General features: G+C 41.3%; 8 protein-coding genes and 3 pseudogenes across 10 annotated transcripts; 6 read left to right on the forward strand and 5 right to left on the reverse strand.

Moving 5' to 3' along the window:
• Window positions 1-15,849: 15,849 nt before the first annotated feature.
• On the reverse strand, window positions 15,850-16,722 carry LOC115680141 (zinc finger protein 8-like). The gene has a single exon (XM_030603876.1). The coding sequence runs from the start codon at window positions 16,720-16,722 to the stop codon at window positions 15,850-15,852; it is 873 nt and encodes a 290-aa protein (XP_030459736.1).
• A 5,396-nt stretch (window positions 16,723-22,118) lies between these two features.
• LOC115680142 (zinc finger protein 8-like) lies at window positions 22,119-22,991 on the reverse strand. Its single transcript, XM_030603877.1, has one exon. The coding sequence runs from the start codon at window positions 22,989-22,991 to the stop codon at window positions 22,119-22,121; it is 873 nt and encodes a 290-aa protein (XP_030459737.1).
• A 2,872-nt stretch (window positions 22,992-25,863) lies between these two features.
• LOC115680143 (putative pectinesterase/pectinesterase inhibitor 28) lies at window positions 25,864-28,126 on the forward strand. Its single transcript, XM_030603878.1, has 3 exons — window positions 25,864-26,592; window positions 26,908-27,214; window positions 27,429-28,126. Exons 1-3 carry the CDS (start codon window positions 25,864-25,866, stop codon window positions 28,124-28,126), a joined length of 1,734 nt encoding a protein of 577 aa, XP_030459738.1.
• Window positions 28,127-31,638: 3,512 nt separating this feature from the next.
• On the forward strand, window positions 31,639-34,214 carry LOC115680248 (uncharacterized). Of its 2 annotated transcripts, none has more exons than XM_056312653.1 (6): window positions 31,639-31,995; window positions 32,541-32,607; window positions 32,707-32,769; window positions 33,562-33,606; window positions 33,697-33,753; window positions 33,855-34,214. In XM_056312653.1, the coding sequence occupies exons 1-6, from the start codon at window positions 31,736-31,738 to the stop codon at window positions 33,945-33,947; spliced, it is 585 nt and encodes a 194-aa protein (XP_056168628.1). In that variant the 5' UTR covers window positions 31,639-31,735; the 3' UTR covers window positions 33,948-34,214. The 2 variants fall into 2 exon arrangements, with proteins under 2 accessions (XP_056168628.1, XP_030459881.1); XM_030604021.2 differs by having other exon boundaries at window positions 31,643-31,995; window positions 32,535-32,607.
• Window positions 34,215-39,287: 5,073 nt separating this feature from the next.
• On the forward strand, window positions 39,288-40,055 carry LOC115680157 (DNA-directed RNA polymerase V subunit 7-like). Its single transcript, XM_030603901.2, has one exon. The coding sequence runs from the start codon at window positions 39,417-39,419 to the stop codon at window positions 39,999-40,001; it is 585 nt and encodes a 194-aa protein (XP_030459761.1). The 5' UTR covers window positions 39,288-39,416; the 3' UTR covers window positions 40,002-40,055.
• A 630-nt stretch (window positions 40,056-40,685) lies between these two features.
• Window positions 40,686-43,521, forward strand: LOC115680144 (pentatricopeptide repeat-containing protein At3g22690-like). The gene is made up of 3 exons (XM_030603879.1): window positions 40,686-40,961; window positions 41,005-41,118; window positions 43,237-43,521. The coding sequence occupies exons 1-3, from the start codon at window positions 40,686-40,688 to the stop codon at window positions 43,519-43,521; spliced, it is 675 nt and encodes a 224-aa protein (XP_030459739.1).
• Window positions 43,522-43,969: 448 nt separating this feature from the next.
• LOC115680194 (uncharacterized) lies at window positions 43,970-47,854 on the forward strand. Of its 2 annotated transcripts, none has more exons than XM_030603948.2 (8): window positions 43,970-44,150; window positions 45,368-45,449; window positions 45,533-45,600; window positions 45,747-45,844; window positions 46,618-46,754; window positions 46,950-47,017; window positions 47,190-47,253; window positions 47,443-47,854. In XM_030603948.2, exons 1-8 carry the CDS (start codon window positions 44,140-44,142, stop codon window positions 47,458-47,460), a joined length of 546 nt encoding a protein of 181 aa, XP_030459808.1. In that variant the 5' UTR covers window positions 43,970-44,139; the 3' UTR covers window positions 47,461-47,854. The 2 variants fall into 2 exon arrangements, with proteins under 2 accessions (XP_030459808.1, XP_056168333.1); XM_056312358.1 differs by lacking the exon at window positions 43,970-44,150 and adding an exon at window positions 45,186-45,211.
• A 625-nt stretch (window positions 47,855-48,479) lies between these two features.
• Window positions 48,480-50,502, forward strand: LOC130138484 (uncharacterized). The gene is made up of 2 exons (XM_056312706.1): window positions 48,480-48,491; window positions 49,084-50,502. The coding sequence occupies exons 1-2, from the start codon at window positions 48,480-48,482 to the stop codon at window positions 49,579-49,581; spliced, it is 510 nt and encodes a 169-aa protein (XP_056168681.1). The 3' UTR covers window positions 49,582-50,502.
• A 6,101-nt stretch (window positions 50,503-56,603) lies between these two features.
• Window positions 56,604-58,820, reverse strand: LOC130138486 (bidirectional sugar transporter NEC1-like; annotated as a pseudogene).
• Window positions 58,821-66,381: 7,561 nt separating this feature from the next.
• Window positions 66,382-69,807, reverse strand: LOC130138487 (bidirectional sugar transporter SWEET9-like; annotated as a pseudogene).
• A 24,281-nt stretch (window positions 69,808-94,088) lies between these two features.
• On the reverse strand, window positions 94,089-96,950 carry LOC130138488 (bidirectional sugar transporter SWEET9-like; annotated as a pseudogene).
• Between the last annotated feature and the right edge of the window lie 47,229 nt (window positions 96,951-144,179).

The following is a 144,179-nucleotide window of genomic DNA, read 5'->3' on the forward strand; positions in this document are numbered from 1 at the left end:
AAAAATCAATTAACAGCTGAGATATTTTATTTTGGAGATAAGTGCATTAGAAATTCTAAAATTTATCACAGAAATGCAATTGATTCTTAAAACTCTAAAAAAGTACAATCAAATCCTAAAACTTGTCAAATTGGTGTAATCAATTTCTTCCGTTAATTTTGTCCAACTAGGCTAACAAAAAATGCTGACATGGCTTTTATATTATTTTAACCCTCCTATGTGATGCTGACATGGCTAAAACTTGAATGACAACGTCAAAATGATGTTGTTTTAATTTTTTAAAAATAGTATTTAGATTAGACTAAAAAATAAACAAAATTAAAAAAAAAAGAGAGGAAGGAGCGCAAAACCGGCTGAGGGCCTACAAGGCCCTTATCGCTGCCGCCCTATCATCGCCAGAAAGGGCCAGCGATGATGAGGCAAGGGTCGGCCAGGGTTGTCGAGCCCTAATCAATGGTTGTTGACCCTGGCACAATAGGCGAGAGTTGGCACTTGGCCCTTGCCCATATTTGGCTTAGGGCTGCCATTTTGCAGGGGTGGGGCGGCTTCTCTGCCACTCGTGGCCCTTGGCCGAATCTGGGCGAAGGCCAATTACCTTCCCCCGATTTAGGGGAGGGCCGACAGGCCCTTGTTTGCGATTGGCTAGGGTCGCTGGCCACTGGCTGAGGCTCGACCGACCTGCGCTAGCTCTTTTTGGCGATAGTGGGGTGGCGGCGACCAGGGCCTTGCCCTCTTTTGCCTTCTCTCTCTCTCTTTAATTTAAATAATATATATTTCAATAAGATTTGAACCAAAACGGTGTCGTTTTAGTAATGTTCTTCATGTTTTAGCTATGTCGGCACCATGTATGATAGAGAAAATAATAAAAAAAGCCACATCATCGTTTTTGTTAGCCAAGTTGGCGAAATTAATGGAAGAACTTGATTGCATTAATTTGACAAGTTTCAGGATTTAATCGCACTTTTTGAAAGCTTTAAGACTCAATTGCACTTTCATGACAAGTTTTAAGACTTCTAATACACTTATCCCTTTATTTTATAATTAATCGCTAACTAAGCAATCCATGAATGGTTTATGGAGAGATTGTAAGAGCACCCGTGCTTATATTGAGAATTTTTAGTAATTCAACTTTGAGGTTATTCCACCATAAGCTTACTGGAAAAAAGAGCCTATTGAGAAAATAACGATCGCTGTTGTCGCGACCGAACTCCCGTGCCTTTTTTTTAAACAACAACATGCAAAAAAAAAAAAAAAAAAAGGGGGGGGGGGCTCGCCTGGTACGTGCTAAGTCTAGGTTCGGGACTTAACTCGGGCTCTCCCAAGCCCATACCATATCGCGACTTAGGGTTTAAGTTTTTTTAACATGCAAGTGGTTTATATCAAGGAGTCGCCACTAATCGATTTGGGGTGGGCCGATTAGAAACCCAAATAGGGTGATGGGAGAATCACCCTATTCCTGCGAACCAGAGATTAACTGAATTCGGGGACTTGGTTACACTAGTTGGATAACTAATGCCCTTTCGGTACCTTTTTACCCTGTTCATTTCTGAAAACATTTGTCAGGCAATTTGAATTGATTTTATGACCTTTCTCCTAACATGTGAGGTGATCAAGCGAGTGCATAATCAGAAACGATTAGCAGTCAGGAACACAACAATGCATGCAGCCTAAGGTTCTAACCTTAACTAAGTCAGATGACATTCAAAACACAACAGCTCATGCAATTGTATTAAAAACATGCATAACAATACAACGGTAATAAAAACTAACATGCAAAATACTACCGCGCAACCTCAGGCTTGTCTAACTTAAACAAGACAAAAAACATGCATAATAATATCACATTAGATTAAGACACTTAGAATATATCAAACAAATTTTTAAATTTTTTTTTTTTAAAATTTTTTTTTTCGAAAAAATAAAAAAAAATAAATAAAAAAAATTAATAATAATAATAATAATACAAAAGAAAAGAAAAAGAAAAAAAATAATAATTTTTTTTTAAAATTTTTTTTAAAATTTTTTTTAAAAATTTTTTTAAAAATAAAATAAAATAAAAATATAATATTAACCGGGTCGCGGATCCGGGTCGAACCGACCGGGTCAACGGATCCGACCGGCGTTGACCGGGTCGATCGGTCAATCCGGATCGGGTCGAATCGACCGGTCAACGGATCCGACCCGGTCGTTGACCGGTCGGACGGCCAATCCGGATCGGGCTCGGAACCGACCCGGTCAACGGATCCGACCCGGCCGTTGACTCGGGTCGGAACTGTTAATCCGGGTCGGTCGGAACCGACCCGAGTCAACGGATCCGACCCGGGCGTTGACCCGGGTCGGATCTGTTGATTCGGGTCGAATCCGACCCGAACAAACAGATCCGCGGGGAGGGGGGCGCCGGCGAGGCCAAAATTGGCCGTCCGCCGGCCGACCCAGGCCAGTGCCGCCCCCTAGTCGCTCGACCAGGACCGCCTCTGGCCGTGCCACTCACCTCGAACCGCCGTCGGACCACCGTTCGCCGGCCGGCGATGGAACAAAAACCGGCGTGGTTGAGGCATTTCGTCGAACGCTTGGCGGGCGCGTGGAAAAACGGGGGATTCCGACCTCCTCCGGCGATCCGGTCGGCTCCAGCGGCTTGGGTTCGCTTCAGACGGTGAGCAGTGGACCGGACCGACGCTCGGTATGGGCCGGATTCGAGCGAAACGGCCGGGCGCGAGTCCCGCCAAACCGAGGCAAAAACAGGGAAAACAGGGAGCTTCTCGGCCGAGGGGGGCTCACCGGTCGACGGCGCGTCTGGATGGCCTCCGGCAGGTCTGGCGGCGTCGACGACCGCTGCTGGTTCTTCTTTAGCTCCGGCGTGGCCTCGGTTTCCTCTCTCTCTCTATTCTCTCTCGTGTTCTCTCTCTCTCGGTTTCTCTCTATATTTTTTTCCAAAATGGCCGACCGGCAGCTTCGGGGTCGCCGGTCGGCTTGCCGGTGACGACGAGGCCGGCTGGGACCTGCAAGACCCTCCGAGGCTCCTCTCTCTTCTCGTGTGTCTCTCTGATTCTCTCCGGCCTCTCTCGGACTCTCTCTCCGTTTTTCTCCAAAAATGGCCGACCCCGGGGGCCTCTCTCTCTCTGTGGCCTTAAGGCGACGTCCCCCGGCTCCGTTACGTTGGCAATGACGACGGCCTGCACCGGCCTACGCCACCCCACGACTTTCGTGGCCATGGCAGGCCGGTGCAGAGCAGAGCAGAGCAAAGGGGGGTCCGGTTGGCCGAGGCAAGCAGAGGCCAACAGGGGGAGAGAGAGGCCGGGAAACGAGGAGGACGGGACCGGCAATTAATGCCGGTCCCGTCTGCGTGCTCTCTCGGCCTTCCTCTGGCCGGATAGCGACGCCGAGGAGCGGCGCCGCCGTGCGTCGGCGTGACGTCTCGAGCAGGGGAGAACAGGGGCGGAGAGAGCGACCGGCGCAGGGGGAAGAAGAAGGAAGGAAGAAGGCTGGGCCGGGCCAGGCCCAGCAGCGGCGTGAGGGAAAGAAGAAGAAAAGGAAAGCGGGCCGGGCCCGCGCGAAGGGAAAAAAAAGAAAAGGAAAAAGGGCCTGAGCCCGGGGGAAAAAAGGAAAAAAGGAAAAAAGAAATGGGCCGGGTCGGCCCAGCTCCGACCCGGCCCGACTCGATTTTTTTTTTTTTTTTTTAATTTTTGTTTAAAATTTAAGAAAATATGCTCTAATAGTCCCTATTAATGCACATATGCCTAATGTCTATATGCAATGCATTTAAATAGAAATATTTTTTTGTTTTAGGAATTAAAGAAAATTAATTCCTAAATTTTGTGTAATTAATTTTGGGCAAATTAAAAATAGGTGTCAACAGCTGCCCCTCTTTGAAGGTGAGCTCGCAGAGATTGAGCTCGCAGAGGTTACGTTCAAAGATAAAATGGCACCTAAATTTGGCCCATGCATGCTCAATGAATGTTATTTTTTGCGAGACCGGAGTCCCATTTTTATGATGCGATATAAGATGATGCATGCTAAAGCAAATAAAAACATACCTGGGGCTACTTACCTTGCCGAAGGGTAGAGTAATTCCAGATGGTTGATAAATTGTGTCGAGGACCCGAACCTGTCTTCGGTCGCCTTGACGAAAAAATGGTTTGTCTAGGACCCGAACCTTTCTTCGGTCGCCTTGACGGGGATTGTTTTTGTCTAGGACCCGAACCTTTCTTCGGTCGCCTTGACTGGGGAAATCGTCTGTCTAGGACCCGGACCTTTCTTCGGTCACCTTGACTGACTGGATTTTGTTTGTCAAAGTACCTGGGGGTCGTCGCCCGAGGGTTTGACGGTTTGCCTGGTGGGTCCTCGCCAGCAGGTCTTGAAAAGGCTCAAACGATGAGCACCTGGGGGTCCTCGCCCGAGGATTTGTTGTGAACATGGGGGTCAGTCCCATGCTCAGAGGGTGAACAACGGGGTCAATCCGATGTTCAGAGGGTGAACAACGGGGTCAATCCGATGTTCAATTGGTGAACAACGGGGTCACTCCGATGTTCAGAGGGTGAACAACGGGGTCAATCCGATGTTCAGAGGGTGAACAACGGGGTCAATCCGATGTTCAATTGGTGAACAACGGGGTCACTCCGATGTTCAGAGGATGAACAACGGGGTCAATCCGATGTTCAGAGGGTGAACAACGGGGTCAATCCGATGTTCAATTGGTGAACAACGGGGTCACTCCGATGTTCAGAGGGTGAACAACGGGGTCAATCCGATGTTCAGAGGGTACCGTAACAATCGTAGGTACATGGATTTTTGGAATCGGGCATGGGTAAAATGTACTTACCTGGGCACGTTCCTGCCTCTTAAAGGCGTGTCTCCTGTCAGACAAGTTTTTCGTGCAAAGACATACGTATTCATCGGAGAAATAGACAACTGAGGCTATTCTTGAATATCGTATGAAATATCTTGACCGGCTAGTCAAGATGCTTTTCTCTTTCAAAGAAACACCCAGTTTACCTTCTGGGTAGTTTGAAAAAAAATCTGATGAAATACCTGGGATTTCTTACCCGGAGGTTTGATGTATCATTTGCTGAATACCCGACCTTTTTCAGGGCATCTCTCTTAGAATGATAATGAGGGCTTCTCCAGTGCCCGAATTTTCGTGTTCTACCTCTGGGGATTAGAACTCTGAGCTGCAAAAGCATGCTGTGTCAATTCCACTTGGGGAGCGGAAGAAATTTTCTGTGACATCTTTGGAGACGCTCCAAAGGTCATATTTTCTTTGAGTCTTTGAGGATATTTTACCTGTCAAAGAGGGTTAGCGCAAACATGCATGCATTCATCAAGGATAGACAAGCTAGTCTATCCCAGAATGTGTATTTGAAAGTTCATGCATGATGATTTCGCCATGTTTGCATCACCAAACATCCACTGAGGGTCAATCAAGACAATATTCACTCGGGAGGTGGACTTCTCAAGATGCTGAACGAGGGATTCTCAGTCAGAAAGGACTTTCCACTCGCTCTCGTTGAAAAGGGCTATTTGTCCCGTCCATTAATGCGGGAACATCGAAAACACTCAATCGACCGTTATCACATCCGCAAGGGTCTCGAGTTTTTAAGCAGCGACGCCGCTAACCGAGAGGTCTTCTTCAGGGTCGTAATGTAGGCTTGGTCAATGGCTTAATGAAGGTGACTGTTCAAGTCAAGGCCATGAAAGAAGATATTCTGCAATCATCTCCGGGTTTACAAGTCAAGAACCCCGCAAAACGAGATAGAAATAGTCTTGCTCGCATTTCCTCGAGCGTTGTTTATGAACATTTGAAATTCCACGTTAAATCAAGTGCCCTAATCAGAAGAGACTTCCTGAGGGACGTAACGTGGGCTCGGTTCACAGGTTAAGAAACGAAAGGATCGTTAGGCTCAAAAATGTGTGTAAGGGTGAGAGTTGGTGATCATCTTGGCATTGTCACCAGCCTTTTTCTCCACCGTCGGGACTCTTTTGGAAAACTCCCTGGGTAATCCCTTGTTTTAGCTTCTTTGACAACTTTTTCTTGAGAAGCTTCTGCGTCCAGCATTTTCCTGGATACCATTCTATCTCTGTGACAGATCTTTGTCAAGACAGAGTTCCTAAAGTAGGAATTTGTATCGAAGAAGAACTCAAGTTTAACCCTTTGGGGTCGTCTTTTCATCGTTTTTCTTCTTCTCCTTTTTCTTTTTCTTTGATTTTTTATTCATGGGCATTGGCCTTGCTTTTACCAGGCACACTGCTTTTTCATGCCTCTAGTTTTCAGCATTTTTTTTTTTACTGCTCTTTTGGTGTTGTCAGGACTAGCCTAAACAAGTTTGAGCAGACAATGTTATTAGGCTCTTGGAGTCTTCATCTTGATTCGGTACTTTGGACCCTGATGCTCAAGTTGTGGTGACTTTTGCCTTGTCCCGATGTAGGGGATGATCACCAACTGGGTTGGTACGAAATGAAATCGCCGGCTCAATTGGGCTAGCAAGGGATATAAGTGTATGGGATAGAAGAAGAACTGCTTTTCGTCATCCTAGGGCACTCAAATTATCGTGAGAGTTCACCTGCAATAATAACACTCAAAGATTAATGCAAATGAGAGCAAGAAAATTTCTATTCATCTTTTCACCTTGTGAGAGCTGTTGCAGCTGATGATCATAGAAAATTTTAGATATTACAAACTCCTCATCCTTCTTGTCTTGCTCATCACTGTTATCAATAAGATATTGGCATTTTGGACAAGCTTTAGTTTGCTGCTTCTCTCTTGACAAAGCCCTCTTAGCCTCGACTGTCCGGCCGTCGATGGTGTGCTTGTCTTGGAAGACTCTGTCGAGGACCACCGGATCCGTGAAAACGACGAGGCCGAAGACACAGGGGCGGTGATCGAAAAGGAGGGACGCTCTTCTTGCTCCTTCTGAATTTGAATTCTCCCTGTGATGCTGATTTACCTCAAGCTGCCCCAATGTGGGGTGGTTCTTGACAGGGGTAATTTGAAAGGAACCCCCAAGTGTATGGGCTCAAATGGTCAAGCAAAGGATTAATGGTAGTGTATGGGGCAGAGAAATGAACTGCCTCTTGTCATTTTGGCTACCGTACCTTATGCGAGAAACCCCTTTACCTTGTAGAAGTGGAACCTTTTCGCTCATCTTACATGGGTTTGGTACTTGAGAATGTGTATAGGCTAAGGATTGCCTCTCATCATCCTGACACACCTCGTTCAATACCTCGGAGCAGTTCGACACCATTCGTCGAATTGTCAAAATTTTCACAGGGAATTGGTGAATTAAACAGGTAAAATTACCATGCGAAATTCTTTCCAAAAGACATGCAATGCACTTGGGGGAAGGTTAAGCATTTATTTGCTTTAACATGTTTCCTCCTTCTTTTGATTCTTTCAACTCTTAAAGTTTTAAGGGAAAGAAATACTTACCTACGCTGTAGCAGCGACGAGGTAAACCTGTAAAGCAATAAGAAAGACCGTGTCAATGAACGGCTCTTTGAGGGAATAAGAATTGGGAACGATATAACATTACCCTTCGTGATTCCCCTCATTTAAGATTAAATTGACAACTCCTTGAGTTTTCTCGGATGTTGATAATTCCCTTCTGACAAAAACAGGAGTTTATGTTAGAAATGAGATGATTGAGGGTAAATTGAGAACGATACAAATTACCCTTCTTCCATTTTGCCTTCAAAGCTAGCAGAGTCTTTTCTCCTCTTTACTTTGTTCAGCCTTCTCTGTCTCAGCCTGCTCCTCCATACTCTTGGTCACGAAGCTCGAATAAAATCCTCTATAATTAGGGGTGCTCCCAAATAGAGGGTTCTATTGTCAGGGCATGCTGTGTCAATGCGGCTCCGGTATGTTGAGGAGTTTCTTGTGGATGCTCCGATTCTCGACTGCACAGGCATGTGCAATTGCTTGCGTGGAGAACTTCGCAGCAAAGCTAATCTCTACTTTAAAGGTCTTTGACGAACATGGGCATGACTACCATTGAGACTTCTGTGGTTGTCAGGATCGGCCTTGACGCCATTTTGTCATGCGCGAAGTCTTTTCCAGCTGCTTGCACAGGATCTTTACTCAAATTTGTCCTACATAAAAAGAAAGAATGTGTCATTTCTATGCTAAAGTGGATGAACTTTAGGAACGAAATACACCCTTTTTTATGGACTGGGGGATTGCATGCCCCATAGTCTACTCTTCCAATTAAGCACTTCTTCGTCATGCTTCATTCGAAAGGTCCCAACATTGGTGCTCTATCCGGCTCGCTAGCACGTCAGAGTCATGTTCCCCAGTTCATTATCGGTAGTAATGAAATTTGCCCCATGTTTCATTTGAAGGTTGGATGATCTTTGCTTGGACTGCTCCTATCAGATGAGTTGGTCCGCGATCATTACCAGGGGCTGATGTGCTCTTCAGTTTGTGTCATTTCCAAATGTCCCTTTCGTAATAATAAATCAAAAAGGAGTATGCTCTGAGAAACGAAGTGAACGAGTTAGAAAGACAGACAGGTCTATGAGCATGCATGCTTTTTCACCACCGTTCTTTTTCGCCCTTTTGAAAAATGATAAAACGTTTGTTTTATTTTCAAAAGTTTAGAAACGAGGGAGCATGAGGAAGCCCGGGCCTCAGAACACTTTCCTTTACATGGCTGGATATCATCAACGGGCCGGTTTGGGATACTTCCTCAGGCCCTCAAAACAAAACATTTGTAATTCTTTTGAATAGTTCAGGCGAATTACATTTGTTGGAATGGAAATTGCAATACTAAAATTCCAAGCATAATTACAAATTCAGAAAACTGGGAATTCTAGAAAACAGCTGAGACTTTAGAAAGCAAGAAAAGCTCCCAAGTATGGGAGGATTCAAACTATTAAATATGCCTCTATTATAAGGGAGGAAAATTGAGTCTACAGTTTACTCAATGACGACATCCGCGCCTCCTGCTTGATTGGGTGGTGCGTTGCGGAATGAAAACATCTTTGCATCCAGCAATTTCTGGACCTTATTTTTCAAGACAGCACAGTCATTGACGGAATGTCCCATTTCACCCAAATGATAGTCACATGCCTTGGAGGGATCGTAGTTGGGGAAACGCTCAGGATTTTCACACTTTGGCTCTTTAGCAAGCAACCTTTTTTCCAAGAGAATAGGCAGGATCTGAGACATAGGCAAAGGGAGTGGCGTGAACTGTTTTTTGTTATTTCGCCTTTGGGGCGGCTTGCGGCCTGAGGCCGGTTGCTGTCCACTGCTCATCTGAATCATTGGGGAAGGACGAACGGTTTGGGTGTATGCAACATCCGCATCTGTCAGAGGTTCTTTCTCCTTCTTCATGCCGAGTTTCTTGCTTGTGGAAGAGGGGTCTGTAAACCACCCCTCACGCAATCCCATTTCGATTCGTTCACCCACAGGAACAAGACGATTAAGGGATTCAGCAGTGGCACCAACCAGGCGGTGTCTGTATTCATATGGAAGAGACTTTATGAACAATTTCACTTGTTCATGGTCAGTGAGTTGTGGGGTAACCTGGGCGGCCAAGTTTCTCCATCTGGTGGCATACTCTTTGAAGGACTCAATCTTCTTCTTCTCAGCGCGTTCTAGATCGTCACGAGTAAAGGTGACGTCGAGGTTGAATTGATAATGCTTGAGGAATGCATCAGCGGCATCATCCCAAGACTTAAAAGTATCAACATCCTTCGACATATACCATGTCAGGGCTGGCCCCGTCAAACTCGCTTGAAAGGTCTGAATCATGAGGGGTTCGTTGTCAACGTACTGGGTCATCCGCACATGATACATGTGCAAATGATGTCTGGGGCATGAGGTACCGTCATACTTCTCGAATTCCGGCATTTTGAATTTTTCTGGTACTTTGCCCCGTTTGTATATAGACAGGTCAAGTGGGACAGCATTTTGCGGGCCTTGTAGCTGTTTCAGCATCTCTTCGACCTTTGCAAGGCGTTTGTCCTGTTCTGTCATTGGTACAGCTTCAAGTTCAGGCTTCTTGACAAGAAGGGAAGCGGATCGTCCTCCAGCAGGGGGCATTTTACATCCATCGGCGAGGCTTTGTCTTTTCCAAGTAGACGGTGGTGGTAACACCACTTCAACTGTTGCAGGCGTAGGTGTGAGCTTGCCATGAATGGATTCCACCTGCTTTGTGAGATTTTGGATCGCATTGATGACCATTTTCATCTCATCTTCCATGTTATTGAGGCGGACATTTTCTTCGGCCATTTTTTGTAACTACCTGCGAAAACGCGTATATGAATGAGTATAATGCCCAATAAAGAATCATTCTATGACTTAGTCATATTATTATTGCATATTTTCTTTATTTGCAAAGAAAAAATAAGCAAAAAGGGTTTTTATTAATATTAACATTACAGGCGGCGTCCCCGGGGTTCGAACCCCGGTCGCCTCGGACCGTGACGCTACATCCCCGGATACCACTGGGCCGAAGGCCGCGATGGTGTCATCAAGGGGCAAAAAATTTTATTTAAAGCATAAAAAACGGCCCGAGTTATATTAACATTTGTACAACCCATAAACATTTTTACAGGAGATAACCAAAATCCCTGAACATAATTACTAGGAAATATAAAAGACAGAGGCTTTTAACAAAAGGGTGCCCTTCCCGGATACTCATTTTATAAACGATGGGGAAATCACGGTCTCTCGGAGGCGCTTATTTTTACGGACCAGCTCCGCAATGAGCGTATCCCTAGTATATAGACTGCAATCAACGGGTGGCCTAACAGTAAAAAATCAATTGAATAAGTATGCCGTATATATAAAAAATGAGAAGGGATAGAATATATACCTTTCCTTGAACCATGGCAATCGCAACAACATGCACATGAGGAGTGAGGTTCGATTTCTATCTAGACTGGCTCAGCAACATGAAATTAAAAGGGTGCCTGACCGTCGCAGTCTCGCGTTGGTGTCAAGTCCTTTTAACCTCGGCCAAATCGAAAGGAATATCTTATAATCACGCGAATAGCGGCTAAAGATACTTCTTTACGATTCTTAGAAATAAATTTCGGGGAAAAGAAAGGCAACCTCTACATCGCGGGCTCGCGTTCGAGGTCGTATCTTTCTTAACACCATCCTAACATGCCCTATCGCGGCCCAGGTCCGGCAGCGTGGTTGTGTGTGCAATGGTGTAGTGCTAAATCATTAAAGCATGCACAACAAATTATAAACAATCAATTTGAACCTGCAAGAACAAATAACACCTTAATGTCAGGTTCATACCTGGAGTCCTTGCTGCCAAACAAAAATCAATTTGAACAGGAAAAATTTTTTTGGCCTAAGTCCACTTAAAAAAAAAACAAGTCCCCAGCGGAGTCGCCAGTCTGTTGCGACCGAACTCCCGTGCCTTTTTTTTAAACAACAACATGCAAAAAAAAAAAAAAAAAAAAAAAAAAAAAAAGGGGGGGGCTCGCCTGGTACGTGCTAAGTCTAGGTTCGGGACTTAACTCGGGCTCTCCCAAGCCCATACCATATCGCGACTTAGGGTTTAAGTTTTTTTAACATGCAAGTGGTTTATATCAAGGAGTCGCCACTAATCGATTTGGGGTGGGCCGATTAGAAACCCAAATAGGGTGATGGGAGAATCACCCTATTCTGCGAACCGAGATTAAGCGAATTCGGGGACTTGGTTACACTAGTTGGATAACTAATGCCCTTTCGGTACCTTTTTACCCCTGTTCATTTCGAAAACATTTGTCAGGCAATTTGAATTGATTTTAGGACCTTTCTCCTAACATGTGAGGTGATCAAGCGAATGCATAATCAGAAACGATTAGCAGTCAGGAACACAACAATGCATGCAGCCTAAGGTTCTAACCTTAACTAAGTCAGATGACATTCAAAACACAACAGCTCATGCAATTGTATTAAAAACATGCATAACAATACAACGGTAATAAAAACTAACATGCAAAATACTACCGCGCAACCTCAGGCTTGTCTAACTTAAACAAGACAAAAAACATGCATAATAATATCACATTAGATTAAGACACTTAGAATATATCAAACAAATTTTTTAAATTTTTTTTTTCGAAAAAATAAAAAAAAATAAATAAAAAAAATTAATAATAATAATAATAATACAAAAGAAAAGAAAAAGAAAAAAAAATAATTTTTTTTTAAATTTTTTTTTAAAAATAAAATAAAATAATAATATAATATTAACCGGTTCGGCGGATCCGGGTCGGAACCGACCGGGTCAACGGATCCGACCCGGCGTTGACCCGGGTCGGATCGGTCAATCCGGATCGGGTCGGAACCGGCCGAGGTCAACGGATCCGACCCGGTCGTTGACCCGGTCGGAACTGCAGTGTCCGGGTCGGTCGGAACCGACCCGAGTCAACGGATCCGACCCGGGCGTTGACCCGGGTCGGATCTGTTGATTCGGGTCGAATCCGACTCGAACAAACAGATCCGCGGGGAGGGGGGCGCCGGCGAGGCCAAAATTGGCCGTCCGCCGGCCGCCACCCAGCGCTGCCGCCCCTAGTCGCCCGACCAGACCGCCTCGGCCGTGCCACTCACCCGAACCGCCGTTGGACCACCGTTCGCCGGCCGGCGATGGAACAAAAACCGGCGTGGTTGAGGCATTTCGTCGAACGCTTGGCGGGCGCGTGGAAAACGGGGGATTCCGACCTCCTCCGGCGATCCGGTCGGCTCCGGCCCGGCTGGGTTCGCCCGAGACGGTGAGCGGGGACCGGGACCGACGCGTCGGTATGGGCCGGGATTCGAGCGAAACGGCCGGCGCGAGTCCCGGCCAAACCGAGGCAAAAAACAGGGGAAAACAGGGGAGCTTCTCGGCCGAGGGGGGCTCACCGGTCGACGGCGCGTCTGGATGGCCTCCGGCAGGTCTGGCGGCGTCGACGACCGCTGCTGGTTCTTCTTTAGCTCCGGCGTGGCCTCGGTTTCCTCTCTCTCTCTATTCTCTCTGTGTTCTCTCTCTCTCGGTTTCTCTCTATATTTTTTTCCAAAATGGCCGACCGGGGCTGCTTCTGGGGGTCGCCGGTCGGCTTGCCGGTGACGACGAGGCCGGCTGGGACCTGCAAGACCCTCCGAGGCTCCTCTCTCTTCTCGTGTGTCTCTCTGATTCTCTTCGGCCTCTCTCGGACTCTCTCTCCGTTTTTCTCCAAAAATGGCCGACCCCGGGGGCCTCTCTCTCTCTGTGGCCTTAAGGCGACGTCCCCCGGCTCCGTTACGTTGGCAATGACGACGGCCGCACCGGCCTACGCCACCCCACGACTTTCGTGGCCATGGCGAGCCAGTGCAGAGCAGCAGAGAAAGGGGGTCCGGTTCGCGAGGCACAGAGGCCAACGGGGGAGAGAGAGGCCGGAAAAAGGAGGACGGGAGCGGCAATTAATGCCGGTCCGTCGGCGTGCTCTCTCGGCCTTCCTCTGGCCGGATAGCGACGCCGAGGAGCGGCGCCGCCGTGCGTCGGCGTGACGTCTCGAGCAGGGGAGAACAGGGGCGGAGAGAGCGACCGGCGCAGGGGGAAGAAGAAGGAAGGAAGAAGGCTGGGCCGGGCCAGGCCCAGCAGCGGCGTGAGGGAAAGAAGAAGAAAAGGAAAGCGGGCCGGGCCCGCGCGAAGGGAAAAAAGAAAAGGAAAAAGGGCCTGGGCCCGGGGGAAAAAAGGAAAAAAGGAAAAAAGAAATGGGCCGGGTCGGCCCAGCTCCGACCCGGCCCGACTCGATTTTTTTTTTTTTTTTTTAATTTTTGTTTAAAATTTAAGAAAATATGCTCTAATAGTCCCTATTAATGCACATATGCCTAATGTCTATATGCAATGCATTTAAATAGAAATATTTTTTTGTTTTAGGAATTAAAGAAAATTAATTCCTAAATTTTGTGTAATTAATTTTGGGCAAATTAAAAATAGGTGTCAACAGCTGTTATAAACTATAAGTATCTTTCCACCCTCACCTCCTTTATCGGTGCTTGGATTAGCAACGCTAACAACAACTTCCTCAGAGTGACCTTACGTATATCAGTTGTTATTTTCTCAATCGGTCCTTTTCTCCAAAAGTTTATGGTGGAATCATCTCAATAGTAGAATTACTAAAATCTCTTGATATAAGCACGGGTGCTCCTACATTCTCTACGCAAACAATTCATGTATTGCTTAGTTAGTGATTGATCACAAAATAAAAGATCTCAACCATTAATTGATTTTTACACTGTATGAGACTTTGCATGAAGATTATGACAAAATGCATGTAATTTCAACGGGATATGACTAAAACTCGACAGGAGTATAGAAGCATCCATATAAACAATACCCTACACTTTTTTGATCCCTTAAATGTCAAGGATGCATTATTGATACATGTATGCTCACTGTATAACAACTCAGACTATAATGTTTGTGCATTCTTCAATTGAATGGACAATTTGAAGAATGCTTCCCTTCGTTGGGGCAAGATCAACCACACTTCGCCTCCCCGCCACCTTTGCGCTCCCATCCATAACCCAACCCCAAGCACGTCCACGCAAGTGTTCTTGTTCTTCAACACGGTGCTTGTCCACGTCTCCACTTTGCTCATGTGCCATGTGAAGTCCTAGGCCACAATTCCACCCGAGCTCCCTCATTGACTTGGCGTGTGGTCCATGGAGTTGCCCCTTCCGGCAACAATTTAAAGAGAAAATTGCCTAAGAATTGGAGTTCGAGTTGGGTTAAGTATGAGACGCTAAAATTATATTACATAAAAATGGATCGTTATGATTTAAAAAACATCACACCCCCTCAAAAAAGTGAAACCAAAACCCTAAAAGTCAAACCAGACATCGAAATAAGTAAAATCTAATATGTTTTTAGCCAAAAAAAGTAAAATATAATATGTGGGGGTTTTCATACATATTTGAACGAGACAATTTATTGCATAAACTCCGTCTATCATGGCCCAAGTGATACGAGCCGCTAGATGTAATAAGTCTTACGTTAAGGCTACACATCTAATGTGTCATATTACTCATACTAGATAATTTAGTCAAGGATTTCATAAAAATCACACTAATTTCGGAATTGCTGCCCGAACATTAGAAATCGGCAAATAAAGAAAGTTTGATATCCAGTCACAAACGTGTGACGTGTCAATCTCACTATTGGCGTGGTGCAATATAAATAGGGCAAGTCATTCAGCTCACCAAAGTCAAACTTATATAAAGAAGGAAAAAAAAAGTGTAACCACTGCTTTCCATTTTGATTGGTCAAAAACGGAATTTACGTGAAATCTTAGCAAATCTTAGGAGACCTAAACACGCTTATGACGTATTATTCTGTTTATCGATGTGATAGTCCTCTCCTTATCTAATTAAGTGATCTTCAATATTGGAAGTATCGATTCGAAGTTCGATTTCATAAGCCATTAGCACGCATCATTGCATTCAGACGATGAGGATTTACTTAGTTAATTAAGTATGATTTGGACAAGGTATGAAATTAACAAAAGGCGAAGTGTACGATACCTTCCGATCGATAAGATAATCCTCATTAATCTTGTGATCTTCCGGTCATTAATTAATTTTGGTTTAGTAGGCATCACCGGAAACAACTCCAATTTGAATTCAAATCTCACGAGGATGCAATTAGCAAATGATGATGAATGGCGAAGAACAATCATTTTGAAGAGATGACATTGGAGACACATGAATAAACCTTCATCGAGCGTACATGAATGCGCGACACACATGACATATAGTACTAGCTTATTGAATAACCTGTAATCCCTATTCTCTAACATCTAAACCAAGAAAACATATGATGAAAAAGAATTAGAAAACCAAAACGAATGGGCAAAAAACATTTACTAAGAATATAAGAAATAATTGGATCATCAAAGCTTGAGAGTCAAGTCAATTCCGGATGGATCAGAAACATCACTTTGGAGCACTTCTTCTTCAGGATGATCACCTTCTTTCTTCATTGATTTGTTATCATCATGACATACATCGACTTGAGCTTGGTGCGCTTGAGAACTAGCGCTTCCATCAAAAGCAGGAGGAGGAGGAGGAGGAGGCGGCTCGCCAAGCCCAGAGGCACCACCATATGCTTGGAGACTATCGACCCTCATCCGATCGAAAGGCGGTCTCGAATTCGGGTTTATGCCGCACGCTTGCCTTGGACCCCCGAACCGGTACCCTGGAAGCGCGGACGACGGGTAAGAAGGCTTGTGAATCATCGACTCGTGGCGGACCCCGAGCGCCCTACCTATACTCCCATAGAGAGGCATTTGAGGAACACCCGAGTAATAGTATGACAGGTGCGGGTGAACCCCGAGCAGGTCAGCTTCCATCCCCTTGCGCTGTTTGGCGAGCGCCCGCTCTTGCTTGTGCGCGTTCTGATGCCCCCCCAAAGCCTGCGAGGTAGAGAACTCTCGCTTGCAAAAGTTGCACGCGAAAACCCTAGCTTTCGGGACGTTGCATTTCTCCTCTGTTGCCGATTCATCGCTCTTCTTAGCATTCGATGGCACGCCTTGGTTGAAGAGCTTGAGGTCTAGGTCGGTTGACCTGACGCCTCCATTGTCGTCGTCATCGATGGATATCTTCTGATTCGCCAGATGACGGTAAGCAGCGGGTTCGGGTTCGGCATTCTTTTCGCTCATGTTCAATCTGTTCTTGGCCTCGTGACGATGATCATCACAATCTAGGGTTTCTCCAGAAGCAGCTGAGATGCTGGAGCCTTCTGAAGGGCATGACATAATCGCCATTGAATGAAAAGATTTTTTTTACCTTGCAAGCTTATGATATAACAAGGGTTTGATCTATTTATTAGAAAAAAAAGTTTGACAATCAATCTTTTCATTTACGGCAAAGAATCTCCTTTCATAGTTACCGACTCCAACGCAGTTCACGCACATATTGAACAAGATATCCAAGATGTGATGACTGAGCCTTACATGATATGCATACGCCATTATGTACACTGGTCATGTTAATTTTCCAAAAATATCTTGAACTTCTGTTCGACTTACTCAAAAAAATTTTGAAACAATTGATGATAAAAATGGTAAAGATATGGATCCATGGTTGTGAATTACACACCAACTCATGCGTTTAATATATGTTTTATTATGGCATATCTATATAATAAATATATGTGCCAACCACTTACATCTTCCAAATATAGCAATAAAAATATGTGGGAGCACTTAAAAGTATGTTCAATTTAGGCATGCATTGTATGGAAAAGGCATATGGAAAGGCATTTAAAGTACAAAGATATTGTTTTATTCAAAATTGTCCGGTTCTAATAATTTGGTAAGTACATTGTACAAATCGTTGCCTTAATTATGCTTTTCAAAATTAAGGAACCAAGATTCAGTTCACGTAGTCACTTTGATATATGGTATATACGAATTAATTTATTGATCGAGTCAAGTAAAACTATAATCAAGAGCTATTTGACTTTAATTGAAAAGGTTTTATCACTAACACTAAAGTTTAAAAATAAAAAAAGCTTTTGTACATACATAGAAAATCAACCATGAATGTATTTCATTAAATTGGATCGTGTAACCATGCCATGCATATTTGTTATGAACTTCATAGCAATCCACATCTCCTGATTAACTCTTTTAAAATTAGGAAAAAGTTAATAGAATCATATTACTCCATATTTATGATACGACCCCTTCCATTAATATATTTTTTAATCCTATCCTCACAAAATATTCCATATTCCTACCTTAGTTCCATCTTAATAGGGCCTTCACGATGCTTGTTCATTAAGAAATGTACCAAATTGGCAAAAAATATAAAATCAAGTCCTTGAATCATATGGGAGATATTTTCACTATAAGGACCTCTCCAGCCTAAGATTTTTCCCTTGTATAAATCATAATCTAACTTTTACAAATAAATTCGTTTGAGGGAAAATTCCAAATAAGGGCCCGAAGTGTTTTCGTTTTCTCAAATAAGGGCTTGAATTGGACATTATTTTAAATAAGGACTTGAAGTGCCCTTATTTTCTCAAATAAGGGTATGAAGTGGATTTTATTTCAAATAAGAGTCTAAAGTGGCTATATCTGTTTCAAAGAAAGACTTGACTTTCCAGATGGTAAAGGCATTTTCAGCCTTTAACTTTTTTTTAAATTTTTTTTCCGTTTTCTTTTTACCTATTTTCCTTTTTCTGGTTTTATCTTTTTTCTTCGCCGGTGGCCGGTTCCAGTCGCCGATCACCGACCACCGGTGAAGCCTGGGCGAGGGCGACCCTCGCCTAGCCCTTTCTGGGCTTCGCTTGGTGGCCAGTCGCCGGCGAAGAAGACAGAGAAAACCAAAAAAAGAAAAAAAAAAGAAAGGACAGGAAAAAAGGAAAGAAAAAGGTAAAAAGAAAAGAAAGGAAACAAGAAAAGAAAAAAAAATTTAAATTAAAATGATCTTTGGACGAAAATGCCCTTGACCAGCTGGGATTTCGCCGGCCGGTGACCGGCGTGGTTAGGCCCCTATTTGAAACTAATATGGTCACTTCAAACCCTTATTTGAGACTGACATGCTAATTCATGCTCTTATTTGACACAAAAGTCCACTTTATGCACTTATTTGAGAAAATGAAGGCACTTTAGGCTCTTATTTGGATTTTCCCTTCTTTTGATTATCTAATCAATCGCATATTTTAGTCATGTAAAATAGAAAAAAGAAAGTAAAAAAGACTCATTGTGTGCAAATATTAGTTCATGATGACTTCAAGGTTAACTGAATTGGCAAATATTGCCAGAAAAGAAACCACCTTTTCAACATAGGCCAAGCTCTCCTCTATATAGTAAGAGTTGAGTGTTTAGACAACAATATTATTGCAACAGTCATTAAGATTCATGTTGGAAAGGAACCTTGATTCAATTGTTAGGTAATTATTATATTCTCCTTTCATAATTAAACCCAGTTCACAAATATTGAACATGATAACTCGTGCAATGCATGTGCTTATTCTGGCGGCAAGACGATAACATCAAGGGAAATTTTGTCCGAAATTTTCTGCTTTGACCCAATTTGAATAAGCCCCAATTGAATTTACGGCGATATCCAAAATTTTTTACATTAATTGATAATATTTAGTATATCAAGATAATTATCAATTCACTTGGATTTTTTGATGAAATGTTGAAAATTTCAATTAGGTTATTAATTTGTGATGTACAAAAAGATCGAAAGATATCTTCCTTGTTCATGATTCTCTGAAACGTGATTCCTTACGAGGATCATAATTTAAGGAAATTATTTAAAATATGTATTTACAAACTTTTATATGCTTGAATTAATAGATATTGAAATATAAGTTGATTCCGTTGAGTGATAGTTAAAAACTTACCATACTTATTCTTTGCCGATGGGGACCAATATACTCCGAAAGATGTATCGGATATTTTAAAAGTTGAAATTAACTGAATTAAGATTTTCCTAATATCCAATAGCTTTTACTGATAATTTTAGTGGGTTTTTTTTGATTTATTGATGTTTAAAACATGTACCAATTTTCTTGTTTGTTTACTGTGTAAAATATCATCCAAAATTGCCTGATATCTTCATCTTTTCATCCAAATCATATCACTTGTCACCCAAATAATAACTTATATGCTCTTAATTTGTGCTAGTGGACTTAGCCACTATAATGACATCATGCACAACAATTTAGCTAAACCATGGTTTAAAGTCATCATTATAAGTGGAAATAAAAAAAAGAATAGAATAAAATCATTCCATTCCTCCTCATCTCTTGAACGAACCAAAACCTATACATCTTCACTGTTCTTACCTTCTACTCTTCAATAAAGAAAGCCAAATTTTAACTCAACTTTCAACCAATCCCAAAATAAGTCCAATTTGTATTGCTTGAAGTTTTTACATTCACCCATCAAGTTTCTTACAAGGTAAATTCATGGACTTTTTTTTTTACCAAACTAGTTTTGTTTTTGAAGAATGAGGATTGTTAAATTTTTCATATTGTTTGTTTTGCTTTCAAGGTAATTAGAGCTTTGATTTATTCAAGTCTTCCAATCAGGGCAAGTTAAAACCCTGTGGACTAAGTTAGATTAATTTATTTGGTATTCTTGATCTTGGTTAATTGATGTTTGCTCATTTAATTTAAGTTTTGATGTTCAGTTCAGCTGGACTTCAACATTGGCATTTTTAGTTATGGTGATTTCTTGCCTAAACTGAAATATTTTCTACATGCCTAGAAGGTGCTTGAAAGAATACCCAAAAGGTTTGTTGCATCTTGAATGGGAAAAAGAGAGAAAATGGTAAAACTAGAACTAAAATGGGCATTTTAGTAATTTTTGATATGTCTAGGTGCAATATTGTAGATTTCAAAAATTGATAGTGCTCTTTTAACAGTGGTATTCTATAATTTTAATTAGTGGGCTATTAAGTTAGATTAATTAAAGGAAATCGAATCTGTTTAAAATAATTAGTTTTGAAATTTTAGGAGAAAATTTGTAATTTCACCAAGTTAGGGGACTTATATGCAAAAGTTGAAAATTCTAGGGGCCATTCACAGCATTAGAAACTTCACGATAATGGGTAGTTAAGTTATTTTTAGAAATAATTTCTTAATCTAGACAATTTATCTAACTAGTCAAATTTGGACTAAATTGCACAATTAATTTAAAAGTAGGCTGTTTTGATAATTTTATAAAATCCGTTCCATAGTGTAAATGAAATATTTATATGTTTTAGATAACAAATGAATTACCTTTAGCACTTAGTTTAAAATTAAAATGGCTTGATTGAGTGAAGATTGGAAGTTGAAGGAAAAACTGTAAAATGAGAGATTTTATTGGGGGCAATTATTCTAGAATTATAGGAAATTAGTTTTAATATTGATGATTCATGTGAATTTAACCAAGTGGAGTCTTAAAAATGAAAGGGATAAGTACATGGAAATCTTAAAACTTGCCACAAAAGTGCAATTGAGTCCTAAAACTTGTCAAATTGGTGCAATCAAGTTTTTCTGCTAACTCCGTCCAATTTAGCTAATTGAAAATGCTAACACGGCTTTTTTTTTATTTTCTCTCTCCTACGTGGCACTGATATGGTTAAAACGACGTCGTTTTGATCAAAATCTGATTTTTTATATATAAGTTTTATTTAAATTATATTTAAAATGACGACGTTTTAAATTTTGATTATTTTTAATATAATTAAATAAATTTTTATTGAATAATGAGATTTTGACCAAAACGACCTCGATTTAGTCTTATGTTTCATGTTTTAAATATCAAAATTCTAGAGTTGGTTTTGAAGTGGTTCAAAATTGGTCCTATAAGGCTACTTCTTGGGTAGAACTTACAATTCCCGTTATAGAACTAGGAACCTAACCGATCAAGGCTAGTTCCAAAATTTTTAGCCTGAAATCAAACAGGACATGTGGGAACCGGCTTGGAACCGATCAGGTAAGGCCAATTTGGTTCCCAGGTTGAACAAGCCTGGTTGCTTACCCCTTTGATTGGTCAAATATGAAATTTGCATGAAATTTCAACAAATTTTAGGAGACTTATTTTATTTTTTATTTTATTTTGGTCGGTAAATTTTAGGAGACTTAAACATGGTGTATAATGTTGTTTAATAATATGATAGTCGTCATTTACATGTGATCTTCAGGTTCGAAAATATTTATTAAAAATTTGATTCGAGAGCCATCGGTTTGTGTCATTGCATTCCAAGGATCAGATTCTTAGTTAAAGTACGGTTTGGGTATGCATTAAACTAGCAAACAACGAAGTATATTACTCCTTCCCTTTGATAAGATGACCCTCCTCATTAATCATGGGATCATCCGGTCATTAAAGAATTTGGTTTACGCCATTGTAGGCGTCATTGGGAACGACTTCGAGTTAAAGTTCAACTTTCACGAGGATGCAAATACAAATGATGAACGACGAAGAAGAATAGATGACTTCGGAGACACATGAATAGCCATAGATCGAGTCAAATAAGCTATGAACATTCATTGAGCATATATGAACATACGACACACATGACATGTTGTACTAGCTTATTCGAAAACTAAAATCCTATAATCTAACATCTAAACCAACAAAACGTACGAGAAAGATTGAAAAAAAAAATACCAAATAGATGAGCAAAAACTAAGAATGTAATCTTATAATCAAAGCTTGAGAGTCAAATCAATTCCGGATGGATCAGAACCATCACTTTTAAGCACATCTTGTTCTGGATGATCACCTTCTTTTTTCATTGACTTGTTATTATCATGACCCACATCAACTTGCGCTTGGTGCACTGGAAAACTAGTGCTTCCATCAAAAGCAAGAGGAGGAGGGGGAGGCTCACCATGCCCAACGGCACCCCCATATGCTTGAAGACTCTCGACCCTCACACGATCGAAAGGCGGTCTCGAATTCGGGTTCATGCCGCACGCTTGCCTTGGACCCCCAAACCGGTACCCTGAATGCGTGGACGATGGGTAGAAAGGCTTGTGAATCATCGACTCGTGGCGCATCTCGAGCGCCCTACCTGTACTCCCATAAAGAGGCATCTGAGGAACAACCGAGCAATAGTATGATAAGTGCGGATGAACCCCGAGCAAGTCAGCTTCCATCCCCTTGCGCTGTTTGGCGAGGGCCCGCTCTTGCTTGTGCGCGTTCTGGTGCCCACCCAAAGCCTGCGAGGTAGAGAACTCTCGCTTGCAAAAGTTGCATGCAAAAACCCTTGCTTTCGGGGCCTTGCGATTCTCATCCGATGAGGATTCGTCGCCCTTCTTGGCATTGGATGGCACGCCTTGGTTAAAGAGCTTGAGGTCTAGGTCGGTTGACCTGATGCCGCCGTTCTCGTTATCCTCGATGGGTATCTTTTGATTCGCCAGATGACGGTAAGCGGCGGGTTCGGGTTCTGATTCGGTGATCTTTTTGTCCATGTTCAATCTGTTCTTGGCCCTGTGACGATGATCATCACAATCTAGGGTTTCTCCAGAAGCAGCTGAGATGCTGGAGCCTTCTGAAGGGCATGGCATAATCGCCATTGAATGAAAAGATTTTGTTGAGCATGCAAGCTTATGATATAACAAGGGTTTGATCTATTTATTAGAAAAAAATAGTTTGATAACTAATCTTTTTATTTATGGCAAAGAATCTTCTTTCATAGTTACTTACTCTAACCCAGTTCACAAATATCGAACAAGATATCGAAAATGTGATGACTAAGCCTTACAGGATATGTATACGTATGATTATCATCACTGACCTGGAGTGTCCGTGCTGATGATTCATGGCTTGACCGAAACAAAGATCCTCTCCATGATCCGACGCACCAAGATTTGAGAAGTCCGTGACCGAGTTCCGCATGGAGCCAAAGCTGAAGATGAATCATTCCCTTCAAAACGAAATGCCGATCCATGTGTTGTTCCCCAAAGTGATGATCATGCCAAACAACACGGAGGCGGCCAAACCAAAGGAGCCAAATGCTCGACAAGCCAAGAAGCCAAAGGTGAAGAAATCTCGGAAGAATTGGAAGCGCTCCAAGAAGCCATCAAACGACCCCGAATCGAGAGTGCCGAGGGTATCGCTCGAATGGGTGAGGGAGAATGTCACGGTCACGAGGTTTCCGTGCGCCAAGGACCGTACAACATTGACAAAGACTCGTCTAAACCCTAATGGAGCTTCAGGAACATTCTCAGGGATGACGATACAATAATTATGTCTTGTTCTAGAGAGTTCGGCATAAATGCCCGTAGCTGATGGACGGGAAGATACGATCTCGGCCACTCCTTCAAGAATTGATCAATGGATGTAATCTAAGGCCGTCTATTATATAAAGGATGTCCTCTTTCTTATTCGTATAATTCAAATCAATTGAAGCATTTTCATTCTCTCCTAGATCTTCTCTAGAGCGAGTGAGCGATACTCACTCTAGAGAAAAGGCTTCGCTTAGGCGCTTCAACAATCCAAGAAAGTCTAAGTCGTCGCATGGGTCATTCCCAGACTATCGACCCGTGACAAGTATATAGACAAGTCATGTTATTATTCCAAAGATATTTCAAACTTCTCTTGACTTACTCAAATCAAGTGATGATAAAAATGGTAAAGATATGGTTCATGGTTGTAAATTACACGCCAACTCATGCGCTCAATATATGTTTTATTGGGGCATAATAAATATATGTGCCGAGTACTGACATCTTCCAAATATAGCAACAAAAATATGCGGGAGCACTTAAAAATATGTTCAATTGAGGTAGGCATTGTTAGGAAAGGGCATATAGAATTTAAAAGTACAAAGATATTATTTGATTCAAAATTGTCAAGTTGTAAGAATTTGGTAAGTACATTCTACAAATCGTTGCCTTCACCATGCTTTTCAAAATTATGAAACCAAGATCCACTTCATGTAGTCACTTTGACAAGGAAAATTACTGAAAAAGTCATAAATCTATTATACGGATGTCAATTCAGTCTTAAACATATCAGTTTGGCCAATTTAAGCCTTAACAGTATGACAATTTGTCAATATAGTTCTTCCAATCAATTTTTACTAGAAATCGCTGACGTGAACACGAGCTATCCTACGTGATACGATCGGCGCTGATCGATGTTAATAATTTTTGCAAAATTTTAATAATATTTATGAATTTTTAAATATTCTTATTTTCCTTTTTCAGACTGTGGTTGGCAAGGGTCGCTGAGGTCTCGCCGGTAGCAAGCGAGGGAAAATAAAAGAAGATAAAAAATAAAAAATATAAAAAATTTATTAAATACGTTGGCATCGGCCATATCACGTACAACGGTTGGCATTCACATTAGTGGTTTTCGGTCAAAATTGATCGGAAATACTAAATTAACAATTTGTCAAATGTTAAGGAGTAAATTGGCTACATTAAAATGTTTAAGACCGAATTGACATTCTTACAATAAGGTTAGGACTTTTTTGGCAATCATCCCCACTTTGATATATGGTATATGTGAATTAGTTTGCTAATCAAGTCGAGTAGAACTATAACTAAGAACTAATCGGCTTTAGTTGAAAAGAGTTTGCCACTTTCACTTTAAAGTTTAAATCATGCAAAATCGAAAGCATGTGTATATACGTAGAAGATTAACCATGAATTTGTTTCCGTTGTATTAGATGTTGTAACCATACCATGCATATTTATTATGAACTTCATAGTAATCCACAGTGGAAAATAAAACATAGGATCGGATTACTCCGTGTTTACGGTACGATCCTTTCCATTAATACATTCGTTAATCCTAACCTCACAAAATCTTCCATGTCCCTCCCTTAGTTCTTCTCTAGCAGGGCCTTCCCGTTGCTTGTCCACTAAGAAACGTACCAAATTGGCAAATAATAAAAGTCCAAGTCCTTGAAATATGCGGGAGATATTTTCACGATAGGGACCTCTCCAGCCTAAAGATCTTTCCCAAGTATAAACCGTAGTCCAACTGTTAAGAATAAATCTCCATTGATTATCAAATCAACCGCATCTTTAAGCCATATTAAGATTTTTTTCAAAAGAAATGTTAAAAAAGGAGGCCTTGTGTGCAATATTAGCTCATGATGACTTTAGGGTTGACCGAGTTGGCAAATATTGCCAGAAAAGACACCAACTTTCTGAACATTGGCCAAGCTCTCCTATATATAGTAAGAATTCGGTATTTAGACATCCAATATTAGTGCAAGAGTCACTAAATTCTTGTTGGAATGGATTGTTACATTCTTGTTACCTGTCTTCAACCCTTATCCCCCAAAACCTCAACTTCTCCAGCTAATTTTCACAATAACCTTTCTGTCTACTTTTCTCTCTTATAAAAATGCATCATCATCTTCCTAAATAAAGCAAACTCACTCCTGTTCTTCATTTGGGTTCTTGCAAGAACGTCTCCAAGAAAACTTAAACAATGTCTGATGGTAGTGACCCCAAGAAAAGGAAGAGAATTGCACTCATTGTGGTCTCTTCGTTCGTCCTGGTCGTGATTGGTGCCGCTGCGACCATCGGCGTGTACACAACGAGCGACTCCAGGGCGTCGAAAGCCAGCGAGAAAACCAGCGAGATCTCGGCCTCGATCAAAGCCATCGAGGGGATATGCCAACCGACCGATTACAAAGAAGCGTGCGTGCGGAGCCTCAAAGAGGCTGGCGCGAACACCACCGACCCCAAGGAGCTCATAAAAGCCAGCTTTAAAGCCGCGATGAACCACATCGCCGAGGCTGTGAAGAAATCGACCGTGCTGAAAGAGCTGGAGAAGGCCCCGAGAGCGCAGCAAGCCCTAAAAAATTGCAAGGAGTTGATGGAGTACGCAATCGATGACCTTGAGCGCTCGTTTGATGAATTGGGCAAGCTCGAGTATAGCAAGCTGGACGACGCGTTGGCCGACTTGAAAGTCTGGCTCAGCGCCGCGGTCACCTACCAAGAGACATGCTTGGACGGATTCCAGAACACCACGGGCAACGCGGGCCACAAGATGAGGGAGATATTGAAGAGCTCCACCCAATTGACCAGCAATATACTTGCCATGGTCGATGAGATCTCCTTGGCCCTAGCTAAGATGAACCTCCCAAACTTTAAACGCAAGCTCCTATCGGACGGCAACAACGTGATTGGACACGGCGACGACTTCTCGATTTGGGCGACTGACCTGCAGAAGCGCAAGCTACTCGCGGAGGAGGAAGGGACCGGTCCCAACGATCCTCTCCTGTTCTTGGAACCTCCCATCTTGAAAAAGCGCAAGCTACTCGCTGAGGAGGAAGGGACCGGTCCCAACGATCCTCTCCTGTTCTTGGAACCTCCCCTTATCTTGAAAAAGCGCAAGCTACTCGCTGAGGAGGAAGGGACTGGTCCCAACGATCCTCTCCTGTTCTTGGAACCTCCCCTTATCTTGAAAAAGCGCAAGCTACTCACAGAAGAAGGTCTCGGCGCTGATGATCCCCTCGTGCTCTTGGAGCCTCCAATGCTGCTGGGGAAGCGCAAGCTTCTCAGCAAGAGAGTGGCTGATCTGAAGCCGAATCTTGTGGTTGCCAAGGATGGGAGTGGGAGATTCAGGACCATAAATGAAGCCCTAAAGCATATTCCATTGAAGAGCAACAAGACCTTTGTGCTCTACATCAAGGCTGGGGTTTATAAGGAGCAGGTAGTGTTCGACAAGAAGATGACCAATCTCATGGTGGTCGGTGACGGCCCGACCAAGACCCGGATCAGCTTCGACAAGAACTATGTCGATGGCACGACCACATTCAGAACTGCTACAGTTTGTAAGTTTCCTCACGTTTTATTTCTTTCAGTGTATAAAATGTTCTAGATCGATCTTTTTAATCGAGAGAAGTGCTTCAGTCGAGTTGATGCGTGATGATATTCGACCAGTAACGCCCCGAGCCACTTATATATTGAATTGATTTCTTGAATACTCGAAAATTGATTAGTGGTATACGCAAGTACATATGCTCATCAATTCCTTTGATGTTGCAGCTGTCTTTGGAGACCACTTCACGGCGAGGGACATCGGGTTCGAGAACACCGCGGGAGCCATAAAGCACCAGGCCGTGGCGCTGATGGTTCAATCCGACATGTCCATCTTCCACAACTGCCACATGGATGGCCACCAGGACACGCTCTACGTGCACACCAAGCGCCAGTTCTACCGCGACTGCACCATCACCGGTACGATTGACTTCGTCTTTGGGGACGCGGCCGCAGTCTTCCAGAACTGCAAGATGCTCGTTCGGAAGCCGCTGGACAACCAGCAGTGCATCGTGACTGCTCAGGGGAGGAAGGAGCGGCGCCAGGCATCAGCGCTCATCCTCCAGAACTGCGCCATTGCTGCCCACTCCTCGTATACACCCTTCAAGGGGCAGATACGCTCGTACCTCGGGAGGCCATGGAAGGTTTACTCGAGGACGATAATCATGGAGTCGTACATAGACGACATAATCCAGCCCGAGGGGTGGTTGCCTTGGCTCGGCGATTTCGGTCTCAACACTTGCTTCTACACCGAGTACAAGAACCGAGGACCCGGCGCGAGCACCACCAGACGTGTGAAGTGGAAGGGCATCAAGACGATCACGCCGCAGCATGCCACGGACTTCACGGCGGGGCGATTCATGAAGGGCGACAGGTGGATCCGCACGGCCGGAGTACCGTACGTTCCTGGAATGATGAATGCTTGAGGTTTAACATGAATTTGTTTTTGTTTTCTTGGACAGTGTAGTGTACTTGGCTTTAAATGTTGGCATTTGATGTTGGAATTTGGAGGGATTGACGAATCTTTTTCATCGTGTACATAATTCAAATGGCACACCAACTGAAATTTCTTATTTTATTTTCTTACCAAGAAGAAGAAATTAGATGATGTGTGAGCAAAGTGATTAACAAAAACATCATCGGCTCATTGATTCTTCACATTAATTTTCCTGCGATTCAAGCTATTAGAAAATCGAAAAAAGAAATTGAGTATTATTTGTCAAGATGATAAATTGTGCACGTTCAAGCTGCCGGTTCTAACTGTATAAATTGCGCCTTCCGTGAGTTAATTCCGATTTTTCAACTTATATTATCTTCTCCCTCAATTAAAATCGTAACATGGCTGGAATATCTTGAATGGAAAAATAAGGAGATATCCTTTTTGGCTCACATTCTATTCCACAATTTCGAAACAGTGCCCATTTACATGTAGAATTAATTTATAAGGATGTTAATAATTGTTAGCTCCACATATTTGGACTTGTTTGGTAAAATTGAAAATTAAGTGATGAAAATAGAATTAAGATGTTATTTAATGATAATGAAAAATGGATAACTGGGTATTATTAATTTCTTACTCCAATGAATAAACGATTATTATTGGTAAGTTTTATGAAAGTATCGGCAAGATTCTAACTATCAACTTTTATTTTCCTATTGAATGAATTAAATAACTCTTCTCTTACTTACCGAATTAAGTTGATTTTTGACTCAACTGAATCATTTCAGTCAATGCTATTTAAAGTTATCAAACAATGTTAATCTCATTGAGTTTTTTTAGTCATGCTCATGTGTGTAATACAAAGTAGTAGGAAAATTCATTTCACATTTCTATTGCGTATAAAACAATTACGATAGAAGATATGAACCTTAAGCTTTCATAGGGTTTATTGTTAGGGTAAAATATCATTTTTTACCAAGACATCAAGGGTAGTTTTAGAAGTAGTTGAGATAATTACAATGTCATTGCCACCATCTCTCTCCCTTTTATAAAATTAATTTTACACCTTTTTAGTTTTTGAACAATTCAAAATTATTTTTCCTAAACTAGATAAAATGTTCGAAATATTATTTGTTTCCTTACTTATTGATCTTCATTTATTTTTCTTCACTTACAATTTCCGCGTTTTTGCTAGTTAAAAGAAGAAAATTCAAGGCGAACAATTTGTAAGTTTCTAAATGTTCGAAAATAATGGGAATAATTACTTTTTTCCTTAAATTTTCCCCCAAAACTTAGAGGTAATTTATTTTGTTTGTTCTTTTTTAAGTCAGTATATCTCCCATGAAATTTTAAAAGTGAGTCCATCCATGACCCTAATTCTCGTCTTGCCAAGCTTAGGGGTGGCAAATAGGTAGAGCCAACCTAGGCATGGCACGACAGGCCACCAACACATGTTCTGGGGTTGTTCTGAGTGAGTTGTCGTCGCTTGGTCGCAAGTCGTCGTTTGTTGATACCTAGTCCTGGTCAAAACATTAGTCGAATTTAAGTCACTTCAAATCGATCCCAAATTAGTATTAGTTCATCCTGGATAGTGGTTATCGATCTTTAGTTTTTGTCGATCATCGGGTAGTCATCGTCAGTCACTATGAATTGGTGTTCAATCCTTGCCATGCTGTTGGTCACTCTTGCTTTGTCATACATCACTCTTGGGAAATAGCTAGCGCATTCCTTAAGGAATTTGAGCCTTTGAAGTCCTTTGGGAAATAGTTAGGGCATTTGATAAAAATTTGGACCACTTTGAAAAAATGCCAGCATTGGCAAAACTGAAAGCCCAAGACAAGTGGCACAAGGTGGGGAGCTGATAGTTAGTCTATAAGTGTGAGGTAGAGTCCACCCTTCAAGCTAGCTTTTGGTGGTGAAAGAGACCTAGGACCACTTAACACTAGTATCGGACCTCGAGTTACTAGCACGTCTGGACCCAACAGTCACGCAGGAGATATGGATTGTTGCTACTCTGATGCTCGCTGGGTCGGGTGACCTTGCCGGTCAGATTGGGCCTCGCTGGCCACCCTCGTGTAGATAAGATGAATAGTCACAACAAGGGACAAAATGGAAAATGAAAAAGATTAGTGAAAGTAGTTTTGGAAAAAAATCATTTAACCTTAGAAATGACATTTTGCAAATGTTGAAGGCCCACATTTGGTCAATTGCTAAACTAAAAGCTAAACCAAACACCTCATTTTTTTCTCCAAAGCCCATTAAGAAAGCTGAACCAAACACAACTACAATCACCTCAATCATTTCTTGCTCATTTATAATCACTTATCTACGGACCCAAAAAAAAAAAAAAGAACATCACCCATCACTCCTCGTTTTATTGTCATTCAAAGTACAATGGAACCAACCAATAGGGGCTGTCCAAGTGGCGGGAAGGGAAAGATGGGGAGTTCGATTCCCCACCAACCTGTGCACAACATATAGCACACAGAGTGGCTTGTAAATTAGTAATAGAATAGAACCATACAAAAAAAAAAGTACAATAGAGCCAATGATAAATCAACACAAAAATATTTTGAGGAAGAATTTTTGAACTAGGTGCTTGGGCTGCATTGCATTTTTTTTGGGTGAATAACCTTGCTGGTTATCTCGACCAAAAAAAAAAAAAAACCTTGCCGGTTCGACCACGATAGGTTTGCTCAGCAAAAAAAAAAATTAGGAAGTCGATCTTGGTCGTTTCGAAGTTCAATTTTATACCTCATGTAAAACTGGTTTTTAGCGTTTTATGTTTTAGAAAGAGATAGATATGTTGGATATAAATTTCAAATTTTTGAAAATTAAAGAATTCATCAATGTCTCACACAAAGTATATTTGGTTCTCTGGTCAACTTTAGAACTGGCCGGTTCGGTCGTAAGTTTAAGGGAATTGGTTCGACCCCGATTTCAAAAACCGTGATACCACTTTGACAGGATAGATTTCAATTTATTGTTCAGAATCTACATTTTCATCTTGGGAAAATAATATAAATAGTCTATAAACTTTGCCACAATATGCAATGTGAATTATGAACTTTTAATTCATTCAATGCGATTCCTATACTTTAACCAATGTGCAATGTTGTCCATGAACTTTTAATTTGTTCAATGTGATCTTTGAACTTTTGATACTTATTCAATCTAATTCTTGAATTGAAATTTTTAATTTGTTCAATATAATTCTTAAACTTTTGATACATATTTACAAGGACTAGATTGAATTCATAATATAATAATTCAGGAACTATATTGAACATTTATAAGAGAAAATTTCAGGGATCACATCGAACAAATTAACTAGGAATTACATTGCACATTGGGTTAAGATTCGAGGACCATATTGAATAAATAAAAAATTCATGGAATAAATTACATATTAATGCAAAGTTCCGTGATCATTTATGTAATTATTCCTTTCATTTTCACTCTTTATTTAGGTGGGCGAACTTTTTTCTTCTCTGCCTTTTATCTTTCCCTGCATTTCCATTGTTGTTCTGACTCGCACCATTTCTTCGCCCGGTCATCCGAATCTCTGCCTCCTCCAATCAACAGGAAAACCCTAATGGCGGCATCCTCCTCCGCCTCCTCTTCCTCCGCCTCCTCCTCCTCCTCCTCATCCTCCTCCTCCGATTCACCTTCCTCGCCGTCGCGCCGCCGTCGCCGGCACCGCGGCGGCGGCGGCAGCGGCAGCAGCAGCAGCCGCCGCGAGAGGGAGCGGGACGCCCTCAAAGTCCGCAAGAAGAGCCGGTCTCACGGCAAACGGCGGCGCAGGCATCGCCATCGCTCTTCCTCAGATTCCTACTCCTCCTCGGATTATGCCAGGTGCTTCAATTCACGAGAAAGCTCGATTTACCTTCTGAGCTCTTTCGGTGACCTCCCCGATAATCATTAACGAATTTGGATTTGCTCCTGTTTCTATCATTTTCGTGGAGTGGACTCTGCTAGGATTCGTGATTCTTGCGTTCTTTCTCTCGCTGTCTGAGTTATGGTCGTTTGTTGATTCGATGGTTGTTGTTTCTGGAGCTATGTTTTAATTGTTTCTGTGTCGGAGCGTTCCATGGTGATCTTTCCTTGACATAGGAAAAGGAACTTTGGTGTTTTGAGCTCTCGTAGATCAGCTATGCATTCGCGCTGTGTGATGAGGGACTGTATGATGTGTTCTTTGGCTCCCTGCAATTGGAGAACAGCTCAAATTTTGTGGAGTGGATTTTATATGCTGTTGATCCACCGTAGTTGCCTATGTATTTCTGCACTTTGTTATGATTCTAATGTGGCATGTCTTGGTTAAAAATGCGGGTCCGATATACACTGCTGCCAATTGCTTCTTGGCTGATGGTGAAATTTTCGATGGTGTTGTGAAGTGACAGTTCTGAAAGCGGGCATGACACGTCTCATCATTCGAAGAAGCCAAGAAAAAGTGACAAGCCCAAGAAGGTTTATATTTGGTTTTGTGTTTGTTATGTTTGTTTATCTCTATTTATTCACTTGCTTTGCCTTGTCACTCTCCATCTGTTTCTTTTTCTTGACAAGTAGCACAAGGAAAAGGATAGGAGCAAGAATCGTCATCATAAACGTGATAAGCAGAAAGTGAAAGAGGTAAGAGGAGAGTTTACATTTGTGCTATGGTAACCTCACTATAGGCAGTTCTTTGCCTACTCTCCGTGCAGCTGATTTATTAGTCACATCTTTGAAAAGAAAAATGAGTCACGTGTATATATAGTAGGAGATTATTTTAGCAATAAGGTCAGTGCTCTAGCATTTCTAAGTTTCTTTCTCTTCATTGGCATTGGCTTTTCTGAACCAGCTAAGTTGTTTGTTGAGAGAGATTGGATTCAAGTTTTGTAGCTGTGAGATTGATTGACAAAGAAAAAGGTTAAGTAGCTGGAAATGTGGAATCTCAGTAGAGTTTCTGCATGTCTCTTATAGAAAAGAAGTATTGACAGCTCATGCATTTGATTAGTCAATTTTCAATGCAGATCAGATCATTGTGGGGAGGAATTATATGGCATGGTCTCGATGTTAGGACTTGTTGGTGAACTTTTGAATGGTTAACTAGTTTTGACTGTTTTGATATCCTATATCTGTAAAGACTTTGTTGCTTGTGAATGTCTTATGGATATTCTAGCACTGATTTGGCATTTTATAGACAAGGTTACATTTAGGGCACTGATTTGACATTTTGTAGTCAAGGTTACATTTAGGAATGCATCAAGCAGTACAAGTAATTTTGCAATCTCTTAACCTTCAAGATTTTAAGGTCCTTAAGATGCTCATTGCTTTTTTTAATTGCTCTTCGAAATTGGAGCTGGGATCTCTGGCATGGTTATTGGCGGCTTGACTGGCTTGCCTGGATATTTCACTATGTCTGGCAATATGAGCCATATATAGAGTCAGCAGGATGAAAGAGGTAGTGGTCCGGTGCAGCTTTCTAAGGTGTGCATCGTGATTGAACATCTCTAGTTTCCCCTTATATTCTTGCTCTTGTTGTGCCTCATTTATCCTGATGTACCTATACATTTATAGTTTTTGGGGCGGGACCAAGATGATGGTGTTCGTCGCAGTGCTGTCTCTGGCAAAAAGGTAGGGATATTCTTTGTTATGAATTAGTTATGTTACTTATCAGATGGGTGAGGGTATTTCTTGCTTGACGAGTTTGATTCCTTTTATCTTTAATGCTATAGATTCTTTTGAAACTTGACAAAACAAAGGAGGACAAGATGGCTGAAAGCAAAAGAAGTGAACTGCTAAAGTTCTTGAATGCTAGTTTTGATTGATCATTGAGGATGTTGGCCAACTATGGAGGTGAATATACAACATGATGTTTCTTCTTCCGGCCCCATTTGATGGTCCTGGGTTCCTCCTTGGCGACCCTCCGATAAATGTTGTGTTTCTAAGTTTGAACGTTGGGTCTTTATCCATGAGAAGCTGTTGTGAGCTTCTTCGTGACTTTGATTTGGACGACATATGTAAGAAATTGGCGTTTGACTATTTGCTTGTTCTCTTGGCAATGATTGAAGAAGATCCATCATGGATACTTTCAACTTTCAGTCGTGAAAGGGCAGAATTTTGATATACGCCAACGTTTTGACACGGTGATTTCTGGTTGCTTCATGAGTTTCCTTTGATCCCGAAGTCTTTGAAAAAAACAACCTGCATGACGGGGAACCTTCTGAGGTTAGAGCTTGCTTTGTGCCATTGTTTTTTTAGGATGCTTCATGTACCTCGGTCTCTTTCCTTGACCCATGTTATTGCAGTAGTAGAGATTTTTCTGTGAGGGATCGCACATAGTTCTTCTTGGAAACCTCCTGAAGAGAAATGGTTTCCGAGATTTTATGTGTGCGGAAAGCGAAATCAATCCCATCTGCTTGAGCCTTCTCCTTCTTCTCCTCGTGAGAAGATTGAATGGGGATGTGCTCCAATGATGTGGGATGACAATCTCTGTTCATTTGCTAAACACAGTCTATCTGCTAATTTTGTGGAGGTCTCAGGTTGGAAAATGCAGCTTCTATAATTTATTCTTTTGTTTAGAATAATTTAGATGATTTTTTCTAACTCGTCAACACAAATAAGCACTGGTTTTTGCTTGCGGCATCTCTTCTTCTCTTCAATGCGTAATGTTGATGCATAAAGAAAGAAAAAGAAATTTTAAAAATACTAAAGAAGATTGAATTTGAAGGAAAGAATAGTAGATGTCGTCATCTAAACAATAGATATCGCAATTTGGTTGGGTTCATGTGTAATAATATCTTTTCTATGTTGTAACATACTAATAGGTTTAAGGTAGAAGGCGAAAGCGAAAATTTCAAATAGGGGCGAAGTGCCTTCATTTTTTAAAAAAATTGTCTAAAGTTGATCTTTTCTTTTTTAAATAAGGGCATGAAATGTATTACTTAATTTTCAATAAGGATTTGAAGTGACTTATTAAGTCTCAAATAAGGGCATCGCCCACCGGCCGGCCAAATCATCGTCGTCTGGCGAACACATGCATCTCATGTGCTGATTCCGACGCTGTGAAGAGGGGCAATTTCTTCCAAAAGCATTTCTTTCATTTTACTGTTCATCATCTTCTTTGCTCTTGAACATTATTAAAGCCTCCTCCTGTTCATCGTCCTCTTCGCATGGACTCACTCAACCACAGGTTCACTGACGCTCATCCAGCGCCACCCAGACTTCTGAAGCCGAGTCACGACCTTTGACAGCACGTCCACGACGGTTAACAGTCGTCAGAATCTATCTCCGGCCATTTCGGCCGAGACCCCTGTTTCCGATTCCCCTTTTTCAAGCTTCAAGAATCCTCGTTAAAAGACTGAAAAATTTTCTTTCCAAATATTATATCTCCTTTCCAAAGTGCATACATTAAAGGTCGACTAATTCAAGATAACATGGTCATTGCTCGTGAAGCTTTTATTGGATGAAACTCAAAAAGAAAGGAGAAGAAAGGATGGTGTGCCCATAAGCTGGATATGAGTAGGGCTTCTACAATAGGATAGAATGGGAGAGCTTTCTTGATGATGGACCTTTGCAGCATCAGTCACTTCGCGTCCAGGTTTTCTGCCGAAATGATCACGTACCACCACGGCAACTGCATGCACCTTCAGAAACATTTCCGGATGCTTGTCTGATGATGAACATCAACAGACGGATCGGTTTTATCTGCAACTTTTTTGGGAAGAGGCGTTCGATTGGCACTAAGTTCAAGATCATGACGTGACAGTGCAAAATCCAAACCCGCTATTAGTAGTGTAAGAAAAAGAGACGACAAGTTTGACGACTTCTCGTTCGCCGTTCGTCTCGTGCTTGATCCGATCCATAGTCCTCTCGTCCAGTAGCTCACCAGGTTTGCCAATCGAGACTTGATCTCGTTCTGCTTGCCACAACTCAATTTCTTCAAGATCGCTCCGAATTTGAGTAACTGTAGAATCTAGTTTGGTTTCCGTGAAACTGGTTGTGGGGTGTGATTTTTTACTTCTGATCATCCGTGATTACCGACTAAAAATGCGGGGAATTGGGTGAAATTTGAAAGCTCTCCGTTTTATTCGAAGAGGGAGATGAACTACGGTGACCTAAGCAATTCGGCAAAGAGAAAATAATAGGAATATGAGAGAATGAACCGGGTCGTTCTTGCTATCACGTGGGTAGAATTTGCGGAATGCTGGTTTAGTCAGTAGCTGTTCGATGAAAGGATGTGCCGCAGTAGCACAAGTAGATGGTTTGGTTGAGCTCGGATCGATTATCGTTTGGGTCAGTGCAAGTAGAAACACATACCGAAGGATTTGGATTGCGATATGATAAGATAAGATGTGGTTAGAAATTCTTCAAATATTCTCTGGATTGTAAAAATCATTTCCTATGTTTGGTTCAATCCAAGATAGGATTCAAAATCTCTGAAGATCTCGCTTACTCACAGAAATCGTACTTTTCAAATCTAGGGCAGCATCCTCTCGATGTAGTCTCACACGACTTAAACTAGCACCATTTTGAGCCATGACTAGTCACCAAAGTTGCTCCTCCTCCTCCTTTGAAATCCTCCGATTGTCAGCACAGAATCTCAAATCTGAGTAGAGGACAAGATCAGACGTCGAAGCATCGCGACAAAATCAGGTGACCACCGTTCAGGATCAACATACGAACAACCAAAACTTTGTGCGTTTTAGTTTTTTTCTTCTTCATCTTTTTCAAAGACGACTTTTTGGGTCGATCCATCGGTTTCAGGTTACTCATTAGTGACTATTAGTTTAGTTTGACAATCGACCGGATGGCAATGATGATCGGTGTTGGTCGAAGACGATGACGATTGTGCAATGGGTGGGAGCGATAAGCTGTCGTGGTGGCAGTCCTTGCGTGGTGGCTGGTGAAGCCGGACTCCATCATTCCATCGTTGGAAGGTAATTGTTATTTTTTTTTTTACTCTTTTATCCAATCCGGGTCTATCCCACCGCTATTGCATTGTCAAAATTATCGACGTGGACGCCATTCAGCCTATTTCTATTTATAGAGCACAGTATAGGGAGGGAAAATACACTATTGAAGTAATTTGTAAGATGAATTAGTCGCTAAGTTCTCCCTTTTGATTAGTATGATAGCTATGCTCTGACTCATATTTTTCGAGTTCTATCACTTCTGATTTGTTCTTTTCTTTTGAGAAATGTGAGTTCTGAACTCGATATTTTCCGTTGTCTTCACTCTGTAAGATATACATGCGGTTCAACGTGTCAGTTAAGTTCAATTGTAGATGAGTTTGGAGCACATCTCACTAGAGATATCTGCACTTAAAATTGAACTAGTTGGATGCCGCCAGTTGAGAGCTTGATTTGGTCTTGAATTCTATCTTTTTACATGTATTTTCTTGTGTCACTTCACAAAACTAGTAAAAGGATTGTCCTGCTTTTTCTTTAGCTTTGGTGATTTCTGTAGGGGCACTGGCTTTGCTTGGATCCTGCCTAACTATGATTATCTGCATTAAAAAGTTTTAACTGTTTGGCTGCAGCCAGTTGAGGACTTGATTTTGTCTTTGATTCTGCTTTTCATTTTCCGAAGGAATTCCCTGTATTGTTGTCTGTTCTATTCTGAAGCGTGGACTTTTACCACGATAATGATTCTGGTGTCATCATAATTTTCAATGTACCATGTTCTAAGTCATCGATTATGCTTCACAACCAAGCGTAAAATGGTAAGTATATCCCAAGATGAATGAATACGAAAAGTGAAAAGAGGTTTAGAGGGAGAATTGATAAGAAGAAAATCAGCGAAACAAAGTGGATAATTCCTTTTGATGATTATACTGATAACAATGACTTCATGGTACTGTTTAATTGTGATCCTCCGGTTTCTATTGTTGCTGTCTAATTTTCATCTTCCTGATCTATTGTATTACCAGAGCTGTCTTACCATCGACAACTTATGTTCTAGCATTGCCAATTTGGACCTTACCAGGGGCATCGTAACTTATATATGCTATTGTGTCGCATGTTATTCCCACCTATTTATACATTTTCATTGACTTCCATTTGTTTAGTGGGTCCTGTCTCTTTAAATTTTGTCGAGTCCTTTCCTCAAATTTGTGTAGTTCTGGACCAAGGAACACACACAGCTCTCTCTCTCTCTCTCTCTCTCTCTCTCTCTCTCTCTCTCTCTCTCTCTCTCTCTCTCTCTCTCTCTCTCTCTCTCTCTCTCTCTCTCTTATCCTTCTCGACATTGCTTGATTTTTTCTCCTGTCTCAAGTTTCATTTCTACATCCTAGCTCTCCCATGGTATGATTCATGAGGGCCTAGCACTCCAGTGATGTAAAACTTGCAACACTTTTTGAGATAATCTCATGGTTGGATTTTGTTGACCAATGTTGAGAGTCACCTTAATTAGTCGAGAGAATTAATGCATTGATGACCACGTAGTTCCAATGCAACCAACTCGCTTTGAAAACGAAGAGTTTTGCAAATCTCCATGCTTTGGAAAGATGCTTTACGACCACCTTATTTATTGGTGAAAAATCTAGAGCATGGAAGAGATGTCTTATGGCCCTCTATAAATAGGTGATGAAGAGATATGTTGGATAGTGACGTGAGATATGTTGTACATTCCACATCAAAGACAAATTCGACAAAGAGTCGGTGAGGTTGAAGGTTTCGACAACCTCTTTTAATAAGAAAGATCCTCTGTGAGAGAGAGAGTTATTCTCCAAAGGAGATAGAGAGAGCCACCATTGTGTGAAGAGTTTGAGAGATTGTTATCCTCCTGTACTAGGTTGTAATCCACCAATAGGTGAGGGTGATCCACCAATTTTCGGTAAGAAATATTGTTGTAAATCCTACTATTATAGTGGAAGATCTTCGTGGTTTTTCTCTTTCGAGGGATTTTCCACGTAAAATCCGTGTGTCTTCGTCTCTACATTTCTCTTATTTTCTTTTTTGCCAATCTTGATCACGCAAGGAGGGAGAAAGGGTTTCGCTTCCGCATCATCATTATTATACGTCTTCTTCCCAACAACCAAAGCTTGAATACCTCAACTGTGCATGAATTACATTTTGTTCAAATGTCCATAATTAGTCACATCAGAAGTTGAGGAGCGTCCAAGGGTATCTTATTGAATGTGGTAGCGACATATTATCAGTTCATTTAATGTTTAGGTTGTTGGTATTTGCACTGTCATGTCATGATCTTGAACTTATTGCACTCGAATGCCTCTTCCGGAAAAGTTGCGGATAAAACTGATCCCTCTGTTAATGTTCATCAGATAGCATTGGGAAATGTTTCTGAAGGTGCAGTTGCCATGGAATGTGATCATTTCGGTAGAAGACCTTGACGCGAAGGGACTAATGCTGCAGAGGTCCATCGTAATACGCCTCTTGGACGACTTCGCGTGCAAGAAGGCGACAAAGGACCTGGGTTATTTCCTTGCTGTGACGACACTGGACAGCGTCGGCGAAGGGAAAGTGAGACAACATTCTGGAGACGTCCTCTTCCCTGTGGTCTTCAGCGGCATCACCTTCAAGCTTTTCCGGGGAGAAATCCTGGACGGAGTCGTGCACGACGTCTTCAAGCACGGGGTCCTCTTGAGATGCGGGCCTGTCAAGAAAATCTTCCTCTCCAACCTGAAGATGGCGGACTACAAGTACGTGCCTGGGGAGAATCCTGTATTCCTGAACGACAAGCTTTCCAAGATCGGTAAAGATGTGACGGTCCGATGCATGGTAATCGAAACAAGGTGGCTCGAGGCGGAGAGGGAGTTTCAGGCGTTGGTCAGCTTGGAGGGTGATTTCTTAGGACCTGTTTCACAGCAAGTTCGTCACATAACTGGCATGTCTCCACGACGCTGCTCCCTCTGTAAATGAATCACTTCAGATGGGTTCTTCTATTCCGTAATAGTTCTGCTGGTTGTTAATTAACTCGGTTTATTAAGTGGCTTTAGCAAGTTAAAATAGTAATGTTAGGTGACATTTCCTTACTTCTTCTCCTCATCTCCGCGACTTTCTCGATCCGGTTTCTTTCGAAGTATAATTTACCATACATACTTCTGCCGGGTCTGAGCTTGTGGAGCGGAGATATGGAGGCGGCGGCAGTAATGGCAGTTGAGTTGAATGGTGGTGGTAGCGGCGGAGTGGCGATGATGATGACTGTTAACTAATGCATTGGAATTGTGAGTTATTTGAATGGGTCTAGGTTATATTAAGGTGGGGTCGAACATGGGTTGCTAAAACACGTAGAAAAATAGATCAATTCGGTTCGACGCACATGTGACTAGGCACATGATCTAATCCTTTCATTTGCCAACTTTAACAGAAAAAAAAAAAGGAAAAAAGAAAGAACAATCCGTATCCATTTTCTTCAAATTCTGGAAAATATTACACAAAATCAAATTTATTTGCTGTGAAAAAGTGTTTTCTGTATGATCATCATCAAATACTCCAAATTTGGACACCCAGATGGTGCGCGGTCGTTGTTCGACGGCATCACTGCCAAGTGCGAGAGACCCGATTCGTTCCTGTGGAATACGATGATGCGAGCGTATGCCAATAATGGGCATTGTGCGGATACGTTGGAGCTTTGTGTCCCTTATGCGCAGAGGTGGCGTCTTGCCCAGTAACTACACTTTCCCTTTTGTCCTCAAAGCGTGCGCTTCCGATTCGGAGCCGCTTGCGCGCGGTTGGGAAGTTGTTCATGGGGAGACCATTGAAAAAACTGGGTTTGAGTCCGACATGTATGTTGAGGCGGGTTTGGTTGATGCATATGCAAAACGGGGGCAAATCAGTTATGCGCGCAAGGTGTTTGATGGAATGACGCAGAGGAACCTCGTTTGTTGGACCACCATGTTTATTGTTTACTGCCTTTGAGCAGGCTCAGGAGTCACTGATGCTATTTTGCACGATGCAGCGAGAAGAGAGTCTTTCGCCTGATCCCGTTGCTGGGGTTAGTGTTGCCACTGCTGTTGGGCAGGTGGGGGATATTAAGGTAGCGAATGATAACCATTCTGTTCCGGAACGAGTTCCTGAACCAGAAATAGATTTTTCATTTCTGCTCCTCGACGAGTTCTGGAGAAAAAACCCGTTTGATAACGACAAAAATTTCTATTTCTAACAAAAATCCGTTTGATAACAAAGACAAAATTTCTATTTCCCGAAATAAAAACCCGTTTGATAAACAACAGAAAATTCTATTTCAGAACAAAATCCATTTTTTAGAAATGGAATAAAAATAATAAAAAATCCGAAAAATTCATAAAAATCTTTAAAAAAATTCAGAAAATCCCAAAAAATTGAAAAATTCCAGAAAAAATCATCAAAATGTCGAGAAAATAAAAAAATTTAGATTTCGGGAAAATAGGAAATTTGTTGAATTTTTTCAAAAAAAAATCAAGAAATCAAATTTTTCAAAACTTCACTTGAATCTTAGAATACAGAGCTCACCCACTTTTAGTGAAATTTAAATTTTTTAGGTGCCCAAAAAATCAAAAATCAAAAATTTCAAAACTTCACAGAATAGTTTAGAATACATGTGGCTACCCACTTTGAGTGAAATTTAAATTTTTTAAGGTGCCCAAAAAAATTCAAAACTCAAAATTTCAAAACTTTACGAATGGGCTTAGATATCACTGCGCCACCCACTTTGAGTGAAATTTTAATTTTGGAGGTGAAAAAAAGCAAAAAATCAAAAACTTCAAAACTTCACAAAATGACTTAGAATACATGTGGCCATCCACTTTGAGTGAAATTTAAATTTTTTTAGGTGAAAAAAACATAAAAAATCAAAAATTTCAAAACTTCACAAAATGACTTACAATACCTCTAGCCACCCACTTTGAGTAAAATTTAATTTTTTTTAGATGCCCAAATGGTATTTTTTATTTTTTTTTTATTTTTTTTGGTTCCTAAAGAAAATTAAATTTCACTCAAAGTGGATGGCCACATGTATTCTAAGCCACTCTGTGAAGTTTTGAAAATTTTTCTTTTTTGCTTATTTTTATTTTTTTTTCGACACCTAAAAAAAAATTAAATTTCACTCAAAGTGGGTGGCCACAGGTATTCTAAGCAATTATGTGAAGTTTTTATTTTTTTATTTTTTTCAGCACCTAAAAAAATTTAAATTTCGCTTAAAGTGGATGGCCACAGGTATTTTAAGCCATTTTGTGAAGTTTTGAAATTTTTTATTTTTTTATTTTTATTTTTTTCGGCACCTAAAAAAATAAAATTTCGCTCAAAGTGGGTGGCCACAGGTATTTTAAGCCATTCTGTAAAGTTTTGAAATTTTTACTTTTATGCTTATTTTTATTTTTTTTTGCATATAAAAAATTTAAATTTCATTTAAGTGGGTGGCACGGTATTTTAAGCTATTCGTGAAGTTTTGAAATTTTTTATTTTTTATATTTTTTTCAAGCACCTAAAAAATTTAAATTTCATTTCAAAGTGGATGGCCACAAGTATTCTAAGCCATTCGTGAAGTTTTGAAATTTTTGATTTTTGATTTTTTTATTTTTTTCGGCACCTAAAAAATAAAATTTCGCTCAAATGGGTGGCGCAGTATTCTAAGATATTCGTGAAGTTTTTAAATTTTAGAATTTTTTATTTTTTTTTGGCAACTAAAAAAATTAAATTTTGCTCAAAGTGGGTGGCCATAGGTTTTCTAAGCCATTTTGTGAAATTTTGAAATTTTTTATTTTTATTTATTTTTTTCGGTACCTAAAAAAATTTAAATTTCACTGAAAGTGGGTAGCCACAGATTCTAAACCATTCTGTTAAGTTTTGAAATTTTTGATTTTTTACTTTTTTTTCTCACCTCAAAGATCGTGACTTCCATATGAATATGTGTATTGAAGAAAATGAATTCCTCAGAAATGGTTCTCACTTTTGTTCCAGAAATGAAAAATCAACTTTTTTTTTGTTCTCATTTCTGGTTTCAGAATCAGTTTTGGAAGCAAACTTGTCCCGGAAATAGAAAAATGAAATTGCGTTACCAAACGGGTTTATGGTCCAAAACTGATTATGGGAACAAAAAATCAGTTCTGGACAGAACCAGAATGGTTTTCATGCAGCACCTAAGAGTGCTAAACATCATAAAAGATTATAATTACAGCATCTTCAGCTACGTTATTGTGGAATGTTTGAGAGCCATCGACGGCTCGAAAGAATTGAATTTTTTGAAGGAGGTGGTGGAGATCAAACAATGCATGTCCTCGAAAAGTTTGCTCGATATGCTGGCATTTACCAAGTTGGAGACAAATTGGACCCTACCATAAGTTGCAGAGCAGACGGTTCAGCCGGGAAAGCTATTGCAGCTTTTGGTATTGTAGGACAAATAAGTATTATCCCGAAAGTGCAAGAACTCCTGCTGGACAAGTATGAAAGGTGTGCAAATTAAGAGCGAGCAATTCTAGGTTGACACCGGTTCTTAATTTTTGGAATCTACAACTTGCCCTTTAGACCTTGGAATCGGACCTGAATCAATTGGATAGGGTTAGTTCCCCCGATGTGGATCGACTTGAAAACTCAACACAGATGGGCCTCTCATCTCGTTTTTGGAAGTTAGACCTAAAGAAAAACAAATTAAAAATTGGGAAATCTATTAATTTCGCCATAAAATTTCCCGTAACTCTCGAAAACATGCTAATATCCACAATTTCGCCATAAGGTCATGATAAAATTCCTATCGACCGTACCGGTTTGGAGTTTCTTCTTGATACAAAAATTAAATTGAAATAAATAGGGCACGAGTATATCCGATAACTCATAAAAAAAAAACTGACTAATAGTATTTTATTTCTTTTACGTGCATAAATGAAAAAAAGCGAGCTTGACAACGACGCGAGGTGGCCTGGGGCTATTGTGCGCCGCTGGGCTGCGTGCGCGCTCCCTACCTTTTCCCCTCCAAGAAGCAGCAAAGGGAGAAAAAGGGGTTTTAGTTCTCTCCCATCGATCTGAATAAAACCTCCTCTTCATCGTCTTCTTTCTTCGATTCGCTTTGGTCCTCTCTGCAATTATGTTCAAGAAGTAAGCTCTCCATTCCCCCGTATTCCCTCTACCCTCGCCCTCTTCGGTCGCTCCGTGTGTCCGCCGCTTCCGTTCGCGCGCCGCGGTGCCGTTCTGGGTTTCGTTGTGCGATTCGTGGTGTGGTGGGCTTCGTGCTCGCCGATTCGAGGATTTTTTTTTTTTGTTCTTTTTTGTTTGCCGGTGCTGGTTGAATGCGTGCTTTTGAATTGTGCGCGAGTTTTTTCTTTCTGTGGATCGATGTTTCCGGGGGGGAGTGAATCTGTTTGGGGGCAAAAGAATCGTGCGACTTTTTCTAGTCTTGGGTGCTACTTCGGGTTTCGTATGCTCCGGCGGTTAGCAATCTTGTGTTGTCGTTTGGTTGGAAGTCCAAATGAGGTTGAGTAGTGATTGTTGTGTGTGCTGCTGGAGTGTGTGAGCTGCGCTGACTGGGAGGCCAATTTAATGGGGCAGTAAAGCTTAGATAATGCTGATTTTTCTTTGGAGTTTTTTTGCCTCTCCGGATTTGCATTCGGACATGTTGCCGAGTCGTTGTGAATGGAAGGATTGTTGATATAGATTTCTATGAGTTTGTCGGGGCGGGAACATTGGTCGCCCTATGCCAAAGTCTTTTTTCATTTGGGTTTCTCAGTAAGTATCATCTTGCGGTGTGATACACGGGTCGACTGTGGAGACAATTGTCAGGTTGTTTTTCTGGGTAATGGCCTGGGGTACCTGGTCTGTAAGTTTTTTCGGCTTGTGCTCGATTCGAGTTATGAAATACTTGGGTTGGGGGAAGTGGTCGTCCCGAATGCTTTTCTTGCTGTACAGTAACTGTTGGATTAAGGGATTAGAATGCTACCTTCAAAATGGTCCTATTCTGTAGTACTGTTACTGTAAGGTTGTAAGAATGAACGGATTATCCTATTGAAGCTTGGGCAAATTTGTCAGGGATGACTTGCTAGTTGCTCTGTGGTAGAACTCTTTATGATGACTGAGTACTTGCAACATTTTAATCTTCATCAAGACTGGCAAGTCGGATGATGCTTTCAAGTAGATTATCTGTGAATTCTTATGGGTACCGGGTTTCTATATATTGTATTTTTAATTAACTGTTCTTGTCGGCTTTGTTTACCTGCTTGATGCCGATGTTCCTGCCTACGATCCGGAGAGTGTACTCTCTCTCTCTCTCTCTCTCTCTCTCGCACTTTAGATCAACTGGTCACAAATTCACTTTTCAGGTTCTCCTCAGAAGATGTATCTGCACAAAATCAAGTGAAGGCATCTGTACAACGTAAAATACGGCAAAGTATTGCAGAAGAGGTCTGATAATTGTTGGTTATTTAATATTTTATTTTCCTGTCCATCACTTGATATGATTTGATTCACTTGTGCCGTTGATTCAGTATCCAGGGTTAGAGCCGGTGCTGGATGATTTGCTTCCCAAGAAGTCTCCACTCATTGTCGCCAAATGGTTTGTTCTCATCTAATTGCTATTTAATTTGTCGAGCTCTTTTGCAAGATTTCAGTTGATAGACACTTTCTTATTGTGGCTTCGTCTAAAGTTATATAATGCTGTCAAGACTCGCCTCTGAGAGGGCTTTCTTTGCTTCCCTCCAGCCAAAACCATCTGAATTTGGTTCTGGTGAACAATGTGCCTCTGTTTTTCAACATCCGTGATGGTCCTTACATGCCAACCCTACGACTTCTGCATCAATGTAAAGTATCTCTTGCCATCTTCTCGAGTTTTCATAGCTCTCCTTGATTTGTAGATGATAGTACTCTCTACCATAACTTATCTGCTAGTTTTCGCAGTACCATGTCGATGCTACTCTTAGATGGGCCTTAGTAAATTTAGGGCGAGTCCGGATAGGTTTTTACTTTTTGCCTAATCTAAATCTTGCGATGGCCACACTTTTGACTTTTTCTTAATCCGAAACACCTCAAACTTTCACGATATACACATTTTGACACATTGCTTTTGCTGAAGTGTAAACAATCACGCGCTTATGTGTTTTGAGTGATTGCAGAGTGTATATTTCAAAATGCATCTTATTTATAGTTATTCATCAATCTTTAAATTGGAGTTGCATAAAATTTACAGAAAGTCGGATAACTTCAGTGGAGGCTGACATGAGTAAATGCTGATTATGTTTGATTGTTTAGGCTGGTTTCTCGGCTTTAAATTGTGATCATGTCATATTCTTTTTAACTGAGTCATAAGTTGTTAATCCAGGTGTTCTGATTGGGTTTACTCTTAACCTGTGATCTGGTTGAATATATTTTAGATTAACTTCTAGGTTGGAATAGATAAACTTAATGCTCAGACAACACCTCTTTGTCACTTGGAGCAAACCTCATCTGGGGCTTCAATTTGGTAGACGTGCTAAACTTGAACTAGGATGATCATCAGAAAATTTGCCTGTTATGACAATGTTGCTCATTACAAATTCTTGAGTTGCTGTATCTAATGTTGCCGAGTGTGGTGCAGATCCAAACATAATGAAGAAATTACAAGTAGACAGGGGTGCAATAAGATTTGTTCTTGCTGGTGCAAACATTATGTGTCCTGGCCTTACCTCTCCTGGAGGTGCTTTGGATGATGAAGTTGGTGCAGAGACTCCTGTGGTAAGAGTCACACCTATCAATTTCCACAGCTGCACGCCTACCAACTTTCAGTCTATCTAACGATGTTCAGTGCTTGGCTTAATTGGTAGTAGTTCTCTTTTAGGACAGTGTTCAATGTAGACTAGTGTGTTTTTTGCTTTTGGCTGTGGCATTATAGTGTGGAAAGGTATATTTTTTCATATTCTTTTTTTTCAGGCAATTCTGGCTGAAGGCAAGCAACATGCTCTTGCGATAGGCTTTACAAAAATGTCAGCTAAAGACATGTGAGTTTCCTCCTCTATCCACATGCAAGAATCAGAGTATCTTTGATAGAATCATATTTGGAACCTAATCAATAGAATCCTCGGTGAACAACATGAATATCAGCTACTTGTTTCTTGTTTTGCGTATCTTTCACATCTCTTTTTAAGACTAAGTCAATTGCTTGATATGCAGACGGGCTAGTAACAAGGGCATTGGGGTGGATAACATGCATTATCTTAATGATGGTCTTTGGAAGGTAATGCATCATCTGACTTTCCATACTCCTAACCAACCCGAACGACAGAGCAAGCAATTGTTCATTGATGATTTTGTTTACCTGTCATATGATTTTTGTATGGGCTGCAGGCTGCCTCCTGCTGGCCCTATTTGCCTTTGTTAAACCGGCAAACTGACTCATTATCAACCGGTGTTATTAACCCTGCAGATGGAGCGTTTAGATTGATGATGAAGCTTTGGAGTATTCATTCCAGAGGATAGTGTTAATTCATAACTTAAAGACTTTGCAAAGGGCCTTATTTATACTTTCTTTCCGTTTTTGCTGTTCAATTACGAGTCGAGGTGACGTGTTTCTCCATTAGGCTGGTTCTTTTCTTCATTGCATGAAGTTTATGGTCGGGTCTGCTGTACAGATGCATCCCTCGTTAACCATCACGGATTTGGCATTGAATTCTGATACGAGTTGATGGGTAGCATTCGACTATCAAAGCACGATGGTGGAATCCAACTTTTACAGATTCTAGGACAGATCCGGTTGTGGTTCTCTTTGAAACGGATGAGGGAGTCTGTAGAATGGAGTTCTCATGTTCTATCCAGGATCCATTTCAAACTGGTTCAAATCTCTTTCCTGCGTGATTAACGATATTTTTTTGCTGAGTTTCCACGAGAAGAGAGAATCGATGTTAGGTAATGTAAATGCCAAAGGGAATCATTCGTATATTTCTTAAAGCAGGGTGGCCGGCGAGACCATTGCCGGACCACCAGCGAGGGCAGGTATATTAAGTATAAATGCTTGTTCTCTCGTTTGGATTCAAATTTAGAAAATGTGACCTTTATTTACTTTGACGAAACAGAAGAATCTACGGCTGATTTTCAAATTCATCCATGATTTTTTTTTTCGGCCAAGTACCTTGATGATTGCACACATTTTTAATAAATGTCGAGAAATGATTATTGTTTATATGAGGTCTTATACAACACCACGCGCTTAATTCTATTTTGTCATGCCGTTAGATCTAGAGATGTTCTCCTACTCATGTTACAGTTCCCGACTAATCTTCTTCTCTCCATTAGCCTCTACACTTAACCCGGAAACAATGTTCGGGACAGCATGTGTTATGCTACATCATTCGACTCAAATGTTTTCGAGATGCTCCTAATAACCAATGAATAATAAGTGTTTTTTCTTGTGTGGATTCTACTTTAATGGTAATTTCACGAGTCGATCCACCTTTCTTTGAAACAATGGGTCTTTTGGTAAATGATCTCATTTTGTTCATCGGGACCGAGTAGAGACCAAAAGATGGCTTAGAACCAATAGTCCATTATCTAAAGGACCCTTAAGTGCAATTCACTCGTGGATTTTTCAACTTCATTATATTCGGAGCTGAGTCTAACTGTTCAATCAAATGATATTGAGCATATTATCCATATTTTCTCAGGACTCAAATTGCCAACATTCGCACCGGGTAAACTATCGTCTTTCTGGCCCCTGGGCTGATTTTACCAAAGAGGCCGACGATAGACAGTTGCATGCAACTTTCATCGTATGATTGTAGCAGTCGCAATAGAGGCGAGCTCGAAGTCAGAAGCAAAAGAAGACGGTACTCTCTCTCTTTCTCTCTCTATGGCTTTAAGCAAGGACTCCTTCCTCAAGATGTAAATTCGAGATCTTTGGTTCTCATACCAAGTTGAAGTTTAGCGGGCAGCCTTAGATGGTGTTTGATATTTCTTCCAACTCTAGCATTTTTGAGAATCTTAGACTTTGCAAAGATACTGTGCGGGGTGAAGTTCCTAACTACATCTAACGAATGCAAGAAACCAGGCGACGGGCAACTGAAAGAAATAGCACCATTCTATCCCCACCGCTCGCGGTAACAGGGCAAAACAGAGCCAGTGTGAAATCAGAGATGGCCACGAAACATCACAAACCCAAAAGGAGGAGGTCACAGCCGAATTCTCCTACCTTTCTGACACCGATGACTCGGCGGTGGAAGACCCCATTTCCCAGATCAAGGACCTCTACATTCTCGAGCAAAACGCCGCGATCAACGGCTCCTCCTTCACCGTGGACGGCTCCCTCTTGCCCTCCCACCTCAAGTCCGGTTTCTGCAATCTCAAATCCTTCACTCTCCCCAAACCCCAAACCACGATCCTGAATCCGAGCAATCGCAAGACGGAGTCGACGCTCGAACTCGTCCGCGCTGAGGACGCAATTTCCTCGCCATGGAAGAAGCGGAATCCTGATGAGAAATCGCGTCGGAAATCCACAACCAAGTACGATCCAGTCTCTTCACCGATGGATTATCCCGATTCGTGGAGGAAGTCGAAGTCGAAGTCGCCATAGCCGTCGCCATAGCCGTTGCCCCCATGAAAGGCGGCTGCTTCTGGTGCTGTGGTGACCGGGGGACCGTGGGACACACCGTGGGCCGTTTTGCCATTTGAAGGTTGTCGAGGGCGTGGATAAGCAAGCGGAGGCGTGGAAATAGCGACTCCCTTTTGATATTTTGCTAAGAGTCGCAGTTTTTCAAATTCAAGTCGAGACAGTTTTCATATGACCAGAGAGACATGAGATGAAAAACAGAGAAGCAGGAAAAGAAATCGATGCTGCAGTGGAAGGTTACAGAACAAACATATAAACCCCTCTAAATAAGCGATGTGGGCTCAATTGATATACGGAAAGTATTCAAAGTTACAGAACATAGGTTACAGACAAGTCTTATTCATATAAAACACAGAGCACCACATCGAGAGGAACAAACTAGCGCCCTTCGCTAATAATCCTTTAATTCGCGTTGAACACGAACAGGATTACCAATACTAGGGCGCACGCGACGAAAATCGGCCAAGGAAAGTCACCGAGCAGAACGTGCATTAGGAGACCACATTCGATGCATCCGAGAGCGACAGCGATCATATCAGACACAAATCGAAACCTGGGGTCAATAACTTGCCTTCTCATCACGAGGATGAATCCTGGCCTGATGATTTCAATCACCGCGCAGATAAACAGGATGTCTGGTGCACGCGAATGTTGGCCGGACCTATGGCCCTATTCCTCTCCCTGATGAGCTGACGCAACGCCTGCTCGAGCGAATCAAGACCTTCGTTGATTTGAGCTACGTACTGCTGTGCTGCATGCCTTAAACGTCACCAAAAGTGACTTGTTAGACTACCGTCTTTCACAGAAGTGCAAACATTGATAGATCAACAGAGAAAAAAATAAAGGCGATTTGCACTGGTTTCGTGGTTTCAGTATGCAACATTGAAAAGGACGAGTTCACCTGATCTAAGCATAGTGCAGATGGTTTCCGAGCAAAACAGCATGAATTTACTCAGAGTCCTCCAACTTGTTGAAGGAGGTTGGACTACAGAGATGTTGCGGTGCTTACCTCCGAACACCGTGATAGGCTGAGCTGTTGTTTCCCATTGATCTCCAAGCAATGCGTGGCTACGTTCTTCTTTACTTCTACAACATGTCTTATTGACGATGCAAAGATCTTATATATATAGGAATGCTCCCTCAAATCCTTAGCTCCCTCAAGTCTTTAGAACAGGGATGCTCTCTCTCCGTGACAATGACATCGATGTCATTGTCACGGAGAGAGAGCATCCCTGTTCTAAAGACTTGAGGGAGCTAAGGATTTGAGAGATACATCGATGTCATTGTCACGGAGAGAGAGCATCTCTGTTCTAAAGACTTGAGGGATCCATGTCATTGTCACGGAGAGAGAGCATCCCTATTCTAAAGTCTTGAGGGAGCTAAGGATTTGAGAGATACATCGATGTCATTGTCACGGAGAGAGAGCATCCCTGTTCTGAAGACTTGAGGGAGCTAAGGATTTGAGAGAGAGAGACACCGATGTCATTGTCACGGAGAGAGAGCATCCCTGTTCTAAAGACTTGAGGGAGCTAAGGATTTGAGGGAGCATGTTTCTGATGACTTGAGGGAGTATTCCCAATATATATACACACACATATATATTGACAATGACAAGGCCCAACGCCTCTTTCTTTACTTCGCCTTCGCATCCTCGTTTGGTAGACAGTTTTGCATGGTAAATGACAAATTTCATAATTTCGATTTGCCACTCGATGGGAAATATATATCAATTAGTCCCCAACACTCAACCCCGATGAAAAAATTTCGTTCGTTGATGTAATTTAATGTTCCTCTAAGGTTCGAGGAGGATAGTGATTGAAAAGTTATGATTTTTATTATTTGTTGATTTTTGAGAGTCGAGATTTGAATTGTGGTGTGCATTGGGCCCGGTTTAACACGGGAATCGAACCGAATTGGCTTGGACTGACCGGTTCAAGGTTAGTTCTAGCAATAATCGGTTCAATTTCCTGTTCCGTGAACCTTGAAGCGGCCTAGGATCGGATCGGATCGGTTCCCGATTTCTAGGTCGGAACCGCCAGTTCTATTCAAGAATCGGTTCCCGAATTAAATCGGTTTTCAAGTCTTCTTCTTTTTCTTTTTTTCCCCTTTCAAATCATACATATATTTCTTAAAGGGGAGCGGCCCTAGTGAGGTTTGCCACCATCGCCGGACCACCAGAGAGGGCAGATATAATGTTCATACGTAAATTTGAGTTTAGAATTAATGTTGGGTAATGTAATTGCTAAAGGCAATTGCGCTAGTTTCTCATTTTTACATCATATATTTTATCCTCACGTAAGAATATTTGTAACATTGCTTTAAGATTTAAAACAATTACTCTTTGTGTTTTGGGAGTAAGTTACCACGCCGACCTCTCAATTCATCACTATAAAAAAAATAAAACCTAAAGTATTATGTGAATGAACTTTATTGCATGTCCATTTACGGCCCTATAGACGAGCATATTTATTAGTAATAGATGTTACCTTAGTGATATACACGAAGTGGGTCAAAAGATTAATTCGAGTTGGGCTCTAAGAATAGTGCAAGCAAATTAAAGACGTTGAATCGATCATAGTTTTCGATTTTACCGAATAATATGTAATCATTATTTACTCGGACGAAATAAAAGAATCCATATTTAAATTCCTAGATGATTTTTTTTTGGGGGCCAAGTAACTTTTTAATGCTTTTAAGAGATGTTAAGAAATGATTTTTTTATAAGGTCTTATAGAACATTGAGCCCTTCATTCAATTTTTTTCTAAGAACGTCAGATCAAGAGCCGTTCTCGTGCATGTGTACCATTCCGATTGAATTTCCACGCTATACTAATGGATCTGACCTGGAGACAAACCTCGCAGCCTCTTGCAAAAACCATAGCCTCGTTTCTTCTTCGCTCGAAGTTTAATCAATTGTGTAAAAAACACAAATTCAATGAGGATTTCAACCTCAAACTTGTACTTGTCCGGCCTGCTTTACTTACGTAGTTCGGTTGAACAAGTTACTTAGAATTTGTCAGCTATCCAATTAGCTACTTTAGATTGAATTTTTATTGTACAGAGATCGCTGAGTTCGTAATATGAGGAGTGAGCTACAAATTATATCAAACTCGCAATGCGTGTACCATAAACGAAATCCAAAAGAAAGAATAGCGAATGAGAATTATGTGATTCATTTTTTTAGTTGCAGGCCTCCATAGTTTGAGCTCCCCGCTTTATTCCGCACCCAGAAAACTAAAATCAACTGCTAGTTACACTAGGCGGATGCATCTCGATGTAAATTACAAGTTAAAGTTTAGAGTGCAACACTCAAATTGACATGTAATGGGAATAAATCTAGAAGAGAAGAAAGAAAATGATTTGGCATGGCATGTTACTTTGTGGATAGTAAATGACGCCGCAAGTGTGACGTCAAAGTGGGGCTTTTTATAAGTGGAAAGTGGAATGCGGTCTGGATATTGGACATGTCTTCTTCCTTATGTTTGACTTTCCCATCTTGTTGCTTCCACTCATCCTGAAAAATGATGGCCCTAATACCCTAAAAAACCTTTAATTTTAGTTTCTATCTCAATTTTATCTTTTCATAAAAAACTTCCAATTTTAGGTTTTATCTCAATCCTACCATAAACTTTTTTTTATCTCATAAAAAGTCATCAACTTTAGATTATATCTTAGTTCTACCCTAAACTTTTTTTGTCCTATGAAAAATCTCAAACTTTATGTGTTGTTCCAATTTTAACCTGAAATTTTTACAGTCTTTTCAAAAACCGTAAACTTTTACTTGAGTCATAAATGTACCTCCATTAACCCTACATCCAAAATTTTTCGTTGATTGCCGAGAGATGGAAAACTCTCAAGCACGAGCTGTTTGAGCGTACTGAGCGTACTGAGCGCAAGCTCTCCGACATGAGAGATAGAACATTCCCAATCATAAGAGATTGACGAGTGCAAAATCCCTAATGCGATTTTGATGGAGGGTTAATGGAAAGCAGATTTGAAACTCAAGTAAAAGTTGGTTATCTTTTTCTAGACAAAAAAAAATTAGAGTGAAATTGAAATTGGACCTAAAGTTGAGTGTTTTTTATGAGAGAAAAAAAGTTTAGCATATAATTGAGATTGGACTTAAAGTTTGGGATTTTTTATAGGATAAAAAATGGTTTAGGGTAGAATTGGGACATAAAGTTGGGGGGTTTTTATGAGACAAAAGGTAAAATTGGGATAAGAGCTAAAGTTGGAGATTTTTTAGGGTATTAGGCCAAAAAAAAATGGTGTTGGACTTTTGTGTTTTTGGTGCATTATTCAATAGCTTATTATTGAATTCAATGGTGTTGGTTTTCCGAATTCTTTCGCACGGATGTCTTATTTTGTTGTAGAATGGTATACATGTTTAATTAGGGATGTATGGTTTCATCATATGTTGATTTTGAATATTGTAATTATCGTTAGGTGAAGTGAAATCATATATGTATATAAAAAAAAACGTATAAACCCTATAAATAAGCGATGCCTTAAGTTTTAACATCCATCATCATCATAAAATGTGTTTAGGTAAAAAATACAAGAACCAAACCCAGCAAACACCGGGAGGACCATACCTCACCGGCGGCGGCGGAAGGTTACACAAGCAGACAAAACTTCATAGAAAATACACATCACCGTGAGGACCAGACCCTGGCAAACACCAGGAGGACCAGACCTCACCACCAGAAAATTACACGAGCAGACCAAAATTCAAAGAAAATACACGTCACCAGGAGGACCAGACCCAGCAAACACCAGACCCTCAGCCATATTGGAAGCCGGAAACTGTCGCCGTTCGCTAATTAATCCTTTGATTCGCGATGAACACGAAAGGGATGACCAAAATCAGGATGCACTCAACGAAAATGGGCCAAGGCGTGTCACCAAGAAGAATGCACATTTGGAGACTGCACGAGACACATCCAAGAGCAGTAGAGATGAGAGCATATGGAAGTTGGAACCTCCGCCCGTATCTTGCCTTTCCATCTCAAAGACTAATTTTTGCCTGACTATTTTGATCGCCGCGCAGATAAGCATTGTGCCGGGTCCATTGGCAAAGTTGGCTCAACCTGTAGAGCTACGCCTGTCCCTGATGAGCTGGCGCATGGCCTCGTCCAGTGTATCTAGATATTTGTTACATTCTGCAGCAATTCGAACTGCACGCTCTGCTCCATTTCTTAGATTAAAATGAGCAAACTTGTTAGACATCCATTTTTCACATGAAGTCAAACAATAAGGATCAAGAATAAACTCATGGATCGTTAAACAAACCAAACCAAGAAAAAACTGGACGATTGTACTTGTACTGTGTCCCAATGCATCATAAGAAAGGACGAGTTCATCGTACAGATTGTTTTGGAAGAAAACAGCATTCACGAAACGGAACACACACGGTGGACATGATCAGAGATAGGGAGTTCTTTTTCAGGAAAGGAATTCAAGACTGCATGAATGCGCTCGCAGTCCTCCAACTTATTGAAGGCGGCCGGACTACAGAAGTGAAGTGATGGTACAGTTCGTGGTCCATGCTTACATCGTGATCGGCTGAGTTGTTTTTTCCCATTAAACTCCGAGCTTCGTGTGATTAACCTCTTCCTTTCCTCGTCTGGAACAAAACTTGACGCGAGCCTACGATTTGGCAAGCACATTTTGTAGACCCCCGCATTTGAGTTTTTCAAATCGTTTATTTTCTCAAAGCTTTTAGTACGCAGAAAACGTCAAAGACCCCCGCATTTGAGTTTTTCTCAAATGACCCCCCAACACTTGACAAATATATATCAATTAGCCCCCCCGATGCTTAACCCCGATGAGAAAAGTGGCCGGTCAGAGGTTCACACGCATCTCGCATACACTTACATTCTCTGTTTCCAGCTCCACCTTCATTCCGCTCATATCTCACCTTTTTATATTCGGAATTTTGTTTTTCAAGTGTGTTGCTCTTCGTTGGCAAGAAAACAAAGGGCCCGTTCTCCGGTTGATGCATCCCTCGTTAATCATTATGTATTTGGCTTTGAATTCTTTGATACGAGTTGATGGGTAGCATCCGACTATTGAAGTAGGATGGTGGATTCTAACAATTTCCAGCTTCGAGGACAGATTCGTTTTTGGTTATCTTACCTTGAAATGGATGAGGGACTCTCTGTAGGATGGAGCTCTCATGTTCTATGTGATTTCAAAAATTACTTTTAAAATTAAACCTATAGTATTATCTGAATAAACTCCATTACATGTCCATTCACTTTCACAGGCCTATCACGAGCATATTTATTTACCAATAGATGTTACCGCAATGATATATGCGAAGTGGGCAAAGAGATTAATTCAAGTTGGGCCTTAGAATAAACTACAATCGATCATAGTTTCCGATTTTTTAGAGAATTTAAAATTAAGAAAAGTGATCATTATTTAGCGTCCATTAGTTTTGCGAAAAACTCATATTTTCCAAAATATTTTCTAAAAATGACAGTTTGTATCTCTTGCAAAAATGTATGGATGAAAAATATTTTCATTGTCCACAAAAAATCTTAGACATAAATTATTATCGATAATGAAAATATTTTTATATTACTAGCGATATAACCAATCATTTTTATGGAAATATATTTCAAATCGTTTATTTTCTGTAAAACACATGGACCCTTACACTAACGAAAAAGAAGAATCTAAGACTTATTTTTAAATTCGTCAATGATTTTTTTCTTGGGCCAAGTACCTTTAATGGTTGCACATATTTTTGAAAAATGTTAAGAAATGATTTGTTTTTTTTTCCTTATATATGGTCTTATACAACACCAATCGCTTAATTATATTTTTGTCATACTGTCAAATCAAGAGACGGTCTCCTCCACGTGTATGGTTAGGATTGAATCCCCACGATATACAAGTGGACCCTACTGTCTGGGTGATTATTTGCTTGCTTATGACCTGCTAGAGAGACATGGATTCATCAAACATTGTTGTTTGGTTCAATTGGTTTGCCCCTGGGAAAGACATCCATTTCTCTGACTTGTGGTTGGTGCTGTGAAGTTGGGTACAGCTTTGCACTTTGCATTGAAGTCAGCTTGTCTAGAGACACTTCTGTTGTTCCTCTCATTTGTCTCCGCCATTTTCTTGTTCCCATCTTTGTACATCATATAGAGGATCATTTGAGTGATGCCAAACAATAATCCCAGTATACTTGGTAGCTGAAACACCCAATTGAACCCCCATTTTAATTTGAAAGTTAGCAAAAACCGAATGAGAGAGAGAGAGGCGCTGTGTGTGTGAAAGATAAATAAAAAAGTAATGGATACACTCTAATGACAGATGAATAGATAGCGTCATCATAATATAAATGAACAGGGAATGGATTCGAGTTTTATTGTTTTCCCTAGTTTAGGTTTAGACTATTCATTGAGCTCTTGTTGACGTGTCTATTACTTAAATGAGCATCGTCGAAGTAAGAAAAACGAGAATTCAACTGAAATTATTTAGGAGAAATCTCATAAACCACTTTGCAGAAAAAGAATTATATTACTGGTGCATCCGTGTGAGTTTGCAAATTTAAGTCAGGTCTATGCGAATCTGGCCTTGTACCAGAAGGGCAGAAACCACTACAAAGTTGCATAAACAATGAAAACCGTTAGAATTGAATGATGGAGGGAGCTAAATGGCACTTGCAGCAATGAGAATGTCCTTGACGAAGAGTCCATAGAAGAACCAGGTGGCGACACAGAGGGTGTGGAAGAAGGACGGAGTGATTGGCATGAACTCCATACTTTTGGTCTTTATCACCCTCCTCTGCGCAAAACACAAAATTACACGGTCAAAATTGAAAAAACTCTTGTTTTAGACTCGTTTTGTTGTTAAAGCTTAAGCAAAGAACTGCATCTCTATAATTATTGGATGACATGAAGGAATACCATGATGCTGAAAGGTGTGGCAAACACCGCGAGACTGAAGGCCGCGCAAATCCATCCGACGGTGTTGACGCGATGTTGACCCTTGAGAAGCAAGATGGTCAGCGGCATCGTCACTCTGAAACCTCCTACATTGAACAACTGCATCAACTTCGCTGTGTCCAACTGCGAAAATTGGTGAGTCACACAAGTTTCATTTAGATTTCATTGTCAATTGAGAAAAGTTGTAATCTCATAGAAGCTTTTATTTTTTCTTCCTCATCACATAAATTTCGTAAGAATTGTTTTCCTTTACTCTTTTTGCATGTCTTCTTAAATGTAGGAATTACCTAAATTTTGATGAAGGGCTAACATATGACATATGAGGTTATTAGTAGCTTTTCGGCGAATAAGTGAAAACAAGAATTTCGCTCCAGAAATACTGTGAATACCCATTAAGACAATCTCGATCTTGCTTGTAAATACAGAATAGATTTTCCCCCCTTTATAGATCCAGCTTTGAGTGCCTGTCATGATTTGCTTAAACACTCAAAAAATCGCAAACTAATGAACAACACATGGTTAAGATAACAAAGGTAGTTTGCTACATTTTTAAGCACAAAAGCAGAGAGAGAGCTTCTCTTTGGTGGAGGCATAGTTCAAGAAGAGAACAAGATAGGCGGGTTCAATTACGATTCCGCTGGCGTTGATGGTGATGATCAGAGAGGCATTAGTCTTGAGGACTCCGTAGTACAAGAGCAACGATGCACTCAAAAGTGCCACCACATATGGTACCGATTGATACCCATCCGAGGACTTCTTCTTGTAGATTTTGTGAAATGTCGGTCTGCCAAGACCAAAAAAGCAAAAAAAAAAAAAGAGGAAGAAAAAATGTACTTCGCTGATAATGTTTCTCAAAAATTTTCCGAATTCATACCAGGAGGCTTATAATGGTCAAATGATCGAGACGGGCATAGGAGTCACGTGCAAAATGAAGAGTTGGAGGAGGTCTTACCTTGGTGCCAAGAACGCCAAAAAAGGACACGATGTTGCCTAAATGGATTCCGCAGAAAAGGAGAGATGAGAAATGTTAGAATAGATGATAGAACGAGGTGTGGACCACTGTCCGATCCGAGGGCTCAAGCTCCTGCAGATGCTGTACGGGCTTAATGTTCAGTGGAGAGAGAGAGAGAGAGGAGCGAGAGTTCTAACATTCAATGACGTGGGACTTGGGAAAAAAGGAAGAAAGACGGGTGAAATTACGCTGGAGCTTTAACAGTGTGAACCGGATGGAGACCTACTCATGGGCAGATTTGAGAACTCATTTGAAGTTGGTGATCTTTTACGAGATAAAAGAGAAAGTCGGGGTAAAATTGGGTCTAAATCTAAAGTCGAGGGTTTTTTAGAACATTAAGCCTTTTTTTTTTGGTCGAATAGAATGTACTTCTTTCTGCAGAGAAGTAAGCAGTTATGTTAGACTTTGCAAAAGAAAGAAACCAAGCGACGGGCAACAGAAAGAAATCCCCAGGATTTCGAGCTCCAAGACTGCCGAGCCATGATGATGGCTTGCACCAAGAGTTGTTTTGAGGAAGTCGACCGCAAGCTCGCGGCTGAGCACAATCATATCCCCACCTCTCGCGTAAACAGAGCAAAACAGAGCCAGTGTGAAATCAGAAATGGCCACGAAACATCACAAACCCAGAAGGAGGACGAGGAGGAGGAGGTCACGGCCGAATTCTCCTACCTATCGGACACTGATGACTCGGCGGTGGAAGACCTCATTTCCCAGACCAAGGACCTCTACGTCCTCGAGCAAATCGCCGCGATCAACGGCTCCTCCTTCACCGTCGACGGCTCCCTCTTGCCTTTCCACCTCGAGTCCCGTTTCCGCAAGCTCAAATCCTTCACTCTCCCCAAACCCCAAACCACGCTCCTGAATTTCGAGCAATCGCAAAGCGGAGTCGACGCTCGAATTCGTCCGCGGAGGACAGCAGTTTCCTCACCATCGAAGAAGCGGAATCCTGATGAGAAACCGCATCGGAAGTCCACCACGGAGTGCGATCCAGTCTCTTCACCGATGGATTATCCCGATTCGTGGAGGAAGTCGAAGTTGAAGTCGCCATAGCCGTCGCCCCCATGAAAGGCGGCTGCTTCTGGTGCTGTGGCGACGGGGGGGACTGGTGGGACCCACCGTGTGGGCCGTTTTGCCATTTTAAGGTTGTCGAGGGCGTCGATAAGCAAGCGGAGGCATGAAAATAGCGGCTACCTTTTGATACTTGCCTATATTTGCCTAGAGTCGCAGTTTTTCAAATTCAAGTCGAGACAGTTTTCATATGACCAGAGAGACATGAGATGAAAAACAGAGAAGCAGGAAAAGAGATCGATGCTGCAGTGGAAGGTTACAGAACAAACATATAAACCCCCAAATAAGCGATGGGGGCTTTTTTGGGATATATGAAAACCTGAAAAGTATTCAAGGTTACAGAACAAACAACATGACGTCCATATCAGCACCAGCAATGGAAGGTTACAGACTAATCAATTTGATATAAAGCACACATCTCCACAGCGAAAGTCAGAAACTAGCGCCCTTTGCCAATTATCCTCTAACTGGCGATGAAAGCGAAAGGGACTACCAGCATTAGAACGCAGGCAACGAAAATCGGCCAAGGCAAGTCACCAAGCAGAACGCACATCAGGAGACTACATTCCATGCATCCGAGAGCGACAGCAATCATAGCATACACTAATAGAAACCATGGGTTAATATCTTGCCTTCTCATCCCAAAGATGAATCTTTCCCTGATGATTTTAATCGCTGCGCAGATAAGCAGGATGCCCAGTGCACTGGGAATGTTGGCCGGACCTATAGAGCTATGCCTCTCCCTGATGAGCTGATGCAAGCCCTGCTCGAGTGAATCAAGACCTCCGTTGATTTGAGCTAAGTGCTGTGCTGCATGCCTTAACATCACCAAGTGCCTTGTTAGACAACCGTCTTTCACAGAAGCGCAAACAATAAGGATCAAGAATAAGCATATTGATAGACTAACAGACAGAAAAATACAGGCGTTTTGTACTGGTTTCGTGGTTGCAGTATGCAACATTGAAAAGGACGAGTTCACCTGATCTAAGCAGAGCGCAGATGGTTTCCGAACAAAACAGCATGAATTTACTCAGAGTACTCCAACTTATAGAAGGAGGTTGGACTCCAGAGATGTTGCGGTGCTTACCTCCGAACTCCGTGATCGGCTGAGTTGTTGTTTCCCATTGATCTCCGAGCAAAGCAATGTGTGGTTACTTTCTTCTTTACTTCTACAGGTCTTATAGACGATACGAAGATTTTGCATTGGTAAAATAGGAATATGCTCCCTCCTTTTTATTGTCATACACATGTTCGCTCATTCATATACGAACGAAAAAAGAAGACCGTCAAGCGAAAAAAAGCGTAAGGAGGTTTTCGGTTCCGAGAATGAAAATAGGAATGCTCCCCCCTTTTTATTGTCATACACATGTTCGCTTTTCATTCATATACGAATGAAAAGAGAAGACCGTAAAGCGAAAAAAAAGCGTAAGGAGGTTTTCGGTTCCGAGAATCTGTAAAGAGAAAAAAAAGCGCAAGGAGGTTTTCGGTTCCGAGAATCTGAAAATGAAAAGGACGGAGTATTCCTTTTGCTAAAGACTTGAGGGAGCATATATATAATCAATTAGCCCCAACGCTCTTTCTTTACTTCGCTGGTAGACATTTTTGCATGGTAAACGACCAATTTCACGAAGACAGGGAAAATTTCGATTTGCCCCTCAACGGGAAATATGGATTAATTAGCCCCCAATGCTTAACCCTAATGAAAAAATTGTGTTCGCTCATGTGGGCTTCATTTATTATGCGAAAAAGGAGTGGTTTAGAAAATATTTTCTCAAAAATGATCAATTGCCTGAAATAATTAATCAATGAAAAATATTTTCATGAAACAAACGAAACTGTAATTTAATATTCCTCTTCGGTTCAAGGAGGATGGTGATCCAAAAGTGATGGTTTTTATTATTTGTTGATTTCTGAGAGTCAAGATTTGAATAGTAATGTGCATTGGGTCTGGTTCAACTCGGGAATCGAACCAGATCGGCTTGGACCGACCGGTTCAAGGTTAGTTCTAGGGAGAACCGGTTCGATTTCCTGTTCCGTGAACCTTGAAGGGGCCTAGAATCGGATCGTTTCCTAGTTCCAAGGCGAGAACCGCTGATTCTATTCAAGAACCAGTTCCCGAATTGAATCAGTTTTCAAGTCTTCTACTTCTAAAACAAAAAATTCTTTGAAATCATAGAGCATCGAACCGTATTTTCAATATGAGGAAACAACAAAAGTGAATGAATGTTAGGAATGTAATTACAAGAGGAAATCATATATATAGTTCTTAAAGGGGGGCAGCCCCGGCCAGGTTCGCCACCCTCGCCGGACCACCGGCAAGGGCAGATATAATGTTCATACGTTAAATTTGAGTTTAGAATTAATGTTGGGTAATGTAATTGCCAAAGGGAATCGTGCTAGTTTCTTATTTTTACGTCATGTATTGTATCCTCACGTAAGAATATTATTAACATTGCTTTAAGATTTAAAACAATTACTCTTTGTGTTTTGGGAGTAAGTTACCACGCCGACCTCTCAATTCATCACTATAAAAAAAAATAAAACCTAAAGTATTATGTGAATGAACTTTATTGCATGTCCATTTACGGCCCCATAGACGAGTATATTTATTTAGTAATGGATGTTACCGTAGTGATATATATGAAGTGGGTCAAAAGATTAATTCGAGTTGGGCTCTAAGAATAGTGCAAGCAAATTAAAGACGTTGAGTCGATCATAGTTTTCGATTTTACCGAATAATATGTAATCATTATTTACTCTGACGATATACAAGAATCCATATTTAAATTCCTAGATGATTTATTATTTTTTTGGGGGCCAAGTAACTTTTTAATGTTTTTAAGAGATGTTAAGAAATGATTTTTTTATAAGGTCTTATACAACATCGACCCCTTAATTCAATTTTTTTCTAAGACCGTTAGATTAAGAGACGTTCTCATGCACGTGTATGGTTCTGATTGAATCTCCATGCTATACTCATGGATCTGACTCGTAGACAAACCTCACAGCATCTTGCAAAAACCATAGCTTCGTTTCTTCTTCGCTCCATCATGTAGAAATATAATCAATTGTGTAAGAACACAAATTCAACGAGGATTTCAACCCCAAACTTGTACTTGTCCGACTTGCTTTACTTGTGTAGTTCGGTTGAACAAGTTACTTAGCATTTGTCAGCTATCCAATTAGCTACTTTAGATTGAATTTTTATTGTACAGAGATCGTTGAGTTCGTAATATGAGGAGCGAGCTACAAATTATATCAAACTCGCAATGCGTGTACCCTAAATGAAATCCTAAAGAAAGAATAGCGAATGAGAATTATGTGATTCACTCTATCGGTTGTAGGCCTCCGCAACTTAAGCTCCCCGCTCTATTCCGCACCTAGAAAATTAAAATCAACTGCTAGTTACACAAGGCGGATGCATCTCGATGTAAATTACAAGTTAAAGTTTAGAGTGCAACACTCAAATTGACATGCAATGGGAATAAATCTAGAAGAGGAGAAAGAAAATGATTTGGCATGGCAATGTTACTTGTGGATGGTAAATGACGCGGCAAGTGTGACGTCAAAGTGGGGCTTTTTATTTATGGAAAGTGGAATGCGGTCTGGATCATGGACATGTCTTCTTTCTTATGTTTGACTTTCCCATCTTGTTGCTTCCACTCACCCTAAAAAAAAAGATGATGTTGGACTTTTGTGTTTTTGGTGCATTATTCAATAGCTTATTAGTGAAGTCAATGGTGTTGGTTTTTCGAATTCTTTCGCACGGATGTATTAGTTGGCTGTAGAATGGTATACATGTTTAACTAGGGACGTATGGATTTCATCATTTGTTAATTTTGAATATTGTAATTATTGTTAGGTGAAGTGAAATCATATATATACGTATATAAAACATATAAACCCTGTAAATAAACGATGCCTTAAATTTTAACATCCATCATCGTCATAAAATGTGTTCAAGGTAAAAAAATACAAGAACCAAACCCAGCAAACACCAGGAGGACCGGACCTCACCGCCGGAAGGTTACACAAGCAGACCAAAATTCATAGAAAATACACATCACCGTGAGGACCAGACCTCACCGCCCGAAGGTTACACAAGCAGACCAAAATTCATAGAAAATACACATCACCGCGAGGACCAGACCCTGACAAACACCAGGAGGACCAGACCTCACCACCGGAAAATTACACGAGCATACCAAAATTCAAAGAAAATACACGTCACCAGGAGCACCAGAGCCCAGCAAACACCAGACCCTCAGCCACATCGGAAGCCGAAAGCTGTTGCTGTTTGCTAATTAATCCTTTGATTCGCGATGAACACGAAAGGGATCACCAAAATCAGGATGCACGCAACGAAAATGGGCCAAGGCATGTCACCAAGCAGAACGCACATTTGGAGACTGCACGAGACACATCCAAGAGCAACAGAGATGAGAGCATACGGAAGTTGGAACCTCAGGCCCGTATCTTGCCTTCCCATCTCGAAGACTAATTTTTGCCTGACTATTTTGATTGCCGCGCAGATAAGCATTGTGCCGGGTTCATTGGCAATGTTGGCTTGACCTGTAGAGCTACGCCTGTCCCTGATGAGCTGGCGCATGGCCTCGTCCAGTGTATCTAGATATTTGTTACATTCTGCAGCAATTCGAACTGCAAGCTCTGCTCCATTTCTTGGATTAAAATCAGCAAACTTGTTAGACATCCATTTTTCACATGAAGTCAAACAGTAAGGATCAAGAATAAACTCATGGATCGTTAAACAAACCAAACCAAGAAAAAACTGGACAATTTGTACTTGTACTGTGTCCCAATGCAACATGAGAAAGGACAAGTTCATCGTACAGATTGTTTCGGAAGAAAACAGCATTCACGAAACGGAACACACACAGTGGACATGATCAGAGATAGGGAGTTCTTTTTCAGGAAAGGAATTCAAGACTGCATGAATTGGTTCGCAGTCCTCCAACTTATTCAAGGAGGCTGGACTACAGAAGTGACGTGATGTTACAGTTCGTGGTCAATGCTTGCCTCTGATCACCGTGATCGGCTGAGTTGTTTTTTCCCATTAAACTCCGAGCTTCGTGTGATTAACCTCTTCCTTTCCCAGTCTGGAACAAAACTTGACGCGAGCCTGCGATTTGGCAAACACATTTTGTAGACGATTACAAGGCAAAGCTTTTAGTACGAAGAAAACGCCAAAGCCGCTGCTCATGCTCCACCTCTCCTCTTTCGCAAAAGACCCCCTGCGCTCGAGTTTTATTACACTTGACAAATATATATATATTCAGAAAACGCGACTACAAATGATGCAGTGTAGGAAGCACGACAGCTCCTCTTTTGCAAAAGACCCCTGCATTTGAGTATTTCTCAAATGATCCCCCAACACTTGACAAATATATATCAATTAGCCACCCCGATGCTTAGCCTCGATGAGAAAAGTGGCAGGTCAGAGGTTCACACGCATCTCACATACACTTACATTCTCTGTTTCCAGCTCCACCTTCATTCCGCTCATATCTCACCTTTTTATATTTGGAATTTTGTTTTTCAAGTGTGTTGCTCTTCGTTGGCAAGAAAAAAATGGGCCGGTTCTCCGGTTGATGCATCCCTCGTTAATCATTATGTATTTGGCTTTGAATTCTTTGATACGAGTTGATGTGTAGCATCCGACTATTGAAGTAGGATGGTGGATTCTAACAATTTCCAGCTTCGAGGACAGATTCGTTTTTGGTTATCTTACCTTGAAATGGATGAGGGACTCTATAGGATGGAGCTCTCATGTTCTATGTGATTTCAAAAATTACTTTTAAAATTAAACCTATAGTATTATCTGAATAAACTCCATTACATGTCCATTCACTTTCGCAGGCCTATCACGAGCGTATTTATTTACCAATAGATGTTACCGCAATGATATATGCGAAGTGGGCAAAGAGATTAATTCAAGTTGGGCCTTAGAATAAACTACAATCGATCAAAGTTTCCGATTTTTTAGATAATTTAAAATTAAGAATAGTGATCATTATTTGGCGTCCATTAGTTTCGCGAAAAACTCATATTTTCTAAAATATTCTCTATAAATGACAGTTTGTATCTCTTGCAAAAATGTATAGATGGAAAATATTTTCATTGTCCACAAAAAATTTTAGACATAAATTATTATCGATAATGAAAATATTTTTATATTAATAGCGATATAATCAATCATTTTTAGGGAAATGTTTTACAAATCATTTATTTTCCATGAAACACACGGACTCTTTCACTAACAAAAAAGAAGAATCTAATACATATTTTTAAATTCGTCAATGATTTTTTTTTTTGGGCCAAGCACCCTTAATGGTTGCACATATTTTTGGAAAATGCTAAGAAATGATTTGTTTTTTTTTATATATGGTCTTATCCAACACCAAGCGCTTGATTATATTTTTGTCATACTGTCAAATCAAGAGACGGTCTCCTCCACATGTATGGTTATGATTGAATCCCCACGATATACAAGTGGACCCTACTGTCCGGGTGATTATTTGCTTGCTTATGACCTGCTAGAGAGACGTGTATTCATCAAACATTGTTGTTTGGTTCAATTGGTTTGCCCCTGGGAAAGACATCCATTTCTCTGACTTGTGGTTGGTTCTGTGAAGTTGGGTACAGCTTTCAGCTTTGCACTTTGCATTGATGTCAGCTTGTCTAGAGACACTTCTGTTGTTCCTCTCAATTTGTCTCTGCCATTTTCTTGTTCCCATCTTTGTACATCATATAGAGGATCATTTGAGTGATGCCAAACAATAATCCCAGTATATTTGGTAGCTGAAACACCCAATTGAACCCCCCTTTTAATTTGAAAGTCGGCAAACACCGAATGAGAGAGAGAAGTGTTGTGTGTGTGAAAGATAAAGAAAAAAGTAATAGATACACTCCAATGACAGACGAATAAATAGCGTCGTCATATTATAAATGAACGGAGGATGGATTCGAGTTTTATCACTTTCCCTAGTTTAGGTTTAGACAATTCATTGAGCTCTTGTTGACGTATCTATTATTTAAACGAGCATGGTCAAAGTAAGAAAAACGAGAATTCAACTGAAATTGTTTAGGAGAAATCTCATAAACCGCTTTGCGGAAAAAGAATCATATTAGTGGTGCAAGGTTTACTGGTGCATCCGTGTGAGTTTGCAAATTTAAGTCAGGTCTATGCGAATCTGGCCTTGTACCAGAAAGGCAGAAACCACTACAAAGTTGCATAAAAAATGAAAACGTTAGAATTGAATGATGGAGGGAGCTAAATGGCACTTACAGCAATGAGCATGTCCTTTAACGAAGAGTCCGCAGAAGAACCAGGTGGCGGCACGGAGGGTGTGGAAGAAGGACGGAGTGATTGGCATGAACTCCACACTTTTGGTCTTTATCACCCTCCTCTGCGCAAAACACACAACTACACTGTCAAAATTGAAAAAACTCTTGTTTTAGACTTGTTTTGTTGTTAAAGCTTAAGCAAAGAACTGCTTCTCTACAATTATTGGATGACATGAAGGAATACCATGATGCTGAAAGGTGCGGCAAACACCGCGAGACTGAAGGCTGCGCAAATCAATCCGACGGTGTTGACGCGATGCTGACCCTTGAGAAGCGAGATGGTCAGCGCCATCGTCACTCTGAAACCTACTACATTGAACAACAGAATCAACTTCGTTGTGTCCATCTGCGAAAATTGGTGAGTCACACAAGTTTCATTTAGATTTCATTGTCAATTGAGAAAAGTTGTAATCTCATAGAAGCTTTTATTTTTTCTTCCTCATCACATAAATTTCCTAAGAATTGTTTTCCTTTACTCTTTTTGCATGTCTTCTTAAATGTAGGAATTACCTAAATTTTGATGAAGGGCTAACATATGACATACGAGGTTATTAGTAGCTATTCGGCGAATAAGTGAAAACAAGAACTTCGCACCAGAAACACTGTGAATACCCATTAAGACAATCTCGATTTTTGTTTGTAAATACAAAATAGATTCCCCCCCCCAACAATAGATCTAGCTTTGAGAGCCTGTCATGATTTGCTTAAACACTCAAAAATTCGCAAACTAATGAACAACACATGGTTAAGATAACAAAGGTAGTTTGCTACATTTTTAAGCACAAAAGCAGAGAGAGAGCTTCTCTTTGGTGGAGGCATAGATCAAGAAGAGAACAAGATAGGCGGGTTCAATTACGATTCCGCTGGCGTTGATGGTGATCATCAGAGAGGCATTAGTCTTGAGGACTCCATAGTACAAGAGCAACGACGCACTCAAAATTGCCACCACATATGGTACCGATTGATACCCATCCGAGGACTTCTTGTTGTAGATTTTGTGAAATGTCGGGCTGCCAAGACCAAAAAAGCAAAAAAAAAAAAAAGAGGAAGAAAAAATGTACTTCACTGATAATGTTTCTCAAAAATTTTCCGAATTCATAATAGGAGACTTATAATGGTCAAATGATCGAGATGGGCACAGGAGTTCCGTGCAAAATGAAGAGTTGGAGGAGGTCTTACATTGGTGCCAAGAACGCCAAAAAGGACACGATGTTGCCTAAATGGATTCCGTAGAAAAGGAGAGATGAGAAATGTTAGAATAGATGATAGAACTCAAAATCTATTATCATACTTCGTCTGACTAAGGTCAGCCACTTTCTGTTTTTTTTCCCCCTATTTCTATTGAATATGTAATTTTTTTCTTTGGATATTAACTCAGAACTTTCCGTGGCCTCTACACGTGCGTCTGTCTCTCTTCCTCTCTCTCCCTCTCTCTCCTTGCTCGTTAAGGATGAAATCCCACCCACCGTCTGAGGCCGGCATAAATAATTTTATTATTTGAAATACATGTCGACCGAACCCCTCCGATGGCAGGGAGTCGCCGAATCGTGTGACGGTGAGGGCTTCAAGTACTCCCTCACCTAGGTGACCATCCCATTGGCGGAGAACGTCCCGGCGTTGACCCACAAGATGGAGCGGATCGAGTCTAAGCACTCGGCGAGCGCGGTGGAGACGAAGGGGGTGACGGAGTCAGGGACGAAGAGGAAGGTGCCATCTGGCATGGCGGAGGAGGCGCCGGGGATGGGGCACATCAAGAACTAGGGGATGGAACTACCACTTGAGATTGGGGGCGAGGATGCGGTGGATGGTGCGGGGTGCGGGCGGACCACCATGCCAGATGCTGAAGAAAGAAGAATGAAATTTTTCTGCTACCCTTTGCTTTGGGTTCGGTGGAGAGAGAGAGAGGAGCGAGAGTGTTAACATTCAATGACGTGGGACTTGGGAAAAAAAGAAAGAAAGACGGGTGAAATTACGCTTGAGCTTTAACAGTGTGAACTGGATGGAAACCTCCGCGTGGGCAGATTTGACAACTCATTTGAAGTCGGTGATCTTTTACGAGATAAAAGAGAAAGCCGGGGTAAAATTGGGTCTAGATCTAAAGTAGAGGATTTTTTAGAAAATTAAGCCCTTTCTGTTTTTAGAATGTACTTTCTTCAGAGAAGTAAGCAGTTATGTTAGACTTTGCAAAATAACTGTGCGGGGTGAAGTTGCTAACTACGTCTAATGAACGCAAGAAACCAAGCGACGGACAACTGAAAGAAATCCCGGATTTCGGGCTCCAAGACTGCCAAGCCATGATAATGGCTTGCACCAAGAGTTGTTTTGAGGAAGTCGACGGTAAGCTCGCGGCTGAGCACAATTCTATCCTCTCGCGTAAACAGAGTAAAACAGAGCCAGTGTGAAATCAGTAATGGCCACCAAACGTGACAAACCCAAAAGGAGGAGGAGGAGGAGGAGGTCACGGCCGAATTCTCCTACCTATCGGACACTGATGACTCGGCGGTGGAAGACCTCATTTCCTAGACCAAGGACCTCTACGTCCTCGAGCAAATCGCCACGATCAACGGATCCTCCTTCACCGTCGACGGCTCCCTCTTGCCTTCCCACCTCGAGTTCCGTTTCCGCAAGCTCAAATCCTTCACTCTCTCCAAACTCCAAGCCACGCTCCTGAATTTCGAGCAATCGCAACACGGAGTCGACGCTCGAATTCGTCCGCGCGGAGGACGCAATTTCCTCGCCATCGAAGTAGCGGAATCCTGATGAGAAATCGCGTCGGAAGTCCATCACGAAGTACAAGCCAGTCTCTTCACCGATGGATTATCCCGATTCATGGAGGAAGTCGAAGTCGCCATAGCCGTCGCCCCCATGAAAGGCGGCTGCTTCTGGTGCTGTGGCGACCGGGGGACGGTGGGACCCACCGTGGGTTGTTGTGCCATTTTAAGGTTTCGAGGGCGTGGAAATAGCGGCTCCCTTTTGATATTTGCTAAGAGTCGCAGTTTTTCACATTCACGTCGAGACAGTTTTCATATGACCAGAGAGACATGAGATGAAAAACAGAGAAGCAGGAAAAGAAAGCGATGTTGCAGTGGAAGGTTACAGAACAACATACAGACCCCAAAATAAGCGATGGGGGGCTTTTTTGGGATATGAAAACTTGAAAAGTATTCAAGGTTACAGAACAGACAACATGACATCCATATCAGCACCAGCAATGGAAGGTTACAGACAAATCAATTTGATATAAAGCACACGTCTCCACAGCGAAAGCCAGAAACTAGCGCCCTTTGCTAATTATTCTCTAACTGGCGATGAAAGCGAACGGGACTACCAGCATTAGAAAGCAGGCGACGAAAATTTTCCAAGGCAAGTCGCCAAGCAGAACGCACATCAGGAGACCACATTCCATGCATCCGAGAGCAGCAGCGATCATAGCATACACAAATAGAAACCATGGGTTAATATCTTGCCTTCTCATCCCAAAGATGAATCTTTGCCGTATGATTTTAATCGCTGCGCAGATAAGCAGGATGCCCGGTGCACTGGGAATGTTGGCCGGACCTATAGAGCTATGCCTCTCCCTGATGAGCTGACGCAAGGCCCGCTCGAGCGAATCAAGACCTTCATTGATTTGAGCTACGTGCTGTGCTGCATGCCTTAAACGTCACCAAAAGTGACTTGTTAGACAACCGTCTTTCACAAAAGCGCAAACAATAAGGATCAAAGAAGAAGCATATTGATAGATCAACAGAGAAAATAATACAGGCGATTTGTACTGGTTTCTTGGTTTCAGTATGCAACATTGAAAAGGACAGACGCCGTCTTGGGGCTTTACCAGGACTAGAGTTCACCTGATCTAAGCAGAGTGCAGATGGTTTCCGAACAAAACAGCATGAATTTACTCAGAGTCCTCCAACTTACTGAAGGAGGTTGGACTACAGAGATGTTGCGGTGCTTACCTCCGAACTCCATGATCGGCTGAGCTGTTGTTTCCCATTGATCTCCGAGCAATGCGTGGCTACTTTCTTCTTTACTCCTACAACATGTCTTATTGACGATGCATGGCTCTATATATACATAACTCCCTCCTTTTTCTCAGGCTCATTTCTACGTTTTTCTCTCATTGTCACATTGATTTAGGCTCATTTTGTCCTTTTGCTCAAGTCTGCCTCCTTCTTTTTCGGGCTCAGTTATACCTTTTCTGGAGAAAAGGAGGGTGGGACAGTAATCATTAGGATTCTGAGTCTGTAGACATGTCTGTGATACACAGACTCACTGAGTCTGTGTATCTCTGTGATTTAATCCTAATGATTACTGTCCCACCCTCCTTTTCTCCAGAAAAGGTATAAATGAGCCCGAAAAAGGAGGCAGACTTGAGCAAAAGGTACAAATGTAACGGTCCGAATTTCGATGTAATTCCGGGATCAATAAAATTGTCAATATTTCGCATTTTATTTTAGTAAGTCTCATCCAGAGCTGATCACTCTCGGGATACTAACCAATAGAGTATGGTTAATTAGAAAGCGGTACGTGGACCAAAGATCCGATCGCGAAGCGGACACCGATCACGAGAAATAATGAGAGAATATTATGAACCAATGTGGATCGATCTTAGGAAAGGTAACGGATTTGGTTTGGCCAAGGCCAACGATGTACAATCGGATTCGCAGGTGATTCTGCATGACCGAGAGTGCACGTGGCCAACCAGTCCTGAACTTACACCGGACGATCGTAACCTCTGGGACTAGTGATAATTTCTCATTCTCTCAATGATCAGGACCGTCATGATTCGGATAACCCTAGGTCGATACGCGTAACCTCTAAACAGCCGCACGTTAGTGAGAGACCCTGAAATTGGAAATTGAGCGAGTTTTGATCACGAAATTGGGCCCGGATTTCGATGTTGATTTTCGATGGCTTAAGAGACTATTTTTGGGAATCTGACGTCATATTATGCTGGCCACGCATATTTTGAGTTAGTATGGTTAAAAAGTGAAATTTCGGTCCGGGGGTGAAAAATTACGGTTTTGCCCCTGTGGGCACCGAGGCTGGATTCGGAGGCCGTTTGAGGTTATTTTTCGCGGCCAAGGTCATTTTAGGGTGGCCACGCACATTTAGAGTGGTTTTGGCCAAAAATTGGAATTTCGACAAAAATTGGAAAAATAATATTATTTTATTCCCGAAAACTTCGCAGTCGATTTTCGAGGGCTTAGAAAGTGAATTTCGCGAATCCGACGCCATATTATGTTGGCCACGCACATATGGAACGCGTATGTGCAAAAATTGGAATTTCGCCCCGGGACCGGAAAAATGACGGTTTTGCCCCTGGGCCGTTTTCAGTTCCGAATTATTTTGGGAAAATTTCAGGATATTTATGGAGGGTTATCAGCTCAATTATTGGCCCTATTGACCCTTTTGCCCCTCATTTTTGGATAAGATTAAATTAGAACCGTTAGATTAGGGGTATTTTGATCAAAACCGTCGGATTTGCGACACGTGTCGCCCCTAGGCTGCCCTATTTGACCAGAACTGATCTCTTTCTCTCTCCTCTCCCCCTCTTTCGGCAGAAACACCACAGATCAGCCCCCACCAGCAGCTTCTCCCTCTTTTTCTCTCTTTTTTCTCTCTTGTTTGGCCTTGTCGGAGCTCACCGCCGGCCACCGGAGCACCGCCGGCCACCGGAGCACCGCCGCCGGCCACCGTGCTCCGCCGTGGACCACCTCAGCCCCCAGCCTCAGTCTTGCCCCTGTCCGACCCCTTTCTCTCTCTTTCTCCCTTTTTTTCTCTTTCCCGTCCGGCAAAAAGAGACGCCGGAGCTTCGCCGGAGCTCGGATCGCTGTTCCGTCACCACCCAGCCGTCCATCCTCACCGTACGACGCGGGGCGTACCTGTCCGCACAGTGTCCCCGTACGGAAGTACTGTAGCAGTCCCCGTACGGAAGTACTGTTCATCCAGTCCGTACGGAAGTTACTGTTCATCCCGTCCGTACGGGTCATTGTTCACGCTGTCGCCGGGAATTCCACCGCCGGTTTCACTATTCATCAGTGATCGGCCGCCGTTCCCCATCGTCGTGACCTTGGATTAAGTGAGTAAAATTCCTAAACCCGGATTAGGACTGATAGTGCGATTTTCTGGACTGGCTTAGGTATTATCGGTGTATTTTGGACAGGCTTGGGTAGTATCAGTGTGTAATTCGGACTGGATTGAGGATGGTTTGGTGGAAATAAAATCCGAGGAAATTTGTGGGATATTACGGATAATTGTTGGGCCCGGATTGAGGAAATAGCGACTGTCCATATTTTTTACGAATGTACCGGATTATAATGGACAGCAAGAATTATTAACTGAATGGCCGGGATTACCCAGAATGATTGGCTATTGATTGATTAGTGATCAATTATGTTTAATTGTGAAATGCCATATTGCGTGCTTGTGTGGCTGAATCGTGCGGAGTGTGATTGGCCAATTGATGGCTTGAATTGTGTATTTGGAATTGGGCCGCACTGTATTAATAGGCCAAGTAAGCACGTGGCTTGTGAATTAGGCACTGTGGAATGACTCTGATTGAACTGTGTGCCTGTGCCTATGTTATGTGGATGCTCATGTTGCATTTTATGGCACGCATTATGAATGTTGAGAATGAGGCTTGTGATGAAATTGTGTGAAACTGCGTGCCTGTCATGAGCATGTGATCACCTAAAATACCCTGATGCGTGTTACGCGGGGTTCAGATAATAATGGGTTGTGTGATCACCTAAGGGCCTTCGGGTCGTGACCTTCGGGTTGTGACCTTCGGGTCGATACCGTCCTCATGCACTTTGAAGCAGGACGTTGCCCGGTACGTCCGGAAGACGACCATCCTCATGCACTTTGAAGCAGGCTAGAGACATTGGGCCAGATCGGTTGCTGCGCCTCATGTACTTTGAAGCAGGCTAGACGCACCGGGCCGTGAATATTATTGACTCGAGTCGTCGTAATAAATAATAAATTGGGCGATTGCCAGTGTGGGCCAGTGGGCCGGGAAATGTACGTGACCTGTCAACGACATTTGCATGCATGAACATGCATGGACTGGCATGCGAGTGTGTGAGACTTGATGCATGAGCATATGATTGGCGTACGTGTGATAATGTGTGCCACGTATGTGCCGTGGCTATTATATGTTGATCTGTCTAACCTGCAGGGTCAGAGAATGGTTTGATTATTGTTGTATTGTGATTTAAATATTTGTTTCCGGTCAGGAGATTGCATGCTAGCCTAGCCTAGGTTTAAGGATTGAACTCACTGAGATTCGTCTCACGGTTGTGTAAACCGAAACTTTTCAGACCCCCAGCCGTAAAGATGCCTCCGAGGAGTTGCCAGATGATTCTACCGAGTTGTTCGACCCTGACTGGGAGCCCTAGAGCAGGCCGGTACCATGGGAAGCGAAGACCGTCTCTTTTTGAATAGCATTCATATCCTAGTTAGCCTAACCACATGTGCCACATACCCTTTTTGATATAGTGGCAGTTAAATACTGATGTTGAGGTTTTTGGAGTTGTACAAATGAATAGTGTAAAAAGGCTTTTACTATAACAGTACAAGTGTATATTCTTGGTTGATGGTTGTTCTACCTTGGTCTCACGTGTGTTGTTTTGTACGGGTGTATATATATATTTATATATACGTTGTTTTCGCATGTGACTTATCTCTGATTGGGCGTTGGGTCGGCGACGCATCCTAGGAGCGTTGCATCACAAACGTTCGGAGATGGGATGCTCGCGCTTCGTGGGGCACGGGGCTTGACAACAAATGAGCCTAAATCAATGTGACAATGAGAGAAAAACGTAGAAATGAGCCTGAGAAAAAGGAGGGAGTTATGAGCATTCATGTATCTAAAGACTTGAGGGAGCTAAAGATTTAAGGGAGCACATTTCTAAAGACTTGAGGGAGCTAAAGATTTAAGGGAGCATGTTTCTAAAGACTTGAGGGAGCGTGTGTGTATATATACATATATACATTGACAATGACACGGAGGGAGATATGAGCATTCCTGTTTCTAAATTGAGGGAGCATTCCTACATATATTTAACCCCAACGCCTCTTTCTTTACTTCATCTTCACATCCTCGTTTGGTAGACATTTTTGCATGGTAGATGACAAATTCCATAATTTCAATTTGCCACTTGATGGGAAATATATATCAATTAGTCCCTAACACTCAACCCCGATGAAAAAATTTCGTTCGCTGATGTAATTTAATGTTCCTCTAAGGTTCGAGGAGGATTTTGATTCAAAAGTTATGATTTTTTTTATTTGTTGATTTTTTAGAGTCGAGATTTGAATTGTGGCGTGCATTGGGCCTGGTTTAACCTGGGAATCGAATCGAATTAGCTTGGATTAACCAGTTCAAGGTTAGTTCTAGGAATAATCGGTTCAATTTCCTGTTCCGTGAACCTTGAAGCGGCCTAAGATCAGATCGGTTCCCGGTTTCTAGGTCAGAACCGCCGGTTCTATTCAAGAGTCGGTTCCCGAATTGAATCGGTTTTCAAGTCTTCTTCTTTTTCTTGTTTTTTTCCCTTTCAAATCATACATATATTTCTTAAAGGGGGGCAGCCCTGGTGAGGTTCACCACCCTCGCCGGACCACCAGCGAGGGTAGGTATAATGTTCATACGTAAATTTGAGTTTAGAATTAATGTTGGGTAATGTAATTGCTAAAGGCAATTGTGCTAGTTTCTTAACATTGCTTTAAGATTTAAAGCAATTACTCTTTGTGTTTTGGAAGTAAGTTACCACGCCGACCTCTCAATTCATCACTATAGAAAAAATAAAACCTAAAGTATTATGTGAATGAACTCTATTGCTTATCCATTTACGGCCCTATAGACGAGCGTATTTATTTAGTAATAGATGTTACCTTAGTGATATATACGAAGTGGGTCAAAAGATTAATTCGAGTTGGACTCTAAGAATAGTGCAAGCAAATTAAAGACGTTGAATCGATCATAGTTTTCGATTTTACCGAATAATATGTAATCATTATTTACTCTGATGAAATAAAAGAATCCATATTTAAATTCCTAGATGATTTTTTATTTTTTTGGGGGCCAAGTAACTTTTTAATGTTTTTAAGAGATGTTAAGAAATGATTTTTTTTATAAGGTCTTATAGAACATCGAGCCCTTCATTCAATTTTTTTCTAAGACCGTCATATCAAGAGCCGTTTTCGTGCACATGTACCATTCCGATTGAATCTCCACGCTATACTAATGGATCTGACCGTAGACAAACCTCGCAGTCTCTTACAAAAATCATAGCTTCGTTTCTTCTTCGGTCCATCATGTAGAAATTTAATCAATTGTGTAAAAACACAAATTCAACAAAGATTTCAACCTCAAACTTCTATAGAAAACTTCGTGTAATGATTATGTCTATTTTTCAATATATATGATAGTGGCATAGTATAACAAAATGGACAGAATTATAAATTTGAAAATACTTAAGATATAATCCTCTAAATATCGTACTCACTAATATTGAATATAAATCTTGAGATCGTTTAAATATTTGTCTTATAATTTTTTTTTATTTTTATATTTAACACTCTCTACACATTTAATCTTTTTCTACACCCATGTGGGTCCTCTTTTTGCGGAAGGAAAATAAAAATAAAAAAGCAGCTTTATGTGTGGATTTAAGAACCAAAATTTCGATTGGCCTGATTCGTATGTTGGTATCGGGTTATGTCGCGAAATAAATAACATGCACACACGGTGGTTGATGTTTGGTCATGCACTAGACACAGGTACCTTGTAATATTAATAATTAATGGATGAATGAAATTAACAAGTAAATATGGTAAATTGGTCTCAAAAGCACACGAATCAAGCTTGTACTTGTCCGGCTTGCTTTACTGGTGTAATTCGACTGAACAAGTTACTTAGAATTTGTAAGCTATCCAATTAGCGGCTTTAGATTGAATTTTTTTTGTGCAGAGATTGCTGAGTTCGTACTGTGAGGAGCGAGCAACAAACTATATGAAACTCGCAATGCGTGGATCCTAGACGGAATCCTAAGAGAAAGAATAGCTACTTTGAACTGCACATGTTTTCTTTCTTATCTTTGACTTTCCCATCTTGTCGCTTTACTCACTCTCAACAATATTTACATATTGTTTAGGCTTTTTTTTCTAAAAAAAGAAAAATGATGGTGGAATTTTGTGTTTTATGGTTTAATTATTCAATAGCTTATTATTGCATTCAATGGTGTTGGTTTTCCGAAATCTTTGGGCACGGATGAATTGTTCAAATTATTAGGAAATTTTGCTGTGGGATGGTATACATGTTTAATCAGACACATATGGTTTCCATCATTTACTAATTTTAAACATTGTAATTATTGTTAGGCGGAGGGATATATATATAGATATATATATATATATCTATATTTATATATAAAGAACGAATAAATCCTGTAAATAAGCGATGCTGATATTTTAACGATCATGATCGTCATAAAAAATATTCAAGGTGAAAATACAAGAACCAGACCCCAGCAAATAGGAGGACCATACCTTCACCATGGGAAGGTTACACAAGCAGAACAGAATTCATAGAAAATACACATCACCAGGAGGATCAGAACCTAGGAGAGGAAACACCAAGAGGACCAGACCTCACCACCGGAAGGTTACACAAGCATACCCAGATTCATAGACAATACACATCACCATGAGGACCAGACCCCTGTAAAACACCAGACCACCAAAGTTCAAAGAAAATACACGTAACCAGTTGGACCAGACCCCAGCAAACACCAGAACCTCAGCCACATCGAAAGCCGTTAATTAATCCTTTGATTCGCAATGAATTCGAATGGGATCACCAAAATCAAGATGCACACAACGAAAACGGGCCAAGGCATGTCACCAAGCAGAACGCATATTTGGAGACTGCACGAGACGCATCCAAGAACAATAGAGATAAGAGCATACGGAAGTTGGAACCTCGGGCCCATATCTTGCCTTCCCATCTCAAAGACTAATTTTTGCCTGACTATCTTGATCGCTGCGCAGATACGCATAATGCTGCGTTCACCGGTAATGTTGGTTTGACCCATAAAGCTATCCCTGATGAATTGATGCAAGGCATCGTCCAGTGTATCAAGATATTCGTTACATTCTGCAGCAATTTGAGCTACACGCTCTGCTCCACTTCTAGGATTAAAATTAGTAAACTACTTGTCAAAAATCCGTTTTTCACCCAATAAGTATCAAGAAAAAACTCATGGATTGTTTAATGAAACCAAAAAAAAAAATCTGGACGGATTCGTACTTGTACTATGGGTTCCCAATGCAACATGAGAAATGACGAGTTCATCGTACAGATTGTTTCCGAGTAAAACAGCATGCACGTAATGGAAAACACACGGTCGACTTGACGAGAGATAGGGAGTTCTTTTTTAGGAAAGGAACTCAAAGTTCGCAGTCCTCCAAGTTATCGAAGGAGGCTGCACTACAGAAGTGAAGTGATGTTGCAGTTTGAGGGTCGATTCTTACCTCAGATCACCGGCTAAATTGTTGTCTCCCATGAAACTCAGAGCCTCGTTTGATTAATCCGTTCCTTCCTCGTCTCAAGCAAAACTTGATGCGAGGCTGGGCTCATGGCAAGCGCATTTTGTAGACCATCTGCGGCGGAAAAGACCTGCGGGAGGGGATCCCCTGCATCCGAGTTTAGCATCACCCCCACATCACAGCGAGTTCCGATGGGCGGATGTGATGTGGGGGTGATGCTAAACTCGGATGCAGGGGATCCCATCCGAGTTACCGCTCTTCTAGAATATGATGACAAATGTCGGATGCAGGGATGGCGACTATTTGAGTTCGTCTCAAATGGGCCCCTCCACTGACAAATATATTTGTCAATTAGCCGCCACTGCTTAACCCCGATGAGAACGGCCAGAGGTGTGCATGCATCTCACGTCCACTTTCACTATCCGTTTCCAGCTCCAGCTTAATTCCGCTGATATCACGCCATTTTAAATTTGGAATTTTGTTTTTCCAAATGTAATTTAATGTTCCTCTCCAGTTCGAGGAGGGTGGTGGCTCTAAAGTTATGGTTTTTATTATTTCTTGGTTTTTGAAAGTCGACATTTGAGTATGGATGTGTATTAGGGGTATGCAAAACGGACCGCCTAAATCGGAAACCGCCCAAACCGGACCGAACCGAAAGTGTCGGTTCGGTTCCTGATTTCTAAAAGTAGAACCGGTGTCCGAGTGGTCCAGTTCCCGGTTCTAAGGAGAACCGGACCGACTACATATATTTTTTTATTTCTTAAAAAAATTAGTAAAATGCGAACTAAACCCTAAGCAGACTTCATTAACATAAATTTATTGACAAAAATTAATTCCAAGGCCGAAACTGCCAGTTCTACCTGAGAATCGTTGTTACAACTCGGAAACCGGAGTTGAACCACCTTTCAAGTCTTCTTTTTTTTTTTTATAAATCCTTTGCAACCAAGGAGAATCAAATCGTGTCTTCAACACGAAGAAACAACAACTTAACCACTTCACAAACATATATTTTTGGAGTAAAATGGTGCAACTTCCATATTATTATAAAAATTTGATCTTTCACAAAATAACATAAAAAATAGGTTCCCGGGTAGATGCATCCCTCATTAATCATTTTGTATTTGGCTTTGAATTCTTTGATACGAGCTGATGTGTAGCATTCGACTATTGAAGCAGGATGGTGGATTCTATCCGGGATCCATCTCTAAATGGTTCACAACTTTTTCCCGTGACAATTACCCTTTTTTTCTTTTACTGAGTTTTCACAAGAAGAGTTGAATTAATGTTGAGTAATGTAATCACTGAAGGGAATCGTACATGTGTTTCTTAAAGGGGGCCAGCCGGCGAGGGTGGCGACCTCGTCGAACCACCAGCAGTAACATTAGGTTATGCAATTGCTAAAAGAACTTGTGCTAGTTTTTTTATTTTTAGGACTTGTATTTTATCCTCACATGAGATTAATTGTAACAGGTATTCCGGTCTAGGTTACTGCTTAATAATAAGAGATAGGTAAACTGAAAAAACAATGTTTTATGATTTCAAAAATTACTTTTAAAATTAAACCTTATCTGAATAAACTCCATTACACGTCCATTCACTTTCACAGGCCTATTGCGAGCATATTTATTTACCAATGGATGTTACAGTAATGTTATATACGAAGTGGGCAAAGAGATTTAATTCAAGTTGGGCCCTAGAATAAACATTCAATCGAACATAGTTTTCGCTTTTATAGATAATTTAAAATTAAAAAGAGTTGTTATCATTTATGATCCGTTTGTTTCGCAGAAAATTTATATTTTGTAAAATATTTTCCAAAAAATGATTATTTGTATCTCTTACAAAAATGTATAGATGAAAAATATTTTCATTGTGAACGAAAAAATTTAAACACAAATTATTTTCGATAATGAAAATATTTTTATTTGGTTAATTATTACAAAAGATATAACCAATCATTTTTAGGGAAATTTTTTTCAAATCGTTTATTTTCCGCCAAACTCACGGACCCTTACACTAATGAAAAAGAAGAATCTAAGACTTATTTTTAAATTACTCAATGATTTTTTTTTTGGGCCAAGGGTTGCACGTATTTTTGAAAAATGTCAAGAAATTATTTGTTTTTTTTTATATATGATTTTATACAACACCAAGCGCTTAATTATATCTTTGTCGTACCGTCAGATCAAGAGACGGTCTCCTCCACGTGCACGGTCGAGATTGAATCCCCACGATATACAGTGGACCTGACCCGTAGACAAACCTGGCAGCCCCTCGCAAAAACCCTAGCTCTCTTTCTCCGGCGCTCCATTTAGCCTCTACACCTTTACCCCGAAACACCGCAGCAGTCGCGGCAGAGGCGCCAGAAGCAGAAGAAGAAGATGGTATACTCTCTCTCCCTCTCTCTCTTTCCTTCTTTACATCTTCTTCTTCGTCTTCTTCGCGTCGTCGTCTTCTTCATTGATCCGAAGCATAACAATCTCTGCACACGCGCGGGGTGGGGGCGTGTGGTGATCGCAGGGGATCGATCTGAAGGCAGGAGGTAAGAGCAAGAAGACCAAGAGGACCGCTCCCAAGTCGGACGATATCTACTTGAAGCTCCTCGTCAAGGTAAGGGGACGAACGATGAGCTGTCGAATCCCTCGCTCGATTTGCTGTTGTTTTGGATTTTAGGCGATTCTGGTGTCTAACCTGTGAAGCTCGTGATGCTGCGATGTAGAGGGTTGAGCTGAAATTTTTTACGATTGTGAGTGTGTGTGTGTGTGTGTGAGAAAGACCGGACCAATTATCGCCCCAAAATCCCGTCAAGTCAAACGCACACATCCATTAGCCCCAATGCCTCTTTCTTCACTGCGCCTTCGCGTCCTTGTCTGGTAAACATTTTTGCATGGTAAGCAACAAATTTCATAAAGACAGGGCAAATTTCGATTTGCCACTCGATGGGAAATATTCATCCGCACAACCCCGATACAAAGATTTTGTTTGCCGATGTAATTTAATGTTCCTCTTCGGTTCGAGGAGGATGGTGATTCAAAAGTTAGGGTTTTTATCATTTGTTGATTTCTGAGAGTTGAGATTTGAATTGTGGTGTGCATTGTGTCCGATTTTACCTGGGAATCGAATCGAATCAGGTTGGACCGACCGGTGCAATGTTAGTTCTGGGGAGAATTGGTTCGATTTCATGTTCCGCAAACCTTGAAGCAGCCTAGGACCGAATCGGTTCCCGGTTCCCGAATTGAATCGGTTTTCAAGTCTTCTTTTTTAAAAAAACCATTCAAAAAACATTAAATAAATAAATAAACATTCAAAAAATATTAAAATATTATTTAAAAAAGTCAACAATTTCTGGCCTAAATTGATCGAATGGATTGAGTTGGTACCAATTGCAAAAGATTTAGAACTAGATTTGTTCAATTGAAAAGGTTAAAACTGAATTGGTACCTATGCAATAGGTTTAAAACTTTTTTTATACTTTTCCCGATTAAATTCGACATCTCTTGTTCTCATACCAAGTTGAAGAATAGCCGGCAACACTCCAGAAGAGCTTAAATCGTCATACGACGGGGTTATATCTAGAAGAGGAGAAAGAAGGGAGTGTTTCTGTGGTCGTGCCTCCTCTTGCATGTGAACCTTGGAAGGTGTTCGATATTTCCTCCAGCTATAGGATTTTTTAGAACGTAGTTCGTTTTTCAGAGAAGTAAGCAGTTGTGTGCGAATTTGCAAAGATGCTGTGCAGGGTGAAGTTCCTAGCTACATCTAATGAATTCAAGAACCCAAGCCCCGGCCCACGGGCCCGGAGAAGTTTTCTCTTTCCATATGTTTTGACTTTCCCATTTGTCGCTTCCCCTCACCCCCCATTATTGTTTAGGCTTTTTAACAAAACCTATGAAGGATTTTTGTGTCGAGGATGTATTATTCTGTAGCTCATTAGGATATTTCGATGTTGGATGTATACATGCTTAATCCTGTACATAATTTCGAATCGCATTAGAAAGATTGTAATTATATTTAGAATGTTGGACACAAAAGCTTCATATGGCGGAAGATCACAAATATATAACGAGTATATGAGTTCCACATATGAGCGATATAGAATATTTAACAATCACCATCGCATGTTCTGCTTTGCGATATAAAAAGTGTTCAAGAAAATGATACAACACGGCGTCCATCTCAGGACCAGCAGTGGGAGATTACAAACATACCAAATTCATTTAAATTATACATCACTGGATCGAAAGTTGGAAACCAGTCGCCGTTGGCCAATCAATCCTTTAATTTGCGATGAACACGAATGGGATTGCCAATATTATGATGCATGCAGTGAAAATCAGCCAAGGTGGGCCACCAAGCAAAACAAACATCAGGAGACTGCACGAGACACGTTCGAGAGTAATAGTGATGAGATTAGATAAAAGTTGGAACCTTGGACCCATATTTTGCCTTCCCATCTTGAAAATTTATTTTTGCCGAACTACTGTGATTGTTGTGCAAATAAGCATAATGATGGGTTCACTAGTAACGTTGGCCCGACCCGTAAAGCTATCCTTGATGATTTGATGCAAAGCCTTGTCCAGTGTATGAAGATATTCGTTACATTTTGCGACAATTTGAGCTACATACTCTGCTCCACTTCTTGGATGAAAATTAGCAAACTACTTGTTAAACGTACGTTTTTCACAGAAGGTTAAACAATAAGGATCAAGAATAAACTCATGAATCATTTAACCAAACCAAAGGAAAAAAAATAAAATCCGGGCGAATTGTACTTGTACTCTGGGTTCCCAATGCAACATAAGAAAGGACGATGTCATCTTACATATTGTTTCTGAATAAAACAGCATTCACGTAAAGGAACACGCAGCCAGTGGACATGATCAGAGATAGGAAGGAACTCAAAACAGCATGAATTTGCTCGCAGTCCTCCAAGTTATTGAAGGAGGCTGGACAAAGTGAAATGATGTTGCAGTTCGCGGGCGATGCTTACCTCCATTCACCGTGAACGACTGAATTGTTGTTTCCCATTACACACCGAGCTTCGTGTGATTACCCTCTTCCTTCCTCGTCTGGAGCAAAACTTGATGCGAGCCTGTGATTTGGCAAACACATTTTGAAGACGATCACAAGGCAAAGCTTTTAGTATGCAGAAAACGCCAATTCGTGTGTTATAAGACTAGCTCCACTGATCGAAGGTGCACACGCCTCTTACTTATACTTTATTCTGCTCTTTGTTGGCAAGAGAAAAAACTGCGTTCTTCTTCAATTACGCATGGGAATGGTTGTTTTTTCTTGGTCGCTACTGTAATTTGTTGTTCCTCTTCAGTTCGAGGAGGATCGTGATTCAAAAGTTATGGTTTTATTATTTCTTGGTTTCTGAGAGTCAGAGATTTGAGTAGGGGTGTGCGTTGGGTTCGGCTTAACCGAACTGGCGGACCGGTTCCTAGGAAGAACCAGTTTGGTTCCTCATTCGCGAACCTAAAAGTAGCCTAGGACCAGATTGGTTCTTAGTTCCAAGGCCGGAAAATCTGATTCTACCCGAGAATCCTTTCAACCTGAGAACCGGAATGCCAGAACTCCTGAAGATAGACATTAACTCTCCCCAGAACATAGCTTACAACTTTCATCGTACAATTGCGGCAGTCGCAATATAGGCAAAGCTCGAAGTCAGAAGCAAAAGAAGACGGCACTCTCTCTCTTTCTCTCTCTATGGCTTTAAGCAATGACTCCTTCCTCAAGATGTAAGTTCGAGATCTCTTGTTCTCGTACCAGGTCAAAGTTTAGCGGGCAACGTTCCTAAAGCTTAAACTTCATATCATGGCATTACAACTCGAAGAGGAGAAAGAACAGGGTTGCTGTGGTCGTGCCTCTTCGTGCATGTCAACCTTAGATGGTGTTTGATATTTCTTCCAACTATAGCATTTTTGAGAATGTACTTCTTTCTTCAGAGAAGTAAGCAGTTATGTTAGACTTTGCAAAATTACTGTGCGGGGTGAAGTTGCTAACTACATCTAATGAATGCAAGAAACCGAGCGACGGGCAACATAAAGAAATCCCGGATTTCAAGCTCCAAGACTGCCAAGCCATGATGGCTTGCACCAAGAGTTGTTTTGAGGAAGTCGACGGTAAAACAGAGCCAGTGTGAAAGCAGAAATGGCCACGAAACATCACAAACCCAGAAGGAGGAGGAGGAGAAGGTCACGGCCGAATTCTCCTACCTATCTGACACTGATGACTCGGCAGTGGAAGACCTCATTTCCCAGACCAAGGACAACTACGTCCTCGAGCAAATCGCCGCGATCAATGGCTCCTCCTTCACCGTCGACGACTCCCTCTTGCCCTCCCACCTCGAGTCTCATTTCTGCAAGCTCAAATCCTTCACTCTCTCCAAACCCCAAACCACGCTCCTGAATCCGAGCAATCGCAAGACGGAGTCAACGCTCGAATTCGTCTGCCCGGAGGATGCAATTTCCTCGCCATCGAAGTAGAGGAATCCTGATGAGAAATCGCGTCGGAAGTCCATCACGAAGTACGAGCCAGTCTCTTCACCGATGGATTATCCCGATTCGTGGGGGAAGTCGAAGTCGAAGTCGCCATAGCCGTCGCCAAAGCCATCGCCCTCATGAAAGGCAGCTGCTTCTGGTGCTGTGGCGACCGAGGGACTGTGGGACACACCGTGGGCCGTTTTGCCATTTTGCTTGGAGTCGCAGTTTTTCAAATTCAAGTCGAGACAGTTCTCATAGGACCAGAGAGACAAGAGATGAAAAACAGAGCAGCAGGAAAAGAAATCGGTGTTGCAGGGGAAGGTTACAGAACAACATATAAACCCCTGAATAAGCGATGTGGGCTTTATTGAGATATGGAAAGTATTCAAGGTTACAGAACATAGAACATGACGTCATCGGGATTACAGACAAATCTTATTCATATAAAACACACAGCACCACATCGAGAGCCACAAACTAGCGCCCTTCGCTAATAATCCTTTAATTCGCGATGAACACGAACAGGATTACCAATACTAGGGCGCACGCGACGAAAATCGGCCGAGGCAAGTCACCGAGCAGAACGTACATTAGGAGACCACATTCCATGCATCTGAGAGCGGCAGCGATCATATCAGACACAAATCGAAACCTGGGGTCAATATCTTGCCTTCTCATCACGAGGATGAATCTTGGCCCGATGATTTCAATCACCGCGCAGATAAACAGGATGCCTGGTGCACCGTGAATGTTGGCCGGACCTATGGCCCTATTCCTCTCCCTGATGAGCTGACGCAACACCTGCTCGAGCGAATCAAGACCTTCGTTGATTTGAGCTACGTGCTGCTGTGCTGCATGCCTTACGTCACCAAAAGTGACTTGTTAGACAACCGTCTTTCACATAAGCGCAAACAGTAAGGATCAAGAATAAGCATATTAATAGACTAACAGACATAAAAATATAGGCGATTTGTACTGGATTCATGGTTTTAGTATGCAACATCGAAAAGGATGAGTTCGCCTGATCTAACCAGAGTGCAGATTGTTTCCGAACAAAACAGCATGAATTTGCTCAGAGTCCTCCACCTTAGTGAAGAAGTTTGGACAACAGAGATGTTGCGGCGCTTACCACCGAACACCATGACCGGCTGAGTTGTTGTTTCCCATTGATCTCCGAGCGTGCTTACTTTCTTCTTTACTTGTTCAACATGTCTTATAGACGTTGCGAAGATCTTGCTTTGGCAAACGCCAATGAGCACAGTTAGAATGCTCCCATATAAGAAAAGGAGAGTCGTTCTAACTATGCTCAGTCTTTCCTTTTCGCATTTTGCCTCATTTTGGACACATACAAAGTAGGCATATAAGACCAAAGGAGGGACTGAGCATAGTCAAACTCCGAAAAGGACCTGATCAGTCCCTCCTTTGATCAGGTCCTTTTCGGAGTTTGACTATGATCAGCTCCGAATATAATGAAGCTGAAAAATCCACGAGTGAATTGCACTTAAGGGTCATTTAGATAATGGACTATTGGTTCCAAGCCATCTTTTGGTCTCTACTCGGTCCCGATGAACAAAATGAGATCATTTACCAAAAGACCCATTGTTTAAGGAATGAGCCCGAGAAAAAGGAGGCAGACTTGAGCAAACGGTTGAAATGAGCCTAAGTCACAATGACAATGAGAGAAAAACGTAGAGATGAGCCTGAGAAAAAGGAGGGAGATATGAGCATTCCTGTATCTAAAGACTTGAGGGAGCTAAAGATTTAAGGGAGCACGTTTCTAAAGATTTGAGGGAGCTAAAGATTTAAGGGAGCATGTTTCTAAAGACTTGTGGGAGCGTGTGAATATATATACATATATACACTGACAATGACACGGAGGGAGATATGAGCATTCCTGTTTCTAAATTGAGGGAGCATTCCTACATATATTTAACCCCAACGCCTCTTTCTTTAGTTCATCTTCACATCCTCGTTTGGTAGACATTTTTGCATGGTAAATGACAAATTTCATAATTTCAATTTGCCACTCGATGGGAAATATATGTCAATTAGTCCCCAACACTCAACCCCGATGAGAAAATTTCGTTTGCTGATGTAATTTAATGTTACTCTAAGGTTCGAGGAGGATAGTGATTCAAAAGTTATGATTTTTATGATTTGTTGTTTTTGAGAGTTGAGATTTGAATTGTGGTGTGCATTGGGCCCGGTTTAACCCGGGAATCGAACCGAATTGGCTTGGACTGACCAATTCAAGGTTAGTTCTAGGAATAATCGGTTCAATTTCCTATTCCGCGAACCTTGAAGCGGCCTAGGATCGAATCGGTTCTCGGTTTCTAGGTCGGAACCGCCAGTTCTATTCAAGAATCGGTTCTCGAATTAAATCGATTTTCAAGTCTTCTTCTTTTTCTTTTTTTTTCCCTTGCAAATCATACATATATTTCTTAAAAGGGGGTGGCCCTGGTGAGGTTCGCCACCCTCGCCGGACCACTAGAGAGGGCAGGTATAATGTTCATACGTAAATTTGAGTTTAGAATTAATGTTGGGTAATGTAATTGCTAAAGGCAATTGTGCTAGTTTCTCATTTTTACGTCATGTATTTTATCCTCACGTAAGAATATTTGCAACATTGCTTTAAGATTTAAAACAATTACTCTTTGTGTTTTGGGAGCAAGTTACCACGCCGACCTCTCAATTCATCACTATAAAAAAAAATAAAACCTAAAGTATTATGTGAATGAACTTTATTGCATGTCCATTTACGGCCCTATAGACGAGCATATATATTTAGTAATAGATGTTACCTTAGTGATATATACGAAGTGGGTCAAAAGATTAATTCGAGTTGGGCTCTAAGAATAGTGCGAGCAAATTAAAGACGTTGAATCGATCATAGTTTTCGATTTTACCGAATAATATGTAATCATTATTTACTCGGACAAAATAAAAGAATCCATATTTAAATTCCTATATGATTTTTTATTATTTTGGGGGCCAAGTAACTTTTTAATGTTTTTAAGAGATGTCAAGAAATGATTTTTGTATAAGGTCTTATAGAACATCGAGCCCTTAATTCAATTTTTTTCTAAGACCATCAGATCAAGAGCCGTTCTCGTGCGCGTGTACCGTTCCGATTGAATTTCCACGCTATACTAATGGATCTGACCTGGAGACAAACCTCGCAGCCTCTTGCAAAAACCATAGCCTCGTTTCTTCTTCGCTCGAAGTTTAATCAATTGTGTAAAAAACACAAATTCAATGAGGATTTCAACCTCAAACTTGTACTTGTCCGGCCTGCTTTACTTATGTAGTTCGGTTGAACAAGTTACTTAGAATTTGTCGGCTATCCAATTAGCTACTTTAGATTGAATGTTTATTGTACAGAGATCGCTGAGTTCGTAATATGAGGAGCGAGCTACAAATTAAATCAAACTCGCAATGCGTGTACCATAAACAAAATCCAAAAAAAAAGAATAGCAAATGAGAATTATGTGATTCATTTTATTAGTCGCAGGCCTCCACAGTTTGAGCTCCCCGCTTTATTCCACACCTAGAAAACTAAAATCAACTGCTAGTTACACTAGGCGGATGCATCTCGATGTAAATTACAAGTTAAAGTTTAGAGTGCAACACTCAAATTGACATGTGATGGGAATAAATCTAGAAGAGAAAAAAGAAAATGATTTGGCATGGCATGTTACTTGTGGATAGTAAATGACGCCGCAAGTGTGACGTCAAAGTGGGGCTTTTTATATATGGAAAGTGGAATGCGGTCTGGATGCTGGACATGTTTTCTTTCTTATGTTTGACTTTCCCATCTTGTTGCTTCCACTCATCCTGAAAAATGATGGCCCTAATACCCTAAAAAACCTTTAATTTTAGTTTCTATCTCAATTTTATCTTTTCATAAAAAACTTCCAATTTTAGGTTTTATCTCAGTCCTACCACAAACTTTTTTTTATCCCATAAAAAGTCCTCAACTTTAGATCATATCTTAGTTCTACCCTAAACTTTTTTTGTCCTATGAAAAACCTCAAACTTTATGTGTTGTTCCAATTTTAACCTGAAATTTTTACAGTCTTATCAAAAACCGTAAACTTTTACTTGAGTCACAAATGTACCTCCATTAACCCTACATCCAAAATTTTTCGTTGATTGTCGAGAGATGGAAAACTCTCAAGCACGAGCTATTTGAGCGTACTGAGCGCAAGCTCTCCGACATGAGAGGTAGAACATTCCCAATCATAAGAGATTGACGAGTGCAAAATCCCTAATGCGATTTTGATGGATGGTTAATGGAAAGCAGATTTGAAACTCAAGTAAAAGTTGGTTATCTTTTTCTAGGGCAAAAGTACACCACAAGTGCCATAACTTGTGTACGGCGATCACTTTGGTGCCATAACTTTTTTTTGGATCACTTTGGTGCCAAGTCGGAGGAAAAGAGATCACTTTGGTGCCAATTTGGCCGGAAATCCGACGTGGCATTGTTTATTCATTTTTTACGCTGACGTGGCTCGCCGGAGGCTGAGTCAGCGTGTACAGTCAGCATTTTTTATTTTAAATAATTTTTTAGCGTGTACAGTCAGCATTTTTTATTTTAAATATTTTTTTCCTTTTTTTTTTCTTTCCTATTTCTTTTCTTTTCATTTTTTTCTTTTCTCCCCTCGCCGGCCGGTTGCCGGTGGCCGGCCCGGCCACCGGCGAAGCCCGGGAAGGGCTGGGCGAGGGCGGCCTTGCCCATGGCCGGCGAGGGGCGGCCGACCCTCACCGGCGACAGGCGAGGCCGGCCCTAGCCGGCCCAGCGAGGGTCGCCCTCGCCGGATCGGTGAGGGCGACCCTCGCCGGCGCGATCCGGCGAGGTCACCCTCGCCGGTGTCGGGCGAGGAAGCCCTCGCCCGGGCGGGCGAGGGTCGCCCTCGCCCTGAGTCGGCGTGGGCGACCCTCGCCGGCGTCGGGCGAGGGAAGCCTCGCACGGGCGGGCGAGGGTCGCCCTCGCCCGGGCGGGCGAGGGTCGCCCTCGCTGAGTCGGGCGTGGGCGACCCTCGCCCGACGCCGGCGAGGGTCGCCCTCGCGGATCCGGCGAGGGCGACCCTCGCCTGGCGCCGGGCGAGGAAGCCCTCGCACGGGCGGGCGAGGGTCGCCCACGCCCGACTCGGGCGAGGGCGACCCTCGCCCGCCCGGCGAGGGCTTCCCTAGCCCGACGCCGGCGAGGGTCGCCCTCGCCGGATCGGGCGAGGGCGACCTCGCCGGCGTCGGGCGAGGAAGCCCTCGCCCGGGCGGGCGAGGGTCGCCCTCGCCCGGGCGGGCGAGGGTCGCCCTCGCTGAGTCGGGCGTGGGCGACCCTCGCCCAACGCCGGCGAGGGCTTCCTCGCCCGACGCCGGCGGGGCGGCCTCGCCTGTCGCCGGCGAGGGTCGGCCGCCCCTCGCCGGCCATGGGCAAGGCCGCCCTCGCCCAGCCCTTCCCGGGCTTCGCCGGTGGCCGGCCGGCGAGGGGAGAAAAGAAAATAAAGAAAAGAAAAGAAAAAAAAAAGAAAAAAATATTAAAAATTAAAAATGCTGACTGTACACGCTAAAAAAAGTATTTAAAATAAAAAATGCTGACTGTACACGCTGACTCGGCCTCCGGCGAGCCACGTCGGCGTAAAAAATGCCACGTCGGATTTCCGGCCAAATTGGCACCAAAGTGATCTCTTTTCCTCCGACTTGGCACCAAAGTGATCCGAAAAAAAGTTATGGCACCAAAGTGATCGCCGTACACAAGTTATGGCACTTGTGGTGTACACAAAAAATTAGAGTGAAAGTGAAATTGGACCTAAAGTTGAGTGTTTTTTATGAGAGAAAAAAAGTTTAGGATATAATTGAGATTGGACCTAAAGTTTGGGATTTTTTATGGGATAAAAAATGGTTTAGGGTAGAATTGGGACATGATCTAAAGTTGGGGGGTTTTTACGAGATAAAAGGTAAAATTGGGATAAGAGTTAAAGTTGGAGATTTTTTAGGGTATTAGGCCAAAAAAAAAATGATGTTGGACTTTTGTGTTTTTGGTGCATTATTCAATAGCTTATTATTGAATTCAATGGTGTTGGTTTTCCGAATTCTTTCATACGGATGTCTTATTTTGTTGTAGAATGGTATACATGTTTAATTAGGGATGTATGGTTTCATCATTTGTTAATTTTGAATATTGTAATTATCGTTAGGTGAAGTGAAATCATATATGTATATAAAAAAATGTATAAACCCTATAAATAAGCGATGCCTTAAGTTTTAACATCCATCATCATCATAAAATGTGTTCAAGGTAAAAAATACAAGAACCAAACCCAGCAAACACCGGGAGGACCAGACCTCACCGGCTGCGGCGGAAGATTACACAAGCAGACCAAAATTCATGGAAAATACACATCACCGTGAGGACCAGACCCCGGCAAACACCAGGAGGACCAGACCTCACCACCGGAAAATTACACGAGCAGACCAAAATTCAAAGAAAATACACGTCACCAGGAGGACCAGACCCTCAGCCACATTGGAAGCCGGAAACTGTCACCGTTCGCTAATTAATCCTTTGATTCGCGATGAACACGAAAGGGATGACCAAAATCAGGATGCACGCAACGAAAATGGGCCAAGGCATGTCACCAAGAAGAACGCACATTTGGAGACTGCACGAGACACATCCAAGAGCAGCAGAGATGAGAGCATATGGAAGTTGGAACCTCGGGCCCGTATCTTGCCTTTCCATCTCAAAGACTAATTTTTGCCTGACTATTTTGATCGCCGCGCAGATAAGCATTGTGCCGGGTTCATCGGCAATGTTGGCTCGACCTGTAGAGCTACGCCTGTCCCTGATGAGCTGGCGCATGGCCTCGTCCAGTGTATCTAGATATTTGTTACATTCTGCAGCAATTTGAACTGCACGCTCTGCTCCATTTCTTGGATTAAAATGAGCAAACTTGTTAGACATCCACTTTTCACATGAAGTCAAACAATAAGGATCAAGAATAAACTCATGGATCGTTAAACAAGCCAAACCAAGAAAAAACTGGACAATTTGTACTTGTACTGTGTCCCAATGCAACATGAGAAAGGACAAGTTCATCGTACAGATTGTTTTGGAAGAAAACAGCATTCATGAAACGGAACACACACAGTGGACATGATCAGAGATAGGGCGTTCTTTTTCAGGAAAGGAATTCAAGACTGCATGAATTCGCTCGCAGTCCTCCAACTTATTCAAGGAGGCTGGACTACAGAAGTGAAGTGATGTTGCAGTTCGTGGTCCATGCTTACCTCTGATCACCGTGATCGGCTGAGTTGTTTTTTCCCATTAAACTCCGAGCTTCGTGTGATTAACCTCTTCCTTTCCTCGTCTGGAACAAAACTTGACGCAAGCCTGCGATTTGGCAAACACATTTTGTGGACGATCACAAGCCAAAGCTTTTCGTACGCAGAAAACGCCAAAGCCCCTGCTCAATGTGCTCATGCTCCTCCTCTCCTCTTTCGCAAAAGACCCCCTGCGCTCGAGTTTTATTACACTTGACAAATATATATATATATATATATATATATATATATATATATATATATATATATATATGCAGAAAACGCGACTACAAATGATGCAGTGTAGGAAGCACGACAGCTCCTCTTTTGCAAAAGACCCCTGCATTTGAGTATTTCTCAAATGACCCCCCAACACTTGACAAATATATATCAATTAGCCCCCCCGATGCTTAGCCTCGATGAGAAAAGTGGCAGGTCAAAGGTTCACACGCATCTCCCATACACTTACATTCTCTGTTTCCAGCTCCACCTTCATTCCGCTCATATCTCACCTTTTTATATTTGGAATTTTGTTTTTCAAGTGTGTTGCTCTTCGTTGGCAAGAAAAAAAGGGGCCGGTTCTCCGGTTGATGTATCCCTCGTTAATCATTATGTATTTGGCTTTGAATTCTTTGATACGAGTTGATGGGTAGCATCCGACTATTGAAGTAGGATGGTGGATTCTAACAATTTCCAGCTTCGAGGACTGATTCGTTTTTGGTTATCTTACCTTGAAATGGATGAAGGACTCTCTGTAGGATGGGGCTCTCATGTTCTATATGATTTCAAAAATTACTTTTCAAATTAAACCTATAGTATTATCTGAATAAACTCCATTACATGTCCATTCACTTTCACAGGCCTATCACGAGCATATTTATTTACCAATAGATGTTGCCGCAATGACATATGCGAAGTGGGCAAAGAGATTAATTCAAGTTGGGCCTTAGAATAAACTACAATCGATCATAGTTTCCGATTTTTTAGATAATTTAAAATTAAGAAAAGTGATCATTATTTAGCGTCAATTAGTTTCGCGAAAAACTCATATTTTCTAAAATATTTTCTATAAATGACATTTTGTATCTCTTGCAAAAATGTATGGATGAAAAATATTTTCATTGTCCACAAAAAATCTTAGACATAAATTGTTATCGATAATGAAAATATTTTTATATTACTAGCTATATAACCAATCATTTTTAGGGAAATATTTTCCAAATCGTTTATTTGCCGTGAAACACACGGATCCTAACACTAACGAAAAAGAAAGAATCTAAGGCTTATTTTTAAATTCGTCAATGATTTTTTTTTTGGGCCAAGTACCTTTCATGGTTTAACATATTTTTGAAAAATGTTAAGAAATGATTTGTTTTTATTTATTTATATATGGTCTAATCCAACACCAAGCGCTTAATTATATTTTTGTCATACTGTCAAATCAAGAGAAGGTCTCCTTCACGTGTATTGTTATGATTGAATCCCCACGATAAACAAGTGGACCCTACTGTCTGGGTGATTATTTGCTTGCTTATGACCTGCTAGAGAGACGTGTCTTCATCAAACATTGTTGTTTGGTTCAATTGGTTTGCCCCTGGGAAAGACATCCATTTCTCTGACTTGTGGTTGGTGCTGTGAAGTGGGGTACAGCTTTCAGCTTTGCACTTTGCATTGAAGTCAGCTTGTCTAGAGACACTTCTGTTGTTCCTCTCAATTTGTCTCTGCCATTTTCTTGTTCCCATCTTTGTACATCATATAGAGGATCATTTGAGTGATGCCAAACAATAATCCCAGTATATTTGGTAGTTGAAACACCCAATTGAACCCCCATTTTAATTTGAAAGTCAATAAAATCCGAATGAGAGGGAGAGGTGCTGTGTGTGTGTGAAAGATAAATAAAAAAGTAATGGATACACTCCAATGACAGACGAATAGATAGCGTCATCATTGTTGGAAATATAACGCGGAAATGATAACATCTTGCAAATTAAGTCAATGCGAAAATACCAGAGAAATAAACGAGGAACGATAAAGGACACCAGAGATTTACGTGGTTCGGTCCGAATATCGTACTCTACATCCATGAGAAGCCAAGAACAAATAATCCACTATAATCGGAGAATCGAGATTCTGATTTCTTTCAAACGCTCGAGTGTTTCCCACATCTAAAGTTAAGCCCAAACCCAAAGTACTAGATTTAAACTCACAGCAAAATCTTCAACTCCTCCGCACGCGATCAAGGAGACGTTACTGTGCCGTTCCACCCTTTATTCGCGTTCGTCCCCTTGGAGTCCACTGTGCTGCTCTGCTGTTTGTGCGGCGGCTTCAAAGAAAGAAAAACTCTTTTAATGTTCGGCTACCGCTGGCAAAGAAACCCTTGATTTTATTTTATCCTTCACCGTGCGGCTATACCAGGATGCGAGAGGGGCCCACAGAGGATTTCCTCTTTTCTTTCGTATGACTTCTGCAAGCCACACCCACCAAAAATAAAATAAAGTCGTTCCCTCCTACAAAGACATTTTCACCCCATAAAAAAAATATATAAATTGTAAAATATGTATGCCCATCTTTTATCCTGTAGTGCCAGAAATATTTTTCTGCTTTTCTCCGAAACAGAAGCTCCTTTCTTGAATTTTCCTTAATGCGATTAAACTTGGATATTTATCCAATTAAATCGAATTCCATAAACGGTTCAAACTCGAGTCATAATTTAACAGTCATAATATAAATGAACAGAGGATGGATTCGAGTTTTATCACTTTCCCTAGTTTAGGTTTAGACAATTCATTGAGCTCTTGTTGACGTGTCTATTACTTAAATGGGCATCGTCCAAGTAAGAAAAACAAGAATTCAACTGAACATGTTTAGGAGAAATCTCATAAACCACTTTGCAGAAAAAGAATCATATTAGTGGTGCAAGGTTTATTGGTGCATCCGTGTGAGTTTGCAAATTTAAGTCAGGTCTATGCGAATCTGGCCTTGTACCAGAAACCACTACAAAGTTGCATAAACAATGAAAACCGTTAGAGTTGAATGGAGGGAGCTAAATGGCACTTACAGCAATGAGCATGTCCTTGACGACGAAGAGTCCACAGAAGAACCAGGTGGCGGCACGGAGGGTGTGGAAGAAGGACGGAGTGATTGGCATGAACTCCACACTTTTGGTCTTTATCACCGTCCTCTGCGCAAAACACAAAATTACACGGTCAAAATTGAAAAAACTCTTGTTTTAGACTTGTTTTGTTGTTAAAGCTTAAGCAAAGAATTGCATCTCTTCAATTATTGGATGACATGAAGGAATATTATGATGCTGAAAGGTGCGGCAAACACCGCGAGACTGAAGGCTGCGCAAATCCATCCGACGGTGTTGACGCGATGCTGACCCTTGAGAAGCAAGATGGTCAGCGGCATCGTCACTCTGAAACCTCCTACATTGAACAACTGCATCAACTTTGCTGTGTCCATCTGCGAAAATTGTTGAGTCACACAAGTTTCATTCAGATTTCATTGTCAATTGAGAAAAGTTGTAATCTCATAGAAGCTTTTCTTTTTTCTTCCTCATCACATAAATTTCCTAAGAATTGTTTTTCCTTTTCTCTTTTTGCATATCTTCTTAAATGTAGGAATTACCTAAATTTTGATGAAGGGCTAACATATGAGGTTATTAGTAGCTATTCGGAAGTGAAAACAAGAACTTCGCACCAGAAACACTGTGAATACCCGTTAAGACAATCTCGATCTTGCTTGTAAATACAGAATAGATTTCCCCCCCAATAGATCCAGCTTTGAGAGCCTGTCATGATTTGCTTAAACACTCAAAAAATCGCAAACTAATGAACAACACATGGTTAAGATAACAAAGGTAGTTTGCTACATTTTTAAGCACAAAAGCAGAGAGAGAGCTTCTCTTTGGTGGAGGCATAGTTCAAGAAGAGAACAAGATAGGCGGGTTCAATTACGATTCCGCTGGCGTTGATGATGATGACCAGAGAGGCATTAGTCTTGAGGACTCCGTAGTACAAGAGCAACGATGCACTCAAAAGTGCCACCACATATGGTACCGATTGATAACCATCCGAGGACTTCTTCTTGTAGATTTTGTGAAATGTCGGTCTGCCAAGACCAAAAAAGCAAAAAAAAAAAAAAGAGGAAGAAAAAATGTACTTCGCTGATAATGTTTCTCAAAAATTTTCCGAATTCATACCAGGAGGCTTATAATGGTCAAATGATCGAGACGGGCATAGGAGTCACGTGCAAAATGAAGAGTTGGAGGAGGTCTTACCTTGGTGCCAAGAACGCCAAAAAAGGACACGATGTTGCCTAAATGGATTCCGCAGAAAAGGAGAGATGAGAAATGTTAGAATAGATGATAGAACGAGGTGTGGACCACTGTCCGATCCGAGGGCTCAAGCTCCTGCAGATGCTGTACGGGCTTAATGTTCAGTGGAGAGAGAGAGAGAGAGGAGCGAGAGTTCTAACATTCAATGACGTGGGACTTGGGAAAAAAGGAAGAAAGACGGGTGAAATTACGCTGGAGCTTTAACAGTGTGAACCGGATGGAGACCTACTCATGGGCAGATTTGAGAACTCATTTGAAGTCGGTGATCTTTTACGAGATAAAAGAGAAAGTCGGGGTAAAATTGGGTCTAAATCTAAAGTCGAGGGTTTTTTAGAACATTAAGCCTTTTTTTTTTTGGTCGAATAGAATGTACTTCTTTCTGCAGAGAAGTAAGCAGTTATGTTAGACTTTGCAAAAGAAAGAAACCAAGCGACGGGCAACAGAAAGAAATCCCCAGGATTTCGAGCTCCAAGACTGCCGAGCCATGATGATGGCTTGCACCAAGAGTTGTTTTGAGGAAGTCGACCGCAAGCTCGCGGCTGAGCACAATCATATCGCCACCTCTCGCGTAAACAGAGCAAAACAGAGCCAGTGTGAAATCAGAAATGGCCACGAAACATCACAAACCCAGAAGGAGGACGAGGAGGAGGAGGTCACGGCCGAATTCTCCTACCTATCGGACACTGATGACTCGGCGGTGGAAGACCTCATTTCCCAGACCAAGGACCTCTACGTCCTCGAGCAAATCGCCGCGATCAACGGCTCCTCCTTCACTGTCGACGGCTCCCTCTTGCCTTTCCACCTCGAGTCCCGTTTCCGCAAGCTCAAATCCTTCACTCTCCCCAAACCCCAAACCACGCTCCTGAATTTCGAGCAATCGCAAAGCGGAGTCGACGCTCGAATTCGTCCGCGGAGGACAGCAGTTTCCTCACCATCGAAGAAGCGGAATCCTGATGAGAAACCGCATCGGAAGTCCACCACGGAGTGCGATCCAGTCTCTTCACCGATGGATTATCCCGATTCGTGGAGGAAGTCGAAATTGAAGTCGCCATAGCCGTCGCCCCCATGAAAGGCGGCTGCTTCTGGTGCTGTGGCGACGGGGGGGACTGGTGGGACCCACCGTGTGGGCCGTTTTGCCATTTTAAGGTTGTCGAGGGCGTCGATAAGCAAGCGGAGGCATGAAAATAGCGGCTACCTTTTGATACTTGCCTATATTTGCCTAGAGTCGCAGTTTTTCAAATTCAAGTCGAGACAGTTTTCATATGACCAGAGAGACATGAGATGAAAAACAGAGAAGCAGGAAAAGAGATCGATGTTGCAGTGGAAGGTTACAGAACAACATACAGACCCCCAAATAAGCGATGGGGGCTTTTTTGGGATATATGAAAACCTGAAAAGTATTCAAGGTTACAGAACAAACAACATGACGTCCATATCAGCACCAGCAATGGAAGGTTACAGACTAATCAATTTGATATAAAGCACACATCTCCACAGCGAAAGCCAGAAACTAGCGCCCTTTGCCAATTATCCTCTAACTGGCGATGAAAGCGAAAGGGACTACCAGCATTAGAACGCAGGCAACGAAAATCGGCCAAGGCAAGTCACCAAGCAGAACGCACATCAGGAGACTACATTCCATGCATCCGAGAGCGACAGCAATCATAGCATACACTAATAGAAACCATGGGTTAATATCTTGCCTTCTCATCCCAAAGATGAATCTTTCCCTGATGATTTTAATCGCTGCGCAGATAAGCAGGATGCCCAGTGCACTGGGAATGTTGGCCGGACCTATAGAGCTATGCCTCTCCCTGATGAGCTGATGCAAGCCCTGCTCGAGTGAATCAAGACCTCCGTTGATTTGAGCTAAGTGCTGTGCTGCATGCCTTAACATCACCAAGTGCCTTGTTAGACAACCGTCTTTCACAGAAGCGCAAACAATAAGGATCAAGAATAAGCATATTGATAGACTAACAGACAGAAAAATACAGGCGTTTTGTACTGGTTTCGTGGTTGCAGTATGCAACATTGAAAAGGACGAGTTCACCTGATCTAAGCAGAGCGCAGATGGTTTCCGAACAAAACAGCATGAATTTACTCAGAGTACTCCAACTTATAGAAGGAGGTTGGACTGCAGAGATGTTGCGGTGCTTACCTCCGAACTCCGTGATCGGCTGAGTTGTTGTTTCCCATTGATCTCCGAGCAAAGCAATGTGTGGTTACTTTCTTCTTTACTTCTACAGGTCTTATAGACGATACGAAGATTTTGCATTGGTAAAATAGGAATATGCTCCCTCCTTTTTATTGTCATACACATGTTCGCTCCTTCATATACGAACGAAAAAAGAAGACCGTCAAGCGAAAAAAAGCGTAAGGAGGTTTTCGGTTCCGAGAATGAAAATAGGAATGCTCCCCCCTTTTTATTGTCATACACATGTTCGCTTTTCATTCATATACGAATGAAAAGAGAAGACCGTAAAGCGAAAAATAAGCGTAAGGAGGTTTTCGGTTCCGAGAATCTGTAAAGAGAAAAAAAGCGCAAGGAGGTTTTCAGTTCCGAGAATCTGAAAATGAAAAGGACGGAGTATTCCTTTTGCTAAAGACTTGAGGGAGCATATATATAATCAATTAGCCCCAACGCTCTTTCTTTACTTCGCTGGTAGACATTTTTGCATGGTAAACGACCAATTTCATGAAGACAGGGAAAATTTCGATTTGCCCCTCAACGGGAAATATGGATTAATTAGCCCCCAACGCTTAACCGTAATGAAAAAATTGTGTTCGCTCGTGTGGGCTTCATTTATTACGCGAAAAAGGAGTGGTTTGGAAAATATTTTCTCAAAAATGATCAATTGCCTGAAATAATTAATCAATGAAAAATATTTTCATGAAACAAACGAAACTGTAATTTAATATTCCTCTTCGGTTCAAGGAGGATGGTGATCCAAAAGTGATGGTTTTTATTATTTGTTGATTTCTGAGAGTCAAGATTTGAATAGTAATGTGCATTGGGTCCGGTTCAACTCGGGAATCGAACCGGATCGGCTTGGACCGACCGGTTCAAGATTAGTTCTAGGGAGAACCGGTTTGATTTCCTGTTCCGCGAACCTTGAAGGGGCCTAGAATCGGATCGTTTCCTAGTTCCAAGGCGAGAACCGCTGATTCTATTCAAGAACCAGTTCCCGAATTGAATCAGTTTTCAAGTCTTCTACTTCTAAAACAAAAAATTCTTTGAAATCATAGAGCATCGAACCGTATTTTCAATATGAGGAAACAACAAAAGTGAATGAATGTTCGGAATGTAATTACAAGAGGAAATCATATATATAGTTCTTAAAAGGGGGCAGCCCCGGCCAGGTTTGCCACCCTCGCCGGACCACCGGCAAGGGCAGATATAATGTTCATACGTTAAATTTGAGTTTAGAATTAATGTTGGGTAATGTAATTGCCAAAGGGAATCGTGCTAGTTTCTTATTTTTACGTCATGTATTGTATCCTCACGTAAGAATATTATTAACACTGCTTTAAGCTTTAAAACAATTACTCTTTGTGTTTTGGGAGTAAGTTACCACGCCGACCTCTCAATTCATCACTATAAAAAAAAATAAAACCTAAAGTATTATGTGAATGAACTTTATTGCATGTCCATTTACGGCCCCATAGACGAGCATATTTATTTAGTAATGGATGTTACCGTAGTGATATATACGAAGTGGGTCAAAAGATTAATTCGAGTTGGGCTCTAAGAATAGTGCAAGCAAATTAAAGACGTTGAGTCGATCATAGTTTTCGATTTTACCGAATAATATGTAATCATTATTTACTCTGACGATATACAAGAATCCATATTTAAATTCCTAGATGATTTATTATTTTTTTGGGGGCCAAGTAACTTTTTAATGTTTTTAAGAGATGTTAAGAAATGATTTTTTTATAAGGTCTTATACAGCATCGACCCCTTAATTCAATTTTTTTCTAAGACCGTTAGATTAAGAGACGTTCTCATGCACGTGTATGGTTCCGATTGAATCTCCACGCTATACTCATGGATCTGACTCGTAGACAAACCTCACAGCATCTTGCAAAAACCATAGCTTCGTTTCTTCTTCTCTCCATCATGTAGAAATATAATCAATTGTGTAAGAACACAAATTCAATCAAGGATTTCAACCCCAAACTTGTACTTGTCCGACTTGCTTTACTTGTGTAGTTCGATTGAACAAGTTACTTAGCATTTGTCAGCTATCCAATTAGCTACTTTAGATTGAATTTTTATTGTACAGAGATCGTTGAGTTCGTAATATGAGGAGCGAGCTACAAATTATATCAAACTCGCAATGCGTGTACCCTAAATGAAATCCTAAAGAAAGAATAGCGAATGAGAATTATGTGATTCACTCTATCGGTTGTAGGCCTCCGCAACTTAAGCTCCCCGCTCTATTCCGCACCTAGAAAATTAAAATCAACTGCTAGTTACACAAGGCGGATGCATCTCGATGTAAATTACAAGTTAAAGTTTAGAGTGCAACACTCAAATTGACATGTAATGGGAATAAATCTAGAAGAGGAGAAAGAAAATGATTTGCCATGGCAATGTTACTTGTGGATGGTAAATGACGCGGCAAGTGTGACGTCAAAGTGGGGCTTTTTATTTATGGAAAGTGGAATGCGGTCTGGATCTTGGACATGTCTTCTTTCTTATGTTTGACTTTCCCATCTTGTTGCTTCCACTCACCCCAAAAAAAAGATGATGTTGGACTTTTGTGTTTTTGGTGCATTATACAATAGCTTATTATTGAATTCAATGGTGTTGGTTTTTCGAATTCTTTCGCACGGATGTATTATTTGGCTGTAGAATGGTATACATGTTTAACTAGGGACGTACGGTTTCCATCATTTGTTAATTTTGAATATTGTAATTATCGTTAGGTGAAGTGAAATCATATATATATGCATATAAAACATATAAATCCTGTAAATTAACGATGCCTTAAATTTTAACATCCATCGTTGTCATAAAATGTGTTCAAGGTAAAAAATACAAGAACCAAACCCAGCAAACACCAGGAGGACCGGACCTCACTGCCAGAAGGTTACACAAGCAGACCAAAATTCATAGAAAATACACATCACCGTGAGGACCAGACCTCACCGCCGGAAGGTTACACAAGCAGACCAAAATTCATAGAAAATACACATCACCGTGAGGACCAGACCCCGGCAAACACCAGGAGGACCAGACCTCACCACCGGAAAATTACACGAGCAGACCAAAATTCAAAGAAAATACACATCACCAGGAGCACCAGAGCCCAGCAAACACCAGACCCTCAGCCACATCAGAAGCCGAAAGCTGTTGCTGTTTGCTAATTAATCCTTTGATTCGCGATGAACACGAAAGGGATCACCAAAATCAGGATGCACGCAACGAAAATGGGCCAAGGCATGTCACCAAGCAGAACGCACATTTGGAGACTGCACGAGACACATCCAAGAGCAACAGAGATGAGAGCATACGGAAGTTGGAACCTCAGGCCCGTATCTTGCCTTCCCATCTCGAAGACTAATTTTTGCCTGACTATTTTGATTGCCGCGCAGATAAGCATTGTGCCGGGTTCATTGGCAATGTTGGCTTGACCTGTAGAGCTACGCCTGTCCCTGATGAGCTGGCGCATGGCCTCGTCCAGTGTATCTAGATATTTGTTACATTCTGCAGCAATTCGAACTGCAAGCTCTGCTCCATTTCTTGGATTAAAATCAGCAAACTTGTTAGACATCCATTTTTCACATGAAGTCAAACAGTAAGGATCAAGAATAAACTCATGGATCGTTAAACAAACCAAACCAAGAAAAAACTGGACAATTTGTACTTGTACTGTGTCCCAATGCAACATGAGAAAGGACAAGTTCATCGTACAGATTGTTTCGGAAGAAAACAGCATTCACGAAACGGAACACACACAGTGGACATGATCAGAGATAGGGAGTTCTTTTTCAGGAAAGGAATTCAAGACTGCATGAATTGGTTCGCAGTCCTCCAACTTATTCAAGGAGGCTGGACTACAGAAGTGACGTGATGTTACAGTTCGTGGTCAATGCTTGCCTCTGATCACCGTGATCGGCTGAGTTGTTTTTTCCCATTAAACTCCGAGCTTCGTGTGATTAACCTCTTCCTTTCCCAGTCTGGAACAAAACTTGACGCGAGCCTGCGATTTGGCAAACACATTTTGTAGACGATTACAAGGCAAAGCTTTTAGTACGAAGAAAACGCCAAAGCCCCTGCTCATGTTCCTCCTCTCCTCTTTCGCAAAAGACCCCCTGCACTCGAGTTTTATTACACTTGACAAATGATGCAGTGTAGGAAGCACGACAGCTCCTCTTTTGCAAAAGACCCCCGCATTTGAGTTTTTCTCAAATGACCCCCCAACACTTGACTAATATATATCAATTAGCCCCCGATGCTTAACCCCGATGAGAAAAGTGGCCGGTCAGAGGTTCACACGCATCTCACATACACTTACATTCTCTGTTTCCAGCTCCACCTTCATTCCGCTCGTATCTCACCTTTTTATATTTGGAATTTTGTTTTTCAAGTGTGTTGCTCTTCGTTGGCAAGAAAAAAAGGGCCCGTTCTCCGGTTGATGTATCCCTCGTTAATCATTATGTATTTGGCTTTAGAATTCTTTGATACGAGTTGATGGGTAGCATCCGACTATTGAAGTACGATGGTGGATTCTAACAATTTCCAGCTTCGAGGACAGATTCGTTTTTGGTTATCTTACCTTGAAATGGATGAGGGACTCTCTGTAGGATGGGGCTCTCATGTTCTATATGATTTCAAAATTTACTTTTAAAATTAAACCTATAGTATTATCTGAATAAACTCCATTACATGTCCATTCACTTTCACAGGCCTATCACGAGCGTATTTATTTACCGATAGATGTTACCGCAATGATATATGCGAAGTGGGCAAAGAGATTAATTCAAGTTGGGCCTTAGAATAAACTACAATCGATCATAGTTTCCGATTGTTTAGATAATTTAAAATTAAGAAAAGTGATCATTATTTAGCGTCCATTAGTTTCGCGAAAAAATCATATTTTCTAAAATATTTTCTATAAATGACATTTTGTATCTCTTCCAAAAATGTATGGATGAAAAATATTTTCATTGTCCATAAAAAATCTTAGACATAAATTGTTATCGATAATGAAAATATTTTTATATTACTAGCGATATAACCAATCATTTTTAGAAAAATATTTTCCAAATCATTTATTTTTCGTGAAACACACGGACCCTTACACTAACGAAAAGGAAGAATCTAAGACTTATTTTAAAATTTGTCAATAGTTTTTTTTTGGGCCAACTACCTTTAATGGTTGCACATATTTTTTAAAAATGTTAATAAATGATTTATTTATTTTTATATATGGTCTTATCCAACACCGAGCGCTTAATTATATTTTTGTCATACTGTCAAATCAAGAGACGGTCTCCTCCACGTGTATGGTTATGGTTGAATCCCCTCGATATACAAGTGGACCCTACTATCTGGGTCATTATTTGCTTGCTTATGACCTCCTAGAGAGACGTGTATTCATCAAACATTGTTGTTTGGTTCAATTGGTTTGCCCCTGGTAAAGACATCCATTTCTCTGACTTGTGGTTGGTGCTGTGAAGTTGGGTACAGCTTTGCACTTTGCATTGAAGTCAGCTTGTCTAGAGACTTCTGTTCGTTCCTCTCAATTTGTCTCTGCCATTTTCTTGTTCCCATCTTTGTACATCATATAGAGGATCATTTGAGTGATGCCAAACAATAATCCCAGTAAATTTGGTCACTGAAACACCCAATTGAACCCCCATTTTAATTTGAAAGTCAGCAAAAACCGAAAGAGAGAGAGAGGTGTGTGTGTGAAAGGTAAATAAAAAAGTAATGGATACACTCTAATGACAGACGAATATATAGCGTCGTCATAATATAAATAAACAGGGTATGGATTTGAGTTTTATCATTTTCCGTAGTTTAGGTTTAGACTATTCATTGAGCTTTGTTGACGTGTCTATTACTTATATGAGCATGTTCGAAGTAAGAAAAACAAGAATTCAACTGAACATGTTTAGGAGAAATCTCATAATCCACTTTGCAGAAAAAGAATCATATTAGTGGTGCAAGGTTTACTGGTGCATCCGAGTGAGTTCGCAAATTTAAGTCAGGGCTATGCGAATCTGGCCTTGTACCAGAAGCCACTATAAAGTTGCATAAACAATGAAAACAGTTAGAATTGAATGATGGAGGCAGCTAAATGGCACTTACAGCAATGAGCATGTCGTTGACGAAGAGTCCACAGAAGAACCAGGTGGTGGCACAGAGGTGGTGGAAGAAGGACGGAGTGATTGGCATGAACTCCACACTTTTGGTCTTTATCACCGTCCTCTGCGCAAAACACAAAATTACACGGTCAAAATTGAAAAAACTCTTGTTTTAGACTTGTTTTGTTGTTAAAGCTTAAGCAAAGAATTGCATCTCTTCAATTATTGGATGACATGAAGGAATATTATGATGCCGAAAGGTGCGGCAAACACCGCGAGACTGAAGGCCGCGCAAATCAATCCGATGGTGTTGACGCGATGCTGAAGCGAGATGGTCAGCGCCATCGTCACTCTGAAACCTCCTACATTGAACAACAGCATCAACTTCGTTGTGTCCATCTGCGAAAATTGGTGAGTCACACAAGTTTCCTTCAGATTTCATTGTCAATTGAGAAAAGTTGTAATCTCATAAAAGCTTTTCTTTTTTCTTCCTCATCACATAAATTTCCTAAGAATTGTTTTTCCTTTTCTCTTTTTGCATATCTTATTAAATATAGGAATTACCTAAATTTTGATGAAGGGCTAACATATTACATATGAGGTTATTAGTAGCTATTCGGCGAATAAGTGAAAACAAGAACTTCGCACCAGAAACACTGTGAATACCCATTAAGACAATCTCGATCTTGCTTGTGAATACAAAATAGATTCCCCCCCCCTCCTTCCCTTCCAAATAGATCCAGCTTTGAGAGCCTGTCATGATTTGCTTAAACACTCAAATTCGCAAACTAATGAACAACACATGGTTAAGATAACAAAGGTAGTTTGCTACATTTTTAAGCACAAAAGCAGAGAGAGAGAGCTTCTCTTTTTGTGGAGGCATAGATCAAGAAGAGAACAAGATAGGCTGGTTCAATTACGATTCCGTTGGCGTTGATGGTGATGATCAGAGAGGCATTAGTCTTGAGGACTCCGTAGTGCAAGAGCAACGATGCACTCCAAAGTGCCACCACATATGGTACCGATTGATACCCATCGGAGGACTTCTTCTTGTAGATTTTGTGAAATGTCGGGCTGCCAAGACCAAAAAAGCAAGAAAAAAAGAGGAAGAAAAAATGTACTTCGCCGATAATGTTTCTCAAAAATTTTCCGAATTCATACTAGGAGACTTATAATGGTCAAATGATCGAGATGGGCACAGGAGTTACGTGCGAAATGAAGAGTTGGAGGAGGTCTTACCTTAGTGCCAAGAACGCCAAAAAGGACACGATGTTGCCTAAATGGATTCTGTAGAAAAGGAGAGATGAGAAATGTTAGAAAAGATGATAGAACTCAAAATCTATTACAATACTTCGTCCGACTAAGGTCAGCCACTTTCTGTTTTTTTTTTCCACCTATTTCTATCGAATATGTAATATTTTTTTTTTGGATATTAACTCAGAACTTTCCGTGGCTTCTACATGTGCGGCTGTCTCTCTCCCTCTCTCTCTCTCCTTGCTCGTTAAGGATGAAATCCCACCCACCTACTGAGGCCGACATAAATAATTTTAATATTCGAAATACGTGTCAACGGAACCCCTTTAATCGATATGAATCGTCAACTCTACAGTTCCAGAAGCTTTTGAATTCCTCGTGTCGCACTGAGAATCTTTAGACTCCAATTGACAGTGGATACATGCGGAATATTCAGCCTCGGGCACCCACTCCGACGCCTATTAGCTCAAAATAACGCACGGGAATTAAACCCTCCGTATCTTCTCCTCTTCTTCGTTACAATATGACTCACTTGAATGAAAATTATGTTAAGATGGTAAAGAATCCGGAAAATCTAAGGAGACAGATGGTATGAAGAAAAAAATTTAATAGACTTTCGTAAAACCAGTCAAAATTTTAAAAACTGTTCGTCGATGCTGAGGTGGCATGTTAGACTCGCATGACCTCCAATTATTCTATGCATTAACACTAATAATTTTACATGAACTCGTAAGTTTCGCGATCAATCGATCGGTTTGATCGTTTTTAAAGTTTAAACGGCAAAAGTGATGTATATAAAGTTTAAACTATGTTTCTGGGATGTATGTAGTGGAACCTAGGAAAATCATTTTTCTATAACTTCAGAAAAAAGGATTTCACAACTCCTTAACACTTTGGGCCATAATTTCCCAAAAAAACCTCTCAATTGTGAATCTAGATCCGAATTTGCTTAAAAATATTTTTTTGTCATTTAAAAAATCACCAATTTTTAATGGGTTTCCAAATCAGCCCTAAGTTAAGTTTTCATCCCATTTACACCGTTAAGGTCAACCTATTGTTTCTTTATTTCACTTGACTTTTTCTCTCCCTCACTGTCTTTCTCCCCAGTTCCAGTTTGTCAGAACTCTCGCTCTTATCCTTTTCGTGTCATGAGCTCGCTGTCTCTTTTTCTCCTGCAACAACCGTATCCGCCCCCTGCTCGACAAGCTTCGACAAGGTCATGGAGGAGGGAATCCAGCTCCCAGCATTGTCGTTGTCGGCGACCGTTCCTCCATCGAGCGTCCTCAAGTCCCCTTGCCGGCATCAACCTATGGCAGGTGCAAGGCATTTGCACGCGAATCCCTCTCATCGTGTGACTCCAAGACAACCCCTACGCGGATCGCCCCGAGCTCTACCTCGAGATCAACGGCAAAGTTGTCTCCACCGACGAGGACCACATCTCCGACGCCATTAATGCCGCCACCAATGAGATTCGCGATCCCGCGAGAATGAGACCGGGCATGGGCTTTCCGATCCGGCTATATACGCTGCTCTCCACAGCGACTGGCAATGCAGCGAGGTAATCCCGGCCGTCGCGGATCCGATGGTGGGGAGTCGCCGAAGCCGAATCGCGTGACGGTGAGCGAGGTCTTCAAGTACTCCCTCACCTAGGTGACCATCCCATTGGCGGAGAATGTCCCAGCGTTGACCCACAAGATGGAGCGGGTCGGGTCGAGTCTAAGCACTCGGCGAGCGCGGTGGAGACGAAGGAGGTGACGGAGTCAGGGACGAATAGGAAGGTGCCACCTAGCGTGGCGGAGGAGGCGCCGCCGATGAGGCACATCAAGAACTAGGGGATGGAACTACCACTTGAGATTGGGGGCGAGGATGCGGTGGATGGTACGGGGTGCGGACCACTGTCCGATCCGAGGGCTCAAGCTCCTCCAGATGCTGAAGAAGAAGAACGAAATTTTTCTGCTACCCTTTGCTTTGGGTTCGGTGGAGAGAGAGAGAGAGAGAGGAGCGAGAGTGTTAACATTCAATGACGTGGGACTTGGGAAAAAAAGAAAGAAAGACGGGTGAAATTACGCTTGAGCTTTAACAGAGGGAACTGGATGGAAACCTACTCATGGGCAGATTTGAGAACTCATTGGAAAGTCGGTGATCTTTTATGAGATAAAAGAAAAGGCCGGGGTAAAATTGGGTCTAGATCTAAAGTTCAGGGTTTTTTAGAAAATTAAGCTTTTTTTTTTATTTTTAGAATGTAGTTCTTTCTTCAGAGAAGCAAGCAGTTAAGTTGGACTTTGCAAAGATGCTGTGCGGGGTGAAGTTGCTAACTACATCTAATGAATGCAAGAAACCAAGGGACGGGCAACTGGAAGTCCTGATAATGAATGCTGTGCGAGGTGAAGTTGCTTAGAGTCGCAGTTCTTCACATTCACGTCTAGACAGTTTTCATATGACCAGAGACATGAGATGAAAAAAAGAGAAGCAGGAAAAGAAAACGATTTTTTTTCAGTGGCAGGTTACATAACAACATGTAAACCCCTAAATAAGCGAAGTGGGCTTTTTTGAGATATGGAAAGTATTCAAGGTTACAGAGCATACAACATGACGTCCATATCAGGACCTACAATGGAAGGTTACAGACGAATCAAATTCATATAAAAACACACATCTACACATCGATAGCCTCAAATTAGCGCCCTTCGCTAATAATCCTTTAATTCGCGATGAACACGAACGGGGTTACCAACATTAAAACGCACGTGACGAAAATCGGCCAAGGCAAGTCACCAAGCAGAGCGTACATCAGGAGACCACATTCGATGCATCCGAGAGCGACAACGATCATAGCAGACACAAAAAGAAACCTTGGGTTAATATCTTGCCTTCTTATCCCGAAGATGAATCTTTGTCTGATGATTTTAATCGCCGCGCAGATAAGCAGGATGCCTAGTGCACTGGGAATGTTGGCTGGACCTATAGAGCTATGCCTCTCCCTGATGAGATGACGCAAGGCCTGCTCTAGCGATTCAAGACCTTCATTGATTTGTGCCGCATGCCTTAAACGTTACCAAAAGTGACTTGTTAGACAACCGTCTTTCACAGGAGTGCAAACAATTATTAGATCAACAGAGAAAAAAATAAAGGCGATTTGTACTGATTTCGTGGTTTCAGTATGCAACATTGAAAAGGACGAGTTCGCCTGATCTAAGCATAGTGCAGATGGTTTCCGAGCAAAACAGCATGAATTTACTCAGAGTCCTCCAACTTGTTGAAGGAGGTTGGACTACAGAGATGTTGCGGTGCTTACCTCCGAACACCGTGATAGGCTGAGCTGTTGTTTCCCATTGATCTCCAAGCAATGCGTGGCTACGTTCTTCTTTACTTCCACAACATGTCTTATTGACGATGCAAAGATCTTATATTTATAGGAATGCTCCCTCAAGTCTTCAGAAACATGCTCCCTCAAATCCTTGGCTCCCTCAAGTCTTTAGAACAGGATAGAAACAGCCCTGTTTCTAAAGACTTGAGTGTGTGTCTTTTTGATAGAGACATCGATGTCATTGTCAAGGAGAGAGAAGCATCCCTTTAGTAACAGCCCTGTTTCTAAAACAAGGCTGTTTCTAAAGACTTGAGTGTGTGTCTTTTTGATAGAGACATCGATGTCATTGTCAAGGAGAGAGAGCAGGACAAATTTCAGAAAGACAAGGAAAATTTCGATTTGCCACTAGATGGGAAATATATATCAATTAGCCCCCAACACTCAACCCTGATGAAAAAATTTTCGTTTGCTGATGTAATTTAATGTTTCTCTACGGTTCGAGGAGGATGCTAATTCAAAAGTTATGATTTTTTTATTTGTTGATTTTTGAGAGTCGAGATTTGAATTGTGGTGTGCATTGGGTCCAGTTTAACCTAGGAATTGAGCTAAATCGGCTTGGAATGACCGGTTCAAGGTTAGTTCTAGGAATAACCGGTTCAATTTCCTGTTCCGTGAACCTTGAAGTACCTAGGACCGGATCGGTTCTCGGTTCCTAGGCCAGAACTGCTAGTTCTATTCAAGAACCGGTTCCCAAATTGAATCGGTTGTCAAGTCTTCTTCTTCTCTCTTTTTTTCCCCTTTGAAATCATACGTATATTTCCTAAAGGGGGCCGGCCCCGGCGAGGTTTGCCACCCTCTTCGGACCACCAAAGAGGGTAGGTATAATAATGTTCATATGTAAATTTGAATTTAGAATTAATGTTGGGTAATGTAATTGCTAAAGGCAATCATGCTAGTTTCTTATTTTTACGTCATGTATTTTATCCTCGCGTAAGAATATTCGTAACGTTGCTTTAAGATTTTAACAATTACTCTTTGTCTTTTGGGAGCAAGTTACCACACTGACCTCCCAATTCATCCCTTTAAAAATTTAAACCCAAAGTATTATGTAGATGAGCGTATTTATTTAGTAATAGATGTTGCCATGATGAAATATACGAAGTGGACCAAAAGATTAATTCGAGTTGGGCTCTAAGAATTATGCAAGCAAATTAAAGATGTTGAATCAATCATAATTTTCGATTTTACCAAATAAGATGTAATCATTATTTACGCTGACAAAATAAAAGAATCTATATTTAAATTCCTCAATGCTTTTTTTTTTGGGGGGCCAAGTAACTTTTAAAGTTATTAAGATATGTTAAGAAATGACTTTTTTTTATAAGGTCTTATACAACATCAAGCCCTTAATTCGATTTTTTTAAGAGTGTCGTATGTTCTCGTGCACGCGTACGGTTCCGATTGAATCTCCATGCTAACTAATAGATCTTACCCGTAGACAAACCTCGTAGCCTCTTGCAAAAGCCATAGCTTCGTTTCTTCTTCGCTCCATTAAGTAGAAATTTAATCAACTATGTAAAAAAAAATTCAACGAGGATATCAACCTCAAGCTTTTATTGAAAACTTCATGTAATGATTATGTCTATTTTTCATATATATGATAGTGGCATAGTATAACAAAATGGACAAAATTATAAATTTGAAAACACTTAAGATATAATCCTCTTAATATCATACTTACTAATATTGAATATAAATCTTAAGATCGTTTAAATGTTTTTCTCAGGCAAAAGGACACTATAAGTGCCATAAGTTGTATATGGAGATCACTTTGGTGTCATAACTTTTTTTCGGATCACTTGGTATCAAATGGGAGGAAAATATATCACTTTAGTAACTCCGGCCAAAAAAAGAGCCACGTCAGATTTCTGGCGTGCCATATCAGATTTCCGGCAAGCCACGTCAGATTTCCGGTGAGCCATGTCAGCATCGGAAATTAATAAAAAAAGAGCCACGTCAGATTTCCGGCGGCCATGTCAGCATTGGCACTAAAGTGATCGTTTTTCAAAAAAGTTGGCACCAAAGTGATCCGAAAAAAAGTTATGACACCAAAGTGATCTCCGTACACAACTTATGGCACTTATAGTGTCCTTTTGCCTTTTTTTCATATTATTTTTTATTTTTATGTTTAACACTCTCTACAAATTTAATCTTTTTCTACACCCATGTGGGTACTCTTTTTACAGAAGGAAAAAAAAAAGCAGCTTTCTGCGTGGATTTAAGAACCAAAATTTCAATTGGCCTGATTTGTATGTTGGTATTGGGTTATGTAGCGAAATAAATAACATGCACACACGGTGGTTGATATTTGGGCATGCACTAGACACAGGTACCTTGTAATATTAATAATTAATGTATGAATGAAATTAACAAGTAAATATGGTAAATTGGTCTCGAAAGCACACAAATCAAGCTTGTACTTGTCCGGCTTGCTTTACTGGTGTAATTCGACTGAACAAGTTACTTAGAACAAAATTCACTCGGAAAGAAAATATGGTGAGGACCATACCCTCACCACGTGAAGGTTACACAAATAGAACAAAATTCATAGAAAATACACATCACTAGGGGGATCAAAACCCAGGAGAGGAAACACCAGGAGGACCAGAACTCACCACCAGAAGGTTACACAAGCTGACCAAAATTCATAGAAAATACACATCACCATGAGGAGCAGACCCCTGCAAACACCAGACCACCAAAGTTCAAAGAAAATACACGTCACTAGTTGGACCAAACCCTAGCAAACACCAGAACCTCAGCCACATCGAAAGCCGTTAATTAATCCTTTGATTCCTGATGAACACAAAAAGGATCACCAAAATCAGGATGCACGCAACGAAAACGGGCCAAGGCATGTCACCAAGCAGAATGCGCATTTGGAGACTGCAAGAGACACATCCAAGAGCAACAGAGATAAAAGCATACGGAAGTTGGAACCTCGGACCCATATCTTGCCTTCCCATCTCAAAGATTAATTTTTGCCTGACTTTCTTGATCGCTGCACAGATACACATAATTCTGCGTTCACCAGTAATGTTGGCTTGACCCATAAAGCTATCCCTGATGAGTTGACGCAAGGCATCATCCAGTGTATCAAGATATTTATTACATTTTGTAGCAATTTGAGGGCAAAAGGACACCAGAAGTGGCATAAGTTGTGTACGGAGGACACTTTGGTGCCATAGCTTTTTTTCGGAACACTTTGGTGCCAAGTCGGAGGAAAAGAGATCACTTAAGTGCCAATTTGGTCGAAAATCCGACGTGACATTTTTTATTAATTTTTGACGTCGACGTGGCTCGCTGGATGATGAGTCAGCGTATACAGTCAGCATTTTTTATTTTAAATAATTTTTTTCCTTTTTTTTCTTTTTTTTTCCTTTCTTTTCTTTTTTTTCTTTTCTCCCCTCCCCGGCTGGTTGCCGGTGGCCAGCCCTGCCACCGGCGAAGCCCGGGAAGGGCCGGGCGAGGGCGGCCTTGCCCATGGCCGGCCATGGCGACCTTGCCCATGGCTGGCGAGGGGTGGCCTCGCCAGATCTGGGCGAGGCGACCCTCGCCGGCAACTGGCGAGGCCATCCCTCGCCGGCCATGGGCGAGGCGACCCTCGCCGGCGACTGGCGAGGGGCGGCCTCGCCAGATCTGGGCGAGGCGACCCTCGCCAAATCTGGGTGAGGCGACCCTCGCCCATGGCCAGCGAGGGACGGCCTCACCAGTCGCCGGCGAGGGTCGCCTCGCCCAGATCTGGCGAGGCCGCCCCTTGCCGACCATGGGCAAGGCTGCCCTCACCCAGCCCTTCCCGGGCTTCGCTGGCGGCCGGCCCGGCCACCGGCAACCGGCCGGCGAGGGGAGAAAAGACAAAAAAGAAAAGAAAGGAAAAATGAAAGAAGAGAAAAAAAAAAGAAAAAAAGGAAAAAAATTATTTAAAATAAAAAATGCTGATTGTACACGCTGACTCATCCTCCGGCGAGCCACGTCGGCGTCAGAAATTAATAAAAAATGCCACGTCGGATTTCCAGCCAAATTGGCACTTAAGTGATCTCTTTTCCTCCGACTTAGCACCAAAGTGATCTGAAAAAAAAGTTATGGCACCAAAGTGTCCTCCGTACACAACTTATGACACTTCTGGTGTTCTTTTGCCGCAATTTGAGCTACACGCTCTGCTCCACTTCTAGGATTAAAATCAGTAAACTACTTGTCAAACGTCCCTTTTTTACCCAATAAGTATCAAGAAAAAACTCATGAAGTCCACCACGAAGTACGAGCCAGTCTCTTCACCGATGGATTATCCCGATTCGTGGAGGAAGTTGAAGTCGAAGTCACCATAGCCGTCGTCCCCATGAAAGGCGGCTGCTTCTGGTGCTGTGGCAACCGGGTGACCGTAGGACACACCGTGGACCGTTTTGCCATTTTAAGGTTGTCGGGGGCGTGGATAAGCAAGTGGAGGCGTGGAAATAGCGGCTCCCTTTTGATATTTGCTTAGAGTAGCATTTTTTCACATTCACGTCAAGACAGTTTTCATACGACCAGAGACACGAGATGAAACATAGACATGAGATGAAAAACAGAGAAGAAGGCAAAGAAAACGATTTTGCAGTTGAAGGTTACAGAACATGTATACTCCTAGATATGCAGCGTGGTAATAACACAACATGACCGTCCATATCAGGACCAGCGGGGGGAAGGTTACAGACAAATGAAATTCATATGAAACACACATCACCACATCGAAAGCCGTAAACTAGAGCCCTTCGCTAATAATCCTTTTAACTTGCGATGAACTCGAATGGGACTACCATCATTAGAACGCAGGCAACAAAAATCGGCCAAGGCAAGTCGCCAAGGAGAACGCACATCAAGAGACCACATTCGACACATCCAAGGGCAGCGGCGATTGCAGCAGAGGCAAGTTGGAAAGTTGGGCCAATATCTTGCCTTCCCGTCTCGAAGATTAATCTTTGCCGTATGATTTTAATCTCTGCGCAGATAAACATAATGCCTGGCGCACTGGGAAAGTTGGCTGGACCTATGGAGCTGTGCCTCTCCCTGTTGAGCTGACGCAAGGCCTGCTCGAGCGAATCAAGACATTCGTTGATTTGAGCTACTTGCTCTAACACTTTCCTTGGAAAAAAGATCAGCAAATTGCTCGTTAGACTACAGTCTTTCACAGAAGCGCAAAAAATAAGGATCAAGAAGAAGCATATTGATAGATCAACAGACAAAAAAATACAGGCGATTTCTACTGGGTTTCATGGTTTCAGTATGCAACATTGAAAAGGACGAGTTCACCTGATCTAAGCAGAGTGCAGATAGTTTCCGAACAAAACAGCATGAATTTGTGCAGAGTCCTCCAACTTATAGGAGGTTGGACTACAGAGCTGTTGCGGTGCTTACCTCCGAACACCGTGATCAGCTGAGCTGTTGTTTCCCATTGATCTCTGAGCAATGCGTGGCTACTTTCTTCTTTACTTCTACAACATGTCTTATAGACGATGCGAAGATCTTACATTCGGTAAACGACGATGAAAAGGGGGGAGCGAAACCGCTCCCCCCCAAGTCTATAGAAACGGGAACGCTCATGTCTCCCTTTCGTCATTATATATATTGAGGTCGCCCTCAATATATATAATGGCAGTTAGAAACAGCAACGCTCATGTCTCCCTTTTGTCATTATATATATTGAGGTCGCCCTCAATATATATAATGGCGACCTCAATATATATAATGACAAAAGGGAGACATGAGCGTTAGGGCGACCTCAATATATATAATGACAAAAGGGAGAAATGAGCGACCTCAATATATATAATGACAAAAGGGAGACATGAGCGTTCCTGTTTCTATACACTTGGGGGAGCGACGTTCCTGTTTCTATAGAAATCGCACCTCCCTTTTCTAAAGACTTGAGGGTATCGCACCCCGCCTTTTCATTGTCGTATATGGGATTGACTTCTGCTTATATATATATATGTGTGTGTGTGTGTAAGTGACAACGAAAATTTGGGAGATACGAGCATTCCTGTTTCTAAAGACTTGAGGGAGCATTCTTTATATATTTTCAGTTCGCCAGGTTGTCTCTTGCTTGCCCATGAATTCAGCCTGACGGAGCAATGCCGTAGTGAAGTAGAAGTTCCACGGGTCGTGACCTTCTTTTCCCGGATGAGTAAATATTTCATAGTAGCCTCATTAGACCGTACATCTTTCTTGGTATATCCAGATAAAAGGTAGGAGCATAAACTTAAACATTTTGGAGCTACAAAGATAGTTAATCGGAGCCGTAGCGAAAGCGAGTCTTCATAGGGCAATTGTCATTGCTTATGGACCCGAACTTGAGAGGCGTAGTCGATGGAGAGCAGGTGAATATTCCTGTACTACCCCTTGTGTATATATATATACACACACACACACACACACTTGGCCTTCGCATTGTCGTCCGTAGACATTAATTTTTGCATTGTAAACGACATATTTCATAAAGATAGGGAAAATTTCGATTTGCCCCTTGATAGGAAATATATGTCAATTAGCCCCCAACACTTAACCCCAATGAAAAAATTTCGGTCGCTAATGTAGTTTAGTGTTCCTCTTCCGTTCGAGGAGGATGGTGATTCAAAAGTTATGGTTTGTGTCACTTGTTAATTCTGAGAGTCGAGATTTGAATTCAAGTGTGCATTGGGTCCGGTTCAATCCGGGAATCGAATTGAATCGATCTGGACTGACCAATTCGAGGTTAGTTCTTGGAAGAACTAGTTCAATTTCCTATTTCCACAAATCATGTACCAGCCTAAGACCGGATCAGGTCCCTGTTCCAAAGCTGGAACCGCCTGTTCAATTCAAGAACCGGTTCCCAAATTGAATCGGTTTTCAAGTCTTCTTTTTTTAAATAAAAAAATCCTTTGAAATCATAGAGAATCAAATTGTATTTTCAATACGAAAAAACAACAAAAGTGAATTAATGTTAGGAATGTATTCACAAAAGGAAATCATACATATATATTCTTAAAGGGGGCGGCCCCGGCGAGGGTCTTCACCCTTGCCGGACCACCAGCGAGAGTAGGTATAATGTTCATACGTAAATTTGAGTTTAGAATTAATGTTGGGTAATGTAATTGCTAAAGGGAATCGGGCCAGTTTCTTATTTTTACGTCATGTATTTTATCCTCGCATAAGAATCTTTGTAACATTGCTTTAAGACTTCAACAATTACTCTTTGTGTTTTGGGAGCAAGTTACCACACTGACCTCTCAATTCATCACTATAAAAAAAATAAAACCTAAAGTCTTATGCGAATGAACTTTATTGCCTGTTCATTTACGGCCCTATAGACGAGCATATTTATTTAGTAATAGATGTTACCATGATGAAATATACGAAGTGGGCGAAAAGATTAATTCAAGTTGGGCTCTAAGAATAATGCAAGCAAATTAATGACATCGAATTGATCATAGTTTTCGATTTTACCAAATAAGATGTAATCATTATTTACTCTGACGAAATAAAAAAATCTATATTTAAATTCCTCGATCATTTTTGTTTGTGGCCAAGTAACTTTTAATGTTTTTAAGAGATGTTAAGAAATGAATTGTGGACAAACCTGGCAGCCTCTTGCAAAAATCGTAGGTTTGTTTCTTCTTCGCTCCATTATGTGGAAATTTAATCAATTGTATAAAAAACAAATTCAACGAGGGTTTCAACCTTAAACTTTTATAGAAAACTTCTTGTAATGATTATGTCTATTTTTTAAACGATCCATGTGTTTATTTTGATCCTTATTGTCTGACCTGACCTTTTGCAAAAAATGGTTGTCTAACAAGTAGTTTGCTGATTTTAATCCAAGAAATGGAGCATAGCGTGTAGTTCAAATTGCTGCAGAATGTAACGAATATCTTGATACACTGGATAAGGCCATGCATCAACTCATAAGGGACAGGCTTAGCTCTACAGGTCGAGCCAACGCAGCACTATACTTATCTACGTAGCGATCAAGATAGTCAGGCAAAATTAGTCTTTTAGATAGGAAGGCAAGATATGGGCTTGAGGTTCCAACTTCCGTATGCTCTCATCTCTGTTGCTCTTGGATGTGTCTCGTGCAGTCTCTTAATGTGCATTTTGCTTGGTGACATGCCTTGGCCCATTTTTGTTGTGTGCATCCTGATTTTGGTGATCCCATTTGTGTTCACCGCAAATCAAAGGATTCATTAGCGAACGGTGATAGTTTCTAGCTTACCATGTGGCTGAGGGTCTAGTGTTTCCTTGGGTCTAGTCCTCTTGGGCTGCGTTTGGTCGTCCGGATTTCTAAACAGGATAGGACTAGATATGATAGGATAAGAAATCTTAGGATTTCTTCATATAATGTCCACTGTTTGGTGAACTACGGATTTAAAATTGGATAGGATAAATTTTTTTTTTTGCTATTCATGGGTCCGAAGGAGTCAGTGAAGGAAAAAAAGTCGAGAAATTTTTTTGGTGAAAGCACACAAGGTGTGGGGATGAAGATGACGGCAAGTGGAGCGTAGGGTTTTTGGAAAAATAGGCATTAGAAATCCTATCCGGGTCTATCCCACCCCCTCCCCCGGGATTTTTTTATCCGAGCTATATCCGGTTTATATCCGACCTTATCATATCCCAGACCACCACCAAACACAGGATAGGATAAAACATATCCTATCCTGGCTTTTATACGGTCAACCAAACGTAGCCTTGGTGTTTGCACGGGTCTGCTCCTCATGGTGATGTGTATTTTCTATGAAATTTGGCATGCTTTGTGTAACCTTCCGGTGGTGAGGTTTGGTCCTCTGTGTTTGCTGAGGTGTAGTTTTTGTATTTTTACTTTGGAAAAATTTCAAATAATAATATGAAATGTTCTCATTTTCTCAAATAATGGCTTGTAGTGGATCTTATTTCAGAAAATGGCCTAAAGTGGCCATGGCAGTTTCAAATAAGGGCCTGACCTCGTCGGCTGGCTAAATATTCTAACCGATCAAGGGCATTTTTGTCCAAAGGCAATCTAATCCTAAATTTTAGTTAGATTAGATTAAAAATTAAGAAATTTAAAAGTTTTTTTTTAAAAAAAATAACAATACAGTGGGAGGGCTGGCCCTAGACGAAACAAATATTCACAGCCTTACAAACGAGCATATTCATCTAGTAATAGATGTTAGCTTTTAATTGAAGATCATGGTTAAGTAGCTGTATAAAGATTGGTGATGTAAGAGTAAAAGAAAAACGTTTGTGTCATTCTTTCACAAGACTTAGAAAAATGGACTTAGAAAATTGTACATCGCTAAACCATAATGATATTTACGAAGTGGGCAAAAAATAATTAATTCAAGTTGGGCCATGCGACCAAATTAAAGACGTTCGGTCGATCATAGTTTTCGATATTTCATAATTTAAAATTTAGAAAAAATAATTGCTACTTACTCTGACGAAGCAAATGAATATAAGGCTTACTTTTATAGTATACTACTCAATAATTTTTTCGGCCAAGTGCCTTAATGATTAAGAAATGATCAACCTTTGAAAAAAGGTCGTACAAACACGTAGCACTTAATTTATATTTCTGTCATACCATCAGATCAGTTGGATTGGATTCAATCATAAAACGTTTGTGACATCAGCTAACGTGGTGCTATGAAATAAATATTTTCTCAAAATGACAGGAGTTAAAGGTAATAATATAAGAGTTAATACAACGAAAAATCCCAAACTAGTTTATCTGTAATAAATTTACTCCGAATTAATTTTTTATCACGAAAAACACCAAACTGGTTTACTTGTGATAATTTACCATCCGTTAAATTTGATTAATACCACGAAAATCACAAATTTATAAATCGGTGATAAACGGAGGGGTAAACTCATAAACTAGTATACCTTGTCATCCAACTCAGCAATTTAATAGTAAAATTTAACGAAAACTAACGGAAGATAAATTTATCATAAGTATACAAGTTTTGGATTTTTTATAGTCAAAAAATTAATTTAGAGTACAATTATCACAAATATACCGGTTTAGGATTTTTCGTTATATTAACCCATAATATAAAGTTCCATATCTGGAGCAACATTGAAAAGTTACAAACCAAAACAAAGTCATATAAATTACACGTCAACGCATCGAGAGCCAGAAACTGCTGCTGCTAATTAATCCATTAATTAGCAATGAACACGAATGGGATCACCAACATTATGATGCAGGCAACACAAATCGGCCATGGCATATCATCAAGCACAATGGATGTCAAGAGACTGCACGCAACACATCCCGGTGCAACCATGACGACAGCAGAGGCAATTCGAACCGTGGGTTCATGTCTTGTCTTGTCTTGTGTGCTGAAGCCTATTTTGGTTGTTTCTTCACTTTATCTACTTAAATAAAAATGAAATGATGCATTTTCGGAAAAAAGAAGAGAAAAAGATAGGGTTAATACCATGAAAAACCTTAAACTAGTATACTCATGACAAATTTACCCCAAACTATTTTTTTGACCACAAAAAACCCCAAACTGGTACACCTGTGACAATTTTACCCCGAAGTATTTTTTTTACCACCAAAAACCCCAAACTGGTACACCTGTAACAATTTTACCCCGAACTAATTTTTTAATATTATTATTTTTTATTTTTTCAAATTTTTTGATTTTTTATTTATTTTTTCTTTTCTTTTCTTGTTCCTTTCCTTTTCTTTTTTTTTTTCCTTCATCTTCAACCTCTAGCCAGTCGCCAGTTCGGCAGCCGGCCAAAGGTGGGGGCCGGCAAGGTCGGCTTCGCCACCTTGCCGTTTCTGGACGAGGCCGAGCTCGCCAGCAATTGACGAGGTCGGCCTTGCTCGCCCTTGGCGAGGTTCGACCTCGCCAGTTGCCGGCGAGGGGTCGTCCTCGCCAGTTGCCAGCGAGGGGTCGCCCTCGCCAGCGATGGCAAGGACGACCCCTCGCTGGTAACTGACGAGGTCGAACCTTGCCAAGGGCGAGCAAGGTCGACCTCGCCAGTTGCCGGCGAGCTCGGCCTCGTCAGCGGTCGGCAGGGCCAACCTCGCCAGCTCCCTCCTCTGGCCGATCACCGGACCGGCGACCGGCCAGAGGTTGAAGATGAAGGGAAAAAAAAAAGAAAAGGAAAGGAAAAAGAAAAGAAAAATAAAAAAAATTCGGAAAAATAAAAAATAATATTAAAATATAGTTCGGGGTAAAATTGTCATAGGTGTACCAGTTTGGGGTTTTTTGTGGTCAAAAAAATAGTTTGGGGTAAATTTATCACAGATATACCAGTTTAGGGTTTTTCGTGGTATTAACCCAAAAAGATATGGGCCACCACAAATTCCACTGTTGCACCCAAAAGAGACGCGAAAGTAGCAAGGAAGATTTCAATTGGCCCCTAAAGTAGGCTTCTTTTTTTTTTATGCAGAAGATTCACCCGGCACTTGATTTTATCTCAAATGAGCATGAAATTAGCCCCCAATGCTTTACACCGGCGAGAAAGGTGGCAGCTGAGGTGCACGCGCATCTCACGTGCACGATTTTAGGGGCAGTTCGTACAAAATCACAGATTGCCATATAGAATATTAAGAAAATTTGAAATTAAAAATCACAAACCTAAAGATAGAGAGACAGAGAGAGAAGTTGGTATCCTTCCGAATTCCACAATGGCGTCATCTGCTACGCATTCAGATACATTTTTTTTTTTTATTTTCTATGATGCTTTTATGAAAAATGTTCCGTTTTCAAGATCTACAACTTTATGTATGACGATGATAGGATAAAATAATTCTAACATGACAAGGTATCCAATTATCATCATTACAAAAATGAGTACATAGTATACATTGGTATAAATTATTTTTTCGTCTACGATGGATACACAGTTAGTACTAGCTAGGTGCCAATAAAAAAACTTCGACCCATTAGTCTCGGGGTTTGCTCTTGGACTATGATCATTCATGTGATACTCTTTACTTATTTTTTGGTTGCTTCGTTTTCAATTCCAGGTTTAAAGCTTATATACGAAATGAAATCACATAGTGTCATTCTTAAATAAAGCACACAAGTTCTTAGAGCTCATGCAATTGCAACAACAATTAGAAAATGTTTGGACTATCTTTCTTGCGCCTTTTTCTTTTTGGCTATTCAGGCACGGGGACAGGAGGAGAGTGGCAGGTGAGCGTGAACGCCTTGTTTTTTTTAGTAGTGATTGGTTTAGTAAGTCTAAGTCAAGGAGCTCTAGGATAAGATGGATGATGTGTGCTTTCCCGTACGAGAAAAGTGTTAGGTAGGCAAGGATTTAAGCCAAGACGCTACTGTGTCTGATTGGCCTACCTCGCCAGAGTGAAGTGCCGATGCCGGGTGCATGCCCCAGCTGACCAGCTCATATGTGAGGTGGGCTCCACGGAATGTAAACTGGGCTATCATAATACCGGGCGTAGGCACTAATTAATCTTCATTTCACGTTTATGTCATCGCGTGAAAAATTTCATGTCGCGAATGTTTGGAAAGTCGTTATGAACAAAAACCGTGACACTATTGGAGTATTCCACTAAGGATCGACTTGATTCCCTCGACGGTCGATCAATCGCCATTGATCATGCCATGAAGTGCTAAAATGCAATGGACCGTCACTCGGTAGGCAGAATACCGAGCAATAGCATAGTCTTACTCGAGAGCACTTTTTATCACTTTGGAAATTTTACCGTCTTTAATACTTTGTGTAGCCTTGTTCTTGCCAAACAACGGCCACTCTCTCCACTTAGTAAATGTCACGAGAAAAAACTTCTTCGGACATAAGGGATGAACGCTTAATTCTATTTTGTCATGCCTAGAGACGTTCTCTTCCCCCATGTTACAGTTTCCTGTTAGTCTTCTTCTCTCCATTAGCCTCTACACTTAACCCAGAAACAATGTTCAGGACAACACATAATATGTTATGTCATTCGACTCAGATGTTTTCAGGATGTTCATAATAACCAACGAATAATAAGTGTTTTTTCTTGAGTGGATTCTACTTCGATGGTAACTTCATGAGTTGATCCACCTGTCTTTTAAATAATGGGTTTTTTGGTAAATGATCTCATTTTTTTCATTGGACCGAGTAGAGACCGAAGGATGGCTTAGAACCAATAGTCCATTATCTAAAGGACCCTTAACTGCAACTAAATCACGGAATTTTCAACTTCATTATATTCGGAGCTGGTTTAACTATTCAATCAAATGATATTGAGCATGTTACCCATCTCATCTTAGGACTCGAATTGCCAACATTTGCCCCTGGGTAAACTACAGTCTACCGCCTCTCCAACCCCCGAGCTGATTTTACCATAGAGGCCAACGACAGATCATAACTCTCCCCAGAACATAGATTACTACTTTCATTGTACAATTGCAGCGGGCGCAATGGAGGCGAGCTCGAAGTCAGAAGCAAAAGAAGACGGTACTCTCTCTCTCTCTTTCTCTCTATATGGCTTTAAGCAAGGACTCCTTCCTCAAGATGTAAATTCGAGATCTCTTGTTCTCGTACCAAGTCGAAGTTTTAGCGGGCAACGTTCCAAAAGCTTAGACTTCATATCATGGCATCATAACTAGAAGAGGAGAAAGAACAGTGTTGCTGCGGTCGTGCCTTTTCGTGCATGTCAACCTTAGATGGTGTTTGATATTTCCTCCAACTATAGCATATTTGAGAATGTACTTCTTTCTTCAGAGAAGTAAGCAGTTATGTTAGACTTTGCAAAGATACTGTGCGGGGTGAAGTTGCTAACTACATCTAATGAATGCAAGAAACCAAGAGACGGGCAACCGAAACAAATCCTGGATTTCGAGCTCCAAGACTGCCTAGCCATGATGATGGCTTGCAGCAAGAGTTGTTTTGACGAAGTCGACGGTAAGCTCACGGCTGAGCACAATTCTATCCCCACCTCTCGTGGAAACAGAGTAAAACAGAGCCAGTGTGAAAGCAGAAATGGCCAAGAAACATCACAAATCCAGAAGGAGGACGAGGAGGAGGAGGACACGGCCGAATTCTCCTACCTATCGGACACTGATGACTCGGCGGTGGAAGACCTCATTTCCCAGACCAAGGACCTCTACGTCCTCGAGCAAATCGCCGCGATCAACAGCTCCTCCTTCACCGTCGACGGCTCCCTCTTGCCTTCCCACCTCGAGTCCCGTTTCCGCAAGCTCAAATCCTTCACTCTCTCCAAACCTCAAACCACGCTCTTGAATTCGAGCGATCGCAAGACGTAGAAGCGAAATCCTGACGAGAAATCGCGTCGGAAGTCCATCACGAAGTACGAGCCAGTCTCTTCACCGATGGATTATCCCGATTCATGGAGGAAGTCGAAGTCGCCACAGCCGTCGCCCCCATGAAAGGCGGCTGCTTCTGGTGCTGTGGCGACCGGGGGACGGTGGGACCCACCGTGGGTTGTTGTGCCATTTTAAGGTTTCGAGGGCGTGGATTTTGATGTTTTGCTTAGAGTCGCAGTTTTTCACATTCACGTCGAGACAGTTTTCATATGACCAGAGACATGAGATGAAAAACAGAGAAGCAGGAAAAGAAAACGATGTTGCAGTGGAAGGTTACAGAACAACGTACAGACCGCCAAATAAGCGATGGGGGCTTTTTTGGGATATGAAAACTTGAAAAGTATTCAAGGTTATAGAACATACAACATGACATCCATATCAGCACCAGCAATCGAAGGTTACAGACAGATCAATTTGATATAAAGCACACATCTCCACGGCGAAAGCCAGAAACTAGCGCCCTTTGCTAATTATCCTCTAACTGGCGATGAAAGCGAACGGGACTACCAGCATTAGAAAGCAGGCGACAAAAAACGGCCAAGGCAAGTCGCCAAGCAGAACGCACATCAGGAGACCACATTCCATGCATCCGAGAGCGACAGCGATCATAGCATACACAAATGGAAACCATGGGTTAATATCTTGCCTTCTCATCCCGAGGACGAATCTTTGCCTGATGATTTTAATCGCTGCACAGACAAGCAGGATGCCCGGTGCACTGGGAATGTTGGCTGGACCTATAGAGCTATGCCTCTCCCTGATGAGCTGACGCAAGGCCTGCTCAAGCGAATCAAGACCTTCATTGATTTGTGCTGCATGCCTTAAATGTCACCAAAAGTGACTTGTTAGACAACCGTCTTTCACAGAAGCGCAAACATTGATAGATCAACAGAGAAAAAAATAAAGGCGATTTGTACTGGTTTCGTGGTTTCAGTATGCAACATTGAAAAGGACGAGTTCACCTGATCTAAGCATAGTCCAGATGGTTTACGAGCAAAACAGCATGAATTTACTCAGAGCCCTCCAACTTGTTGAAGGAGGTTGGACTACAGAGATGTTGCGGTGCTTACCTCCGAGCACCGTGATAGGCTGAGCTGTTGTTTCCCATTGATCTCCAAGCAATGCGCGGCTACGTTCTTCTTTACTTCTATAACATGTCTTATTGACGATGCAAAGATCGTATATATATTGGGAATGCTCCCTCAAGTCTTCAGAAACATGCTCCCTCAAATCCTTAGCCCCCTCAAGTCTTTAGAACAGGGATGCTCTCTCTCCTTGACAATGACATCCATGTCTCTATCAAGAAGACACTTCCCCCGATGAGAACCGCAAAGAGGTGCGCATGCATCTCACGTCCACTTTCATCATCCGTTTCCAGCTCCAGCTTAATTTCGCTGATATCTCGCCTTTTTAAATTTGGAATTTTGTTTTTCCAAATGTAATTTAATGTTCCTCTCTAGTTCGAGGAGGGTGGTGGCTCTAAAGTTATGGTTTTTATTATTTCTTGGTTTTTGAAAGTCGAGATTTGAGTGAGGGTGTATATCAGGGGTATGCAAAAAGGATCGCCCAAATCGGGAACCGCTCAAACCGGACCGAACCGAAAGCGTCGGTTCGATTCCTGGTTCCTAAAAGTGGAACCGGTGTCCGAGTAATCCAGTTCCCGATTCCAAGGGAAATCGGACCGACTACATATATATATTTTTATTTTTTTATTTCTTAAAAAAATTAGTAAAATGCGAACTAAACCCTAAGTAGACTTCATTAACATAGATTTATTGACAAAAATTAGTAATATGAACTAAACTATAAGTGAACTTCATTGATATAAATCAATGACAAAAATTAGTAAAATGTGAACTAAAAATCCTAAGTGACAAGTTCAGTTCCTGGTCCTTGGACCAATCGGTCCGATTAACCGGACCGGAACCGATCACCCCTAGTGTGTATTGGGCCTCATTCAATACGGGAATCGGATTGAACCGACTTGGACCAACCGGTTCGAGGTTGAGGATTACATGTTTGGTTCCCGATTTCGTGAACCTTAAAGCAGCCTAGGACAGGATTGGTTCCTAATTCCAAAGCCGAAACTGCTAGTTCTACCTGAGAATCGTATTTACAACTAGAAAACCGGAGTTGAACCGGCTTTCAAGTCTTTTTTTTTTTAATTCCTTTGCAACCAAGGAGAATCGAATCGTGTCTTCAACACGAAGAAACAACAACTTAACCATTTGACAAACATATATTTTTGGAGTAAAATGGTGCAACTTCCATATTATTATAAAAATTTAATCTTTCACAAAATAACAAAAAAAAAAAAAAGTTCCTGGGTAGACGCATGCCTCGTTAATCATTTTGTATTTGGCTTTGAATTCTTTGATACGAGCTGATGTGTAGCATTCGACTATTGAAGCAGGATGTTGTATTCTATCCAGGATCCATCCCAAAATGGTTCGCAACTTTTTCCTGTGACAATTACCCTTTTTTTCTTTTGCTGAGTTTTCACAAGAAGAGTAAATTAATATTGAGTAATGTAATCACTGAAGGGAATAGTACATGTGTTTCTTAAAGAGGGGGTGGCCGGCAAGGGTGGCGACCTCGTCGGACCACCAGCGATAACGTTAGGTCACGCAATTGTTTAAGAAATCCGCGCTACTTTTTTGTTTTTAGGTCATGTATTTTATCCTCACATGAGATTAATTGTAATAGGTATTCCGGTCTAGCTGACTTCTTAATGATTGAAGCAATAAGGGATAAGGTAAACTGAAAAAAACATTGTTTTAACATTTAAAAATTTGCTTTTAAAGTTAAACCCGAAGTGCTATCTGAAAAAACTTCATTACATGTCCATTCACAAGCCTATTACGAGCATATTTATTTACCAATATACGAAGTGGACAAAAAGATCAAATTATATTGGGCCCTAGAATAAACGTTCAATTGATCATAGTTTTTTATTTTTTAGATAATTTTAAATTAAGAAAAGTGATCATTATTTAGTGTCCGTTTGTTTCCCGAAAAAACTTATTTGTTGTAAAATATTTTCCAAAAAATGATTATTTGCATTTCTTGCAAAAATGTATGGATGAAAAATATTTTCATTGTCAACAAAAAAAATTTAAACATAAATTATTTTCGATAATGAAAATAGTTTTTATTGGTTAATTATTACAAGCGATATAACCAATCATTTTTAGGGAAATTTTTTCCAAATCGTTTATTTTCCGCCAAACTCACATACCCTTACACTAATGAAAAAGAAGAATCTAAGACTTATTTTTAAATTACTCAATGATTTTTTTTTTGGGCCAAGGGTTGCACGTATTTTTGGAAAAATGTCAAGAAATTATTTGTTTTTTTTATATACGATCTTATACAACACCAACCGCTTAATTATATCCTTGTCGTACCGTCAGATCAAGAGACGGTCTCCTCCACGTGCACGGCTGAGATTGAATCCCCACGATATACAGTGGACCTGACCATTAGACAAACCTCGCAGCCCCTTGCAAAAACCCTAGCCTCCTTTCTCCTTCGCTCCATTTAGCCTCAACACCGCAGCAGTCGCGGCAGAGGCGAGCTCGGAGCCAGAAGCAGAAGAGGAAGATGGTACTCTCTCTCCCCCTCCCTCTCTCTCTCTCCCCTTTTACATCTTCTTCTTCTTCTTCGCGTCGTCGTCTTCTTCATTGATCTGAAGCTTGACAATCTCTGGACATGCGTGGGCGCGTGGTGATCGCAGGGGATCGATCTGAAGGCAGGAGGCAAGAGCAAGAAGACCAAGAGGACCGCTCCCAAGTCGGACGATATCTACTTGAAGCTCCTCGTCAAGGTAAGGGACGAACGATGAGCTGTCGAATCCCCTCGCTCGATCTGCTGTTGTTTTGGATTTTAGGCGATTCTCGTGTCTAGCCTGTGAAGCTCGTTATGCTGCGATGTAAAGGGTTGAGCTGAAATTTTAGACGATTGTGAGTGTGTGTGTGTGAGAGAGACCGGTACTGATGGCTAAGTGTGTGTGTCTGAGTGAGAGAGACCGGACCAATAATCGCCCCAAAATTCCGTCAAGTCAAACGCACACATCCATTAGCCCCAATGCCTCTTTCTTCATTGCGCCTTCGCGTCTTTGTCTGGAAAACATTTTTGCATGGTAAGCAACAAATTTGATAAAAACAGGGAAAATTTCGATTTGCCACTCGATGGGAAATATACATCAATTAGCCCCCCACCGCACAACCCCGATAAAAAGATTTTGTCCGCCGATGTAATTTAATGTTCCTCTTCAGTTCGAGGAGGATGGCGATTCAAAAGTTTGGGTTTTTATCATTTGTTGATTTCTGAGAGTTGAGATTTGAATTGTGGTGTGCATTGGGTCGGATTTAACCTGGGAATCGAATCGAATCGGGTTGGACCGACTAGTGCAATGTTAGTTCTGGGGAGAACCGATTCGATTTCCTGTTCCGCAAACCTTGAAGCAGCCTAGGACCGAATCGGTTCCTGTTTCCAAAGCTGTTCCCGAATTGAATCGGTTTTCAAGTCTTCTTTTTCAAAAAAACCATTCAAAAAATATTAAATAAATAAATAAACATTCAAAAAATATTAAAATATTATTTAAAATATTCACGTCCCAGGTCAACGATTTTCGGCCTAAATTAACAGAATGGTACCAATTGCAAATGGTTTAGGACTAGATTTGTCCAATTGAAAGAATTAGTACAAATGGAATAGGTTTATAATTTTTTTTGTTCTTTTCCCGATTTAAATTCGACATCTCAAGTTCTCATACCAAGTTGAAGAATAGCCGGCAACACTCCAGAAGAGCTTAAATTGTCATACGGCCGGGTTATATCTAGAAGAGGAGAAAGAAGGGACTGTTTCTGTGGTCATGCCTCTTCTTGCACATGAACCTTAGAAGGTGTTTGATATTTCTTCCAGGAATAGGATTTTTGAGAATGTAGTTCGTTTTTCAGAGAGGTAAGCAGTTGTGTGCGAATTTGCAAAGATGCTGTGCAGGGTGAAGTTCCTAGCTACATCTAATGAATTCAAGAACCGTAGCCCCGGCCCACGGGCCCCGAGAAGTTTTCTCTTTCCATATGTTTGACTTTCCCATCTTGTCGCTTCCCCTCACCCCTCAATATTGTTTAGGCTTTTTTACAAAACCTATGAAGGATTTTCGTGTCGAGGTTGTATTATTCTGTAGCTTTTTAGGATATTTCGATGTAGGATGTATACATAGCTTAATCATGTACATAATTTCGAATCGCATTAGAAGGATTGTACTTATATTTAGAATGTTGAACTAAAAAGCTTAAGACGATGGAAGGTCACGGATATATAGAGAGCATAGAAATCCTAAATATGAGCGATATAGAATATTTAACAATCACCATCGTATGTTTTGCTTTGCGATATAAAAGTGTTCAAGAAAATGATACAACATGATGTCCATCTCAGGCCCGGCAGTGGGAGATTAAAAACATACCAAATTCATTTAAATTTTACATCATTGCATTGAAAGTTGGAAACCAGATGCCGTAGGCCAATCAATCCTTTAATTTGCGATGAACACGAATGGGATCGCCAATATTATGATGCACGCAGCGAAAATCAGCGAAAATTGGCCAAGGCAGGCCACCAAGCAAAACATACATCAAGAGATTGCACGAGACACGTCCGAGAGTAATAGTGATGAGATTAGATAAAAGTTGGAACCTCGGACTTATATCTTGCCTTCCAATCTCGAAAATTTATTTTTGCCGAACTACTTTGATTGTTGTGCAAATAAGCATAATGATGGGTTCACCAGTACCATTGGCCTGACCCACAGAGCTATCCCTGATGATTTGATGCAAAGCCTTGTCCAGTGTATGAAGATATTCGTTACATTTTGCAGCAATTTGAGCTACACACTCTGCTCCACTTCTTGGATGAAAATCAGTGAACTACTTGTTAAACGTCCGTTTTTCACAGAAGGTTAAACAATAAGGATCAAGAATAAACTCACGAATCATTTAACCAAAACAATGGAAAAAAAAATCTGGGCGAATTGTACTTGTACTCTGGGTTCCCAATGCAACATGAGAAAGACGATTTCATCTTACATATTGTTTCTGAATAAAACATCATTCACGGAAACGAACACGCACCCAGTGGACATGATCAGAGATAGGAAGGAACTCAAAACAGCATGAATTTGCTCGCAGTCCTCCAAGTTATTGAAGGAGGCTGGACAACGGAAGTGAAATGATGTTGCAGTTCGGGGGCGATGCTTACCTCCAATCACCATGAGCGGCTGAATTGTTGTTTCCCATTACACACCGAGCTTCGTGTGATTACCCTCTTCCTTCCTCGTCTGGAACAAAACTTGATGCGAGCCTGCGATTTGGCAAATACATTTTGTAGACGATCACAAGGCAAAGCTTTTAGTATGCAGAAAACGCCAATTCATGTGTTATTTGACTAGCTTCACTGATCGAAGGGTAGAAAACGTGACACGCAAGAAGATGCAGTTTAGGAAGCACGGTCCCGAGAACTGCACGAGGCTCCAGACGGAGTAGTTTAACCGCAGACACAGGAGGAACAGCTCCTCTTTTGCAAGACCCCCAGCGTTTGAGTTTTCCACTGGACCAATATATATATATGCGGAAAACGCGACTAAGCTCCTTTTTTTGCAAAAGACCCCCCTGCACTTGAGTTTTACACTTGACAAATATATATATATGCAGAAAAAGCCAAATGATGCAGTGTAGGAAGCGCGACAGCTCCTGTTTTGCAAAAGACCCCACATTTGAGTTCGTCTCAAATGACCCCCTACACTTGACAAATATATATCAATTAGTCCCCAACGCTTAACCCCGATGAGAAAAGTGGCCGGCTAGAGGTGCACACGCATCTTACTTATACTTTATTCTGCTCTTTGTTGGCAAGAGAAAAAACTGCGTTCTTCTTCAATTACGCATGGGAATGGTTGTTTTTTCTTGGTCGTTACTGTAATTTGTTCTTCCTCTTTAGTTCGAGGAGTACCGTGATTCAAAAGTTATGGTTTTATTATTTCTTGGTTTATGAGAGTCAGAGATTTGAGTGGGGTGTGCGTTGGGTTCGGTTTAACCGAACTGGCCGACCAGTTCCTAGGAAGAACCAGTTTGGTTCCTCATTCGCGAACCTTATAGTAGCCTAGGACCAGATTGGTTCCTAGTTCCAAGGCCGGAACATCTGATTCTACCCGAGAATCGTTTCAACCAAAGAACTGGAATGGCAGAACTCCTGAAGATAGACATTCCAGAACATAGCTTACAACTTTCATCGTACAATTGCGGCAGTCGCAATAGAGGCGAGCTCGAAGTCAGAAGCAAAAGAAGACGGTACTCTCTCTCCCTCTTTCTCTCTCTATGGCTTTAAGCGTGGACTCCTTCCTCAAGATGTAAATTCGAGATCACTTGTTCTCGTACCAAGTCGAAGTTTAGCGGGCAACGTTCCGAAAGCTTTAAACTTCATATCATGGCATTACAACTAGAAGAGGAGAAAGAACAGGGTTGCTGTGGTCGTGCCTCTTCGTGCACGTCAACCTTAGATAGTGTTTGATATTTCTTCCAACTATAGCATTTTTGAGAATGTACTTCTTTCTTCAGAGAAGTAAGCAGTTATGTTAGACTTTGCAAAGGTAGTGTGCGGGGTGAAGTTGCTAACTACATCTAATGAATGCAAGAAACCGAGCGACGGGCAATAGAAAGTAAAATCCCGGATTTCAAGCTCCAAGACTGCCAAGCCATGATGGCTTGCACCAAGAGTTGTTTTGAGGAAGTCGACGGTAAGCTCGCGGCTGAGCACAGTTCTATCCCCACGTCTCGCGGAAACAGAGTAAAACAGAGCCAGTGTGAACTCAGAAATGGCCACGAAACATCACAAACCCAGAAGGAGGAGGAGGAGGAGGTCACGGCCTAATTCTCTTTCCTATTGGACACCGATGACTCGGCGGTGGAAGAACTCATTTCCCAGACCAAGGACCTCTACGTCCTCGAGTAATCGCCACGATCAACGGCTCCTCCTTCACCGTCGATGGCTCCCTCTCGCCTTCCCACCGCGAGTCCTGTTTCCGCAAGCTCAAATCCTTCACTCTCTCCAAACCCCAAACCACGCTCCCTCTCGCCTTCCCACCGCGAGTCCTGTTTCCGCAAGCTCAAATCCTTCACTCTCTCCAAACCCCAAACCACGCTCCTGAATTCGAACAATCGCAAAGCGGAGTGGAACCTCGAATTCGTCCGCGCGGAGGACGCAATTTCCTCTCCATCGAAGAAGCGGAATCCTGATGAGAAATCGCGTCAGAAGTCCACCACGAAGTACGAGCCAGTCTCTTCACCGATGGATTATCCTGATTCGTGGAGGAAATCGAAGTGGAAGTTGCCATAGCCGTCGCCCCCACGAAAGGCGGCTGCTTCTGGTGCTGCGGCGACCGGGGAACGTGGGACACACCTTGGGCCGTTTTGCAATTTTAAGGTTGTCGAGAGCGTGGGTAAGCAAGTGGAGGCTCCCTTTTGATATTTGCTTAGAGTCGCAGTTTTTCACATTCATGTCGGGACAGTTTTCATACGACCAGAGACACGAGATGCAAAACAGAGAAGAAGGCAAAGAAAAGAAAATGATTTTGCAGTTGAAGGTTACAGAACACGTAAACTCCTGGATAAGCAGCGTGGTAATAATACAACATGACGGTCCATATCAGGATCAGCGGGGGAAGGTTACAGAAATCTTATTCATATAAAACACACATCACCACATGGAAAGCCGGAAACTAGCGCCCTTCGCTAATAATCCTCTAACTCGCAATGAACACGAACGGGACTACCAGCATTAGAACGCAGGCAACAAAAATCGGCCAAGGCAAATCGCCAAGCAGAACGCACATCAAGAGACCACATTCGACCCATCCAAGAGCAACGGCGATCGCAGCAGAGGCAAATCGGAAAGTTGGGTCAACACCTTGCCTTCCCGTCTCGAAGATTAATCTTTGCCGGATGATTTTAATCGCCGCGCAGATAAGCAGGATGCCTGGTGCACTGGGAATGTTGGCCGGACCTATGGAGCTGTGCCGCTCCCTGATGAGCTGACGCAAGGCCTGCTCGAGCGAATCAAGACCTTCGTTGATTTGAGCTACGTGCTGTGCTGCATGCCTTAAACGTCACCAAAAGTGACTTGTTAGACAACCGTCTTTCACAAAAGCGCAAACAATAAGGATCAAAGAAGAAGCATATTGATAGATCAACAGAGAAAAAAATACAGGCGATTTGTACTGGTTTTATGGTTTCAGTATGCAACATTGAAAAGGACATACGCCGTCTTGGGGCTTTACCAGGACTAGAGTTCACCTGATCTAAGCAGAGTGCAGATGGTTTCCGAACAAAACAGCATGAATTTACTCAGTCCTCCAACTTATAGAAGGAGGTTGGACTACAGAGATGCTGCGGTGTTTACCTCCGAGCACCGTGATCGGCTGAGCTGTTGTTTCCCATTGATCTTCTAGCAATGCATAGCTACTTTCTTCTTTACTTCTACAACATGTCTTATTGACGATGCGTGGCTATATATATATATATAGGAATGCTCCCTCAAGTCTTTGAGAAAAAAGAGTGCTCATGTCTCCCTCCTTGTCATTGTCAGACTTGAGAATTCTCACGGTGGTATCTACCGTAAAAGGAGTGATAGTGCTCATGTCTCCCTCCTTGTCATTGTCAGATATGGAAAAGCAGTGATATTTGACCGAAGGAGATAGATATGGAAAAGCAGTGATATTTGACCGAAGGAGGGAGATACGGCAGCTACAGGTCCGGGATCACCCAATATTTTCTCAGGAGGGAGACATGAGCACTCCTTTTTCTCAGGACTTGAGGGGGCTAAAGATTTAATTTTGCTTGAGAATTCTCTCGCTGGTATCTCCCATATGTATCATTTGGCCGAAGGAGGGAGATATGAGCATTAATGTTTTCTCAAGACTTGAGGGGGCTAAAGATTTAAGGGAGCATGTTTCTAAAGACTTGAGGGAGCGTGTGTGTATATATACATATATACACTGACAATGACACGGAGGGAGATATGAACATTCCTGTTTCTAAATTGAGGGAGCATTACTATATATATTTAACCCCAACGCCTCTTTCTTTACTTCATCTTCACATCCTCGTTTAGTGGACATTTTTTGCATGGTAAATGACAAATTTCATAATTTCGATTTGCCACTAGATGGGAAATATATATCAATTAGTCCCCAACACTCAACCCCGATGAAAAAATTTTGTTCGCTGATGTAATTTAATGTTCCTCTAAGGTTCGAGGAGGATAGTGATTCAAAAGTTATGATTTTTATTATTTGTTGATTTTTGAGAGTCGAGATTTGAATTGTGGTGTGCATTGGACCCGGTTTAACCCGGGAATCGAACCGAATTGGCTTGGACTGACCAGTTCAAGGTTAGTTCTAAGAATAATCGGTTCAATTTCCTGTTCCGTGAACCTTGAAGCGGCCTAGGATCGGATCAGTTCCCGGTTTCTAGGTCGGAACCACCAGTTCTATTCAAGAACCGGTCCCCGAATTGAATCGGTTTTCAAGCCTTCTTCTTTTTCTTTTTTTTTTCCCTTTCAAATCATACATTTATTTCTTAAAGGGGGGCGGCCCTGGTGAGGTTCGCCACCCTCGTCGAACCACTAGCGAGGCAGGTATAAAGTTCATATGTTAAATTTGAGTTTAGAATTAATGTTGGGTAATGTAATTGCTGAAGGCAATTGCTAGTTTCTTATTTTTACGTCATGTATTTTATCCTCATGTAAGAATATTTGTAACATTGCTTTAAGATTTAAAACAATTACTCTTTGGGTTTTGGGAGTAAGTTACCACGCTGACCTCTCAATTCATCACTATAAAAAAAAGTAAAACCTAAAGTATTATGTGAATGAACTTTATTGCATGTCCATTTACGGCCCTATAGACGAGCATATTTATTTAGTAATAGATGTTACCTTAGTGATGTCAAAAGATTAATTCCAGCCGGGCTCTAAGAATAGTGCAAGCAAATTAAAGATGTTGAATCGATCATACTTTTCGATTTTACCAGATAATATGTAATCATTATTTACTCAAACCAAATAAAAGAATCCATATTTAAATTCCTAGATGATTTTTTTATTTTTTTGGGGGCCAAGCAACTTTTTAATGTTTTTAAGAGATGTTAAGAAATGATTTTTTTTATAAGGTCTCATAGAACATCGAGCCCTTTAATGAATTTTTTTCTAAGACCATCAGATCAAGAGCCGTTCTCGTGCACGTGTACCGTTCTGATTGAATTTCCACGCTATACTAATGGATTTGACCTGGAGACAAACCTCGCAGCCTCTTGCAAAAACCATAGCTTCGTTTCTTCTTCACTCGAAGTTTAATCAATTGTGTAAAAAACACAAATTCAATGAGGATTTCAACCTCAAACTTGTACTTGTCCGGCCTGCTTTACTTATGTACTTCGATTGAACAAGTTACTTAGAATTTGTCAGCTATCCAATTAGCTGCTTTAGATTGAATTTTTATTGTACAGAGATCGCCAAGTTCGTAATATGAGAAGCGAGCTACAAATTATATCAAACTCGCAATGCGTGTACCCTAAACGAAATCCAAAAGAAAGAATAGTGAATGAGAATTATGTGATTCATTCTATTAGTTGCAGGCCTCCACAGTTTGAGCTCCTCGCTCTATTCCGCACCCAGAAAACTAAAATCAACTGGTAGTTACACTAGGCGGATGCATCCCGATGTAAATTACAAGTTAAAGTTTAGAGTGCAACACTCAAATTGACATGTAATGGGAATAAATCTAGAAGAGAAGAAAGAAAATGATTTGGCATGGCATGTTACTTGTGGATAGTAAATGACGCCGCAAGTGTGACGTCAAAGTGGGGCTTTTTATATATGGAAAGTGGAATGCGGTCTGGATGTTGGACATGTTTTCTTTCTTATGTTTGACTTTCCCATCTTGTTGCTTCCACTCACCCTGAAAAATATGATGGCCCTAATACCCTAAAAAACCTTTAATTTTAGCTTTTGTCCTAATTTTACCTTTTCATAAAAAACTTCCAATTTTAGATCTTATCTCAATCCTACCATAAACTTTTTTTTGTCCCATAAAAAGTCATCAACTTTAGATCATATCCTAGTTCTACCCTAAACTTTTTTTGTCCTATGAAAAACCTCAAAATTTATGTGTTGTTCCAACTTTAACCTGAAATTTTTACAGTCTTATAAAAAACCATAAACTTTTACTTGAGTCACAAATCTACCTCCATTAACCCTACATCCAAAATTTTTCCTTGATTGCCGAGAGATGGAAAACTCTCAAGCACGAGTTGTTTGAGCGTACTGAGCGCAAGTTCTCCGACATGAGAGATAGAACATTTCCAATCACAAGAGATTGACGAGTGCAAAATCCCTAATGTGATTTTGACGGAGGGTTAGGGTGCGAATGATAACCATTCTGTTTTTGTCCAGAACTAGTTTTCTGTTCCCGGAAATAGGTTTGGAACAGAAACCCGTTTGGTAACGCAATTCCATTTTTCTATTTTTGGAACAACTTTTTGTTCCAGAAGTGGTTCTAGACCAAAAATCATAATAAAAAAAAAAGTAGGTTTTCTGTTTCTGGATGAGAAATGAAAATCATTTTTAAAAGAACCTATCTTCTCTTTTCAAAACACATCTCTTCCTAAATTTGGCCCCGGTCTGACATGGTCAGACCAATTTGAACCGGTTCGGTCTGATTCATTTACAGCGGGAAAATAAAAAAAAAAATTAGAAAAATCAGAAAAAAAATAAAAAAATTTAGAAAATCTGTAAAAAAATTTAGAAAATCCGGAAAAATTCTAAAAATCTAAAAAAAAATTCAAAAAATCCATAAAAATTGAAAATTTCCAGAAAAATTCATAAAATTTTCCAGAATTAGATTCGGGAAAATAGGAAATTTGGTGAATTTTTTCAAAAAAAATCAAAAAATCAAAAATTTCAAAACTTCACAGGATAGTTTAGAATACCTGTGGCCACCCACTTTGAGTGAAATTTAATTTTTTTGAGGTTCCCAAATGGTATTTTTGAAAACTCCTTAGTTTAGGGATTTAAAAGGGGTTTTAATCCCTAAAAAACCCTAAAAGGGGTTTAACCCCCAAAAGGGGTTCTAAAAAATTGGATTTCTGTTCCGAAAAATAGAAATTTGTGTTGTTATCAAATGGGTTTCTGTTCTAGGAAATAGAAATTTTATGCCGTTATCAAACGGGTTTCTATTCTAGAAATAAAAAATTTTGGTCGTTATCAGACGGGTTTCTTTTCTCAGAAACTCGTCCTGGAAATAGATTTTCTGTTTCAGGAATTGTTTCTGGAACAGAATGATTGTCATTCGCGCCCTTAATGGAAAGTAGATTTGAAACTCAAGTAAAAGTTGGTTATCTTTTTCTAGACAAAAAAAATAGAGTGAAATTGTAATTGGACCTAAAGTTGAGTGTTTTTCATGAGAGAAAAAAAATTTAGGGTATAATTGAGACTGGACCTAAAGTTTGGGATTTTTTATGGGACAAAAAATGGTTTAGGATAGAATTGGGATATGATTTAAAGTTGGGGGGTTTTTACTAGACAAAAGGTAAAATTGGGATAAGAGCTAAAGTTGGAGATTTTTTAGGGTATTAGGCCAAAAAAAATGGTGTTGGACTTTTGTGTTTTTGGTGCATTATTCAATAGCTTATTATTGAATTCAATGGTGTTGGTTTTCCGAATTCTGTCGCACAGATGTCTTATTTTGTTGTAGAATGGTATACATGTTTAATTAAGGATGTATGGTTTCATCATTTGTTAATTTTGAATATTGTAATTATCGTTAGGTGAAGTGAAATCATATATGTATATAAAAAAACGTATAAACCCTATAAATAAGTGATGCCTTAAGTTTGAACATCCATCATCATCATAAAATGTGTTCAAGGTAAAAAATACAAGAACCAAACCCAGCAAACACCGGGAGGACCAGACCTCACCGGCGGCGGCGGAAGGTTACACAAGCAGACAAAACTTCATAGAAAATACACATCACCGTGAGGACCAGACCCCGGCAAACACCAGGACGACCATACATCACCACCGGAAAATTACACGAGCAGACCAAAATTCAAAGAAAATACACGTCACCAGGAGGACCAGACCCGGCAAACCCCAGACCATCAGCCACATCGGAAGCCGGAAACTGTTGCCGTTCGCTAATTAATCCTTTGATTCGTGATGAACATGAAAGGGATGACCAAAATCAGGATGCACGCAACGAAAATGGGCCAAGTCATGTCACCAAGTAGAACGCACATTTGGAGACTGCACGAGACACATCCAAGAGTTGCAGAGATGAGAGCATACGGAAGTTGAAACCTCAGCCCGTATCTTGCCTTCCCGTCTCAAAGACTAATTTTTGCCTAACTATTTTGATCGCCGCACAGATAAGCATTGTGCCGGGTCCATCGGCAATGTTGGCTCGACCTGTAGAGCTACGTCTGTCCCTGATGAGCTGGCGCATGGCCTCGTCCAGTTTATCTAGATATTTGTTACATTCTGTAGCAATTCGAACTGCACGCTCTGCTCCATTTCTTGGATTAAAATGAGCAAACTTGTTAGACATCCATTTTTCACATGAAGTCAAACAATAAGGATCAAGAATAAACTCATGGATCATTAAACAAACCAAACCAAGAAAAAACTGGACAATTTGTACTTGTACTCTGTCCCAATGCAACATGAGAAAGGACGAGTTCATCGTACAGATTGTTTCGGAAGAAAACAGCATTCATGAAACGGAACACACACAGTGGACATGATCAGAGATAGGGAGTTCTTTTTCAGGAAAGGAATTCAAGACTGCATGAATTCGCTCGCAGTCCTCCAACTTATTGAAGGAGGCTGGACTACAGAAGTGCAGTGATGTTACAGTTCGTGGTCAATGCTTACCTCTGATCACCGTGATCGGCTGAGTTGTTTTTTCCCATTAAACTCCGAGCTTCGTGTGATTAACCTCTTCCTTTCCTTGTCTGGAACAAAACTTGACGCGAGCCTGCGATTTGGCAAACACATTTTGTAGACGATTACAAGGCAAAGCTTTTAGTACGCAGAAAACGCCAAAGCCCCTGCTCATGTTCCTCCTCTCCTCTTTCGCAAAAGACCCCCTGCACTCGAGTTTTATTACACTTGACAAATGATGCAATGCAGGAAGCACGACAGCTCCACTTTTGCAAAAGACCCCCGCATTTGAGTTTTTCTCAAATGACCCCCCAACACTTGACAAATATATGTCAATTAGCCCCCCGATGCTTAACCTCGATGAGAAAAGTGGCCGGTCAGAGGTTCACACGCATCTCACGTACACTTACATTCTCTGTTTCCAGCTCCACCTTCATTCCGCTCATATCTCACCTTTTTATATTTGGAATTTTGTTTTTCAAGTGTGTTGCTCTTCGTTGGCAAGAAAAAAATGGGCCGGTTCTCCGGTTGATGTATCCCTCGTTAATCATTATGTATTTGGCTTTGAATTCTTTGATACGAGTTGATGTGTAGCATCCGACTATTGAAGTAGGATGGTGGATTCTAACAATTTCCAGCTTCGAGGACAGATTCGTTTTTGGTTATCTTACCTTGAAATGGATGAGGGACTCTCCGTAGGATGGAGCTCTCATGTTCTATATGATTTCAAAAATTACTTCTAAAATTAAACCCATAGTATTATCTGAATAAACTCCATTACATGTCCATTCACTTTCACAGGCCTATCACGAGCATATTTATTTACCAATAGATGTTACCGCAATGATATATGCGAAGTGGGCAAAGAGATTAATTCAAGTTGGGCCTTAGAATAAACTACAATCGATCATAATTTCCGATTTTTTAGAGAATTTAAAATTAAGAAAAGTGATCATTATTCAGCGTCCATTAGTTTTGCGAAAAACTCATATTTTCCAAAATATTTTCTAAAAATGACAGTTTGTATCTCTTGCAAAAATGTATGGATGAAAAATATTTTCATTGTCCACAAAATATCTTAGACATAAATTATTATCGATAATTAAAATATTTTTATATTACTAGCGATATAACCAATCATTTTTATGGAAATATATTTCAAATCGTTTATTTTCTGTAAAACACGCGGACCCTTACACTAACAAAAAAGAAGAACCTAAGGCTTATTTTTAAATTTGTCAATGATTTTTTTCTTGGGCCAAGTACCTTTAATGGTTGCACATATTTTTTAAAAATGTTATGAAATGATTTGTTTTTTTTTCTTATATATGGTCTAATCCAACACCAAGCGCTTAATTATATTTTTGTCATATTGTCAAATCAAGAGACGGTCTCCTCCACGTGTATGGTTAGGATTGAATCCCCACGATATACAAGTGGACCCTACTGTCTGGGTGATTATTTGCTTGCTTATGACCTGCTAGAGAGACATGGATTCATCAAACATTGTTGTTTGGTTCAATTGGTTTGCCCCTGGGAAAGACATCCATTTCTCTGACTTGTGGTTGGTGCTGTGAAGTTGGGTACAGCTTTGCACTTTGCATTGAAGTCAGCTTGTCTAGAGACACTTCTGTTGTTCCTCTCATTTGTCTCTGCCATTTCCTTGTTCCCATCTTTGTACATCATATAGAGGATCATTTGAGTGATGCCAAACAATAATCCCAATATATTTGGTAGCTGAAACACCCAATTGAACCCCCATTTTAATTTGAAAGTCAGCAAAAACCGAATGAGAGAGAGAGGTGTTGTGTGTGTGAAAGATAAACAAAAAAGTAATGGATACACTCCAATGACAGACGAATAGATAGCGTCATCATAAAATAAATGAACAGGGGATGGATTCGAGTTTTATCGTTTTCCCTAGTTTAGGTTTAGACTATTCACTAAGCTCTTGTTGACGTGTCTATTACTTAAATGAGCATGGTTGAAGTAAGAAAAACGAGAATTCAACTGAACATGTTTAGGATAAATCTCATAAACCACTTTGTTTAGAAAAAGAATCATATTGGTGGTGCAAGGTTGACTGTTGCATCCGTGTGATTGCAAATTTAAGTCAGGTCTATGCGAATCTGGCCTTGTACCAGAAACCACTACAAAGTTGCATAAACAATGAAAACCGTTAGAATTGAATGATGGAGGGAGCTAAATGGCGCTGACAGCAATGAGCATGTCCTTGACGAAGAGTCCATAGAAGAACCAGGTGGTGGCACAGAGTGTGTGGAAGCAGGACGGAGTGATTGGCATGAACTCCACACTTTTGGTCTTTATCACCCTCCTCTGCGCAAAACACAAAATTACACGGCCAAAATTGAAAAAACACTTGTTTTGGACTTGTTTTGTTGTTAAAACTTAAGCAAAGAATTGCATCTCTACAATTATTGGATGACATGAAGGAATACCATGATGCTGAAAGGTGCAGCAAACACGGCGAGATTGAAGGCCGCGCAAATCAATCCGACGGTGTTGACGCGATGCTGACCCTTGAGAAGCAAGATGGTCAGCGCCATCGTCACTCTGAAACCTCCTACATTGAACAACAGCATCAACTTCGTTGTGTCCATCTGCGAAAATTGGGGAGTCACACAAGTTTCCTTCAGATTTCATTGTCAATTGGGAAAAGTTGTAATCTCATAAACGCTTTTCTTTTTTCTTCCTCATCACATAAATTTCCTAAGAATTGTTTTTCCTTTTCTCTTTAATTTTGCATATCTTCTTAAATGTAGGAATTACCTAAATTTTGATGAAGGGCTAACATATGACATATGAGGTTATTAGTAGCTATTCGGCAAATTAGTGAAAACAAGAACTTCGCACCAGAAATACTGTGAATACCCATTAAGACAATCTCGATCTTGCTTCTAAATACAGAATAGATTTCCCCCCCAATAGATCCAGCTTTGAGAGCCTGTCATGATTTGCTTAAACACTCAAATTCGCAAACTAATGAACAACACATGGTTAAGATAACAAAGGTAGTTTGCTACATTTTTAAGCACAAAAAGAGAGAGAGCTTCTCTTTGGTGGAGGCATAGATCAAGAAGAGAACAAGATAGGCGGGTTCAATTACGATTCCGCTGGCGTTGATGGTGATGGTCCATTAGTCTTGAGGACTCCGTAGTACAAGAGCAACGATGCACTCAAAAGTGCCACCACATATGGTACCGATTGATACCCATCCGAGGACCTCTTCTTGTATATTTTGTGAAATGTCGGGCTGCCAAGACCAAAAAAGCAAAAAAAAAAAGAGGAAGAAAAAATGTACTGCACTGATAATGTTTCTCAAAAAATTTCCGAATTCATAATAGGAGACTTATAATGGTCAAATGATCGAGACGGGCATAGGAGTTACGTGCAAAATGAAGAGTTGGAGGAGATCTTACATTGGTGCCAAGAACGCCAAAAAGGACACGATGTTGCCTAAATGGATTCCGTAGAAAAGGAGAGATGAGAAATGTTAGAATAGATGATAGAACTCAAAATCTATTATCATACTTTGTCCGACTAAGGTCAGCCACTTTCTGGTTTTTTTCCCCCTATTTCTATTGAATATGTAATATTTTTCTTTTGGATATTAACTCAGAACTTTCCGTGGCTTCTACATGTGCGTCCCTCTCTCTCCCTCTCTCTCTCTCTCTCTCTCCTTGCTCGTTAAGGATGAAATCCCACCCACCTACTGAGGCCAACATAAATAATTTTAATATTCGAAATACGTGTCGACCGAACCCCTTTAATCGATATGAATCAACTCTACAGTCCTAGAAGCTTTTGAATTCCGACAATCACAACGTTGTTTGTTCTACACTAGACCCACGAGGGAAAATTTCTCCTTGTGTCGCACTGAGAATCTTTGGACTCCAATTGACAGTGGATACATGCGGGATATTCAGCCTCAGGCACCCACTCTGACGCCTATCAGCTCAAAATAACGCACGGGAATTAAACCCTCCGTATCTTCTCCTCTTCTTCATTACAATAAGACTCACTTGAATGAAAATTATGTTAAGATGGTAAATAATCCAGAAAATCTAAGGAGACAGGCGGTACGAAGAAAAAAAAATTAACAGACTTTGGTAAAACCAGTCAAAATTTTAAAAATAGCTCGTCAATGCCAAAGTGGCATGCTAGACTCTTACGACCACCAATTATTCTATGCATTAACGCTAATAATTTTACATGAACTCTGTAAGTTTCGCGATCAATCGATCGGTTCGATCGTTTCCAAAGTTTAAACTGCAAAAATGATGTATACAAAGCAATAGTAGCCATGACTTTAGAAAAAAAAAAGGAGCTCACAACTCTTTTAACACTTTGGGCCCTAATTCCCTAAAAAAAATCCCTCAATTTTGAATCTAGATCCAAACTTGTTCAAATTTTTTTGTCATATAAAAAATCATCAATTTTTAATGGGTTTCCAAATCAGCCCTAAGTTAAGTTTCCATCCCATTTCCACCGTTACAGTCAACCTATTGTTACACGCGTCAAACTTTCCTTATTTTCACTTGACCTTTTCTCTCCCTCACTTTTTTCCCCAAGTCCCATTTTATCAGAACTCTCGCTCTTATCACTTTCGTGTGATGAGCTCGCTCTCTCTCTCTCTCTCCTACCGCCCCCTGTTCGACGAGCTTCGACATGGTCATGCAGGAGGGAATTTAGCTCCCCAGCATCGTCGCCGTCGGTGACTGTTCCTCCGGTAAGTCGAGCATCCTGGAGTCCCTTGCCGGCATCAATCTGTCGCGGGCGCAGGGCATTTGCAAGCGAATTCCTCTCATCATGTGACTCCAAGACAACCACTACGCGGATCGCCCCGAGCTCTACCACAAGATGAACGGCAAAGTTGTCCCCACCGACGAGGACCACATCTCCGAGGCCATTAATGCCGCCACCAATGGGATCGTGGTCCCGCGAGAAAGAGGCCGGGCATGGACTTTCCGATCCGGCTGTATATGCCGCTCTCCCACAGCGACTGGCAATGCAGCGAGGCGATCCCGGCCGTCACCGATCCGACAGCAGGGAGTTGCCGAATCGTGTGACGGTGAGCGAGGTCTTCAAGTACTCCCTCACCTAGGTGACCAACCCATTGGCGGAGAACGTCCCACGTTGACCCACAAGATGGAGCGGGTCGAGTCCAAGCACTCGGCGAGCGCGGTGGAGACGTAGGAGGTGACGGAGTCAGGGAC

This window comes from Syzygium oleosum, unplaced genomic scaffold, assembly GCF_021117445.2.
Source record: "Syzygium oleosum isolate NSW1041296 unplaced genomic scaffold, Sole_v2.1 Sole_v2.06, whole genome shotgun sequence".
Taxonomy (NCBI): domain Eukaryota; kingdom Viridiplantae; phylum Streptophyta; class Magnoliopsida; order Myrtales; family Myrtaceae; genus Syzygium; species Syzygium oleosum.

Bases quoted from the DNA above. Each gene is read 5' to 3' on its own strand.
- LOC115680141 (XM_030603876.1), bottom strand. From the start codon at position 16,722: ATGGCGATTATGTCATGCCCTTCAGAAGGCTCCAGCATCTCAGCTGCT.
- LOC115680142 (XM_030603877.1), bottom strand. From the start codon at position 22,991: ATGGCGATTATGCCATGCCCTTCAGAAGGCTCCAGCATCTCAGCTGCT.
- LOC115680143 (XM_030603878.1), top strand. From the start codon at position 25,864: ATGTCTGATGGTAGTGACCCCAAGAAAAGGAAGAGAATTGCACTCATT. The intron at 26,593-26,907 runs GCGACTGACCTG...GTGCTCTTGGAG, and splicing joins GCGACGACTTCTCGATTTGG to CCTCCAATGCTGCTGGGGAA. The intron at 27,215-27,428 runs GTAAGTTTCCTC...TTGATGTTGCAG, and splicing joins ATTCAGAACTGCTACAGTTT to CTGTCTTTGGAGACCACTTC.
- LOC115680248 (XM_030604021.2), top strand. From the start codon at position 31,736: ATGGCGGCATCCTCCTCCGCCTCCTCTTCCTCCGCCTCCTCCTCCTCC. The intron at 31,996-32,534 runs GTGCTTCAATTC...GGTGTTGTGAAG, and splicing joins TCCTCCTCGGATTATGCCAG to TGACAGTTCTGAAAGCGGGC. The intron at 32,770-33,561 runs GTAAGAGGAGAG...AGCCATATATAG, and splicing joins ATAAGCAGAAAGTGAAAGAG to AGTCAGCAGGATGAAAGAGG.
- LOC115680157 (XM_030603901.2), top strand. From the start codon at position 39,417: ATGTTTCTGAAGGTGCAGTTGCCATGGAATGTGATCATTTCGGTAGAA.
- LOC115680144 (XM_030603879.1), top strand. From the start codon at position 40,686: ATGGGCATTGTGCGGATACGTTGGAGCTTTGTGTCCCTTATGCGCAGA. The intron at 40,962-41,004 runs GTTTGTTGGACC...GCCTTTGAGCAG, and splicing joins GAATGACGCAGAGGAACCTC to GCTCAGGAGTCACTGATGCT. The intron at 41,119-43,236 runs GTAGCGAATGAT...TTATAATTACAG, and splicing joins GGCAGGTGGGGGATATTAAG to CATCTTCAGCTACGTTATTG.
- LOC115680194 (XM_030603948.2), top strand. The intron at 45,845-46,617 runs GTAAAGTATCTC...AGTGTGGTGCAG, and splicing joins CCTACGACTTCTGCATCAAT to ATCCAAACATAATGAAGAAA. The intron at 46,755-46,949 runs GTAAGAGTCACA...CTTTTTTTTCAG, and splicing joins TTGGTGCAGAGACTCCTGTG to GCAATTCTGGCTGAAGGCAA.